Source organism: Oncorhynchus clarkii, chromosome 12 (assembly GCF_045791955.1).
Source record: "Oncorhynchus clarkii lewisi isolate Uvic-CL-2024 chromosome 12, UVic_Ocla_1.0, whole genome shotgun sequence".
Taxonomy (NCBI): Eukaryota; Metazoa; Chordata; class Actinopteri; order Salmoniformes; family Salmonidae; genus Oncorhynchus; species Oncorhynchus clarkii.
Window position 1 is genome coordinate 53,072,515 of NC_092158.1, and position 144,179 is coordinate 53,216,693.

General features: G+C 42.0%; 1 protein-coding gene across 1 annotated transcript; it reads left to right on the forward strand.

Annotated features, from left to right (window-relative positions):
- The first annotated feature begins 32,396 nt into the window (after positions 1–32,396).
- Positions 32,397–106,968, forward strand: LOC139420803 (gamma-aminobutyric acid receptor subunit gamma-2-like). Its single transcript, XM_071171087.1, has 10 exons — positions 32,397–32,877; positions 39,654–39,796; positions 43,637–43,704; positions 59,311–59,531; positions 60,146–60,228; positions 61,956–62,093; positions 90,709–90,861; positions 96,227–96,432; positions 101,637–101,660; positions 104,279–106,968. The coding sequence occupies exons 1-10, from the start codon at positions 32,762–32,764 to the stop codon at positions 104,555–104,557; spliced, it is 1,431 nt and encodes a 476-aa protein (XP_071027188.1). The 5' UTR covers positions 32,397–32,761; the 3' UTR covers positions 104,558–106,968.
- The last annotated feature ends 37,211 nt before the right edge of the window (positions 106,969–144,179 follow it).

The window sequence follows — 144,179 nt, forward strand, 5'->3', positions numbered from 1 at the left end:
TTGACGTGTGTGTGTGTGTGTGTGTGTGTGTGTGTGTGTGTGTGTGTGTGTGTGTGTGCGCGTGCGTGCGTGCGTGCGTGCGTGCGTGCGTGTGTGTGTGTGTGTGCGTGCGCGTGTGTGCTATCGCCTAAGATAGCTGCAGTGTGTCAGTGAATATGAATATCTATTGATTAGCTCTGGCACGGTATGATAGACAGATCTGTGTTCATGCCATTTAAGACAGACAGTGTCACACGCATGCATGCTTTGGTTTTCTCAGACTGCAATCTGAGTGTGCACATCACGTTCAGCTGGGGCGTTATTCTGATGTTTAGTTCATGAAATAATTTAAAACATTTGAATGATCAATCCTATTTTATGACATGTTATGTTGTGAAATAAAATATATTTAGTTATATATTATTGTACGTTGTGGACAATTATCTGACGTGCTGTGATGTATGTTCTGAAATGCAGGCGATACAAATGAACCATTTGAAATTCAACAAATTCAACCAATAACCCAAGGATTAAATCAAATATAACCCAGCTGCTGGGTCAATCCCCCAACACACTGGGTTGTTTTAACCCAACAAAATATTCTAATTTACCCAGCAGTTGGATCAAGCGCTGAACCCAAGGCGCTGGGTTAGAAGCACAACCCAAACCCGCTGTGTTGGATTAACCCACTGCTGTGTTGGATTAACCCACTGCTGTGTTGGATTAACCCACTGCTGTGTTGGATTAACCCAACGCTGTGTTGGATTAACCCACTGCTGTGTTGGATTAACCCACTGCTGTGTTGGATTAACCCACTGCTGTGTTGGATTAACCCAATGATGTGTTGGATTAACCCACTGCTGTGTTGGATTAACCCAACGCTGTGTTGGATTAACCCACTGCTGTGTTGGATTAACCCAATGCTGTGTTGGATTAACCCAATGCTGTGTTGGATTAACCCACTGCTGTGTTGGATTAACCCACTGCTGTGTTGGATTAACCCACTGCTGTGTTGGATTAACCCAATGCTGTGTTGGATTAACCCAATGATGTGTTGGATTAACCCAATGCTATATTTGTCCAATATTGACCCAGCACTGGGTTGTTGAAATTACCCAAATGTGGTTATTTTTAACCCAGCATTATTTTTGCGATCAATAATTCATTTTAGAAAAATAATATGAATTGCCATATTACGCATATTACTCAATTTCTGCCTTTTATGATGCCAAAATATGAACTGTTCCTAATTTCCTAATTTAGATCGCTTTGTGTTTTCTGATTATTTCAGTGCATGCATTCAAAAAGCAGTTCAAGGCAATAGTTCTGAACTGGGTTTGATACATTTTTGGAATTTTTGTTGTTGAAAATGTGTTAATTGTCTTTTAAACTTCCATTGGTTGTAATCTATTGCTCAGTTAGCTCATGTAAATTATTCTGTAGTTATTGGGTATTTGGGAAATATCCCGTCTTTACAATTTTCTTCATTACCATGCTGATAATTTGAAATTGGATTTATTTTGATCAGTTAAAGACGTTTAATATGCTTAGTACATTTACCATATTTAGTATGTTTGGTTTTTCTCTGTGAAATAACTTCATTTAAAGTTATATGTGATTTGGTTTTTGTAGATACATTTCAATGTTAACACACAGTAACCAAAAACCTGATCTAAAAGTAAATTGTTTGCCACAAAGTTTCCCATAATTGATTGCCAGAAGTTCACAAGTTGCCGCAAATATATTGCAACAGCTTGCTGCAAATTTGCCAAAGGTTTGCCACAGCTGTTTGCCAGAAGTCTGTTTTTTTTTTTATCAGTAAGGGAAGTACAATCGTAATATAATTATCATCATAGTACATTACAGTAGATATACAGTACCAGTCAAAAGTTTGGCCACACCTACTCATTCAAGGGTTTTTCTTAATTTGTACTATTTTCTACAATGTAGAATAATAGTGAAGACATCAAAACTATGAAAAAACACATATGGAATCATGTAGAAACCCAAAAAGTGTGAAACGAATCAAAATATATGTTTATATTTGAGATTCTTCAAAGTAGCCAACCTTTGCCTTGATGACAGCTTTGCACACTCTTGGCGTTCTCTCAACTAGCTTGCATTTCAATTAACAGGTGTGCCTTGTTCAAAGTTAATTTGTGACAAGGTAGGCGTGGTATACAGAAGATAGCCCCATTTGGTTCTACGGGTTCAATCCTGGGTTGGAGCCCGTTCTGCCATTCACATTACCTGAAGGTGGCACAGCCTTCCCCGGAACGTCTGCCTCAGGGAGTGAGTACGGCCTCGGATCTCTCTGCCATTCCCGCAGAGTACCATGACCTCCTGGAGGTTTTCAGCAAGGCTCGTGCTAACTCTCTTCCCGCCACATTGTCCTTACTATTGTGCTATTGCCCTCCTGGGTACCACACCGCCTCGAGGTCGGCTGTATTCCCTGTCTGGTCCTGAGACCAAGGCCATGGAGGAGTACATCGAGGACTCTCCGGCTGTTGGGAGCAGGATTCTTCTTTGTGGGAAAAAGGACAAAACCCTGCGTCCATGCATTGATTACCGGGGCCTCAATGACATTACGATCAAAAATCGGCACCCTCTACCACTTCTCTCCTCGGCTTTCAAACCTCTCCAGAGGGCTACCATCTTTTCCAAATTGGACCTTCAGAATGCCTACCACCTTGTGCGGATACGCGAAGGAGACGAGTGGAAGATGGCTTTCAACACTGCCAGTGGACACTATGAGTACCACCAACACGCCCTCTGTCTTCCAGGCGCTGGCCAACGATGTGCTCTGGGACACGTTGAATCGATGACATCCTGGTTTTCTCTCGTTCAGCCCAGGAACACATTCTCCATGTTCGACAGGTCCTTCAGCGCCTCCTGGAAAATCAGTTGTTTGTAAAAGCTGAGAAGTGCAAGTTCCACTGCTCCAATTTCTCCATTCTGGGATACATCATCGCTGAAGGGAATGTTCAGATGGATCCGGAAAAGGTGAGAGCGGTGGTGGATTCGCCCCAGCCCACGTCCAGTGTGCAGCTACAACGGTTTCTGGGGTTTGCTAATATGTACATGTTAAGTAAATATACTTAACATGTATTAAATGACTTTAACAGAACAAAATAAATCTAATGCCATTTCAAATTATCAGCATGGAAATGAAGGACATAGCAAAGACTGGATATTTCCCAATCATTTTCTGTAGCTGCATCAACACTTTTTTTGCCCACTACATGATTCCATATGTGTTATTTCATAGTTTTGATGTCTTCCCTATCATTCTACAATGTAGAAAATAGTAAAAATAAAGAAATACGCTTGAATGAGTAGGTGTGTCCAAACTTTTGACTGGTACTTTATATACTGTACATACAGTATATCATACTATAGTAGACAAGCCAATTTAAAATTTATAGTTTTACCAAACGGATAAGTCATCATCAATTAAGAAATGTCGGATTAAGTAATAGCAAAATGATCTGTTTACGGTTTTGTGCTTAGAGTTGTGAAGATGTACAACATACTAGTGAAGACCACACCAAAGTGATTAAAAAAAGTGAAGGTGTGTATAGAAAAGAAACAAAAAAAGTATACACCATAATGTTACTTCAATACAAAGCAAACATACAATACCCTAACATTTTCACATTATTAGAGGATCCTATAATAGAGTCTATATAGCAGTAACCTCAGCGGGTTGGGAAAGCCTTTCCAATCCAGTATAAATGTGTTAGGGGTCTAAATAGTGAGATGCCCCAAGGGTGTCATCATGGCAATAATGCTACAGTACATACCACACAAAATGAAATGCTGGACGCGGATGTCCCGGGCAGTGCAAGACAGCAGCATTAACCTAAGAGCTGCTCTACAGTGGTTGTTGCATTAGAGATAATGTTAGTCAGACAATAGATGCTGGGAAAGCCACTGTAGCAGGTTCCCTCTAAATGGACTTCCCATTACTTGGTTGAACTTTGCAGCGCATCACGATCAAATAATGAAGCAAAAAGTTGCCAACAGCCTGGCGGAGAGGGGAGGACGGGGATTAATCGGACCAGGCCATAATGATGTCATCAGCAGATTGTATGTCCTTGGTGCCTCTCATTAGAATGCATAGACCCTCTCTCACTCTGGGCCCAGTGCTTTTTTTTTGAAGATGTCACTCGGGTCAACCTGACCGCAGGCAGAACGCATTGATCCTCTACTCAAACAACTCATCGGTTTCAACTTCCGTAATTGACTTTTGTCTCTCTGGAGAGGGAGGCGGGTTGGAGAGAGGGAGAGGGAGAGGAGCGGAGAAGAGGGTGTGATGAAAAATGTAAATAGAGAAAAGGAAGGAATCCCTGTGCTGCAACCTGCCGTTGACTTCACATCCTGTTCAAAGAGTACTTACTTACTGTTGACTTTTTGTTACCCTTTGGATGTTCTTTATGTGTATGTGTGCGTGCATGGCTGTGTGTGTTGTATAATACTAATTTGTTATTTTCTGTGTGGAAAATCACTCTGGTTTTGATGTTCCATTTATGTAACCAACTATGTGGATAGGATTAGGAGTAGGCTGGGTGTGCATGGATGATGACCACTCATTTGGCTGTCGTGTACAGGAACGCTGAGAGATGGAGATAGGCGGAAGACCTTGGCATCACACCGCCCCTGCCTCCTTTGTGTCTGCATGTGGCGGATGTCACAGGCATCCATCCTCAGGGAACGATATGACACATCCATTGCTTAATTTGAGCCGTATCCTGCCGGAACAGGATCTGCCACCTCTCCGTTTTGGACTGTTTCGTTCCGGAACCTATTTGGCCGGATCTGGTACCTCTCCTGGCATGAAAATAATTGTCACTTTTTGCAATGTAAAAAAGATAATAAACACTATCAAAGTTCATTCGAGGTGCCTCTTAGTTAATTCTCCTGCCACAGAGGATAAATAGCTTATTTTAAAAGTAGCCTAGCTGTGGAGTGTAACCCAATAACAAGGCACAGTCTACAGTCGGGAAAAATCTGTCAGTCAACAAACAGCATGCAGATATAACTGGCCGTGTTTAAAATGATATTTAAAATAGCCTTCCTTGTGGGAAAACACAGTTTGGAAAGCAAATGGCTTCTGCTGAAAAGAGAAGACTATAATCTGTCAGCTGTAGGCAACCCAAATATTGTTTTACAAAGTAAAACAAGAGTGAGAGAGGCTTTTGGCATGAGCACATAGGCCATCACCAGCTAGTGAGCTGCACATCATTGGGGTGAGTCAGTGAAACTGGAAAGCATTTTAAGGACTATAATTTCCTTCTCATATTGTAGCATACAATATGTCTCTCCACACACCTAGCCCTAGGCTATTGATGGATTCAAGACAAGGTCGTTTTCATTGATCTCAGATTCTCTGTTTGTCCGTGTCAAAGTAGCCTGTCATTTCAATAATTTGTGCGGTGTTATGGTGTTTTCAACACAACTGGGAACTCTGAAATAAAAGAGGTGGAATCACGACTTCAGATATCTTCAGGTCTGAAAGTCGACGCTTTAGAAAGAGGCCAGAGTTCCCCACTTGGAAATCCGAGTTGGATGACCGTTCAAAACACATTTTCCCAGTCGGAGCTTGTTTAATCCCGATTTCCCAGTTATCGTGAACGCGCTGATATTGGAAGTCAGAGATTTTCCAGCTCAGAGTTTCCAGTTGTTTTGAAAGTCGTATTATCTCCAGTTATGTAAAATGGCGCAGAATTACATGAAATGCGTTTATTAAAAGGACATACATTTTCAGAAGCATGTGGTGATGTCTTCACGATTATTATACAATGTAGTAAATTGTAAAAACAAAGAAAAACCCTGGAATGAGTAGGTGTGTCCAAATTTTGGACTGATACTGTATAAATGATTGTTATGTTCATTGCATTGTTGGGAAAGAGCTCTCTAGGTAAGAATTTTTTGTGAGCTGCTAGACCTACAGACCATTATATAACAGAAGTTACGTAACAAAATTAGAAATTCCTTCTTTTTTTAGGATCATTGCATTACATTCATTTAGTTTCCTTGTGCCAGCTGTGAATCCACAATTCGGACGTCTTGACCCCTTTCCTTGTGAACATACATCTCCAAGACAGAAGAGTAAATGTTAGGGCTTTATCCCATTAAATTGCAAGTGTAAGCGATCATGCGGATAAATAACGAATTTTCACAGTAATTGGGGCACTTTGGATACTGTGTGAAACTGTAAAATAGCAGCATTTCCTTTTTTTTAATGAGGCTATTAGAACAATGCTGAACATGTTAGAGTGGTGTGACTATTAAAGCTTGGAATACTGCACTGGGTTTGTATGTGAGTGACCAATGCCTTAAACCTGAGGGTTGTCCCACCCTCAGGGCGATACATTCGTAGAATTAGGAATTAGAATACTAGGAATAATAGTAATTTAATAGGATCTCTTTGGATATCTGACTCAGCTGGCGGGCAGTCAGCATGGGAAACGGTCCTTGGCCCAGTGCATTTGTCCAGTCTGGATCTTTAGCATGGCGGGCATGTCTGGTGTGCGTGGCCAAAGAGCTCTATTTTCATGTCACTTGACCAAAGCACAGGTTCCAATCCAAGTGCCAATGCCTTTTCGCAAACTCCAGGCGTTTACATTTGTTGGATGACAGCAAATCAAATCATATCAAGGTTTATTTATATAGCACATTTCAGACATGGAATGCAACATAATGCGATTCACAGGGGGAAAAATGAATAAAAACATAAATATTTACTACACAACAAACATAAGAGGATTTTTTAAAACTAAAGAATAACAAAAACTGAACGACTAAAAAGGTATGTTTTAAGATCTATTTTAAATATATCTACAGTTTCGGCCACCCTCAGGTTGTCTGGCATGCTGTTTCAGTGGCTGGGGGCATAGTAACTAAAGGCTGACTCTCCATGCCTCTTGGTCCTAGGCTTTGGGATACTTAAAAGGCCAGTGCCAGAGGACCTCGGGCATGGGACTTACTGGGTACATAACTCAAAAGCATGTCTGACATGATTGGGGTTCAACAATTGTGGATTGATTTAAAAACCAATAGAATAATCTTTAAAATTATTCTAAAACTCACAGGCAGCCAGTGCAGAGACTTTAAAACCGGTGTAATGTGTGATCTCCGTCTGGTCTTGGTCAGTACCTGTGCTGCAGCATTCTGTGTGCTTTGCAGTTGATCAATAGCTTTCCTGGGTAGAACAGACAGGAGAGCGTTACAGTAGTCAAGCTTACTTGTAATAAAAGCATGAACGAGTCTCTCTGCATCAGCCTGAGAGAGAAACGGCCGCAGCTTGACAGTGTTCCTCAGGTGGTAAAAAGCTATTCTGGTCACATTCCTAATGTGTGAGTTCAGAATCTAAAATAACACACTATGTTTTTTACCTGGTGTTTTATCTTTATTTCTCGTGAATTAAAATGTGCGGCCAGATTATCTCAACAAGAAGTACCTCGGTCTTGTCTTGTTTTAGCTGGAGGAAGTTGTGAGCCATCCAAGTATGTACAGTGCCTTGCGAAAGTATTCGGCCCCCTTGAACTTTGCGACCTTTTGCCACATTTCAGGCTTCAAACATAAAGATATAAAACTGTATTTTTTTGTGAAGAATCAACAACAAGTGGGACACAATCATGAAGTGGAACGACATTTATTGGATATTTCAAACTTTTTTAACAAATCAAAAACTGAAAAATTGGCCGTGCAAAATTATTCAGCCCCCTTAAGTTAATACTTTGTAGCGCCACCTTTTGCTGCGATTACAGCTGTAAGTCGCTTGGGGTATGTCTCTATCAGTTTTGCACATCGAGAGACTGACATTTTTTCCCATTCCTCCTTGCAAAACAGCTCGAGCTCAGTGAGGTTGGATGGAGAGCATTTGTGAACAGCAGTTTTCAGTTCTTTCCACAGATTCTCGATTGGATTCAGGTCTGGACTTTGACTTGGCCATTATAACACCTGGATATGTTTATTTTTGAACCATTCCATTGTAGATTTTGCTTTATGTTTTGGATCATTGTCTTGTTGGAAGACAAATCTCTGTCCCAGTCTCAGGTCTTTTGCAGACTCCATCAGGTTTTCTTCCAGAATGGTCCTGTATTTGGCTCCATCCATCTTCCCATCAATTTTAACCATCTTCCCTGTCCCTGCTGAAGAAAAGTAGGCCCAAACCATGATGCTGCCACCACCATGTTTGACAGTGGGGATGGTGTGTTCAAGGTGATGAGCTGTGTTGCTTTTACGCCAAACATAACGTTTTGCATTGTTGCCAAAAAGTTCAATTTTGGTTTCATCTGACCAGAGCACCTTCTTCCACATGTTTGGTGTGTCTCCCACGTGGCTTGTGGCAAACTTTAAACGACACTTTTTATGGATATCTTTAAAAAATGGCTTTCTTCTTGCCACTCTTCCATAAAGGCCAGATTTGTGCAATATACGACTGATTGTTTTCCTATGGACAGAGTCTCCCACCTCAGCTGTAGATCTCTGCAGTTCATCCAGAGTGATCATGGGCCTCTTGGCTGCATCTCTGATCATTCTTCTCCTTGTATGAGCTGAAAGTTTAGAGGGAAGGCCAGGTCTTGGTAGATTTGCAGTGGTCTGATACTCCTTCCATTTCAATATTATCGCTTGCACAGTGCTCCTTGGGATGTTTAAAGCTTGGGAAATCTTTTTGTATCCAAATCCGGCTTTAAACTTCTTCACAACAGTATCTCTGACCTGCCTGGTGTGTTCCTTGTTCTTCATGATGCTCTCTGCGCTTTTAACGGACCTCTGAGACTATCACAGTGCAGGTGCATTTATACGGAGACTTGATTACACACAGGTGGATTGTATTTATCATCATTAGTCATTTAGGTCAACATTGGATCATTCAGAGATCCTCACTGAACTTCTGGAGAGAGTTCAAGGGGGCCGAATACTTTCGCAAGGCACTGTATGTGATATGTATTTTCTCTGAGTCATGTTCACCAAGGGTGACAAAAAAACTCTCAAATAAATAGGTCCTAAACCAATTTAGAACTGGACCGGAGAGGCCAACCCAACTCTCCAGTCTGGCCAGAAAGACATCATTGTCGCTAGTGCTGAATGCAGCACTTAAATCCAAGAACAGAGAGCTGTTTGGCGTCTGTGTTGGCTCTAAGAACATTTATCACTTTAACTAAGGTTGTCTCTGTGCTGGGCCCGAAAACGAGATTGGAATTTTTCAAAAATACAATTGGCACTTATAAAAATAATTTAGCTGTTTGAAAACCAATTTCTCCAGAATTTTGCTTAAGAATGGAAGGTTGGAGATTGGCCGAAAATTGCTAAGAGGTGAATAATCTAAATTATTTTTCTTCAGAAGGGGTTTCACGATAGCAGCTTTCAGTGCAGTGGGGAAAGTGCCAGTGAACAGTTAGTGATTAACAACAGCTTGCACTTCTTTAGATGTGCAATTAAAAACTGTTTTGAAGAAGGTGGTGGGGATAGGATCGAGAAGGCAGGTAGAATATTTAAGTTGTGATATCACTTTCCTCAGCATGTCTGTGTGTCAACCAGGGAAAATAAATCCATAGTGCCTTTGCTTGGTAGGCTGGGCACATGTCATCAAACTTCTCGTCAGGTCTTGCTTGACTGATACCCTAAAAAAAAAATGTTAATGTTATGTGATTATGCCAAGTTGCTCTCTCAGCATATCATAATGGACCTGCAACTTTGACTTTCTCCACCTCCTCTCTGCCGTTCTACAAATTCTCTGTAATTGATTTGTTTCCTCACTCATCCAAGGGACTCTCCATTTGGATGTGGCTTTTTTCGACTTTACTGGAGCTTTGGCATCAAGGGTTGCCCTTAATTTGCTATAAAAATTATCAAAAAAATCCTCACAAGAGGATGGCAGAATAGGTGATGGAGTATTGTTCATACACTAAATCAAATCTGTAGCAACTTCAGAGGTAAGATAGCATTTCATAATAATGCATTTCGTATTACCAACAAGGTAAGGCAACAAGGTAGTAGAAAATATACAGTGTTGATCAGATAAAGCAACGTCAACAATATGGGTAGGGCAATAGAAAGCCCCTTTGTAATAACCAGGTCCAGAGTATGGCCGTTGGTATGGTGCGTTGGGAGTCGGGAAGCAAGTACAGGGAGTGCAAATGTAATAATAAATAGAACATAGTACAAACAAGAAACACGAAACGTGTACATACATGAAACAGAAACAGAGTCAACAATGCCTGAGGAAAGAACCAAGGGGAGTGACAGATATTGGGGAGGTCATCGGGAAGGTGATGGAGTCCAGGTGAGTGTCATGAGGGGCAAGTGCGCGAAACGATGGTGGCAGGTGTGTGTAATGATGATACAACTGTCGACGTTGAGCGCCAGAGAGGGGGAACGGGAGTAAACGTGACACCGCGGTTATGGGTGGGCCCAGTAACTTGTTGGAAAAAGTCCATAGAGCTTAAAAGATGAATAACTTCAATTGCCTTGGAGTCAGTCGCTTTGCCAACATGAATATTAAAATTGCCCAACACAATGATTTCATCATAGTTCTCTAAGAGTTTAGAGGAATCAGTAAAGAAAGTGGGGCTGTGCTTATGTGGCCTATACAGGATTAGGGCCAGCACTGGTGGCTTATAATTAAACAGTATAGCATGATGCTCAGAAGACACAAAGTCACCAAACTTGATTATCAACCCATTAGTATTGAAACAGGTGTGTTAATGCTGGGCTGATATAGAGCCCTTCGCAACAAGCAGACATCCAGCAGGGTTGGCCTGCTCCAATTATAATAGGTTCATATACTGAACAAAAATATAAACGCAACATGTAAAGTGTTGTTCCCAGTTCCCAGTTTCATGATCTGAAATAAAAGATCCCAGAAATTTCTCTCAAAATGTGTGCACAATTCACTGTTAGTGAGCATTTCTCATTTGCTAAAATAATCCATCCCCCTGATAGATATGGCATATCAAGAAGATGATTAAACAGCATGATCATTACACAAGTGCACCTTGTGCTGGGGACAATAAAAGGCCTATCTAAAATGTGCAGTTTTGTCACAACACAATTCCACAAATATCTGAAGTTTTGAGGGAGCATGTAATTTGCATGATGACTGCAAGAATGTCCACCAGAGCTGTTGCCAGAGAATTTAATGTTCATTTCTGTCTAACATAAGCCGCCTCCAATTTGGCAGTATGTCCAATCGGTCTCACAACTGCAGACCACATGTAACCACGTCAGCTCAGGACCTCCACATCCGGCTTCTTCACCTGCGGCATCGTCTGAGACAAGCCTCCCGGACAGCTGATGAATCTGTGGGTTTGCACAACCGAAGAATTTCTGCACAAACTACTAGAAATCCTCTCAGGAAAGCTCATCTACGTGCTCGTTGTCCTCACCTGTGTCTTGACCTGACTACAGTTCGGCATCGTAACCAACTTCAGTGGGCAAATGTTCACCTTCGATGGCCACTAGCTCGCTGGAGAAGTGTGCTCTTCATGGATTAATCCCGGTTTCAACTGTACCGGGCAGATGGCAGACAGCATCGTGTGGGTGAGCGGTTTGCAATGTCAGCGTTGTGAACAGAGAGTCACATGGTGACGGTTAGGTTAGTGTATGGGCAAGCATGCTACGGACAACGAACAGCTGCATTTTATTGATGGCAATTTTAATGCACAGAAATACTGCCGCCGCCATCACCTCATGTTTTCGCATGATAATGCAAGGCCAAATGTCGCTGGGATCTGTACACAATTTCTGGAAGCTGAACATGTCCCAATTCTTCCATGGCCTGAATATTCACCAGTATACGGTCCAGAGCATCTCATGTACGGGATGCTCTGGATCGACGTGTACAGCAGCGTGTTCCAGTTTCCGTCAATATCCAACTTCGCACAGCCATTAAAGAGGAGTAAAAATGTCCTTAACAAGTCTCATAATATGTTGCATGAACTCACTTTCTGTGCAACAATCATGTTTAACATGATTTTTGAATGACTACCTCATCTCTGTACCCCACACATACAATTATCTGTAAGGTCGCTTAGTCGAGCAGTGAATTTCAAACACAGGTTCAACCACAAAGACCAGGAGGTTTTCCAATGTCTCGCACAGAAGTAGTTGCCGGAGAGGAAGGAAAATGCTCAGGGATTTCACCATGAGGCCAATGGTGACTTTAAAACATTTACAGAGTTTAATGGCTGTGATAGGAGAAAGCTGAGGATGGATCAACAACATTCTAGTTAGTCCACAATACTAACCTAAATGACAGAGTGAAAAGAAGGAAGCCTGTACAGAATAAAAATATTACAAAACATGTATCCTGTTTACAACAAGGCACTAAAGTAATACTGCAAAAAAAGTGGCAAATCAATTACCTTTTGTCCTGAATACAAAGTGTTATGTTTGGGGCAAGTCCAATACAAAGAATTACTGAGTACCACTCTCCATATTTTCAAGCATAGTGGTGGCTGCATTATGTTATGGGTATGCATGTAATCATTAAGGACGGGGGAGTTTTTCAGGATGAAAAAATTAATGGAATGGCTCTAAGTAGAGACAAAATCCTAGAGGAAAACCTTGTTCAGTCTGCTTTGTACCAGATACTGGGAGATTAATTCACCTTTCAGCAAGACAACCTAAAACACAACGCCAAATTGACACTGGAATTGCTAACCAAGAAGACAGTGAATGTCCCTGAGTGGCTGAGTTACAATTTTGACTCATCAATTTGCAAACATTTCTAAAAAAAAACAAAAAACATTTTAATTATGTCATTATGCGGTATTGTGTGGAGATGGGTGAAATCTATTTAATCAATTTTGAATTCAAGCTGTAACACAGCAAAATGTGGAAATTTATTTTCTGAAGACACTGTATAACGCACGTCATATAGGCTATACCCTTAGTCTCTTTGGACATTCATTGGGACCTCTCTCTTCATCTGCAAGCAGGCTTTCACAGCTTTCCATATCTGAGGACAGAAAACATTACAAAGAAACAATGTATGCCGCTATTATCTCTCCGTCCTCAAAGTTGAACCCTCTAGAGACTTGAACTGGATAATCTTTTCATAATGTCCACCCACAAAAGTACCTGCCCTGTGCAGTAGCCTATACTTTCCCTTTTTACTGACAGCTGGAGCTACAATGTCACCCTCTTCCATGGCTGATATCTCGAAATGCATTTGGAGCCCATTTCTAATTTACAATGATCACATTAAGAAAGCTAGCTAATACAACGTTAGCTAGCTGATTACATTTACTTCACTTAGCTAAACAGTGTGTGAAGCTAGCTAGCTAACGAGCAGCTTAGTTGAGTTAGCCTACGAAGTGGCCTACATAATGTTTTTACATGCATTTGCTTACTTAAATAGGCACTCCCACTGCCTCCATTTTCTGTGCCCCTTCAAAAACGAAATAATGAGCAATCTTCACAATGTTTTTTTGTGCTAACAAGGTAAAACCTGCAGCCATGCAGACGAATGGAGACAAGGGGAAAAAAGTGTGTTTATCACCACAGCGGTTTAGAACGTGTTGTGACGTTTGACTTTACCAACGTAATCCACTTTCAATTTCAATAAATATAAATCGCAGACCGTCGGCCACACTTGATAACTTGAAAACTAGCATTTGAAACTAGCATAGGCAACAACTACCCGGACGGAAAACAGTGGCGCACATAACACTCAGAACCCCTTCTGCGGTCATGTGGGGGGGTGGGGGTGGGGGTTCTGGAAATGTAACAACCAGTCGACATCTTTCCGCGGACCATTCAAACTGACGTGATTTTGGAGGTGTGGCAATGTGAGACTATCTCAATATGACATTCTACCTGTGGACTCAGGGCATGAAAGCCTTGCTTATTTTTTTTTTGAAGCACTGAAGCTCCAGTTGATTCAGAACACACCTTTTCTCCTTCTTCTTTTGAAGATGCAGGAACTTGGCTGGGGTTTATAAATGAGATGTAAATGAAATGTCCTCAATCACAAGTCATTGTCCTGTGTGCTCTGCTGCAGGAAAACCTTTACACACTTGCCTGTTTATGTTGATGTTATTGTTTTTTCTTCCCCCACAGACCTTTTCTTCATCTGTTTATTTACATTGTTTGATCTGGCTCACAGCTCGCGCACCCCTGGCGTGACGACAGCCACTGAAAGAGTCCGACTTGGAATCTTTAAGTCTTTCTTGTGAAGCAAAAATCACATTTAGTTTGGTTGTCCTTTGACTTTGTGACGCTGCACACACTGTTAGAATACTGATGGCTGACTTTGAGAAGGACGCCAGTCCATATTGATTCATACCATTGCAGTTGGGTGACATCAACTCTCATGAATATTCAAATTTCAGCCGTATGACCAAACCGTTCCAACACTATTTGAGAAATGGACATTGACAAATACTGTTGTTGAGTATTACTCAGAATGCATGGCAACCATTCCCCCTCTCTTCCACAGTTTATAACCTTTAGTGAAGGCTATGCTTTACACGGCCAAATACAAGAAACGTCGTAAGAGTGAAGTAACAAATAAAGAGGGGGGAAAAAGGCAAGTTGATGTAACAAAATGAATAGAGAGGGGAAGAAATAGGGAGAGAGAGAAATAGCAACAAAGGAGGGCAGAAAAAGAGACAGAGTGCAAGAGAGAGTTTAAAAGAGTGTGAGTGCGAGAGAATGAGAAAAAGAGACGAAAGAGAAAGAGGGAGCAAGAGAGAGAGAGAGAGGGGGGGGGGGGGGTGGCGTGGAAGAAAGAGTGGAAGAGAGAGGGAAAGAGAGGAGGAGAGAATCTCAGCAAACGCTCAATAATTCATCAGCTCATCTCACTGCAGTAAAGCCAGCAGGGGGAGTTGTTGTAATATTTGGTGGTGTGTGAAGCACTGCGTCAGGCAGGCAGACACGTACAGTCAGAGACAGCCTAGCTCCATCAATCCAGTCAATATTACCAAGCGCAGCAAGGGACTGTCAACTCAGAGGAGTTCTGTGGCAGTAAATTAACCAGGCCGTCACTGGCTGTCGTAGCTCACTGGAGGTGTGCAGCCCATCTTGGCCACAGCTCCATGAAATGTTTCTTGCACTTGGAAGGCACTGACATTTTGCCTGCTATAGTTCTCTGGTCTCACAGGTGAGACTAGCTGAGGGTCTGAGCTGAGGTGTCTTTTATGCAGAGCTGTGGTGAAGGATAGCTTGGCAGGATGGATATCAGTTTGTTTGAGTTGCAGGACCGAGTTTGCGTCTGAGCTCATATGATGCGTAATTTCTTCTGTGTTCTTCTGTACCTGAATTTGGAGAAAAAGGAATTCACCCATGGTTTAGAGGAAATAGATGATATATTAATACTGCATACTGTCATGAATAACATATTTGTGTTGTTGTTTCTTTCGGAATCATAAAAAAACATTATGCCCTGGGGTGGTTATTGTGGGGTGATATGAAGTCTTATTTTCTTTTGCATTAATAACACATGCCCAGTCTCAGGGACTCTGCTGCAACCAGGGACTCTGCTGCTATTGCTCACTGACACTACAGCGGGAGAAGTTGATTTTTCAGCACTGAATAATGTCCCACTGCCATGTCCCAAAGGCATAATGACCACTGACATTGCTGCTTTCAACTCGATTCCAACTAAATTCAGGTCATAGGGTTTACATTGGTAAAATGTTAGCTCTAAATATTTCATTATCGCTATGAAACCTGTGAGGAGGAGACACAAATAGGCGAGTGGTGTGACGGGGAGATAACGATCTGTAAAACGCATGTGTCAAAGCTGAAATGGAGCACAAGGCTTCATTTTTAAGCCTTCCCAACACAGACTAGGCAGCAGAGTGTGTACTCAGGCTGTGGGTCCGCTGGGGCCAGACTACGGCGGGTTAGCTGCTGATTGACAGGGGATCAGATACGCCCCTGACAGGGGAGGCGAGGGCAGCGCTATCTCATGGCCCCCTCTGTTGACACGCCGCCTGTTCCCACCCAGCCCACGGAGCCGGAGATGCTAAATGCTGCACTCAACGCTGGAGTACGAGTAGTGGAGGCAGAGAGGCGGAAATATTCAAATCCAGGTTTGAACGCTCTCCATAAAAGTTCTTACCTAAATGTATTATGCTCAAGTGAGAGGGTTTCCTTTCCACTAAATTTAATCACATGGCCGAGTAATTGTTTTTTTTTCCGTCGGAAAAAAGGGCCCCCTGACCGAGACAGTAGACAGCTGAGGGTTAGGCTAAGGTGTGGACCAATTAAAATAAGTGCATCTAATGCGGAGAGAAACGCTGCATATCTCAGCCAGAGCACTTTTCAACCAGACAGAGATATTGTAAATTAGGCTTAATGCATATTTGATTAACTCATAAATAACCCAATACAGCACAAATCAGAAGTTAATACACATTGCTGCCAGGGTGCATTATTTGTCATTTGTTCTGGCCAAAAAATGACTGTGCAGCTCCAGATGTATGACTCAAACCTTCACAGTGTGAAGCTGAAATTTAACTTTACATGTGGGCATAAAAGGGGTGGTGCATAATTGAAAATCTTTCAAATCAACATTTTGGCCTTCTCAGAATTTCATTTGTAAGCATTGTGCAAATGATCAGTTTTGACTCTAACAAATGGAGTCTGCCATGTATTTCTTTAATGTATCAGTACATGAATTGAAGATGAATAGAAAAAAGGTTCTAGATAGAACCAAAAAGGGTTTTATCGCTTGCTTCATATATGGCATATATGGTTCTATATAGAACCCTTTTACAGGGATCTTTGATCAGAACCCCCAGGTGTTCTTCTTCAATTAACCATATAGAACACTTGGGTTCCATATGAAACCAGTTTTGGTTCTATATAGAAAACTTAAGGACGCCATAAAACATATGAAGTAAGCATAGAACCCTTTCTGGTTCTATCCAAAACCTTTTTCCTAAGAGTGCAGTGTTCACTCACATTGTAAAACAATAAACACAAATGTAATATCGATGCTCGGTGCCTCAGAAGCCTTGACATGGGCTATGCAGTTACTCAGGCACACTCCGTTAGGTGGACAGAGTCTAAATCTGAACACATGCATCACATGCCGCCTAAGGCACTTCTCCCAAATTAGACCCAACATTGTCTCGGCTTGCTAGGTGATACATGGTGGCCTGGGGTAAGGCGGCAGGCATAAAGACACTCATTGTGACATATCTTCAACAAAGTCAAGTGCATATCTTCTCCAAAGTCAAGTTTGAGATGTGTCAAAGAATTATTAAAGGACAAACCAGTTTGTGACGCCTGGCCTTCTCAAGAGCAAAAAAAAATCTGTCAACCTCTGTCATCTAGACGTCTAGACTTTCCATTCTCTACTGGGCCAACTAGTGTATTCAGGAGCCAGGAGGTGTATCTAAGGTCATGTCAGAGCCAGTCCTGACGTGTTCCACTTCTTCGCACCGGCACTGTAGCCAGTGAAGCAGTGTTGACAGTTGGCAGGTGAAGCGAAGCCCAGGGGTTGAGGCCTCAACAAGCCAGCTTTAGCTGTACTTCTCGCATGGGGTCTTTGAAGGCCGCTGAGCACGAGGCCTAACCTTTCCCCACCTCCTGCTGCTGCACCCCCAGGATAAAGAGCCCTTGTTACACACAGCCTAGCACATGGAGCAACAGAGACCGAGAGAGACATACAGTATACTGCATATTTACCTAAGATGACACAGGGCCATACTTAACATTCTGGATTTAACACTAACCCATTCCATTTAACTCTCTGTTTTGTTAAAAATATGTATATATATTTGTGATTTTCTTAATTAAGTGTTCTGTGTCATGGTGATGAGTAAGTCAAATAGTTGGCCTGGCAGGTAAGAAATTAAGTAATTTTGTCTGCCACCACAAAAAGAACACAACAGCTGATTATTACCTTAGCTCAAAACCCAAATCATTCCAATATGTTGTGAAACATACAAATATACATCCAACCTTGCAATTCATGAATTGAGTCCTCAAGGCGGTCTAAATTGCATTGATTAAAAATTCACATGAAAGATTATTAGAAATGCAATTTGATATTCAAAAATCAGAAATATTAAATTGTGCAGTCTCTAACAATCAGGTGCTAATCCATGAATTGCAATACATCTCTTCATCTTCCCGAATTCACAAATGTATGTGGTACAACCTCCAGACATATGAGGGTGATTTTGCCTCAAGATTAGATTTTTAAGAGAAAATGTTCATTTAGATTTTTTTTCTTCACATCCATTTTTTTTCCCACATCCGTTAAATGGAGACTAATATACCTTAAACTTTTTTTTCCCAGCTTTCAATATGTTTTCTGATTTAATTTCCAAAACCATTTCATGTCTGGATTTCACTTTTTTGCTGTGTTTTTGTCCTGTCTAACACCCAGACTTTTGACATTCTGCTATGTACCCCACTTGCAAAGTTCTTGATAAATAGATATTTAATGCACCTGTTTTTTTTTAAATGGTCAAATAAATGGAAATGATATACGTATTGAATGTGCATAAGCTATTTGTTACTTTTTTTACTCAAAATACAGTGGTCTCTAAGTATTGTGTCATTACCACCTTTTATCAAAAGTGTGTGTACTTGGTTACCATTGATATGAATAGTGACAGTGGAGCACATGGATGTCATGAAGGGAAATAAAACAATGTGCTGCCGGGATATCATAGAAAAATAAAGGTAAATAAGACCATTGTACATCATTAACAAATAGGCTACAATTTCATCAAATTATGTTAGATTTTTTAAATTATGTTTTAATTCTGTGTATTTAGGATACATTGTATGGTAGCTGTTCAACAAGAGTTGGCATGCTGGAATCCCTACTATTTATTACCAAATGCCATAAGAATGTAATTCCCACCACATAATAAACTGTAATGTTAAGGACAGAATGTGGTGGTAATGGCAAAATGTACTTTTTCAGACATTTTTACTTATCTTAAGGTCTGAAAAGACACACAAATGACATATACAATCATGGTTATGTTGAAATTGAACACTTATTTGCTAAATAAGACCATCACATTTTGTAATATGTTAGGATGATTGAGTGATTTTAATGTCTATTTATGTGACTTACTACCTCCACTATATACAGTGCCTTGCGAAAGTATTCGGCCCCCTTGAACTTTGCGACCTTTTGCCACATTTCAGGCTTCAAACATAAAGATATAAAACTGTATTTTTTTGTGAAGAATCAACAACAAGTGGGACACAATCATGAAGTGGAACGACATTTATTGTATATTTCAAACTTTTTTAACAAATCAAAAACTGAAAAATTGGGCGTGCAAAATTATTCAGCCCCCTTAAGTTAATACTTTGTAGCGCCACCTTTTGCTGCGATTACAGCTGTAAGTCGCTTGGGATATGTCTCTATCAGTTTTGCACATCGAGAGACTGAAATTTTTTCCCATTCCTCCTTGCAAAACAGCTCGAGCTCAGTGAGGTTGGATGGAGAGCATTTGTGAACAGCAGTTTTCAGTTCTTTCCACAGATTCTCGATTAGATTCAGGTCTGGACTTTGACTTGGCCATTCTAACACCTGGATATGTTTATTTTTGAACCTTTCCATTGTAGATTTTGCTTTATGTTTTGGATCATTGTCTTGTTGGAAGACAAATCTCCGTCCCAGTCTCAGGTCTTTTGCAGACTCCATCAGGTTTTCTTCCAGAATGGTCCTGTATTTGGCTCCATCCATCTTCCCATCAATTTTAACCATCTTCCCTGTCCCTGCTGAAGAAAAGCAGGCCCAAACCATGATGCTGCCACCACCATGTTTGACAGTGGGGATGGTGTGTTCAGCTGTGTTGCTTTTACGCCATTCATAACGTTTTGCATTGTTGCCAAAAAGTTCAATTTTGGTTTCATCTGACCAGAGCACCTTCTTCCACATGTTTGGTGTGTCTCCCAGGTGGCTTGTGGCAAACTTTAAACGACACTTTTTATGGATATCTTTAAGAAATGGCTTTCTTCTTGCCACTCTTCCATAAAGGCCAGATTTGTGCAATATACGACTGATTATTGTCCTATGGACAGAGTCTCCCACCTCAGCTGTAGATCTCTGCAGTTCATCCAGAGTGATCATGGGCCTCTTGGCTGCATCTCTGATCAGTCTTCTCCTTGTATGAGCTGAAAGTTTAGAGGGACGGCCAGGTCTTGGTAGATTTGCAGTGGTCTGATACTCCTTCCATTTCAATATTATCGCTTGCACAGTGCTCCTTGGGATGTTTAAAGCTTGGGAAATCTTTTTGTATCCAAATCCGGCTTTAAACTTCTTCACAACAGTATCTCGGACCTGCCTGGTGTGTTCCTTGTTCTTCATGATGCTCTCTGCGCTTTTAACGGACCTCTGAGACTATCACAGTGCAGGTGCATTTATACGGAGACTTGATTACACACAGGTGGATTGTATTTATCATCATTAGTCATTTAGGTCAACATTGGATCATTCAGAGATCCTCACTGAACTTCTGGAGAGAGTTTGCTGCACTGAAAGTAAAGGGGCTGAATAATTTTGCACGCCCAATTTTTCAGTTTTTGATTTGTTAAAAAAGTTTGAAATATCCAATAAATGTCGTTCCACTTCATGATTGTGTCCCACTTGTTGTTGATTCTTCACAAAAAAATACAGTTTTATATCTTTATGTTTGAAGCCTGAAATGTGGCAAAAGGTTCAAGGGGGCCGAATACTTTCGCAAGGCACTGTATATATACACCATCGTTTAAAAGTTTGGGGTCACTTAGAAATCTTGTTTTTGAAATAAAAACACTTTTTTTGTCCATTAAAATAACATCAAATTGATCAGAAATACAATGTAGACATTGTTAATGTTGTAAATGACCAATAAAGCTGGAAACTGCATATTTTTTATGGAAAAATGGTTTTTCAAAAAGAAGGACATTTCTAAGTGACCCAAACTTTTGAACTGTAGTGTATATACAAAAGTTTGTGGACACCCAGCCACACCCGCTGCTGAAGTTGTATAAAATTGAGCACACAGGCATGCAATCTCCATAGACAAACACTGGCAGTACTATAGCAATAATGAAGAGCTCAGTGACTTTCAACGTGGCACCGTCATACCTTTCCAGCAAGTCAGTTTGTCAAATTTCTACCCTTGTAGAGCTGCCCTGGTCAACTGTAAGTGCTGTTATTGTGAAGTGGAAATGTCTTGGAGCAACATCGGCTCAGCCACAAAGTGTTAGGCCACACAAGCTCACAAAACGGGACCTCCGAGTGCTGAAGTGCGAAACGCATAAAAATTGCCTGTACTCAGTTGCAACACTCACTACCGAGTTCCAAACTGCCTCTGGAAGCAATGTCAGCAAAATCACTGTTCGTTGGGAGCTTCATGAAATTGGTTTCCATGGCCAAGCAGCTGCACACAAGCATAAGATCCCCATGTGCGATGCCAAGCGTCAGCTGGAGTGGTGTAAAGCTAGCCTCCACAGAACTCTGGAGCAGTGGAAATGTGTTCACTGGAGTGATGAATCACGCTTCACCATCTGTCATTCCGATGGATGAATCTGGGTTTGGCGGATGCCAGGAGAAATCTACCTACTAAAATACAGAGTGCCAACTGTAAAGTTTGGTGAAGGAGGAATAATGCTCTGGGGCAATTTTTCATGGTTTGTTAGTTCCAGTGAAGGGAAATCAAAACACTGCAGCATACAATGACATTCTAGACAATTCTGTGCTTCCAACTTTGTGGTAACAGCTTTGGGGAAGGCCCTTTGCTTTTTCAGCATGACAATGCCCCCATGCACAAAGCAAGGTCCTTACATAAATGGTTTGTTGAGATTGGTGTGGAAGAACTTGACTGGTCTGCAGAGAGCCCTGACCTCAACCCCATCGAACACCTTTGTGATGAATCGGAACGAATGGTCTGGTCTAAATCTTCAATAAAATGAAACATGTACAACTGACATTTAATGGTATTTTTACTTTGGTTGTTTTATATGAAATGTAATTTCCACCACACTCTGTGTAATGGTATTTTTCATTGGTTGTTTTATATGAAATGTAATTTCCACCACACTCTGTTGAATGGTATTTTTCATTGGTTGTTTTATATGAAATGTAATTTCCACCACACTCTGTCATTACCACAATATAAAACCATTACCAACACAGTACATATTTTTGAGGCAAAGCTGTGTTACATTACAATTGATATTGATGATTTTTACCATGTGTGAACATTATAATATAAGGTTCACTTGTTCAATATAATTCCTAAAAGAACGTAAAATATGAAGATTTTGATGTGATAAATACAATGTTTCTCAGTATCATCAAGGCATTTATGGACATTTAGACATTAAACATTGAATACATATAATTAAGAAAACTTCCCGAATTGTAAAAATAATAAACATGTCCCCCAAAAAGCTGGTGAAATGTTATATAAAATACCTTAGGCACAAGTTATGTAATTTCCTTTGCAACTAAAATAGCTAATTTTAGGACATGGTGGTAATGACATTTCCCCTCTAGGTATTTGGGGAAACTGATAAACGTCTTTATATTATTAAATAGCATGGTTTCAGCCACTATTAAATCTTGTTTCCAGACAGTGAAGAAAATAGTTTGATAGATAAAAAGCTGTTTCAAGAGGTTTCATTTTCAAAAACATTTAACTTCTAATTGTGCCGGATTTGCAAAATCAACCATAAATACATCTAAAGTGCCTTCAGGCATTGTACGTATTCCACACTTTGTTGCATTGGAAAACCTCCCTGGCCTTTGTGGTTGAATCTGTGTTTAAAATTCACTGCTCGACTGAGGGCGGGGTACAGAGATGAGGTAGTCATTCAAAAATCATGTTAACACTATTATTGCATACATACAGAGTGAGTCCATGCAATTTATTATGTTATATTATATTTAGGCTTGCCATACATAACAAAGGTGTTGAATACTAATTGACTCAAGACATTTCAGCTTTTAATTTTAATACATTTCTTAAAATTCAGAAAAACATCATTCATCACTTTGACATTCACAGTATTGTGTGTAGGCCTGTGACACACAATCTCAATTGAATCTGTTTTAAATTCAGGCTGTAGCACAACAAAATCTGGAAAAAGTCAATGGCTTTAAAAAACGTTCTTTTATTTCATCATTTGAGTTGACAATCTTTTCATTAAATGCTTTCTTCAAGTATTATTTTGACATAGCAGCTAAACTTTAGGATAGATCTCTATATTCAGCAGTAGTAACAGTTGTAAAAGGTTATTTATCACCTTTTTCCACTGGCGACGACAAGTGCACTCGCCTTTATCCCCTTAGTCAGGGAGAAAATGTTGGACACTCAAAAAAGCTGGATGAATGAACAATTGTTGGCTGAGTAACTATTGCTGTCTGTGTTCACAGTGAGAGAAATCTATGGGTTTGGGTTAAACAAGAGTTATATAACTGCCTGATGAGAATGCAGAAAAGGCTTGGGATCTACCAAACATCTCTTGGGCAATAAATTGGATTTTCATCACATTTCTGCAGCGTTGAGAAATACTGAACACAGAGATAGATATGTGTCATCCTCTTATTTCAGGGGCTGGTTGCCACACAGGTTGGTTGTCACAATGCTCATAACTCAACATTTGGAGGGTGCTGTGAATTGTGTGTGCCCACAGATCAGCCATGTTGATCATGCATGTCAATTTGGATAAATATTGCTGCAGAATTATTTTCCTGTTTGGAGACATGCCGTGTTTTTCGAAGATACTGTATTGCATCAGCTCAACCCAGGGACAGCAGTGATCTGCTGACCGTTTTGTGGTGTTCTGACTTCTATGAAGGACACATTTTATTGTTATTAAATGAGACACAAACAATTGCAGGCTCTACAAATTGAATTCCCCACTGTTATCTCAATGGCTTTGATGGCACATTCTGTCTTTGTACTGATTGTGGTAACATTTCAGGGCTAAATGACGTTATGATTGTCCCTCATGCATGCATTTCCAGGCATTGGGCTCCATTTGTCATTAAAATCCAAAGCAGATGATAGTGTATGTGGCTAAATGTTCCCTGGCTATAAAAACCCAGTTACTGGCATGGTTAAAATTCATCCTCACTATTACATAAACATTAGAAAAGATCAGGGACTCATTATTTCATTTTGGCGTCATCCTACAGAATGGTCTGAAGGGTTGGAGATCATGGATTCACAAGCCAAGAGAAATCTAACTTTTCAATGATTTTTGATGGCAGGATGCGATGTGTGAACAAGAACAAACTGTTATAGTTTCTGGAATAAATAATAGTCATTTCTGAGAGCCTTCGATATCACCCTGTCCCACTGTCAGAGGGGGTCAAGAGGTTAGTGGAGGCATGGGAGAAGAGTGGGATAAAACTAAATAATTCACCATAACTTGGCAGAGCAATACCATCTCAGAGATTGCTGCTCCAAGAAACCTGAAATGAGTCACGCTGCTCTCGAGAACTACTCTGCTGTTTTGTCGTGAATAACAACTAGGCCATACATACATGGGCACCTCATGCTCACGTCAAGAAACAGAAACATAATTATTTTACTTTAGTTGGATTGAGTTAGTTGATTAGAGACATTGACAGGGAAATGACCCTAAACACCACTGGAACATGGCTCATTTTCTTCCATAGTAAACAGAAGTTGAAGTTATATGAATTATTTTGGGCTCTCGAACCTGAGAGCAGAAATTGCATTGTACTGCCAATCTAAAAAGGTCACTGTTTTGTGTTGGTCTTGGGTATAGTCTCTATTTAAATCTGTTTGTTTTTTCTATTAGGTCTAATTGGCCCAGTCTCAGTACTTGAATGAAGCAAATACTGTACGTGGATATGAAGTTATACCTCGCATTTTCTCACTTGGTAAAGGAGTGTTGATCTTTGCAATAATCACGTATTCTTGGCAGGGGACGTCATTTTTTTTCAAATATCAACAGACTCCTATTTTTTACCATTTGATTAGTAACTCTTCTCATTTACATATTTATCCACATCAAACATATCTTGCTGCATGTGATGAAAGGGCAATTTAGTTCAGAGGATTATTTAGTATTATTTATGGAGGCGTAAATACTTTTGGATGACAATTCAAATAAAAGATTCATGCTGGCATCTTATTAGAAAATTAGATTGGCGTTTCATCAAGCAAACAGTTTAGTTTATGTTTCGTAATTTAGGAGAGAGTGTGGATAAAAACAAGAACACGAGGAGTTGAAAATTTAAACTCGTAATCAGAGAAATCCATAGGGTGTCGAGGAGTTTGCAATCTGCCGGATGATATGCTAATCTTGATTATACAGACCATGAATGATCGGGAGGGAAAAAGCGCTTTGACAACATCCTAAAGCAACATCCTAAAGCAGCTGAACCTTTTGACAACAGAATTACATACTGTGTGTGTGTGTTGATATTACTTATACTGTATATCAGATTCCATCTTTGATTAATTAGGGGTTGGTGTAGGACTGAAAAGTCCTGCTATAGACACAGTTCTTTTTTTTGTTCATAATATTCTAGTCTACGAGACTATAAAACGTTAACGTGGCTAATCACCTGCTCCCCATCTGTAATTTCCTTTTGGGTATAGCTAAAAAGCCTCACATACAAGGCAATAGTTATGATGTCTATTTGGATTGCTACCCCCCTACAGAGATGCCCCGCAAATAATATCTAAGCCGGAAGGAGAAACTCAACATGATCTACCTTAGGGAGGAGAGATTATACCTGCTTAATTTAAGCAACACAAATACTGTATCAGAGCAGCAATTAAATCATCCTGCTGACGTCTCTCATAATCACAGCAAAGAAAGAGAGAGAGAGGTTAGAAATAGCGACGCAGGCGCCCCCACTGCTCACAGTCCAAAAGGAAGAGATGCCAGCCTTGCAGAAAGAGACATAACGTAGCTTTAGTGTGCTAACAAGATGTGCAATTTTTCATTCAACTCCAGTTTAGGAACTTTTTTGGTCATCAACCTCTCATGGCATGATTGTGTTCTTATGACTACAGTACTATCCTTGTTGTGATAGGCTACTTGGCAATTTCCAGCAGTCAAATGACCTAGTGGCCTCAATGTTATAAATGAACAGTAAAAAATGATATTATATTATTTTGAAAATTGTGTGTTTATTTGACCTTTATTTAACTAGGCAAGTCAGTTAAGAACAAATTCTTATTTTCAATGACGGCCTAGGAACAGTGGGTTAACTGCCTTGTTCAGGGGCAGAACGACAAGATTTGTACCTTGTCAGCTTGGGGATTTGAACTTGCAACCTTTCGGTTACTAGTCCAGCTCAAACCACTAGGCTACTCTGCTGCCCCAGGGTTTATGTCAAACGGCTTTTATTTTATTTCAGTCTATAAAATGCAACATTAGGACGCAAACTCAAAATGGAATACATTTCACCTCTGAAATGTATATCTTCTTTTTTTAAGCCCATAACAATGTTTGTGAGGTGTATACTTTAATTTCAAAGTAGATCTGTTTAAGACTGTCAAGAAACACTCTGTGTGACCCACTGCAGTAAAAGGTTAAGTGTTAAATGTATCTGCATCACTATACTACAGATGTGTGTGATGTCAGCACACTCGAGTGGAGGAGATACATTGAATTTATTTTAGTTTGGATAGGTTGGACCAGAGCAATACATCAACCCTAGATATAGGGTGGTGTAAATAGACTCCCAAGACTGGGTTAACAGTCTTGAAAGCAGGTTTGTTTGTGTGGTCACTGCCAAACCACTGTAGGTGTAGAGACTTAAAACTGTAAGCCCAGTTTGCTGTCTATGCCCTAAACAGGCAGACCTCTGTGGCAGAAAATCTAATGGAATATGTACTTTTTACCTGATGGTTAAGTACGTATTCCTCTTGATTTTAGCTCAAATTTGAGTGCCTCCATTGGCGGCCCAAAAACATAAATAGTTTTTGAAAACCAACATAAAAAATTTGACATGTCGTGATCTGCAATTTTAAAGGCGGTTGATATGTTCAGAGATGAGTTTTCATAACCCTGACTGCTCAAAGATTTTGAGGTAAACTCTGTCTGACAGACAATGCATGGTCTAGTATCTCTAATGGCCCCATAAGTCCATGTACATAAGAAAGCACTCACTGGAGACAAATATGTCTGCTCCTCTCTTACCAATGGTAATTCTGGCGTTACCCTACTTTTTAAAACAATGCTCTGACTTGAACAAACGTAGTTGTGTATACAGTGCATTCGGAAAGAATTCAGACCCCTTTACTTTTCCCACATTTTGTTATTACAGCCTTATTCTAAAAGGGTTTGAATTCATTTTTCCCTCACCAATCTACACACAATACCCCATAATGACAAAACGAAAACTGGTTTTTAGACATTTATGCAAAAAATACCTTAGTTACATAAATATACAGACCCTTTCCAATGAGACTCGAAATTGAGCTCAGGTACATCCTGTTTCCATTGATCATCCTTGAGATGTTTCTATAACTTAGTTGGAGTCCATCTGTGGTAAATTCAATAGATAAGACATGATTTGGAAAGGCAAACACCTGTCTATATAAGGTCCCACAGTTGACTGTGCATGTTGGAGCAAAAACCAAGCCATGAGGTCGAAGCAATTGTCGGTAGAGCTCCGAGACAGGATTGTGTTGAGACAGAGATCTGGGGAAGGTTACCTAAAATGTCTGCAGTATTGAAGGTCCCCAAGAACACAGTGGCCTCCATCGTTCTTAAATGGAAGAAGTTTGGAACCACCAAACTACAGAGTAAATGATTCAGAACCGATTACCCTCATTACAATGATCTAAGTATATCCGCCTGAAAGGCTAGTGGTGTAACCTGTGTGGCATCTTCGCAATGTATTCAAACTGCACAGTCTCCAAAATGGCAGCCTATCAAAGATGCATAAGAATCCCTTTAAAAGAATGCCCTTAAAAATACATGATACAAGAAAGAAAAAAAAAACATTTTAAATATTGGTGATGCACTTAACGCTATGACTGGTGTTCAAAGATGCACATTGAACAGGAACAACAACCTAACACAACAATTGACCAATTCCTTCAGTTAATCTAGTCAATAGACTGTGAAGGGGTGGTGTAGCTAAGAGGAGGCAGAAATGTAAAGTGGTTGTTGCTGAGGTGCATATCCAGGTGAGTATTAGGGAGAGAGTACAGGGAGGCACTCTTCGGAGGGAGCCCAGGGAGAGAATCCAGGGAGGCAGTACAGCACAGGTGTATGCGTGACAGGACAGATGAATGCGTGTGGAGGGAGCATTTCCTGAATCACTCTCCTTCTGTGACCGTTGAACCAACTCTTTCACCATGCAACCTGCCTATCTTAAAATCCAAAATAACCTGTGCTTGAATTGACTGAGTGCCCAGACAGTGTTATGAGGTAAATCCTATCTTGGTCCATCTTCAATGGTTATTGTGTACTGAGCAACTGCAGTTGGCCTGTTTAAACCACTGTAACTACAATCACGCGTGTTCATTGAAAGGACACAGTTACAGTTGTGTGCATTGATTTTCATGCACATATACACATGTGCAGTGCTACATAAAAGGTAGCTGTCAAAGTGCATATGAGGTTACTTTACCCTAAATGAGCAGCAATGACCGCTGGAAAATAAGCATCTAATCAACATCCAACCAAATCAATATATCTGTACCATCTTTGGGGATTAGCAGTGTCCATGACAGTACCAATGACATGGTGGCCTGCCTGGGAGTGTGATGCTGATGCATCAGTCCCTGGGGTACGTGCTATTATGGATGTTTTCAGATGAACAACAGACTATAGAGACTAGGTCCATGTGAGCAGTCAGCCAGACTCACATTAGCATACTGGTGCCTTATTATCTTGCGTTTAATGATGACAAATTAGAGAGGGCTCTGACGACCTCAGAACATGGAGGCTGGGTATGGGAAGGAGTGGTTGAGACTGTACTAATACTTTTTAGACAAAGACCACAGTGGAAGTGAGTTATGCCGTGGCTGATTCTACTGAAGCTGATAAAGAATTAAGTCTATCAGTGATCTGTACAAAGGATGTTTCCCCCACTATTCAAATTAAACAAATGTTCCTATTTATACATTCATGTATAAATAGGGCCCATGTAGATAATTAATTCATCCCTCTGATATATGAAAATGCAAACAATGCATGTGACCAACTATTGGAATTCGTGCTCCACCAGTATGATACACAGATTAGTTGACAGAAAATTGACATAAAGCCCTAGAATCTGTAAGTAAATCCAGCAATCATTCCAAGCTGTTGTAAAGCTCTTTGTTCATCATGTCTGTCCATGTGAGGGGACCAGGAGAGCTGTGTCATTTATATAACACCGAACTAAACAAGAAGAGTTGAATTAATCTGCAGACAACTGATTGATAAAGCCCTCAACCTGGGCTGTGTACTCAGGTTGTGTAATCTGCCTCCCCTCAAGAAATAACATAAAAAAATACACAGGCTCATACCGGTATTATCTGGTTCGTTCTGTTGTTCCAGGTGACATTAAATGCTTATGGACTTTACACCCACTAGTTGTAAATGTATTATAATTAGCCTCCAACAGAAGTTTTATTCTAAACAGGTTCAAAGCTAAGTATAGACTTCTTCACTCTCCATTGGATGTCAATGTACCATGTGTTGGCTACGGGCTAAAGGGGTCATTGCAAGAATATAAAGTAACAACGACAGTAGGAGATGAATAATAATGCTGTCCTCTGTCTTCTTTGCCCTTGTAGATCAAACCAAGACCTCCCCTCTGCACATCGCAGAGCTCTTTCACTGTACCACATATAATCTACAAAGACCTCTTTTTCCAGATGTAACTATGTATTTTGTCCAAAAACAAATGGAACAATGAAGAATTATATTGTACTGGTACCATTCAATTGTATTTATCTGGGGTTATGATATGTAAAGAATTCAGAATCACCCTTTTTTTTTTAAGTCATCGAATAGAAACACAATGGAATGTTTAGGAACAAAACAGATCCAGTGGCGTTATATGGCCGGAGTTGCTGGGGAACATGAGGCTTGTCTGAGACTAAATTCTGTATTTAATTAAATCCCAATTATTTTCCAGGTCAGTGCAAAAAGCACACGTTTGCTGGGTTATATAAACATGGGCATGTGAGGTTTTTGTTATCATCACTCTAAATGTAGTTCCTCATCAGTGTAGATATGTGGGTGGCGAGGAGACTGAAACGTCTAGCTTTTCCACATGTCGCATGCAGTACATTGCTTGTGAATCTGATAACTTAAGCATCAGGCGCAGCTGAGAAATTGGGTTTGAAACCATTCATGTGGCGATAAAAAATATGACAGCATACTCTCTTTCTTTTCAATAAAGGTGCTTGTTGAAGATATTATTGTAGACCTGGTGAACCAGCATTCAAATTTCCCACAGATAATTATATCACTCCAAGCTTCAATTGTTACAAACGAGTACATGGTTTTGTTTATTAAACCAAGGCACCTCACTATCTATGCATGACACAGGCAGCTGGTAAGGCTAGCCATTCAATGGGATGAATTTTAACCACTGATTTGTCATTGCTAATATGCATATGGGTTGATGCAAGGAGACTGGATCCTGATGTGTATCTGAATGAAACAGTATTTACTATGCAATGTGGAATTGATACATGCAAACAGTTAATCACTGCTATCCTCATAGGACCCTTAGCGATGCGTGTCTGTTGTTGTGTATGCGTGTGGGCTAAGTGTTCAGAGGGATTTTGGCAAGCATCCCATTAAAAGATGTAGACTACTGGATACATCTGTGCCTGTTGAATTCAGATGAGAAAGATTATCTTTTTTGTGACAAAGATTTTCTGACAATGTTGGTTTTCAATTCAGCATATTTTTTTCTTTGGAAACACTGAGCATGTTAGTGCTGGGCAAACATATTTGATTTGTGAAGGGAAAACATAAGACAAACCCTAGGACAGCACATGACATCAGGGTCAAATGTCATGTGTTGTCTCATGGTGTAGGCTATACATTTGGTTGATTTAAATACATACCTTGTACTTTAATTGAAGCAATTTCCCATGGAATACATTCTAGAAATCTATGCTACTGCATATGTTGCTTAGATGTGCCAATGTTCCACAAATTAATTTATGCATATAGTGTACTGTACATATTCTTCCAGAGAGCACAATGCTGCTATAGATCAGAGCCAAAGTGGCAACCCTCAAAGGACTGCTAAGCACATGTGATGCCTTTGATGACATCACAAACTTGCAGACACTTCTCAAACACATTTGTTTTTTTTTTTTTGTTTTTTTTTTTGGGGGGGGGGGGGGGGATCTTCCCCCAGGTGAGAGTAAATGGGGACTGACCATTTAGGTATAACTGTCTCCCATCAGATAATTTGTCAGACAAATGATATTATCTGATTTTATGTTATAGTAAATTACCCAAGGTGACCTCAGAATGAATTACAGCAAATAAGAATAAGAACATTAATCCCTGTGTTAAACACATTTGGAGACTCTAAAAGAGACCAGTGAACACCACAGTGTTCATACATTACAGCTAACAAGACAGCTGTTAAAATAGCACTGAGCTACAAACCTCCAAGACCAAATACACTATTAGAAAAAAGGGTTCCAAAAAGGTTATTCGGCTGTTCCCATAGGAAAACCCTTTTTGGTTCCAGGTAAAACCCTTTTTGGTTCTAATAAGAACCATTTTGGGTTCAATGTAGAACATGGACTCCAAAAGGGTTCTACTTGGAACCAAAAGGGTTCTACTAGGAACCAACAAGGGTTATTCAAGAGGGTTCTCATTAAGGGACAGCCGAAGAACACTTTTAGGTTCTACATAGCACCTTTTTTTCTAAATGTGTAACCTGTATCAAGCACCTTGACAACTAAAACGTGTCATACATTTTCTTACCTATGGAAATATACCCATTTGCAAAAAAACAATGTCATAGTCTAGCTTCCATTTTGAAGATTAATAAAATAAAATAAAATCTTCATTTCACAACCATCGTAACGTAATTCTTGATAATAGGTTTGCAATCGCAAGCGGAAACCTGGGGGGGAGCTGTCCGGGGTGCTGAAAGCAAAATTGTAGGGGATCTGTACATGGTGGCAACTAGTCGCGTAGGCTATAGCCTAGATTACATTTCAGCTCAGTGAAAAACAAATTGTTACCATTGTTTACTATGTGAAAGATTTAGCTATAGCATACTTCTTACCGCCATATCAGCTGTTTGCTGGATCTATTTAGTAGCACCCAATTGAATACACGTCTGTCGGACGCTCAAACCTGCCAAACCAACTCTCTCTCAACATTTTATGCGAGAGAGAGTTGCAACATTTTATTTTATTTTATGCGGCATTTCTAGTCTAGCAAAATAGCAACCAAAACGATTTAGGGTGCATATTTTAAGGATAGTAGCAAGCTAAGGTTTATGTTCATCTCTCCACATATCTGCTTCCGCGCGATGAAACCACGCATGTGTTGATCTGTGCTGCAGCAACGTGCATCCGTTCCTCTTTGACCCCAGAGTTAATCTGCATTCAGACTGACGATCCAATATATTTCTCAGATTTGGGATATTAGGCTATTCCGGAACCGTTGTATTTATGTAGTTTTTACTATTATTTCGTATGATCGGTCAAGCTTGCTTCGATTCAATCAGTTTTGTGACCGTTTTCCTCAACACTGCAGCAGGTCTACATTTTCCCAAACCGAATGCTAACGCGAGCCGCTTATGCTATTCGCGTAATGTATCACCGTGAGGATAGACAGTAAATAAGGGGACCCGTCCATCTGCAATAAAGAGGAAAAGAAGATGGTGATAATGGCTCCTACAAATGTAGCATCTAAATGCTCGACAGCGATGGCGAATGCTTCTTTCCCTGTGAAGCTATTTCTCTGGGTGTTTTTATTCGCTCATCTTCCTACAAGGTAAGGCTTTTATTAAAATGCAGACACCAGATACATGTATGGCCGGGCGAATGTTTTTTTTTGCTTCCTAGAATGAGAGCCCAGCCCAGTTATTTCAATATGTTATGTTTTCTCGAATCTTCGTCTTATGCTTTCTCTCAGACACGATCATACACTGTCGCTTAATATATGGGCTTGTTACAGAACCCGAACTCGTTTAGTTAGGCTACGTGTCAACCATTGTTTTCACACATTGTAATGATATGTTAACAGGTTGGTTAGGTAGTGTTGGCCCCGCCATACGAGTTCACTGTAATGTTTAACGTGATTCCAATAGAGCCGTTTTTGGGGAGGATCTGCAGGATGTCCATTATTTCCACGGGTGTATTCGCTGTAGAAGGAATATAATCACGGTTCTGTGGGCTACTGGGCAATGCTATTCAGATCTGAATAATATTTAAAGCCATTGCCATGAACAAATATGTATAAAATAGCATATCATATCTATATATTGAACCATTGCAAATGTAAGCTACTTTTTTGCATGTACTGTATACCCTAATTGCACATGTGAAGACCTGGTGAAGGCATAGTCTATTGATGTAAGTTCCTTCTGTTCCAAGATCCAAAGCATCACCATTCCCAGCATGTTTTTAAGGTGATGGACTGTGACTACGAACACCCTGATGTCTTAACGTTTGAGAATATTATACTGATTCACTGCCAACTCCTGAATCTGTGGAAAGAAAATGCTCAGTTGACTTGTCACGAAAAGGCAGCCATTTGCACCAAGAGAATATGAACACTTGAGAAGGAAGCAGATGGTTTAAGGGCTCACATCGCTTCTGTCTTGTGTGCTCCTTGAGGGTGAGAAATGGAGGGTGATAGATCAGTGTTCATTCAATCACCATCGTGGAAAATGTGACCATGGAGCTCTCTGGCCCAGATTAAAATGTCTGCACTGTGTTTCGCAATTGTATTCACACATATTTCGGCCTTTATTAACGTGATTCAACCCTAATTTAAAAGGATTCTGTGGTTAAGAGTTCTGAAATGTACAGTAGGATCTGTATATGCATCTGGGTACTTTGGTTATGTCATATCACAGATCACATGAGCATGTTAATTAGATGCGTGACATGTAATGAACACCTTGATTGCGGCTCATGTTTATCAAAGAAAGACACTGTAAAGATGCATTCTAGTTAGTCAATTCTAGGAGGAATACTTACATGATACATAGACACCTGTGAAAGAGCAACACCTTATTGGCTGTCAAGGCTAGGTACAACATACGGTTTGGCCTGTCCCTACAAAAGGGATAGGGATTTTATTTTGACACATTTATTTGAAGGGTATAGTTGTTACTACAATTTCCTTACTAGCTATTTGAATTTCAATACTGAGTATAACCTATGAAACCACTGTTAGTAACAATAAGATATTCATAACAATAAGATACTCATACAATAAGATACTCATAACAATAAAAAACACTCCAACTATTTGGTTTACAGTATACTGGGCCATGCTCCACGACCACCCATAGTTCACTGTTGGTAGCATCGGCACCCAGGGGAAACACATGCCCTCTGATGTAATCCCCAGGAAGTATCTGTAAACCCAGGAAGTGCCAAGGCCTTGCCAGCACGAAGTAGTGTCACAATGAGAGACTACCTGTAGCCTAGTGGCCCTCCCTTGGACCCCACCCCACCCAGGCATTTTGTGTTGTGATGTCTCTGATTTCAAAAGGTCAATAGATCATCACAGGTCAGGTAATCTGTGTTGAGTGGATTATCACAATATGATTATTAAGCCATGCCCTGACAGTGCTGGATTAAGGTGGGCCCTAGGACAGAGGCATAGAAAACAATAGGTGTATTAAGCTGTATCACATTGGTGTGCCTTATCAAATAAATGTGTCGTGTTTGATACATTATGCAACCATTTCAGGCAATCACACTGTACCCACACCATGTACTAACTAGATGGTCAAGTCAGAGCTCCAGTACAGCAAAACTCAGCATGGCGCTACTGTCAAAATGTCTATTGTTAATTTGCTCCTCTCAATGTGTCCTCTCGCTGTATACTCTCTTTCATCTCACTTGACATAGTCAACAATGTTGGATGTATGTCGGACAGGTTGAATAGCCTTTTGTTAAAGATGACAACAATACACAACTACAGTATGGCATATGGAGGACATTTGTCAACGGGTTTATAGGAACCAAGGGCTTAAGTCAAGTAAGTCACTGTATGGGCATGCCAGAAGCAATGCCCTGGGTTGGAGCCCATGTTGCCCATTGGGTTAAACTGGCCCTGATCATAGCATCTGTTGCTATTACACAACTTATATTGCAGACAAACTGCATCTATAGTGTGATCCCTCAGAAGGTCTATGTTACAATGACCTACAGGTGTCTCATGTCTCTACAGGGCAAAACTTCAATGAAGTGGCTGGCTCTTTCTGTTTTCTTTGATTGAAGGAATTGGAGATAGAAAGGCCTGTAGGTTTGGCTATGTCTGCCTTATTTTGGGATCACATTTTTACAATTGTTCACAAAATATGAAGAGATGAAGCTTCTCTCTCCCTGGTTGAAAGCATTTATATGTGAAGAATGTAATGTCATATATAGGTAATGTAATGTAATGTATAGGTAATGTAATGTAATATATAGGTAATGTAATGTCATGTAATGTATAGGGGACTCTACTTCTCCGCCATGACTCAGAGTTTGTTCTCTCAGATACCCATGGGGGAAATGTGAGGACAATTCTAGATTCTGGGATACGACTGTGATTTGGGTCTCAGTGTTGAACTGATAACACATGTAGCCAGGACCTTCCAGTCGGTATTACAATAATCCTGAAGTAGGACCATAGGGATTTATACATACTTTTACATTAGACACTTCATTTTCCTGGTGCATAAGATACCGCTGACTGTGAGGTATCTCAGGATGGTCACTGCTGTGTTAGCCTGCGGGTAGCGTTTTACAATTATCCTGAAAGACGCTGAATATGGGCCGCTGGGCCTATTCTTAATCCTAAAAAGCAAGTTTATTTTCAAAGGGCACAGGGCATAAGCCTACTGTAGTGGGTAAACTGAAGATGATACTGTGAAAAAGCATTTATATAACCTACTTCCTTAAATTCCCACCTGCATGACACTTAATGTGTAGGGAATTACAGTAGGTCTACGTAGTCCCATCTTTCAATTGAACTGTTCTGTTTTAACCTATCAGCTTTCAGGCCTTCCAGGATTCTGCTATCACTTTTGTTTTGTTTCAGAATTCCCTGCATGTTATGGGAGGGCTTGCACATTCTACCCGTCACCTTACTATTTCCGCTTAAAAAAATCCGTTAGTCACAATATTATCGCAGAAAACTGACCCATCACCGCAGTACAAAAATAAGGCTTGCAATTTCAACCAATCGCCGCACATTTACAGCAGAACATGGTTCAATCAAGCGACTCGTCAACAAACGTTTTCCTTCATCAACGCATTTTTTGCGACAAATTGGACAAAACCATTGCATATTTCCATGCAAAAATGTCAGAATTGCTGCAGCAAAAACATTTTTGCCTGCAAATATCACAAAAAATCCCAGAGAAATCCTGGAGGGACTGAGCTTCAGTGTGTTATTGGATTTTGTCTTGGATTTGCCATCTTCTGCTAGCTAGTTGTCACGTTCTGACCTTAGTTCCTTTGTTTTGTCTTTGTTTTAGTCTGGTCAGGGCGTGAGTTGGGGTGGGCAGTCTATGTCTATATAATTTGGTATTTCTGTGTTTGGCCTGGTATGGTTCTCAATCAGATCAATCTGATTGAGAACCATACTTAGGTAGCCTGAGTTGTGCGTGATTATTTCCTGTTTAGTGTTTTTGTCATTCACCTTACGGGACTGTTCGTTTGTTATTTATTGTTTTGTTCAGTGTTCTAGTACTTAATTAAAAGCTATGCACACTTACCACGGTGCGCATTAGTCCTCCGATCCTTCCTACTACTCCTCTTCGTCAGTTCCCTCACAAACCTGTGTATAGGCCTTCTGGTCCTTTTCCTTATCTGAACTGTTTATACAAATGAAACCAAGCATCCTGTGCCTCTCAAATTGGCCTAATCTGCCCTAGGTTTTATTTCATCATTGTTTATTTAGTTATTTAACCTTTATTTGTCCAGGTTAGTCTAATTGAGAACATCTCTTCTTTTTGGGGGGGGGGGGGAATCCTCATGTTTCTAATCTGTCTGATTCCATTTAGTTAGGATCATCTGAGTCCACGAATATTGCTGCTGCAAGAGGTGAGCTAATCAGGGCAGGCCACCACAGGTCAGTTGATCTGTCACTAATAGCTCTGTGTCCTCAGGACAGGGCACCGGGAGGGAAGCCATTTTACAAAATCTCTGCTAAACTGCAATCTCACTCTCCATGAAATGAACAAACATAGACATTTTCACCTTGTTCCACCAGGGATATCCTAGTACCTTCACTATAGCAATAACACCCAAAGTGGTATGAGGACCTCCATTAAGGCAGTTTGTGTTATTGTATTTCATTAAGATTGTGCTAGCTAGCATAATGAGTCTTCATTAGGTGTAATGATTGTAAGAATGGTGACTGGTGATTGCCTAGTGTCTTGTGTGTGGTTGGCTGCATGGGAAGAGAGTTCGGAGGGCCGTGCCAGCATTAGCCACAGTCACAAACACAGGGAAATGATAGCTTACGGAAATGTGACATATTGTCAACAGGGAAGCAGGGATTTTTCAACATGATAATATTATGCTCAAGAGACCATTTTAAGTATACATCGAAATTACTACCGCCTTTTTTGTGACATTTGAAATGATGGTTTAGTCACTGATTTGGGTGTCTTAAATGTATATTGGTATTTGATTAATTATTGGTTCTGATAAACTTCTGATTAATCAGGCAGCATATTTAACAGTACTCAAGTAACCTGCATTTTCAAATACATCCTAAATGGTTTCACGAAGACCGCGTTTCACATGCTGACATTTGAGTTCTCTTTTCATCTGATAGCAGTTTTCACATGATGCAACCACCGTAAAGGACAATTTAAACATTTGAGTATACAATAGGAAACAGCCCTCTTGTGGTTAGCTAGGCCCTTCTCAATAAAGGTAGCTACAATAACATTAGTGCACTCCAGTGCACTCCAGCATCACACTCTAGCTTGGACATATTGATGGGCCTCCCTTTACCAAATGAACCACTGATACTTCAAATCTGTCTGAGGTACATGCACAGATTTCTCTTTCACCCAGCCACTTCTGGAGGATTTCCATTGACAGCACAGAGTTCTGTTAAAACCGAGCCACAGCACCTGAACGCCATTGGCTCAACTCTGTAGCAGATTAAAACCCACAGATCTAAAATGTTCATTCTATTTCAACGTACATTCTAATTCTATGATTTGAATCAGATCCATTTACAGTGTCCAAGATAGATCCAAGCCGTCCTGAATCCATCTATGAAGTTTTAATGTGAGGGTGGTGACGCCATATAGGAATATTGAGCACTTAACGCTGCCTGAGGAAGACTGGTAGACAAAACACGATATCCTGCACCATACCTAAGTGCATGAAAAAGCCATTAGAGAGATATGTGATGTGTGTCTTTTGTTTTTGCACCATGGAAACATTTTTTCCAAGCTCAAAAGCCTCTCTGCTCAAAGGGCTTCCGGTGGCTGGCTGTTCTCAAGGTTGTTTTATTATATATCCCTCAGATTCCATGGTTACTGAGTTGGGGTGAGCTCTGGAGCTGTGAGTTTTGATACAATCTATATCCTTCATATTCCATCGTATTGTGCCATTGGCAGTAACAACCTCCCAGAACCCACAATCTGTGTTTGTTAGGCTGATCACACACTTCATGGCAGTTTGTTGCCGTTAGCACTTCTAGATCAAGCTCATCTGTGGTGTACTCCAATGCACCATTATTAGCCAATGCATGTCTCCAGCCTCAGTTTCCCAGACCCATTGCAAAACACCTTTTTATTCTGCATGCAATTCAGTTAGCTGACTCTTGTGGCTGAGTGAAGCAAACATTTATGAGGATTGTTGAGACATCTTAATGCATTGAGACGTTTTACAGATGTGAGCCAAGTCACAAGACTGACCCTTCTGCCTGAGCACTGAAAAGAGTGCAGAAAACCAAATAATTGTTTTACAAAATCTCGCAAATGGAACACTGTCTGTACCTTGCATTTCTTCAGGGTTCTGGAAGGGTTTTGATAACGGAATTATCTCTCCCCAAACTGGGTTTTTGGGGACTACGGGCACTCTTGGTTGTCTTTACAAAATCTCAGAAATGGAACAACAGATCAAATGTTTGTATCTTGCATTTATTCAATGTTTTATGAAAGGGTTTTGGTAACAGAATGTTCTCTCGTCCAGTTTTTTCTCACAGCTGTGTTTTTGGGGACTATGGCACTATTCATTGCCGTCATCCTCAGTTCCAGCTGCGCTGTGGGACTGGTGTCAGTTTGTGAGGACGTTCATGTAGGGCAACACATAGAGATCAGTGGCAATCAGCAGGAGTTCTGCCCTTTTATCCCGTTTCTGCCTTGTCCTTTGATTTCAACCAGAGGGAAGTGCACATTTGTAAGAACGGAGCCTAAACGCATAGCAAGCTTAGCCTAGCGTGATGTCGTGGTCTTTGCTGTGCTGATGTTGTGGAAAGTTGCGGATTTTCCCTCTTTTCATTTGACCTCGCTGCTTATAGTGCTGGTGGAAAAATAATTTATTCATATTTCCTCTGTTCCCATTTTCTCTCCTCAGCTCCATCCAGACTGAAAACGACGATGATGAAGTGACAAACAAAACTTGGGTGTTGACTCCCAAAGTGTACGAGAGCGATGTCACCAACATCCTAAACAGCCTACTAGATGGCTACGATAACAAACTGCGACCAGATATAGGAGGTAGGTGTCATATCAACGCACATTGATTGGCTGCTGCTGCTGCTAAGGCCGCCCTCCCCGTTACCAATCTCCATTCTCATCAACATCGTCAACACAAGTTATGAGGGAAGAACAGACACCATCATCACTGATAGCATCGTCAAAGACAGCCCTCTCATTTCAATGAGCCTATTCAGACTACAGACCATAGGCCCACCACAGTATGAGTCATGTAGCATTGTTATGCAGAGGCAGCGTCAGCTGTGAAACCTGGACGGGCTGGTAATGCATCATGGGCCTATTAGCATTGTCCGTCACTGCACTGCTGTGGGCCAAGTATAGAGCCAGTGAAGTAGCTTTCTCTCCCTTCACTTTGACTGGCAGCTGGGCTCAGCTCCCATGTTCAGACAGAGAATGCATATATACGGGTGTAAGATCTTAATTTGACCCGTATCGTCGCAGGAAAATTATTCTGCAGCGACAGGATTTGAATGTTTAGTCCATAATGTTGCATGATCAGTGGTTAGGCTACTAGCTGACCAAAATTAGGCTACAAGAAAAGTACAATAATGTTAATGTAACCGTGCGTTAGTGCAGGTGTTCAGTGAATTTGTGTATATCATTAAGCTCATCTGCATTTCCTGTGGTGCAGGAACATTCTCAGCAACAACAGAGTGATCAAATTAAGATCCTACATCTGTAGCTGCAGTATATCTACACTCTTAGAAAAAAAGGGTTCTAAAAGGTTTCTTCGGCTGTCCCCATAGAAGAAACCTTTTTGGTTCCATGTAGAACCCTTTTTAGTTCAAGTTATAACCTTTTTGGGTTCCATGTAGAAACCTCTGTAGAAAGGGTTCTACATGGATCCCAAAAGTGTTTTACCTGGAACCATAAAGGGTTATTCAAAGGGTGCCCTTAAAGGTTCTAGATAGCACTTTTTCCCCCCTAAGAGTGTACTGAGGCAGCCGCCACCATCTTACCATCAAACATGATCTGATTTTGCACCCTGTCATGTTCTCCCATACTGTCAGAGTTACACAGATACAGTGGTGGAAAAAGTAACCAATTTTCATACTTGAGTAAAAGTAAAGATACCTTAATAGAAAATGACTCAAGTAAAAGTGAAAGTCACCATTAAAATACAACTTGAGTAAAAGTAAAAAATTATTTGATTTAAAATAATACCCGTATCAAAAGTAAAAGTATAAATAATTTCAAATTCCTTATGTTAAGCAAACCAGACGGCACAATTTTGTTTTATTTACGGATAGCCAGGGGAAAATGTACAACAAAGCCTGTGTGTTTAGTGTGTCCGCCAGATCAGAGGCAGTTGGAATGCTAGCACGTACCCATAGACTTCCAGTCATTGTGCTAACGCTAGTTTGTAATTTCTCTAGCGCTAGTCAGCAACTTCCTTCAAACTGCACACGGAGACATAAAAATGGTCTCCACCAGTTCATCTGACTCTGGGGAAGTAGATAAAGGGCTTCATTGCCAAAATCCCAAAGTATCCCTTTAAGTACTGCACAGATACAGTGGGTTATAATTAGCTAACAACAAACAACGCTTTTTCTCCTCCAAGCACTGAAAACTGGGATTTGGATTCATTGCAGATTGTGCCACAGTTCTTTTGAAGTCCATTTTGCAGCTCATTCAATTTTAATACTGCTGCAGTCTATGTATAGCAATAGAGCAAACAAGAGAGGTGGACGGGGGAAGACATTTTTCCTTTCCTCGATTTATGATATCACAAGGGCACAGGCTGGATTGTCGTTATGGGTGAAAATAAATGGTGTGGTTCATAGAGGGCAGGTATAAACAAGATATAATATGGAGCCGTCCTGGAGTGAAATGAAATCGGACATCCAAATGGATAGTTTGCTTCATTTATTGTTTTGCTTCAGCCTTTACACGTCATTGCACCTTTGATGAGTATTCCCAGGATGTAGAAGTAGAGGTTTGTTTATATAACCACATTAATGTTATCCTTCTCAAAAGTGGTGGGGAATGTCTTTATTTAATTTAGTGTGCCACCATATTTTGAGTGATTTTCAAAGACTCTCTCTCTCTCTATATATATATACACTGCTCAAAAAAATAAAGGGAACACTAAAATAACACATCCTAGATCTGAATGAATGAAATATTCTTATTAAATACTTTTTTCTTTACATAGTTGAACGTGCTGACACCAAAATCACACAAAAATTATCAATGGAAATCAAATTTATCAACCCATGGAGGTCTGGATTTGGAGTCACACAAAATTAAAGTGGAAAACCACACTACAGGCTGATCCAACTTTGATGTAATGTCCTTAAAACAAGTCAAAATGAGGCTTAGTAGTGTGTGTGGCCTCCACTTGCCTGTATGACCTCCCTACAACGCATGCTCCTGATGAGGTGGCAGATGGTCTCCTGAGGGATCTCCTCCCAGACCTGGACTAAAGCATCCGCCGACTCCTGGACAGTCTGTGGTGCAACGTGGCGTTGGTGGATGGAGCGAGACATGATGTCCCAGATGTGCTCAATTGGATTCAGGTCTGGGGAACGGGCGGTCCATAGCATCAATGCCTTCCTCTTGCAGGAACTGCTGACACACTCCAGTCACATGAGGTCTAGCATTGTCTTGCATTAGGAGGAACCCAGGGCCAACCGCACCAGCATATGGTCTCACAAGGGGTCTGAGGATCTCATCTCGGTACCTAATGTCAGTCAGGCTAACTCTGGCGAGCACATGGAGGGCTGTGCGGCCCCCCAAAGAAATGCCACAACACACCATGACTGACCCACCGCCAAACCGGTCATGCTGGAGGATGTTGCAGGCAGCAGAACGTTCTCCACGGCGTCTCCAGACTCTGTCACGTCTGTCACGTTCTCAGTGTGAACCTGTGAAGAGGACAGGGCGCCAGTGGCGAATTTGCCAATCTTGGTGTTCTCTGGCAAATGCCAAACGTCCTGCACGGTGTTGGGCTGTAAGCACAAACCCACCTGTGGACGTCGGGCCCTCATACCACCCTCATGGAGTCTGTTTCTGTCTGTTTGAGCAGACACATGCACATTTGTGGCCTGCTGGAGGTCATTTTGCAGGGCTCTGGCAGTGCTCCTCCTGCTCCTCCTTGCACAAAGGTGGAGGTAGCGGTCCTGCTGCTGGGTTGTTGCCCTCCTACGGCCTCCTCCACGTCTCCTGATGTACTGGCCTGTCTCCTGGTAGCACCTCCATGCTCTGGACACTACGCTGACAGACACAGCAAACCTTCTTGCCACAGCTCGCATTGATGCGCCATCCTGGATGAGCTGCACTATCTGAGCCACTTGTGTGGGTTGTAGACTCCGTCTCATGCTACCACTAGAGTGAAAGCACCGCCAGCATTCAAAAGTGACCAAAACATCAGCCCAGAAGCATAGGAACTGAGAAGTGGTCTGTGGTCACCACCTGCAGAACCACTCCTTTATTGGGGGTGTCTTGCTAATTGCCTATAATTTCCACCTGTTGTCTATTCCATTTGCACAACAGCATGTGAAATGTATTGTCAATCAGTGTTGCTTCCTAAGTGGAAAGTTTGACTTCACAGAAGTGTGATTGAATTGGAGTTACATTGTGTTGTTTAAGTGTTCCCTTTATTTTTTTGAGCAGTGTATGAGAGAGAGAGAGAGAGCATTCAGTTCAGGATATGCTAAAGTTTATTTTCAGCACCATGGGCAGCTAACACCATACCATACCACACTCATACACACTAACTGCTACAGCACCACAAGCTATTTAGCCTTGACGTAAGATAGACATCAACAACACCTAAACACAGAATACCCGTATCGTTCATCGAATGTGCATCATTACACTTGTTTTTTCTTCTTTCAGTCAAACCAACCGTGATCCACACGGACATGTTTGTGAACAGTATCGGCCCAGTAAATGCTATCAATATGGTGAGTATACTCATCCTCTCTCTCAAATTGCACTCTGATGCTACAGTAATATTTTATCTCGGTAGCTGGTGAATTGTTTTTGTTTATCGTCTCATCATTGCACTTGTTCCATACATTTGGTGTCATGGGTACATTTGAAGTTGTAATGTTGATGAATTGCGTTATGTAATGAATGACATAATTGTGTTGTGCGTGTGTTGCTTTCATGTCATGACATGAGGTGTAGCATACATCAAACTTGAGATAATATGTCCTCATTCCTGCTCAAGGTAATATCATGGCTTTTGTTGCATTTCCTTGGTTCTGGTTGTCGGATTAAACATATAGAATTAAATGGAGTAGGCCCATACAAACTTGACGGAATAAGCTATTTGTTGCTATTTGTAGACGGAGTACAGGCATTAAGCTGGGCTGTAAAAATAGGGCAGGATGGGTATGGCTTGAAGAGCCTGTACTCTAACTGAAATCCCTGCTGAGGATCATATTTCATTGTAATTCAGCACAACCATCGCTCATCTCCATCATCGGCGAGCACCAAGCCACAGAAAGTCTTAACACAAGTGTGGCTCTTTTACTCTCATCACAGGGTTAAGAGACAGTCAATGTCTTGATCTCCTGTTAATCACCTTGAGGCTGTGTATGTGTGCGTTGTGTGTTTGTCTGCATGTGAGCGTGCCTATGTGTGTGCATGCACATGCATGTGTGAAGACCACATTGATTACTTTACATTTAGATTTAATCAGTGCTGTAGGTGCGTTCACATTAAATCACATGGCTTTTGTTGAGGAAATTGTGGTGAGGATGCAAGCTTTTCTAAAGAGAAGAGGATTATGAGTCGACTGATGATGCAGGGGTGTCTCAAAGCATGAACATAATGGTGAATAGTATGGTATGCACTAGGACTACTCACTCTGCCAGAGCTCTTAGGATCGTCTGTTTGGAGCAAGGCCTGCTTGGGTGGGTCGTCAGTTGGAATGTCCTGTACTAAGATAGTTTCAATGCTTTTGTTGTCATATGAATGCTTTCTTCCAGGTTCCTTCTCGACAATGCAACAACAATAATAAATGATAAAATAAGAATATCAACAAAGTAAATGGCTAGTAGAATAGAATAGACATTTTAGCACAAGTATAATTACTGGAAGACAACATTTATAGTCCAATATTTACACGTGTCAGGGAAGGGGGGATTGGATGAAAAAGGTTTAAATTCTACAGTATTAGTAATGGTAAATAAGAGTCTGGTGGCAGTAGTTGTGATGTGTGTGTAACATGCATGTACTGTATATACAGTATGTGTGTGTGGGTGTGTGCGTGAGTGAGTGCATGTGAGTGCATGTGAGTGCATGTGTGTGCATGTGTGCTAAGGTGCAGGTGGTCAGTCCAGTTCAAGTGTTTAGCAGTCTGATGGCTTGTAGATAGAAACTGTCTCTCAGCCTGTTGGTATCAGACCTCATGCTCCAATATCGTTGTCACGCCCTGGTCTAAGTATTTTGTGTTTTTCTTCATGTATTGGGTCAGGCCAGGGTGTGGCATCGGGTTTTTTGTATTGTGGTGTGTTTTGTCCTGGGGTTTTGGTGTGTATGTATTGGGATTGTAGCTAGTGGGGTTATCTAGCAAAGTCTATGGCTGTCTGGAGTGGTTCTCAATCAGAGGCAGGTGTTTATCGTTGTCTCTGATTGGGAACCATATTTAGGCAGCCATATTCTTTGAGTTTGTCGTGGGTGATTGTCCTGAGTGTCTTGATGTCCTTGGTTGATGTTAGTTGACACAAGTATAGGCTGTTTTCAGTTTTCGTTTCGTTTATTGTTTTGTAGTGTTCATGTTTAGTCGTGTTTACGTTTGTTTAAATAAACATGGATCGCAATCGACACGCTGCAGTTTGGTCCGACTCTCCTTCACTATATGAAAACCGTGACAGAATCACCAACCACCAACGGACCAAGCAGCGTGTTAACAGGCAGGAGCCACAGGAAAGGCAACAGAGGCAGCAGCAACAGGAGCAGCAGCAGCTGCAGTGGGAGAGGCTGCACCACCTGGAGAAATGGACATGGGAAGAAGAACTGGACGGTAAAGGACCCTGGGCTCAGCCTGGAGAATATCGCCGCCCCAAGGAAGAACTGGAGGTGGCGAAAGCTGAGAGGCGCAGATATGAGGAGGCAGCACGGCGGGGGGGGGGGGGCTCAGGGAGAGTGTGGCAGAGTCAGGAGTCAGACCTGAGCCAACTCTCCTTGTTTATCGTGAGGAGCCAAGGAGGAGACCAGAACCAGAGCCGGTGTTGGAGGTGAGCGAAACAGAGACTGTGAAGGAGTTAATGGGGAAATTGGAGGAGAGAGAAACGAGGGAGTTGCTGTGTTGGTGCTTTTTGCATGGAATTCGCCCGACGGAACGTGTTGGGGATTTGATGGCACCTGGGTTAGCGCTCCATACTCGTCCTGAGGTGCGTGTTAGTCGGCTGGTGAAGTCGGTGCCAGCCTCACGCACCAGGCCTCCTGTGCACATCCCTAGCCTTGCACGTCCTGTGCCAACACTGCTCTCAAGATCTCCAGTACGCCTTCACGGTCTAGCCCATCCTGTGCCACCTCCACACTCCAGTCCTCCGGAAGCAGCTCCCCGCACCAGGCTTCCTGTGCGTGTCCTCGATCCAGTACCACCAGTTCCAGCACCACGCACCAGGCCTTCAGTGCGCCTCGCCTGTTTAGCGCAGCCAGAGCCTTTCTCGTCTCCTGCGCTGCCGGAGTCTCCCGCTTGTTTAGCGCAGCCAGAGCCTTTCTCCTCTCCTGCGCTGCCGGAGTCTCCCGCCTGTTCAGCGCAGCCAGAGCTGCCAGCCTGCATAGAGCAGCCAGAGCTGCCAGCCTGCATGGAGAAGCCAGAGCCTTTCTCCTCTCCTGCGCTGCCGGAGTCTCCCGCCTGTTCAGCGCAGCCAGAGCTGCCAGCCTGCATGGAGCAGCCAGAGCTGCCAGCCTGCATGAAGCAGCCAGAGCTGTCAGTCTGCATGAAGCAGCCAGAGCTGTCAGTCTGCATGGAGCAGCCAGAGCTGTCAGTCTGCATGGAGCAGCCAGAGCTGTCAGTCTGCATGGAGCAGCCAGAGATGTCAGTCTGCATGGAGCAGCCAGAGCTGTCAGTCTGCATGGAGCAGCCTGAGCTGTCAGTCTGCATGGAGCAGCCTGAGCTGTCAGTCTGCATGAAGCAGCCCGAGCTGCCAGTCTGCAATGAGCTGCCAGTCTGCACGGAGCTGCCAGTCTGCAAGGAGCTGCCAGTCTGCACGGAGCTGCCAGTCTGCAAGGAGCTGCCAGTCTGCAAGGAGCTGCCAGTCTGCAAGGAGCTGCCAGTCTGTAAGGAGCTGTCAGTCTGCAAGGAGCTGCCATTCTGCACGGAGCCGCCAGAGCTGCCAGTCTGTAAGAAGCCGCCAGAGCTGTCAGCCTACATGGAGCAGCCAGAGCCGCCAGTCAGCATAGAGCCGCCAGACAGAATGGAGAAGCCAGATCTTTCAGTCTGCCAGGATCCGCCAGTCAGCCAGACTCTTCCAGATCCGCCAGTCAGCCAGACTCTTCCGGATCCGCCAGTCAGCCAGACTCTTCCGGATCTGCCAGTCAGCCAGACCCTTCCGGATCTGCCAGTCAACCAGGCTCTTCCGGATCTGCAGTCAACCAGACTCTTCCAGATCTCCCAGTCAACCAGACTTTTCCAGATCCGCCAGTCAGCCGGGATCTGCCAGAACCGCCAGTCGGCCAGGATCTGCCAGTCGGCCAGGATCTGCCAGTCGGCCAGGATCCGCCAGTCGGCCAGGATCCGCCAGTCGGCCAGGATCCGCCAGTCGGCCAGGATCCGCCAGTCGGCCAGGATCCGCCAGTCGGCCAGGATCCGCCCGTCGGCCAGGATCCGCCAGATCCGCCCGTCAGCCAGGATCTGCCAGTCAGCCAGGATCTGGTAGATCTACCTACCTGCCTGAGCTTTCTCTCACTCCCGAGCTTTCTCTCACTCCCGAGCTTTCTCTCACTCCCGAGCTTTCTCTCACTCCCGAGCTTCCCCTCAGTCCCGAGCTGTCCTTCAGTCCCGATCTGCTCTTCAGTCCAGTGGGTTTCTGGGTGAGGACTACTAGGCCATGGTCGGCGGCGAGGGTGGACTATCCAGGGACGCGAGGAGAGGGAAAGACATTGACTGAGTGGGTTCCACGTCCCGCGCCGGAGCCGCCACCATGGACAGACGCCCACCCGGACCCTCCCTATTGTTTTGAGGTGCGTTCGGGAGTCCGCACCTTAGGGGGGGGGGGGTTCTGTCACGCCCTGGTCTAAGTATTTTGTGTTTTTCTTCATGTATTGGGTCAGGCCAGGGTGTGGCATCGGGTTTTTTGTATTGTGGTGTGTTTTGTCCTGGGGTTTTGGTGTGTATGTATTGGGATTGTAGCTAGTGGGGTTATCTAGCAAAGTCTATGGCTGTCTGGAGTGGTTCTTAATCAGAGGCAGGTGTTTATCGTTGTCTCTGATTGGGAACCATATTTAGGCAGCCATATTCTTTGAGTTTGTCGTGGGTGATTGTCCTGAGTGTCTTGATGTCCTTGGTTGATGTTAGTTGACACAAGTATAGGCTGTTTTCGGTTTTCGTTTCGTTTATTGTTTTGTAGTGTTCATGTTTAGTCGTGTTTACGTTTGTTTAAATAAACATGGATCGCAATCGACATGCTGCAGTTTGGTCCGACTCTCCTTCACTATATGAAAACCGTGACAATCGTCTGATTAGTGGTAAGGGAGTGAAGAGCTCATTGCTGGAGTGTGTCGGGTCTTTGATGTTGGGGCACTTCCCAACACACTGTTTCGAGTAGATGTCCTGAATGGGTTAGAACACAGCCCCAGTGATGTACAGGACCATCTTCACCACCCATACCAGACTGTGATGCAACCGGTCAGGACGCTCTCCATGGTGCAGCTGTAGTATTTGGAGAGGACCAGGGGCGGCATGCCAAATTTCTTCAGCTGTCTTAGGAAGTAGAGGCGCTGTTGCGCTATGAGAGAAAAATGACAAGATTGTTATAATGCATTGAATAGCTACGACGAGTACTCTCTCACCTGTGTCTATCTGACTGAGTTGGGCCTCTGGGGGCTTGAGCTGACAATTGAGTTACAGCCTGCATTCCATAGACAAGATGTGGTGGGTATAACCGAGATTGCGATAGCCTAGGAGTAGAAAAATCCCTCATTGTTCCTATTCATTCTTGTATTTGGGAAACTAAACCGGATGGGGTTAAAACAACACCATGTGCAGATAAGCACGAGATGAACCCAAAGTGGCATATGATGCCCCATGATCTGCATGGGAGGGGTGGAACCAGCCATGACTAAGCATTCTTAGTGTCAGCTATATAAGAACCCGGATTCCTCTGTAAAGTTTAAGCTCTCTGCAACACACACTTTGGAGTGTGTGGTCGACCAGCTACATTATTGCAATAATTAATCAATATTAAATTAAGATTATTTTTGAAAGAATTGACAAAGTCTCAGTATACATGACTTTCCACACCTTTGCCCTCTTGACAAAAGTGGTGGTGTTGTTGGTCCATGTTAAGTGGATGCAGAAGAACTTAAAACTGCTGACTCTCTCTACTGCAGTCCCGTTGATGTGGATCGGGGCGTGTTCCCTCCTCTGCTTCCTGATGTCAACAATCAACTCCTTTGTTTAGCTGATGTTGAAGGAGAGGTTGTTGTCCTGGCACCAAAAGCCAGTTCACTTACCTCCCCCCTATAGGCTGACTCGTCGTTATTGGTTATCAGACCTACAACCATGTTGTCGTCAGCAACCTTGATGATGGAGTTAGCTTTGTGCAAAGCCACACAGTCATGGGTGAACAGGGAGTACAGCAGAGGGCTGAGGACACACCCCTGGGGGGCCCCTGTGTTAAGAGTTAGTGTGGAGGAGGTGTTGTTGCCAATCCTCACAGCCTGTTGTCTGCCCATCAGGAAGATCCAGTTGCAGTGTCCAGACCCAGGGGTCAGAGCTTGGTGTGGAGCTTAGACGGAAGAATAGTGTTACATGCCAAACTGTAGTCATTGAACAGCATTCTCACATAGGTGTTCGTCTTCTCCAGATGTGTTAGGGCTGTGTGAATAGCAATGGAAATGGCATCTTCCATGGATCTGTTGGAGTGGGTCCAGTGTGCCTGGCATGCTGGCCCTGATGTGGGCCATGACCAGCCTATCAAAACACTTTATGGTGACAGCGGTAAGTGCAACGGGGCGATAGTAATTTAGGCATGTCACCTTGGTTTTCTTGGGCACTGGGACAGGGGCAGGTTTAAGATGTCCAAGAAGACGCCAGCTGGTCATCACACACTTTGAAGACGCAGCAAAGGATACCATCTGTGCTGGAGGCTTTGTGAATATTTACTATTTTGAGAGCGAAAGCACCTTGTTGTCCAGAGCAACGAGAGTCTTCCTGGATTGCTCAATATTGTCTGCCTCAAAGCGAGCATAGAATGTGATAAACGTATCTGGGAGGGAAGCTTTGGTGGGCACCACACAGCTGGATTTGCCTTTGTAATCCGTGATAGCCTGTAGTCCTTGCCACATGCGTCGTGAGTCTGACTTGTCGGACATTGATTAAAGTTTGAGTTTGTATTGTTTTTTTGCATCTCTAATGGATTTGTTGAGCTCGTACCTGGTTGCCTTGTACATTTTGCATGCCAGCGAGTCATCAGGGTTCGTTCTGCTGACATTGAATGCTTCCTTACGGGCTCTCAGCATGGTACGGATTTCTCTGTTCATCCAGGGTTTTTGGTTGAGGTATGTCCGGATTATTGCGACTACAACATCATCAACACATTCCCTAATGAAGCCTGTGACTGATTATGTACTGTATATTCTTATTCTTATTATGTATGTATATCCTCAATGTTGATAGATGAGTCCTGGGTGGATGAATCTTACAATTAGTATTCTCAAAACAGTCCTGCAGCATTGGGTCTGCCTTCTCCGTCCAGCGTCTCACTATTCTTCGTGTTGGTGACTAATACTTGAGTTGCTGCTTGTAGGCGGGGAATAGGAACAGAGAGACGTGACCTGATTGGCCAAAGTGGGGGCGGGGGATGGCTTTGTACACATCACGCATGTTTGCGTACACATGGTCCAGCACATTGTTTCCTCTCAAAGGGCAGGATACAGTTGGTGATACTTTGGAAACATTTATTTTAAATTTTCTTGGTTAAAATCTTCCGCGACAATAAAGACTGCTTCCAGGTTATACATCTAGTTTTGGGTTTAATGTGTCAATGTATAGGTCAAGTACATGAATAATAAATTCATTTAATTACTGTTTTACCTTAGATACGGAATCCCTTGTTTGATATGAGACGGACATATTTTTTAAGCTGTAGGCAGACGTTTTTCCAACCTAAGTGTCATACGGAATCTGGGCAAGCCCCTTGCCATTTGATTGACAGCCAGCAAGCAGCACCAGAAGCGGTGTGTTTTCCCTTTACGAGACAGACAGCCTACAGTATTCGACCTAATAACTATCAGTGGTTAAAACAAATATTTTCAAGAAAGAAACATGTCAGCCGAACAGGTAACGTAGAGGTTATGCATAATACACCACATTACCAAAAGTATGTGGACACTTGTTTGTCAAACATCTCTTTCCAAAATCATGGGCATTAATACGGTTTTGGTCCCCCATTTGCTGCTATAACAGCCGCTACTCTACTGGGCAGGCTTTCCAATAGATGTTGGCACATTGCTGCAGGGACTTGCTTCCAATCAGCCACAAGAGCATTAGTGAAGTCGGGCACTGATGTTGGGCAATTAGGCCTGGCTCGCAGTCGGCGTTCCAATTCATCCCAAAGTTGTTCGATGAGTTTGAGGTCAGGGCTCTTTGCAGGCCAGTCAAGTTCTTCCACACCAATCTCGACAAACCCTTTCTCTATGGACCTTGCTTTGTTCACGGGTGCATTGTCATGCTGAGACAGGAAAGGGTCTTCCCCAAACGGTTGCCACAAATTTGGAACCACAGAATCGTCTACTGCCAATGTTTGTCGATGGAGATTGCATTGCTGTCTGCTCGATGTTATACACCTGTCAGCAATGGGTGTGGATGAAATATCTGAATTTGAAAGGGGTCCACATACTTTTGTATATATAGTCTATGTTTTCCTTCCAAATGTAGAGTATTATTTATGAACACGTATTTATATATTGACGTATATTTTACAACAACAATTGTTGTGTATAGAATGCTTATTTGCTAAATAAAGTAGCTTATTCTTAAAAAAAAGAAATGCTACAAAGTATGTGATGTAAATGTTATACTGATGTACAGGATCAGCAATGCAGGATGGACTGGATTGATTTATGAGGCTTCATGTACAGTAGGCCTCGATATCCTGACTGTTTGATTATACTTGTTTTTTAGACTGTGAAAGACCATTAGCTCTGAGACATAGATCAGGCTGGGGTGGAATGGGATGGACCCCCCTACTGTGTTGAGAGACAGAGGTGGGAAAGGGAGCAAATTTGAGCTCCCTCTTGGCAAGGCCCAAATGAAAAGGCATGAGAGCCATGTCATTGGCTTTGGGCTGTCTGTTGATTTATATATTTTTTATATAGCCTATTGAATTGGCATACGTGTGTTCTGGGTAACAGAGTTGCTTTTTATCTCGTTTATGACTCTTTGGTGTGGATTTGGGCTTTATTGTTGGGCTAAGCTTTGTAGAAAATGTAATGCCTCTATGCCCTCTCACACACACACACAAGTCCCCAGATTTTTCTCTACCCGCACATCACTTTTGAACCTCAGGGCTCTACCATTCCATAAAACATAATGAAAAAAATAAAACTGTCAAATATTAATCAAATAAGATACCCCCTCTCTGCCCATCTCTATATGCTCTCTTTCGCTTTCCCCCTTTCTCTCTCTCCTCTCACACTCTCAATCTCATCTCTCTCTCTCTCACTCAAACACACATGACTACACACACACACACACACACTGCTCTCCCCTTTCTTCAGTGCTCTATTGAATACCCTTCATATACAGTACCTTCAGAAAGTTTTCACACCCCTTGACTTTATCCACATTTTGCTGTGTATGAATTTAAAATTGATAACATTTAGATTTTTTTTTGTCACAGGTTTACACACAATACTCCAAAAGGTCATAGTGGAATTGTGATTTTAGAGTTTTTTTATTTTATTTTATTTTTTATTTTTTTTTACAAATGAACTAAAAATGAAAAGCTGAAATGTCTTGAGTCAATAAGTATTCAGGAGTAAAAATAGCTTAACAAGACACGTAATATGTTGCATGGACTGTGTGCAATAATAGTGTTCAACATGATTTTTGAACGACTACCTCATCTCTGTACAGCTATTTTTACTCCTGAATACTTATACAATTATCTGTAAGGTCCCTCAGTCGAGCAGTGAATTTCAAACACAGATTCAACCACAAAGACCAGGGAAGTTTTCCAATGCCTCTCAAAGAAGGGCTCCTGTTGGTAGATGGGTTAAAAAAAGCAGACATTGAATATCCCTTTGAGCATGGGGAAGTTATAAATTACACTTTGGATTGTGTATCAGTACACCCAGTCACTACAAAGATACAGTCATCTTTCCTAACCCAGTTGCCAGAGAGGAAGATACCCTCTGAGGGACTTGACCATGAGGCCAAAGGTGACTTTAAAACAGTTACAGAGTTTAATGGCTGTGCTAGGAGAAAATTGAAGATGGATCAACAACATTGTAGTAACTCCACAATACTAACCTAAATTACAGAGTGAAAAGATGGAAGCCTGTACAGAATAAAAATGTTCAAAACAATGCATGCATCTTGTTTGCAACAAGGCACTAAAGTAATACTACAAAAAATGTGGCAAAGCAATTTACTTTTAGTCCTGAATAAAAACGTGTTATGTTTGGGGCACATCCAATACAATACATTACTGAGTACGGACGTCCTCCTCTTCATCTGAAGAGGAGAGGCGAGAAGGATTGGAGGACCAAAATGCGGCGTGGTATGTGTTCATCATGAATTTTAATAAAGAAAACACTGAACATTGAAACACACTATATAAAAACAATAAACAAAATAACGACCGTGAAGCTAATGAGAACTGTGCTGACACAAGCAATCAACATAGACAAACGAAAAAGGGATCGGTAGCGGCTAGTAGGACGGTGACGACGACCGCCGAGCACCGCCCGAACAGGCAGGGGAGCCAACTTCGGCGGAAGTCTTTACAACCACTCCATATTTTCAAGTATAGTTGTGGCTGCATCATGTTATGGGTATGCTTATAATTGTTAAGGACTGGGGTGTATTCCAGGATAAACAAAATCAATTGAATGGAGCTAAGCACAGGCTAAAAGAATCCTAGAGGAAAACTGGTACAGTCTACTTTCCACCAGACACTGGGAGATGAATTCACCTTTCAGCAGGACAACAACCTAAAACACTAGGCCAAATCAACACTGGAGTTTCTTACTCAGAAGACAGTGAATGTTCCTGAATGGCCGAGGTACAGTTTTGACTTAAATCTGCCTGAAATTGGTTGTCTAGCAATGATCAACAACCAATATGACATTGCTTGGAGAATTTTGAAAAGAATAACGGGCAAATGTTTCAAAATCCAGGTGTGGAAAGCTCTTAGAGACTTACCCAGAAAAAAACACAGCTGTAATTGTTGCCAAAGGTGTTTCTAAAAAAGTATTGACACAGGGGTGTGAATACTTACGGTACCAGTCAAAAGTTTGGACACACCTACTTAATACAGCGTTTTCTTTATTTTTACTATGTACATTGTAGAATAATAGTGAAGACATCAAAACTACAAAATAATACATATGGAATGCTGCAGTAACCAAAAAAAGTCTTAAACAAATCAAAATATATTTTATATTTGAGATTCTTCAAAGAAGCCACCCTCTGCCTTGATGACAGCTTTGCACACTCTTGGCATTCTCTCAACCAGCTTCATGAGGTACTCACCTAGAAAGCATTTCAATTAACAGGCGTGCCTTGTTAACTTAATATGTGGAATTTATTTCCTTCTTATTGTGTTTGAGCCAATCAGTAGTGTTGTGACAAGGTAGGGGTGGTATACAGAAGATTGCCTTATTTGGTAAAAGACCAAGTCCAGATTATGGCAAGAACAGCTCAAATAAGCAAAGAGAAATTACAGTCCATCATTACTTTAAGACATGAAGGTCAGTCAATACAGAACCTTTCAAGAACCTTTACATTTTCTTCAAGTGTACTTGCCAAAACCATCAAGTGCTATGATGTAGCTGGCTCTCATGAGGACCACCACAGGAAAGGAATACCCAGACCCTGCTGCAGAGGATAAGTTCATTAGAGTTAATTGCACCTCAGTTTGCAGCTCAAATAAATGCTTCACAGAGTTCAAGTAAGTAACAGACACATTTCAAAATCAACTGTTCAGAGGAGACTGTGTGAATCAGTTCTTCGTGCTCGAAAATCTGCAAAGAAACCACTACTAAAGGACACCAATAAGAAGAATAGACTTGTTTAGGCCAAGAATCACAAGCAATGGACATTCGGCCAGTGGAAATCTGTCCTTTTTGTCTGATGAGTACAAATTTGAGATTTTTGGTTTCTACCTGCCGTGTCTTTGTCAGACGCAGAGTAAGTGAACAGATGATCTCAGCATGTGTGGTTCCCACCGTGAAGCATGGATGAGGTGTGATGGTGTGGGGGTGCTTTGCTGGTGACACTCTGTGATTTATTTAGAATTCGAGGCACACTTAACCAGCATGGCTACCACATCATTCTGCAGCGATACGCCATCACATCTGGTTTGCACTTAGTGGGACTATCATTTATTTTTCAACAGGACAATGACAAAAACCACACCTCCAGGCTGTGTAAGGGCTATCTGACCAAGAAGGATGGAGTGCTGCATCAGATGACCTAGCCTCCACAATCACCCGACCTTAACCCAATTGAGATGATTTGGGATGAGTTGGATCGCAGAGTGAAGGAAAATTATCCAACAGGTGCTCAGCATATGTAGGAACTTCTTCAAGACTGTTGGAAAAGCATTCCTCTTGAAGCTGCTTGAGAGAATGCCACGTGTGTGCAAACCTGTCATCAAGGCAAACTTTGAAGAATCTCAATGATAAAATAGTTTTTTATTTGTTTAACACTTTTGATTACTACATGATTCCATATGTGTTATTTCATAGTTTTGATGTCTTCACTATTTGTCTACAATGTAAAAATAAAGAAAAACCCTTGAATGAGTAGGTGTGTCCAAACTTTTGACTGGTCCTGTATGCACATTAGATATTTCTATAGATATGTTACATTTGCAAAATATATGGGATATTATGGGGTTTTGTGTGTCGTTGGGTGATAGCAGAAATATGTTAAATCCATTTTGAATTCAGGCTGTATCAAAACCAAATGTTGATTAAGTCAAGGGGTATGAATACTTTCTGAAGGCACTGTATGGATGTCACTGACAAAAGAAAGGAAACACTTGTGTAAATGAGGGATTCGATGTATATTGAAAGCAGGTGCTTCCACACAGGTACAGTGCCTTGCGAAAGTATTCGGCCCCCTTGAACTTTGCGACCTTTTGCCACATTTCAGGCTTCAAACATAAAGATATAAAACTGAATTTGTTTGTGAAGAATCAACAACAAGTGGGACACAATCATGAAGTGGAACGACATTTATTGGATATTTCAAACTTTTTTAACAAATCAAAAACGGACAAATTGGGCGTGCAAAATTATTCAGCCCCCTTAAGTTAATACTTTGTAGCGCCACCTTTTGCTGCGATTACAGCTGTAAGTCGCTTGGGGTATGTCTATCAGTTTTGCACATCGAGAGACTGTGCAAAACAGCTCGAGCTCAGTGAGGTTGGATGGAGAGCATTTGTGAACAGCAGTTTTCAGTTATTTCCACAGATTCTCGATTGGATTCAGGTCTGGACTTTGACTTGGCCATTCTAACACCTGGATATGTTTAGTTTTGAACCATTCCATTGTAGATTTTGCTTTATGTTTTGGATCATTGTCTTGTTGGAAGACAAATCTCCGTCCCAGTCTCAGGTCTTTTGCAGACTCCATCAGGTTTTCTTCCAGAATGGTCCTGTATTTGGCTCCATCCATCTTCCCATCAATTTTAACCATCTTCCCTGTCCCTGCTGAAGAAAAGCAGGCCCAAACCATGATGCTGCCACCACCATGTTTGACAGTGGAGATGGTGTGTTCAGGGTGATGAGCTGTGTTGCTTTTACGCCAAACATAACGTTTTGCATTGTTGCCAAAAAGTTCAATTTTGGTTTCATCTGACCAGAGCACCTTCTTCCACATGTTTGGTGTGTCTCCCAGGTGGCTTGTGGCAAACTTTAAACAACACTTTTTATGGATATCTTTAAGAAATGGCTTTCTTCTTGCCACTCTTCCATAAAGGCCAGATTTGTGCAATATACGACTGATTGTTGTCCCATGGACAGAGTCTCCCAGCTCAGCTGTAGATCTCTGCAGTTCATCCAGAGTGATCATGGGCCTCTTGGCTGCATCTCTGATCAGTCTTCTCCTTGTATGAGCTGAAAGTTTAGAGGGACGGCCAGGTCTTGGTAGATTTGCAGTGGTCTGATACTCCTTCCATTTCAATATTATCGCTTGCACAGTGCTCCTTGGGATGTTTAAAGCTTGGGAAATCTTTTTGTATCCAAATCCGGCTTTAAACTTCTTCACAACAGTATCTCGGACCTGCCTGGTGTGTTCCTTGTTCTTCATGATGCTCTCTGCGCTTTTAACGGACCTCTGAGACTATCACAGTGCAGGTGCATTTATACGGAGACTTGATTACACACAGGTGGATTGTATTTATCATCATTAGTCATTTAGGTCAACATTGGATCATTCAGAGATCCTCACTGAACTTCTGGAGAGAGTTTGCTGCACTGAAAGTAAAGGGGCTGAATAATTTTGCACGCCCAATTTTTCAATTTTTCAAATTTTTTTGATTTGTTAAAAAAGTTTGAAATATCCAATAAATGTCGTTCCACTTCATGATTGTGTCGCACTTGTTGTTGAATATTCACAAAAAAATGCAGTTTTATATCTTTGTTTGATGCCTGAAATGTGGCAAAAGGTCGCAAAGTTCAAGGGGGCCGAATACTTTCGCAAGGCACTGTGAGTTAATTAGGCAATTAACATCCCATCATGCTTAGGATCATGAAGAGTTCTCAGTGACTTTGAAAGAGGGGTCTCAAAGGAGCATAGGGGTGTTCAAGGGTGTGTGTGTGTGTGTGTGTGTGTGTGTGTGTGTGTCTCAGTCACCAGATCTCAACCCAATTGAGATTCCGGGGTGCATCTGAGACAGACTTTTTCCACAACCATCAACAAAACATCAAATTATGGAATTTCTCATTGAAGAATGGTGTCGCATCCCTCCAATAGATTTCCAGACACGTGTAGAATCTATGCCAGGGCGCATTGATGCTGTCCTGGCAGCTTGTGGTGGCCCCAAGCCAGGAGGACGAGAATGAGGGGAGGAGGAGAGAGAAGGACTGGAGGAGTTGTGAGAAGCGGAGGAAGTTACCTGTATATCCCAGCCCTGTTGAATGGGAGACAGTGATCACTGCAGAAAACACTTTTCATGGAGGTTATGAGGCTAGATAATGTTACTGCTTTACAATGGAAAGTTAAGATCACTTTATTTGTCAATTGCACACAAGATCCAACCGAAATGTGACTTTCACTTTTAAACCAACCCCTCCGAAAGACACACACAGGTTTTGGAGAGATCCAGTGGGCTGCCACACTGGGCACCCAGGGAGCTGTTATTGTGGGGGGTTAAGCGCCTTACTCAAGGGCACAACAGCAGGCAATGACTTCTAGGATTTGATACCCTCTGGTTGCCAGCTCACTTCCTAACAGATTTTTTCCTGTCAGACTCAGAATTCGAACTGGCAAGCCTCCAGTTGCTGGCTCGCTAAGCTACCTGCCGCCCCAGGGAAGCCACTCTTTGCCCCGTTAAACATTTCAATTTCAGGTTGAGATGGTCCAGTTCAGCACCACTATTTCATCAGGACAAAGGATTCATGGCCTGAAAGGAAGCCATTTTTCTTAGAGAAAGTGCTCTTCCAACATATGGCAGGCAGCATTACGCTTCAATGTCGTTGTAAAACTGCCCTCAGAATAAACGGTTTTGGTGGAACCTGGAGAGTGATTTGTAGTAACAGTTCTGGATTACTCTCGTTCCCGTTCAGGGTCTCAGGGCACTCGGATCTAGTTAAGGATCCCAGGGTGCTCAATGGTAATGTTTTTATTTCAACACATACTTTAACATGTATATAAAGGATGACTGTGGATGGAATTAATTCAAAACTGCCATAGTGATGGGCTTTGTGTCTTTTGGCACAAAGCCCAATAGTTTATGAACTACTGCCTGTGCACGTAGTTCTTATTCTGAAATGGGAAACATCTACCTTTGAGGGTTGTCTACATTGTAGTAGTAGCAGGTTGTTACAGTAGCAAAAACATTCTCTGATCTCATTTGGCCTTAGGAGAAATAGCTACTGTGTAATACCGCAATGCCGGTTTGATTGAATCGAGCCTGTGTTGTTTTTTTTTCTCCGCAGGAGTACACCATCGACATCTTTTTTGCCCAGACGTGGTATGACCGGAGATTGAAGTTCAACAGTACCATGAAGGTCCTGCGTCTCAACAGCAACATGGTGGGCAAGATCTGGATCCCCGACACCTTCTTTCGCAACTCCAAGAAGGCCGACGCCCACTGGATCACCACGCCCAATCGCATGCTTCGGATCTGGAACGATGGACGGATACTCTACACACTGCGGTGAGATTTCCAATGAAGAATCACCGATGGATGACCCTGACACAAATGAGGGAACAGAGACTGTTTCCAGTTGACTGTATCTGACAGGCGGTAGTTCTCTATCGGCACTGGTTGAGCTTTGGACCACGTTAATTATCCTAATTTGGTGCCCCCAGTTAAGGAAGGAGAGTAGCTTCAGCCTGGCAGTACTGATGTGGTCTAGTCTAGAGAATGCAGTGGTCTAGGATGAACGGTATCTACTATCTAGCCAGATAACTCTCTCTCTCATACTGTCTAATTAGTGCAGGAATTATGCTGGACTGGACTCCTCAACCCAGCTGTGATTGATGTTCTCCCAGAATGCAACCACAGTTCATTAATTCGTTAGGGAACTCCAACCTCACCAATGGCTAATTGTATCGTCCTAATGCTGAATAGAATGATACATGACAAAAGTGGATGGATGAGTAATGTCATTATTGCCCATTTTGTCATTTAGAAGGTTTAATGAATCTGACTTTCAAGTCCACTGAATGGTAGAAATCAGACAGGATTTGTTACAAAACAGAGGTATGTTAGACGCTTTGTTGACAACCCCAACCAGCACAGTAAGTGGTGTGTCTTTCTGTTTGCAGGTTGACTATTGATGCCGAGTGCCAGCTTAAACTGAACAACTTTCCAATGGATGAGCACTCCTGTCCCCTGGAGTTTTCAAGCTGTGAGTCTGGCCATATGCTCTCCCCTACCCCACCGTCTTGCTCACTCTCTCTCTTGCTCACACACACTCTATATATCTCTCTGCATGGCGTCCACATGCCCGCTTCCAACTGCAACAGCAGTGGCAGCCAAGAACAAGCACCATGCCATGCTGATGAAGACATCAGCACAGTGGACATAATGCTCCCATGTTTTCCCCCCCCTTTTTTACTATTGTGAGATAGGGGGAAAGGAAAGAGACAGCAGTACATTTTGAGAAGGGAGAAGCGATACGTTTTCACATTGACCTCCAAACCGTAGAAGTTTAGATCCAGTGCAGTAGCAGTGGTGGAAAAATTCTTCAATTGTTGTACTTGAGTAAAATTAAAGATACTTTAATAGAAAATGACTCAAGTAAAAGTCACCCAGTAAAAAACTGCTTGAGTAAAAGTGTAAAAGTATTTGGTTTTAAATATACTTAAGTATCAAAAGTAAAAGTATAAATCATTTCTTATTCCTTATATCAAGTCAACCAGACGACACGATTTTCTTGTTTTTTACATTTATGTATAGCCAAGGGCACACTCCAACACTCAGACATCATTTGCAAATGAAGCATTTGTCTTTAGTGAGTCCGCCAGATCAGAGGCAGTGGGGATGACCAGGGATGTTCTCTTGATAAGTCTGTGAATTGGAACATTTTCCTGTGCTGCTAAGCATTCAAAATGTAACGAGTACTTTTGGGTGTCAGGGAAAATGTATGGAGTAAAAAGTACATCATTTTCTTTAGGAATGTAGTGAAGTAAAAGTTGTCAAAAATATGAATGGTAAAGTACAGATACTCAAAAAAACAGCTTAAGTATTACTTTAAAGTATTTTTACTTAAGTACTTTACACCACTATACAGTAGCCAGGCAGGCAGGGTTGGTGAGAGAGACCACAGCCAGAGAAATCAGTGTTCCTCATGAGGAGCTGGTGGGGATGGGGTTCGTGGTAATGAGCCTGTAAGTGAGCTACAGATGCACCATGGGACGGTCTTGGGAGAGAGAGAGAGAGGTTCCTAAATAGCTCCAGGGCAACAAGAAAGAGAAATGAGAGTTGAAGCCCTAAAAACAGAAGAGAAAAACACATTTAAAATTGATGAAAGCCACGGATGATTCCAATGGCTGAAATCAGTTTGAAGTGCATTAGCTCCCCTCAGTTGCAGCACACGATGCAGCATATCTTTTTTTCAGCACGCACTGAGAAAGAGTGCCACATTCACTGCAACCATTTTGTAATGTATCCTGAAAGCATAGCCATGGAAGCATCTTTGGAAGGACAGAATGGCCTTAATGTGGACAGCAGATAAAGACTACAACCTTCAAATCTATGTGTTTAAACATGTAAAAACCCACTACAGCTTGCACTTGGGAAAGTTGAGATGCATTAAATCACCCCATTTAGCATGATGTAGCCCTATGCATTGTTGTTTTCTTCTCTGGACAGAAATCAACAAAGACTTGACTCAAGGTCAGTCGCTATTAGTGTCCAGTCACTATTTAGGATTGCACCGTATGATGTTACTGAATATTCATTGTCCACTTTACATTACAGTGGCCTTAAACCTAATAACCATTGGAGTGCTACAGAAGTACATAGTGTAACACATCACCTGTGCAACACATTTTAATATGGGATGAATTCAGTCATAGACTGGTAGCCAGGTAGTATTGTCCAGAGCTAACGGTCACCCCCCCCCCTGTTCAGATGGCTACCCCAGAGAGGAGATAGTGTACAAGTGGAAGAGGAGCTCCGTGGAGGTGGGAGACATCCGCTCCTGGAGGCTCTACCAGTTCTCCTTTGTTGGCCTGAGGAACACCTCCGAGATCGTCAGGACCGTGTCAGGTAATGGCCTCGTTCTTTTTCTCTTTCTCTTTCACTCTGTCTCTCTGAGCTTCCCTGTTCTGAATGTGCTGTGGTTTACTCAAGGAGCCCCCCTTCCTGGCGCATGCAGCGTGCATGATATGTGCACCCTGGTGAATTAAAATACTCTGTGCCTAGTAACAGAGGAAAGCATACGCATTATTTTAGGAGACGATCTTATCCAGAGCGACTCACAGCAGTGAGTGCATACATATTCGTATTCTGTTTGTATTGGTCCCCCATGGGAATCAAACCAAGTGCCACGCTCTACCTACTGAGCCACACAGGACATTTTGCATGCACACATTGTCTGTTGGTGCATTCCGCTAGAAACAAAGCAGGAAATGAATTAACCTGAGGAAAATGGCTCCTCGGCAGCTAAAGTTTATCAGATGCTGTTTTTAGTTGTTGAATGCTTAATATATCTGGCGGTGTGTTAAGAGGCTTGTATAGAAATAGGTGGATTGGTTGGGTAGTCACTGTGATATTCTTTGGTGTACAGGCTGATAGGGAGCTTTACCTTTGGCCCACACAAAATGGCTGACAAGTTTCCTCTAAAAGGCCAAACCTAAATAGTGACAGTCATGAAGATATAATGCCATTTTAGCAGTTATTTCCCCTAAATGGCAGCTACAGAAGAAGAAGTGATAACCAGAGGAAACACAATCTGTTACAATTATCATGAAACATGGTAAGAGTCTTTTTGGCTTCTAGGGGGGAGGGAATGCAAATGAAGAAAGATCTTAAAAAAAAGATACTCCATTTATTTAGATGTTTCGCTTAAATGGATATTGATCACGCAGAATGGATCTATATTTCATCTGTTTAGGACTATCTCCCTGGCCTAAAGAAACAGACGTGATTGTATCAGACATGCTTTAGTAGAGCAATTAGGTCTTACATTTTCTTCAGATTACATCTCTGTGTATTTAGAAGGCAATTGTTGTTGTACCGGAGAAGGTCCACATGTTGCTATGCTCTAAGACACTTCCAGGTTAGTTTTCCATTTACTGCAAAGGGGACATAAAGTACCATTTTAATTACACATATGATTGTTAGGCTACACTCTTAGAAACCTAAAAGGGTTCTTCGGCTGTCCCCATAGGATAACCTTTTGAATAACCTTTTTTGGCTCAAAAAAGGGTTCTCCTTATGGGGACAGCCGAAGAACCCTTTTGGAAGAAAAAAATTCCAAGAGTGTACAGATGTCAGATGGCCTATTCATTTCTCAAAAACTCTGTGTCGTGGTCCTAACTAGTATTGTGAAAGATGAACAGAATGTCTTTGATGACAACAGATCCAACTCCTTTCGGCGTATAGCCGTTATCAGGAAGTGATGTTCGAGGTACTCTTTTAAGTAACCTGTATATCATGTCAACTATTGCATGTATAGATAGTGAAATGTGACCTGAACTGTTGGAAGTGTAAAGCTGTGTATGGAGGAGATAAACTGAATGGGCAGCCACAGTCATTCAGACCTGTCAGTGTCTGCATGCAGTGTGACAACCTGGCACACCTCATTTTCGTAGATTAAAAACAAATAATAAATGACAAAGCGGCGCTCTATATCTACCATGCGCAGCTGCTCCGACAGCTGTTGCCTGTTAAATTCACATGCTAGCCTCAGTTCCCTGGGATAACACTTTCTCTGAAGTCAGTGAACAAAACAGAGGTACGATACAATGTCTTGGAAAGTCACTCACTGTCGATGCAACTGAGAGGTAATTACATTGATTGGAAATAGTATACTATAATCAGACTGATTTTACTTTCAAGCGATAGATGCTGTGTGGGGGAGGACTAAGTGGAAAGTATTTGTCTATTCTTTTGACATATTGGTTAGATAAACAAAATCGGTGTTCTGTTACATAACAAGGGAAAGTGAATGCCCCTGTTGTAATGGTGTAGTCCATTGTGGAGTTTGCCTTTGTTTAAGATTCTGGAACACACCATCTGGTGAAAATTTATTCAGGAGGTAGCAGAGGAGGGATCATGCCCTTGCACTCTGTATTTTAACTACCGTTCCATTTGTGCTGATATGGGAAATGTTGACTACTGGTAGGGCATTAGGTATATTGTACATTCAGTGCGCATAGCTGGAGTTTTATTTTAAGTTTGGCCATAAGCACATAAAGACATTACAGTCACTTGATTAGGGTGATTTTTGAGTTCTATACCGGTTGTAAAATAGGTCAGTTAGGGGGAGCACAAGGACACAGAGAAACAAGATGTTTGTTTCTTACTAAGGTTTGCTTTATAAGGAGGCTGTGTCTGCTTTGATTTGGTGTTCATCCTCTGGCAATGTCAACAAACTTAGACCTTCAATATGTCACATCACATCAAGGCCCCTCGAGGGCCACCAGTCTACCTGCGGATCCCTACGTCCTCCTCAGACAGTGTCCTGATCTAGCCCCCTGCTGTTGTCCATTGCTGCTGACAACTAAGGAACTAGCTTTACATGGGCAAGCAGTCCGAGAGTGAGAACCAGACAACACACTAGAGGATTTGTCTGTAAGTCATTGCAGTGTCTGCCTCCATACTTGGGTAACCTTAATGCAAACTCAACCTTTTAGTCACCGGGTTAAGCCGGGGGTCCAGTGCTGCTAAACAGGCTGTTTCAGAGATCAATGATGGAGAGGTGGGGGCGGGGGGTGAGCAGGAAGAGAAAGTTGTTTGGGAGCAAGTTGTGTCAGACGTTGTTGTTTTCTTCCATTTGATTTGTCCCTTGCCAAACACAAGCATTCATTTCTGAGCATTTGCTTTGACCCATTTAGTCCCATTGGTCACCATAGTGAGAGAACATGTTTTGTTGTACTTTACAGGCTCTAGAGAAGATAAAGTTGTACTTATCAACAAATAAGTCCTATACTATGCATTATTAAGGTTATCACAATCAAAAAGCTGCACTTTTACAGACTAATTTGGCACCGCAAGTCACTATTCAACAGCTTAAAAAACAAATACATTGTTGACATTTAAAAAATATTTTCTTTGTAAATACAATGTTTAAAGGGTCTAGTTTACATACAGGCCTTCATGTTCAATAGATTGAATCCATGATGCTTGTGGGATATGAAAATATAATTGTTGCCAATGGGAAAATACAGTGGCTCTAATTTATTATATACAGTATATTTAATCATAGCAGATTATACATTTTTTTGAAGCTGGGTTATGGATATACAGTATATTTAATCATAGCAAATTATTATTTTTTTTAATGTTGGGTTACGGATATACTTGATCAAGATGATGTTACAGATGATTGTACCATTATCCATTTGCCTTTACATTTGTTTAAATCAGTGGTTTCGACTGTAAAATGCCATATTTTGTTATTTGAGGGGGAATTGACCCATATACTGATCTTGGGTAATAACTAAACACATATTTAATGTCAATAGGTTTCTTTAGTGTCTTTTGCACAATGTTAGATCTTGCTGAATAGCCACAGGTGTAAACCTGGTTCGTATGGGTTTTGGGGCTGAGATATGTAGATTGTAGATTGAGTTCAAGCACAGGCGCAGACTTTGTAGGTAAGTAACTTGGAGCTTAAATACAGGTGTAGACCTGATTTGTATGAATATTGGGGCTGAAATGCAGGAGTACTCCTATTTTTATGACAATTGAGGATGACATGTCACAGTTGACCTGTTTTTTTTTGTATATTTTTTGTATCAATATTGGGTTGGACATGCAAGTGTACACCTGGTCTGTAAGAATACTAGGGTAAACCTCTTCTATATGAGTGTGCCCATGGATTTACCTGGTTTATATGAGTAATGGGGTTTAGTGATACACAAGGCTCTTACAGGTAAAGGGTCTGGATGGATGTCTATTGCCCATTTAAACGTCGATTCAAGTTTGCGGTAGGAAAAAAGTGAATGGGGTTGAGACATGTGTTATTCCACTGTGCGATGAGTTATCTATAAAATGATTAGCGTATACAGGTCGGAGGTCACAGGACTAAGATATGCAAATAACAGGATTAGGATGTGCAGCAAATAGCTGAATAGATGAATTGGAAAACCGTTGTTTAAACAGAGCCCGGGTTGGAGCTATAATCTCAACCGTAAAAAGAATCAGCCGCATTCGGCATGTTTCAATTTCCATTTTCCACATTCCCCCCTCTATCTCTTTAAGATGAATCATAGTGTGGTTTTAAACAGCGTAGCTGATGGTTAATTTGTTATGTATTTGTGTGTGTGTTTTTTTGTGGCGAGTGCTATTCTTAGAGTGACCTTTTAGATGCTGTGGCGTGCAGCTCTGTTGTCAGTGTGCGTCAGTCTGTGTGATTTAGCTGGAGTCAAAAAAGCCTCGGGACACATCATCATCCTCTTCCGATTATGGAGCCCCACAGTTTGCAGATGAAATCCGGAGGCATTGTGGATGAAAGGAAGTGGCCGGGTCGAAGGGTGAGGGACGAGGGACAAGCACAGCACACAGGGCATAACGCCGCCCGCCCGCCTGGTTAATGCGTCATTGTTCTCTCCCCTCTTTAGCCCTTCAGTCCTGCAATGGGGGCCCGGCAAAGAAACAAACAAAACCCAAATACCAACACGGGATGTTTTCTGAGGCAATCCCCACTTGGGGTGAAGAGACAAACCTTGTGGAAATATAGTGACTGTGGTGGGGAGAGGTTTGGGAATCATCCCAGGGGCACTGTGGTCATCGTCTTGCACCAGGTTCGATAGAAGTAATCAAAAGCAGATTAAGGAGAGAAGGTGCCAGGCTGTTAAAGAAGATGACCAAGAAGAAGTGAAAGCTCAAAGTTGCCCTTTCACAGGGCAGCGTAATGAATGAAGTAGAAATAAAAGAACATATTCCTGCCAACAGATATTTCCACGTGGAACACAAGTGCATAAACTATACTTACAGTACATCTACACTATTTCAGGTTCTTCTTTCCAGATAAAAACATTTACTCAGCGATGGCAGTAATGTGCTAAGCACATTTATCTATTTATCACATTTATCTATTTAGCATATTTATTTGCCTTTAATCTGGTAAAAAAAATCACATCAAATCAAATGTTATTGGTCACATACACATGGTTAGCAGATGTTAATATGAGTGTAGCGAAATGCTTGTGCTTTTAGTTCCGACAGTGCAGTAATTTCTAACAAGTAATCTAACAATTCCCCAACAACTACCTAGTACACACAAATCTAAAGGGGTGAATCAGAATATGTACATATAAGTATATGGATGAGCGATGGCCGAGTGGCCTAGGCAAGGTGCAATAGATGGTATAAAATACAGTATATACAGTGGGGCAAAAAAGTATTTAGTCAGCCACCAATTGTGCAAGTTCTCCCACTTAAAAAGATGAGAGAGGACTGTAATTTTCATCATAGGTACACTTCAACTATGAGAGACAAAATGAGGGGAAAAAAATCCAGAAAATCACATTGTAGGATTTTTTATGAATTTATTTGCAAATTATGGTGTAAAATAAGTATTTGGTCAATAACAAAAGTTTATCTCAATACTTTGTTATATACCCTTTGTTGGCAATGACAGAGGTCAAACGTTTTCTGTAAGTCTTTTCACACACTGTTGCTGGTATTTTGGCTCATTCCTCCATGCAGATCTCCTCCAGAGCAGTGATGTTTTGGGGCTGATGCTGGGCAACACGGACTTTCAACTCCCTCCAAAAATGTTCTATGGGGTTGAGATCTGGAGTCTGGCTAGGCCACACCAGGACCTTGAAATGCTTCTTACGAAGCCACTCCTTCGTTGCCCGGGTGGTGTGTTTGGAATCATTGTCATGCTGAAAGACCCAGCCAGGTTTCATCTTCATTGCCATTGCTGATGGAAGGAGGTTTTCACTCAAAATCTCACGATACATGGCCCCATTCATTCTTTCCTTTACACGGATCAGTCGTCCTGGTCCCTTTGCAGAAAAACAGCCCCAAAGCATGATATTTCCACCCCCATGCTTCATAGTAGGTATGGTGTTCTTTGGATGCAACTCAGCATTCTTTGTCCTCCAAACACGACGAGTTGAGTTTTTTCCAAAAATTATTTTTTTGGTTTCATCTGACCATATGACATTCTCCCAATCTTCTTCTGGATCATCCAAATGCTCTCTAGCAAACTTCAGACGGGCCTGGACATGTACTGGCATAAGCAGGCTGGCACTGCAGGATTTGAGTCCCTGGCGGCGTAGTGTGTTACTGATGGTAGGCTTTGTTACTTTGGTCCCAGCTCTCTGCAGGTCATTCACTAGGTCCCCCGTGTGGTTCTGGGATTTTTGCTCACCGTTCTTGTGATCATTTTAACTCCACGGGGTGAGATCTTGCGTGGAGCCCCAGATCGAGGGAGATTATCAGTGGTCTTGTATGTCTTCCATTTCCTAATAATTGCTCCCACAGTTGATTTCTTCAAACCAAGCTGCTTACCTATTGCAGATTCAGTCTTCCCAGCCTGGTGCAGGTCTACAATTTTGTTTCTGGTGTCCTTTGACAGCTCTTTGGTCTTGGCCAAAGTGGAGTTTGGAGTGTGACTGTTTGAGATTGTGGACAGGTGTCTTTTATACTGATAACAAGTTCAAACAGGTGCCATTAATACAGGAAACAAGTGGAGGACAGAGGAGCCTCTTGAAGAGGAAGTTACAGGTCTGTGAGAGCCAGAAATCTTGCTTGTTTGTAGGTGACCAAATACTTATTTTCCACCATAATTTGCAAATAAATGCATTAATAATCCTACAATGTGATTTTCTGGATTTATTTTTCTCATTTTGTCTGTCATAGTTGAAGTGTACCTATGATGAACATTACAGCCCTCTCTCATCTTTTTAAGTTGGAGAACTTGCACAATTGGTGGCTGGCTAAATACTTTTTTGCCCCACTGTACATGTGATATGAGTAATGTAAGATATGTAAACATTATTAAAGTGGCAATATTTAAAGTGGCATTGTTTATAGTAACTAGTGATCCATTGATTAAAGTGCCCAGTGATTGGGTAATTGGGTCTCAATGTAGGCAGTAGCCTCTCTGAGTTAGTGATTGCTGTTTAGCAGTCTGATGGCCTTGAGATAGAAGCTGTTTTTCAATCTCTCGGTCCCAGCGTTGATGCACCTGTACTGACCTTGCCTGTACCCCGCCTGCACCTGTACTGACTTTCCACCTTCTCCACTGCTGTCCCTTCAATGTGGATAGGGGGGTGCTCCCTCTGCTGTTTCCTGAAGTCCATGATCATCTCCTTTGTTTTGTTTATGTTGGGTGAGAGGTTTTTTTCCTGACACCACACTCCATGTGCCCTCACCTCCTTCCTGTAGGCTGTCTCGTCGTTGTTGGTGTTCAGGCCCACTACTGTTGTGTCATCTGCATACTTGGTGATTGAGTTGGAGGCGTGCATGGCCACACAGTCATGGGTGAACAGGGAGTACAGGAGAGGGCTGAGCACACACCCTTGTGTGGCTCCAGTGTTGAGGGTCAGTGAAGTGGAGGTTGTTTCCTACCTTCACCACCTGGGGGCGGCCCGTCAGAAAGTCCAGGACCCACGTACCCTTGTGTTAAAAGGGTTAGGAAGGATACACACTGTATGCAGTGCATTGGAAAGTATTCAGACCCCTTCCCTTTTTCCACATTTTGTTACGTTACAGCCTTATTCTAAAATGAATTAAATCGCTTTTTTCCCCTTAACAATCTACACAGAATACCCCATAATGACAAAGCAAAAACAGTTTTTTTTTATGTTTGCAAAAAAACTGAAATATCACATTTTCATAGGTATTCAGACCTTTTACTCATTACTTTGTTGAACCACCTTTAGCAGTGATTACAGCATCAAGTCTTCTTGGGTATAACGCTACAAGCTTGGCACTCCCCACCTGTGTTTGGGGAGTTAACATTCTTCTCTGCAGATCTTCTCAACGACTGTCAGGTTGGATGGGGAGCATCGCTGCACAGCTATTTTCAGGTCTCTCCAGAGATTTTCAATCAGGTTCACGCAAGGACATTCAGAGACTTGTCCCGAAGCCACGCATGCATTGTCTTGTCTGTGTGCTTAGGGTCATTGTCCTGTTGGAAGGTGAACCTTCGCCCCAGTCTGAGGTTCTGAGTGCTTTGGAGCAGGTTTTCATCAAGGGTCTCTGTACTTAGCTGTACTTAGCTCTGTTATTCTTTCCCTCGATCCTGACTAGTCTCCCAGCCCCTGCCACTGAAAACATCACCACAGCATGATGCTGCAACCACCACGCTTCACCGTAGGGGTGGTGCCAGGTTTCCTCCAGACGTGACGCTTGGCATTCAGGCCAACTATTTCAATCTTGGTTTCATCAGACCAGAGAATCTTGTTTCTCATGGTCTGAGAGTCCTTTAGGTGCCAATTTTGGCAAACTCCAAAGGGGGCTGTCATGCCTTTTACTGAGGAGTGGCTTCCGTCAGGCCAGTCTACCATAAAGGCCTGAATGGTGGAATGCTGCAGACATGATTGTCCTTCTGGAAGATTCTCCCATATCCACAGAGAAATTCTAGAGCCATCAGGTTCTTGGTCACCTCCCTGACCAAGGCCCTTCTCCCCTGATTGTTCAGTTTGGCCGCTCGGCCAGCTCTAGGAAGAGTCTTGGTGGTTCCAAACTTCTTCAATTTATGAATGATGGAGGCCACTGTGTTCTTGGGGACCTTCAATGCTGCAGATATGTTTTGGTACCTATTCCCAGGTTTATTCCTCAACACAATCCTGTCTCGGTGCTCTACCGACAATTCCTTCAACCTCATGACTTGGTTTTTGCTCTGATATGCACTGTCAACATTGGAACCTTATATAGACAGGTGTGTGACTTTCCAAATCATGTCCAATCAATTTAATTTACCACAGGTGGACTCTCTAGGATGATCAATGGAAACAGGATGCACCTGAGCTCAATTAGGAGTCTCATAGCAAAAGATCTGAATACTTATTTACATAAGATATTTATTTTTAAAATTTGCAATAAATTAGCAAAAAATTCTAAATGCCTTTTTTCGCTTCGTCATCATGGGGTATGGTGTGTAGTGTCACGTTCGTCGTAAAGAGGAGACCAATGCTCAGCGTGATTAGAATACATTTTTCTTTAATGAAAAGGAAGAACACTTAACAAACTTAACTTACAAAAACAACAAAACGAACGTGAAGCTATAATAAACCGAGTGCAGACACAGGCAACTATACATAGACAATAACCCACAAAATACCCAGGGAATATGGCTATCTAAAAATGGTCCCCAATCAGAGACAACGATAAACAGCTTCCTCTGATTGAGAACCAATCTAGGCAACCATAGACATAAAAACACCTAGACTAGAAACAACCCCATAAACATACAAAAACCCTAGACAGGGCCAAAACACATATCACCCTCGTCACACCCTGACCTAACCAAAATAATAAAGAAAACAAAGAATACTAAGGTCAGGGCGTGACATGTAGATTGCTGAGTAAATGTTTTATTTAATCCATTTTAGAATAAGGCTGTAACATAACAAAATGTGGAAAAAGTCAAGGGGTCTGAATACTCTCCAAAGGCACTGTATGTATTATTTTTTTTAAATTGATGTAGTTCTGTTCTTGTCAATTAATGTTCTGTATTATGTCATGTTTCATGTTTTATGTGAACCCCAGGAAGAGTTGCTGCTGCTTTTGCAAAAGCTAATGGGGTTCCTAATAAAATATCAATACCAAACTCATATTCATTATATAAATAAGCATGTTTTATTTTGTCTGGCTTGCCATTCCAAATAAAGTGAAAAAGGGAAGAGTTCTGAATACTTTCCGAATGTACTGCATAATCAATTTACCAAGGCGGAACAGCTGTGCTTCAAAAGGAGCAGGTCTCCGAACCTCTGTCTTCCTCCTGGGTGATGCCAGTGATGAGAAGAGTAGATGAGTGGGAGTGGAGACTGAGGCTGTGATTCAGACACAATCCTCTCTGCTGAGTAAAATACCTCCCTATACATCCAGCTTGTGACAGTCTAATAAGCCTATAATTAACACCTGGACATTGATGCTCCTGATAAGCCAAAGAAGAGATTGAATTGGGAAAATAACCGCTTTGTTTTCCTCACTATTGACTTACACCTGCATATTAGGAGCTCCTGTAGCGCCAGAGAGGGGGATATCGTGAAACAGAGAGTAAAGGGAATAGTGAAATAGAGAGAGAGTGGAACAGGGAGCGGGGGGCTAGAGAGAAACAGACAAATTGACATTTGAAATTCCGAACAGTTTTGACTTTCCACTGATTCTCTCCCTCATATTCTGAAGTGTAACCGCAGCATCCTGCCTCGGCGCGAGTCAGAGAAGTAAACTAGGACACAGGAATACATTGAGCAGAAAGAAATCATTTGTGATTGTGGGACATTTTGAGGCTGCGTGACAGTTGTTTGTTGCTGGCGCGAGATGGAGGCTGCGAGGCGAGATGGGTATAGTGTATAAACAGGCCAGGCTGTTAGGGAGCTGCTGGTTGGCCCGCTCCCCAGTGTCTTCTGGTGCAGTCTGCAAGGCAAGGCTGCCATGCTGCCACATCCTTGCATATCATTAACTTAGCTGGGAAAGCTGCACTGGGGACCATCAGGGGGCTAGACTAGCCCAGCCAGCACACACTTTAATATCACTTCATGTAGCAAGGCTCATGCCACACAAACCTGAGATTACACCTCTCTAAGCCATAATTTGGCCGATTCAGAAGTGAATAATGAAAGAAATATAAAACGGAACATGCAACAATTTCAACGATTTTACTGAAATAAATTCATTAGGCCATAATGACTGGTGAGGGGAGCAGCCATGGGGAGCCAGGCCCAGCCACTCAGAATGAGTCTTTCCCTACAAAAGGACAGAAATGCTCCTCAGTTTCATCAGCTGTCGAGGTGGCTGGACTCAGACGATTCTGCAGGTGAAGAAGCCAGATGTGGAGGTCTTGGGCTGGCGTGGTTACACATGGTCTGAGGTTGTGAGGCCGTTTGGACGTACTGACAAATTCTCTGAAACAACGTTGGAAGCAGCTTATGGAAGAGAAATAAACATTAAATTCTCTGGCAACAGCTCTGATGGACATTCCTGCAGTCAGCAGGCCATTTGCACGCTCCCTCAAAACTTGAGACTTCTGTGGCATTGTGTTGTGTGACAAAACTGCACTTTTTAGAGTGTCCTTTTATTGTCCCCAGCACAAGGGGGACCTGTGTAATGATCATGCTGTTTAATCAGCTTCTTGATATGCCACACTTATCAGGTGGATGGATTATCTTGGCAATGAAAAATGCTCACTAACAGGCACAAAATATGAGAAAAATGTTTTGTTTCAGCTCATGAAACATGGCACCAACACTTTACATGTTGCGTTAATATTTTTCAGTATATTTGTCAACTAATTTTCAATTCACGGTTGCGTTCAAAATAGAAACTGACAATATTCATACTATTAACTGTGCAAATCACCTTTTCTCCTGGACTTTACTATTGGGAAAAGTGTGAAACAATGTCACAAAAGAATCGGGGCTGTCATCAGAAATCGTAGATATAAAAGTTTGATAAAACTTTATTTGAAGCATCATAACATGTTATCACAGTCTAAAACCATGTCATAATATGTCACAACAGCTGACATAACTTGTCATAACACTGTCATGACAAATACATTTAGACCGATTTAGACCTATACTGGCTACCCCACAAGGCAAGTCATTCCATTATACTATAGCCTACATGTAAACAGTATGTTTGTTATATAATATTTTTTCTTGACAGTGTCATAACATGTATTTACTTAGTCCAATTAAAGTGACACGGGGTGGTCATAATGCTTCATGACAGTGTCATAAAGTGTATATACTTAGTTCAAGTAAAGTCACACATGAAGGTTATAATGCTTCATGACAGTGGCATAAAGTGTATTTAGCTAGTCCAGGTAATGTTGCACAGTATGGTTATGGTCATAACACTTTAATGCATTTCTATAGCACAGTCCTGAATCTACACTAACATAAATTGACATAGTGTTAACAGCATGACTATTAAACAGGTGTTTACAGCATAAAAAGTTACAGCATAAAAATAAAACATGTAATGATTTCAGTTAAATAACAATGTTTACAAATGGTAGTTGTTTCCCTGTGTAAACTTTATTCAAAACTAAAATCTATGTTTTAAGTGAGAATAGGCATTGGTCTGAAGTGGAGAAAGAAAGGAAATTCACATGAGCACCACAATGCCTATTCCACCCATGCTCTACCAAGGTATTCCAGCACACAGCTTTCACCAACTACAGTAGCTAGTGGCAAAGTAGCTAAAAAGTAGTTGCAATTAGCTAAAAGGATCACGTTTTCCATAATGAGATTGGAAAACTGAACCTTTGGGTTACTAGACTTTCGTGTTATATTCCCACCCTTCCTTCCTCCCAACCAACCACCCTTGTTTTTGCCTTAAGTAGCCTTCTGTCTTAAGTAACCATACCAAAAGTAATATAACTACTAATTTCAGTGTCCCAGATTTACATTTACTATGCTACGTCTAGTCTATGGGATCAGGCTGCAACACAGCATGTTGCGCATGCAGTGATTTTGATGTTGTTGTTTTACACTGGTGCACTTTGTGCAGGCCCCTGACTACTTTTTACTTGTGCATGGTGACTTCAGATTTTCTGTGAACACAGTGAACAGTAACTGGACACTGTGTTGACCAGTCACACGTTTGGATTATAAGAATGACTAGAGAGCAGAAGAAAGAGTTTATGTCGGATCTGGAATTTATTCTACACGTTTGAAATAGTGATGCTGTCAGTCAAGTCTGCACAACTGAGGTCCTGTTTACGTGTGCATTTGGGGTTCAGCCGTTAACTATGTGGTTCATAACTAGCTTACCGTTTCTTAACAAAACTATTTACTTTCTTGACTATGGTTTGAGTGGTCTTGGTTGTTATTCGAGGAAATGTAGCGTAGCTAACTGCAGTGTTTGACCTGTCTGAAATCTGGCCACCTCATTTTACCGTGTTTAGCTTGGTCTGTGCAATGCAAATGAACGTGAGTAGCATGGCAGCTTCCCAAAGTCTGGTGGTTTTAAACTTAATGCTTTGTGTAAGAAAGTATAATCTATTGTGGTGCATACACTGGCCAGACACATTAGCTAATGTTCCAATCCTATAATGGATAAGGTTACTTAGCTAGCTAAAGTTAATTGGCTATCACAGCAGCCAATGACGTTCACAAGTGTATTTGTACATATTTGTTTGTGCTCCAATTACACACAAGTGTCTAGATCAGCAGTTTACACAACGTTAGCTCTCATCTGACTGGTATAATGTTCCATTAGCTAGCTAATCAAAACAAAAACCCTTCATTGGCTAGTTACCTTTATTTGCCTGTGTGTTAGCTAGCAAGCTGTCAACTGACTACTGTTAGCGAGGTACATAAGCTATCTGCTAGGCTTTGTACAATCAAGTTAAGGTTAGCTATGTAAAATTAGCTACCTAGTTAATCAAAATATCTGTTTGCCTTTATTGATTCACCTAAGCTTGAATACCACCATATAGCCAGCTATTAACAGTAGCCTAAGTTTGTTCGCATACACTTCTTATGACTGGCAGTGGCAGCGTTGTGCAAGCAGCTGTGTTGTTGCCGAGCAACCAACCCTGTGTTAGAGTTTCAGGCTAAAAGAGATATTAGCATTTTCAGAAATGCTACAAAAAGGAAGCACATAGTTGGTTCTTAACGGACAGAAATGAGCATGTGAGAGCAATAAATTATACATTTAATAAAAATGTTGCACCTACAAACTTAGTAAATCTGCCATTTTTTTTGTCCAATGGTCACTTTATGGATGCTATAGTCTCGTTTTAATCTGAAGTCTAGAATTTGAGCTGGGTAAGCGCAAGAAATACTCAATTGCTAATGACCCTGTGAAATCAATTGCTAATGACCCTGTTAACAAATACGGTATGTGGTTCTTGGTAACGGCTGAGCGGCTCATGACGAGTGTGTTGTGTACCTCCAATCAAGTTGATTTGGATTTTTCATCGAGATTGGTGTCATATGGGTTTAGATATGGTGAAAGGAAGATTTTAATTTAACACTGAGCTTCATCCAATCCCTATAATTGACGCGACTATCTTTGCATCTTTAAGTTTTTCCATGTGGCTTGTCTAAAAGAGAACAGAATAATGTATCAAAAAACGAAATGTTGTTGAATGAATGAAAGCATCAAACCCAGTCACAAAATAACTATACTGCTTCAGAAAGAGTATTCAAGACCTTGGCTCCTTGGATACAGATCTCCAAATGCTCTGGATTTTGATCCCTCGTCCATTTGTTGACCACAAAGACCTTCAACGCATATTGATAAAGGTCCTCTTGGATCATATAGTCTTCAGCATCCTGATTAGTTAAAAAACAAAGTAAATGCACATAGGGAAAGCTACTAGATCCATGATATCGCAGATCACGACAACAAAGAATAATGATCAATCATTACATTGATTATTGAACTATTGTAATTCTATGTGAGTGGGCTGGAACAGGCCTTCTGTTGTTGAGGTCACTCACAGGAGGTTAGATTCAAAGTTTGTTTCTAGCATTCTCCCTCAAGGTCTTCACCTCCACCCCTGGATGCAGACACAACTAGCTACTTTCTCAAAGAAATAGCTAGCTAAGTAAAGAACAGAAATTACAATAATGCAGTGTTACCGCTAAAGAAATATACACTGAAAGCTAAGACTAGATAACAATAACAAACACATGCACACATTCTTAAATACAAAAAAAAGTGTTTTTCTGAATGTCTTCATGACATATAGCTAGCTACTTTAGCTCTCAACTATTAATTTAGCGAGCTAGCTAGTGTTTGTTAATCACTAAAGATGGTGGTGTCCAATACCACCTGCTAGCTAAATATACATGCATGCATGCATCATACATGCATTGTATAGGCAACAACAGTACATCTAATTAACTTTATTTATACAGTGATAATTGTACAAACAAATTGTAAAAGACACATATGTATTAAATGTAAAAAAACCCATGGACAGCTAACAACAACATAACCTAGGGCGAAATGGTAGCTAGCTAACCTTAGCAGTGCACCGTTAGATAAACATTTCATGAAAAGTAACCTTCTAAAATAGATATATTTAGCGTGGTTCATATATACACATGTAAATGCACATAATATGAGCCATCATTTGTAAAATAAAACGATGTAAGAGCTAAAACGCCATTTTGTTTGCGTTGACTTAGCTAGCTAGCTTGGCTACGCTCATATGAATGGGAATGTCTGACAAGTTTTTCACTCTGTCAAACATCTAATATAGGCTTCGAAATGACAAACTCACAGTTAAATTAACAAGTTATCTCTAGATTTTGAAATTGAAGAGTTGTCTTTTTTTCAATGGACTTCTCTTTCTATCTCTTTCCATGTGTGTGTGTGTGTGTGTGTGTGTGTGTGTCTCAGTCACCAGATCTCAACCCAATTGAACACTTATGGAAGATTCTGGAGCAGCGCCTGAGACAGTGTTTTCCACCACCATCAACAAAATCTCAAATTACAGAATTCCTTGTGGAAGAATGGTGTCGCATCCGTCCAATAGAGTTCCAGACACTTGTAGAATCTATGCCAAGGCGCATTGATGAGGCGCATTCTGGCGGCTCTGGCAGTTCGTGGTGGCCCAATGCCCTATTAAGACACTTCTTGTTGGTGTTTCCTATATTTTGGCAGTTACCTGTATATATTGTAGCGGTCCTCACTATATGGGCCACTTTGCAATTCCCACCAAGTGGGTTAACCCTATTGGTGCGATGCATAGGAATGTTTGCCCGTCAAGCCAGTGACCCGGGATCACTTCCCTGCCCCATTGTTCGCTACACTGGTGTCAGAAGTGGGATCGCGGTCATGAGGCATCGGAATGCATGGCCCAGACATGTAAGAGGGCTCAGTAGTCAAAGCAAGTGGACTTGCTTTCCTGTTCGAAAGGGGCAGGTTAGCGATCCTCGCTATATGAGCCATGTTGCAATTTCCACCAAGTGGGTTAACCCTTTTGGTTCAATGCATAAGGTGTTAGCTTTTCACACCAACGACTCGGGGTTCAACACCATAGTGCCCACAAAGCTCATCACTAAGCTAAGGACAATGGGACTAAACACCTCCCTTTGCAACTGGATCCTGGACTTCCTGACGGGCCGCCCCCAGGTGGTAAGGGTATGCAACAACACATTTGCCACGCTGATCCTCAACACTGGGGCCCTGCAGGGGTGCGTGCTTAGTATTCCCTGTCCCCTCCTGTACTCCCTGTTCACCCACGACTGTGTGGTCAAGCACAACTCCAACAACAACATTACGTTTGCTGATGACACAACAGTGGTAGGCCTGATCACTGACAACGATGAGGCAGCTTATAGGGTGGAGGTCAGAGACCTGGCAGTGTGGTGCCAGGACAACAACCTCTCCCTCAATGTGAGCAAGACAAAGGAGCTGATCGTGGACTACAGGAAAAGGTGGGCCGAACAGGCCCCCATTAATATCGACCGGGCTGTAGCGGAGCGGGTTGTGAGTTTCAAGTTCCTTGGTGTCCACATCACCAACAAACTATCATGGTCTTAACATACCAAGACAGTCGTAAAGCGGGAACGACAACATCTATTCCCCCTCAGGAGACTGAAAAGATTTGGCATTGGTTCCCCTCAAAAAGTTCTACATCTCCACCATCGAGAGCATCCTGACCAGCTGCATCACCGCCTGGTATGGCAACTGCTCGGCCTCCGACTGTGTCAACATCCTGGCATCCAGGTTTTGGGCTAAAATATCCTGGTGCTTGATAAAGTTCATGATGCCATCGCATTGACCTTAACAAGTGGAAGAAAAATAGCCCCATAACGTCAAAGATCCACCACCAACTTTTTCAAAAGGTATGAGGTACTTTTCTGCAAATGCTTCTGGTTGTCAATGCCAAACCCACCACTGGCTCTATTTTCATGTCATCTGACCATAGCGCCGTTTCCAATCCAAGTGCCAATGCCATTTATCAAATTCCAAGCAGTGCTATGGTATTTATTATTTATTTATACAGTCTTTTTTGCTCAAGGTTGACAATAATATTTGACCAAACTGTATACACAGTGCATCCCCCAAATGTCAGTCATAACACACGTTGTCCTGCCCCTGCATTCATTCCAGTCATCAGCAACAGAGCATTGGGGTAAGCACATGTTTGACATCAATGTGTGTGACATGGTAATAAAATGGCCAATTTCAGAAAATGTTACATAGCATTCTATTTTACAAGTAGGCTATGCTGGAATGGTGTGGTTTGCGTAGTTTGTTAGGTTTTGTTGGTTTAGATGCTGGTGTCAGAACCAGCCATAAAATGTTGCAATATATGTCAGAACAGGTCGAAATATGTTTCATGACAGTCTTATGACAATGTTAAGACAGGTTATGAAAAGTTGTCAACTTTTGTAACATGTTATGCCGCTAATCTTCAAATAAAGTGTTACCAAAAGTTTTGACCCATGTGTTTATCAAAGTTGATATATTGATGGGGATTAAGCGCACTGACAAGACAACTACATGACAAGAGAGAAGAGAAAATGGTCTGCTTACAGTGAATGTTCCCCTTTGTTTGGATAGAACATTTTTGATGTTTGACTAGATGTAATGTCGCCACTCAGAAAAGAAAGCCGATATGAAAAATCCACATACACTATATAAACAAAAGTATGTGAACACCCCTTCAAATGAGTAGATTCAGCTATTTCAGCCACACCCGTTGCTGACAGCCAAATTGAGCACACAACTATGCACTCTCCATAGACAAACATTGGCAGTAGAATGGCCTTACTGAGCTCAGTGATTTTCAAAGGGGCACTGTCATAGGATGCCACCTTTCCAACAAGTCTGTCTGTCAAATTTCTGCCCTTCTAGAGCTGCCATGGTCAACTGTAAGTGCTGTGATTGTGAAGTGGAAACTTCTATGTGCAGCAACGGCTCAGCTGCGAAGAGGTAGGCCACACAAGTTCACAGAACGGGACAGTTGAGTGCTGAAGTGCGAAGCCCATAAAAATCATCTGTCCTCGGTTGCAACACTCACTACCGAGTTCCTAACTGCCTCTAGAAGCAACTTCGGCACAATAACTGTTCTTCGGGAGCTTCATGAAATGGGTTTCCATGGCCAAGCAGCCGCACACAAGCCTAAAATCAACATGCGCAATGCCAAGCGTTCTCTGGAGTGAAGAATCACTCTTCACCATCTGGCAGTCCGACAGATTAATCTGGGTTTGGTGGATGCCAGGAGATTGCTATCTGCCCCAATTCATAGTGCCATGTGTAAAGTTTGGTGGAGGAGGAATATTGGTCTGAGGCTGTTTTCCATAGTTCGGGCTAGGTGTATCGACTCTCGTGGGTTGAAGAAGGAGACCAAGGTGCAGCGTTGTAGGCGTTCATGATTTGTAATAAACTGAACACCGCAACAAAATAACAAAGTAGAAAAAACAAAAGCGCACAGTTCTGTCAGGCAACAAAACAGCTAAACAGAAAATAACTCTCCACAAAACCCAAACGGAAAATCACAATTTATACATATATGATCCCCAATCAGAGACAACGAGAGACAGCTGCCTCTGATTGGGAACCACACTAGGCAAAAACAACAAAGAAATAGAAAACATAGATTCGCCCACCCGAGTCACACCCTGACCTAACCAAACATAGAAAATAAATAAGGATCTCTAAGGTCAGGGCGTGACACTAGGCCCCTTATTTCCAGTGAAGGGAAATCTGAATGCTACAGCATACAATGACATTCTAGACCATTCTGTGCTTCCAACTTTGGGGAAGTCCATTTATGGTTTCAGCATGATAATGCCCCTGTGCACAAAGCGAGGCCCATACAGAAATTGTTTGTCGAGATCGGTGTGGAAGAACCTGACTGGCCTGCACAGAGCCCTGACCTCAATCCCATCGAACACTTTTGGGATGAATTTGAACGCCGACTGCAAGCCAGGCCTAATCTCCCAACATCAATGCACGACCTCTCTAATACTGTTGTGGCTGAATGGAAGAAAGCCCCCGCAGTAATGTTCCAACATCTAGTGGAAAGCTTTCCCAGAAGATTGGAGGCTGTTATAGCAGTGAAGGGGGGACCAACTCCATAGTAATGCAAATTTTTGGGGAATGAGATGTTTGACAAGCATGTGTCCACATACTTTTGGTCATGTGGTGTATTAACAATCACACAATTGTTTTATCTTCCCCCTATTGTCAAATAAATGTGCATTGGTTTATTCTAGATAATTCAATTATTTCCATATGTTTATGAAAATAGTTGGTATTTTAAAACATTATTATTCTATCAGTATATTAACAAAACATATAAAAGCACCATATACAGTGGGGCAAAAAAGTATTTAGTCAGCCACCAATTTTGCAAGTTCTCCCACTTAAAAAGATGAGAGAGGCCTGTAATTTTCATCATAGGTACACTTAAACTATAACATACAAATTGAGGGAAAAAAATCCAGAAAATCACATATTTAATGAATTTATTTGCAAATTAGGGTGGAAAACAAGTATTTGGTCACCTACAAACAAGCAAGATTTCTGGCTCTCACAGACCTGTAACTTCTTCTTTAAGAGGCTCCTCTGTCCTCCACACGTTACCTGTATTAATGGCACCTGTTTGAACTTGTTATCAGTATAAAATACACCTGTCCACAACCTCAAACAGTCACACTCCAAACTCCACTATGGCTAAGACCAAAGAGCTGTCAAAAGACACCAGAAACAAAATTGTAGACCTGCACCAGGCTGGGAAGACTTAATCTGCAATAGGTAAGCAGCTTGGTTTGAAGAAATCAACTGTGGGAGCAATTATTAGGAAATGGAAGACATACAAGACCACTGATAATCTCCCTCGATCTGGGGCTCCACGCAAGATCTCACCCCGTGGAGTCAAAATTATCACAAGAACGGTGAGCAAAAATCCCAGAACCACACGGGGGGACCTAGTGAATGACCTGCAGAGAGCTGGGACCAAAGTAACAAAGCCTACCATCAGTAACACACTACGCCGCCAGGGACTCAAATCCTGCAGTGCCAGACGTGTCCCCCTGCTTAAGCCAGTACATGTCAAGGCCCGTCTGAAGTTTTCTAGAGAGCATTTGGATGATCCAGAAGAAGATTGGGAGAATGTCATATAGTCAGATGTAACCAAAATATAACTTTTTGGTAAAAACTCAACTCGTCGTGTTTGGAGGACAAATAATGCTGAGTTGCATCCAAAGAACACCATACCTACTGTGAAGCATGGGGGTGGAAACATCATGCTTTGGGGCTGTTTTTCTGCAAAGGGACGAGGACAGCTGATCCGTGTAAAGGAAAGAATGAATGGGGCCATGTATCGTGAGATTTTGAGTGAAAACCTCCTTCCATCAGCAAGGGCATTGAAGATGAAACGTGGCTGGGTCTTTCAGCATGACAATGATCCCAAACACACTGCCCGGGCAACGAAGGAGTGGCTTCGTAAGAAGCATTTCAAGGTCCTGGAGTGGCCTAGCCAGTCTCCAGATCTCAACCCCATAGAAATTCTTTGGAGGGAGTTGAAAGTCTGTGTTGCCCAGCAACAGCCCCAAAACATCACTGCTCTAGAGGAGATCTGCATGGAGGAATGAGCCAAAATACCAGCAACAGTGTGTGACAATCTTATGAAGACTTACAGAAAACGTTTGACCTCTATCATTGCCAACAAAGGGTATATAACAAAGTATTGAGGTAAACTTTTGTTATTGACCAAATACTTATTTTCCACCATAATTTGCAAATAAATTCATTAAAAAACCTACAATGTGATTTTCTGGGTTTTTTTTCTCATTTTGTCTGTCATGGTTGAAGAATTACGTACCTATGATGAAAATGATAGGCCTCTCTCAACTTTTTAAGTGGGAGAACTTGCACAATTGGTGGCTGACTAAATACTTTTTTGCCCCACTGTATATAATTTCAAAGAAGAAAAAATAATCATATTTGACATTCATTTCAATACATGAAGTCCCACCAAAATGTCTGGAATCCATTCATTTTCTGTCTCTCATTATCCAATAGTTCATGTACTATAATACTGTCAATATTTCATGGATTTTTTTAAATAAAAAAATAGTTGAGTATCTTACTCCATTATGCAGCTGTTACATTTATCAGACCTGTATTTTTGACCATTTATACATGTTTATGATCGTTGCTACTTAAATGTCCTCTCCCCACTCCTAACCCTACACTGTTGAGACAGCACAGCAGCCAGCCCGGTACCAGTATCCTCAGTACATTGAGTTTTAAGCTGCAAGAAGCAGTGCAGTCAAGGTAGGAGGAGAGGAGAGTCGTAGAGATAATTATCCATTTATCCAGGCAAACAAAGTCTATGAGAGCTCAGTAAATTGCCATCATATTCCTGAGTCCAGGGCTCCCCTTTTTGCTCTAAATCAAATAAAATGTATTTATATAGCCCTTCGTATATCAGCTGATATCTCAAAGTGCTGTAAAGAAACCCAGCCTAAAACCCCAAAGAGCAAGCAATGCAGGTGTAGAAGCACCTGTCCCTGCTCTAGCAGGGACATCATGCACCCACTGTTTTAGAGGGGCAGGAAGTACGTGAGGATGGAGGGAGGGGGGGATTTGATCATTTTTCAAAGACCTGAAACAGCTTTTTTCTTGTAATCTAGAACCATAATTATTATGTCTCTTTTTCCTCAAAGTTTGTCTAAGCATATCTCTTTACCTTTTTAATTGTAATTTTTATTCATGTTGCACGTTGATTCTTTAAGAACTTCTAATCATTAGAAGTTTAGTAGAATTACCACACTGGTATATAGTATCATAACCAAATAATTACATTAATTTTAGTCAATAATTATGTACATATTTATGGTAATTTCAGTTTTGAAAAGAACAATCTAAATGCCTTTCTATCTATGAATTTCCATCAAATGAAATTGCTCGGTGGCTAGTATTACAGAGAAAAAACAAAAACAAGTTTGTTTTATTTATTCATCACGGAATCAATAGGCTCCATAGCTTGATCAAATTCATTTACAAACATACCAGCAGCTAATGTCACCAGCAGCTAAAATCACCAGCAGCTAAAATCAAACCTAAAGCTGTGAGTGTCACTCTATACTCTCTCTCTCCTCCTCCACTGATGATACTGCAGACACTCGAGCATCTAGCGTCCGGTATCTCTACTTACTCGGGAGAATGGATTACGATAAAGCATGGGCTTAAAAATGAAGTTCAGTCAAAACATCTGAAAAAAATGTAGAACAGGACAAATCTGAGGGGGTCACGTGACTTAGTGCCCCCTATGGACACGACACAGGAGTCTATGGCTCCCTACTCACTCTAGCCCTCATGGCTCTCCAAGCTAATCAACAAGGACATTATGAGGCGAGAGGTGACTTGCTGGTCTCACTATAACTTGTGGCTCGCTGATTAGTTTATGACATCATTTAAAAAAAAATACTACAAAAGAAAGTGTGCTCCGTAGTACTGTGATATAGTATGTCATCTCTTCCTCATATTTCCGAGACTATTCATTAGATGTCAGATCACTTAGACTGCAGGCAATGAGAGGATGACCTTTCTCTAAGATAGTGGTACCGGGTACATTCAACGTGAATCTCTGCGACATAATTCCACGACTACAGCTGAGCTGTCGTGTAAGCTATTTTGCACCTTTCCCATGTCCAAATGAAATGTGAAATATTCTCAGCTTGTGGGAGCTCCTCGAAAAACCCCTCTAAATGTAATACTTTGTGAGGATGGATCCGTGCGTAGAGAAAATATTGCTATGACAACTAGAAAATGACAGCATGTGCAGTACAGTATGAGTCTGATTGAACAGACCCCATGCCTTCTGTTTTGGGTTTGGAAAGCCTGCCCTAATTGCACTGTGTGCTGCATACCTCTAAGCTATAAGGGTGCATCTCCTTACTGGCGAAGCTCCAGGTCTACCGCCAACCACCGCAATGGCTTGCCTTCACTAATTAGATCTTGTCTTTTTGAATTGCAGATTATCTTATTTTTCCTAGCACATCTGGGATTAGAGTTTGCTCATCACCGCTCTGATTGTTCTGTGAAGGGGATAAGTCTCCCCTAAACCAGTTCAAATGGGGAGCAAGCGGAGGAAGATAAGGAAATAAATGTATTAGATATGGGGAGTGGGGACTGACTGGACTGGGAGTTAAAATTCAGATCTGGGTGGTTACGTAAACCCCAGATGTGGTAGTCCGATCCTGGACCTGAGACCATGGTGGTAATCTCTTTGAACAGCGGGCACACTATTCCCTGACTAAGACATGCTGTATAATCCTCCGCACAGAGGCATTAATAAAGACCCTAGACAGACACTGTAACGGCTGTGTCCCCACTCCCCAGTGTATTGTGCTGCTCAACATCCCCTCTTATACTGTAGCTGAGCCCACAGTCATGCTTACCATCCTTTCTAATAGACTGTGCTCTGTGGTTATGCATACCATCTCCCCTCATAGCCGACCCTTGACAGCGAGGCTGAGGCCCTAGCAAGACATCATGCCATCCTGTCACCAGATGCCTCTGACCGTGGGACGGCTAACATGTGCCGCAGGTCCAAGCCTGCCTGTCTCCATCATGCCAATTTATAGGGGGTGAGAGAGATTCTCCTGTGGCAGCAGCTTTTCTACTAGTCAGCAACCCAAGCTGGGATTACCATATCCCATCTCCTGAAAGCAGTCGCCCCGGCAATATGCAGCCAGCAACATTCCAGGGACTGATGTTTCAGCATTTCCTCCGCCCATCCAAAGACAATATTTCTTTCCATCTACAATATGAAATTTAACTGCTTTTTTCCACAGTAATCTTGTTGCAGTGGGATCTGGGATGGTAGGAGTACGAGCAGAGCGAGGCCTGTGTTGTGTGTTTAATTCTATCTAGCAGTCCCAGAGGTTTTAACAGTGTGCTCTGAATGATCTTCCTTGCCAAAACATTATTGCATTCCATAAATCTTTACAGGAGGAGACGATTACATCTGTGAGGTTTCTTACTAAATTGCCTGCATCAGGAAAATGTGCAGCTATACTAATACAAACACAGAAAGCAATATCTCAATATAAACAATGAGTTCGATTTTGAGTCATTGTTTAGGCAATATGGTGGATTTTTCACAGCATTATAATTTTTTCAAAATGTTTCTGTTTCATAGAAGAGCAAGAGGTCTATTTGAATAGAACAAAACAGAAAATCTCCAACCAATAGCCCACCAGTTAGGCTAACCACTAGACGAGGGAGAAATATTTTAACCCACATAGGCTAAATGAATCCAAGATCTACTGTATCTCAACCTGCACATGGAAGAGGCTTCATCTTCATTGGCTTCACCCAACCAAAACCATTGAGCCGATTTCCAACCATCTGTAATGTTCCTGGATAAGGGCCTTGCATTTTCTTGCGTCAAAGAGAAGTAAAATAAATATTATAAATATATTAGGTATAATCCCACCAGAAGAGTTGCCTGCCTGTGAGAAGGAAGCGTTGCTTCATGCATTCCCACGGTGTGAAGATTAAAGGAGGACAGGCATTTTTACACCTACGCCATTTGTTCCATTATCTTGTGGGCTGACAGATCAGATCTTCTGACAGAAAGAGAGGAGCTTTGAGGTGTGTGTGTGTGTGTGTGTGTGTGTGTGTGTGTGTGTGTGTGTGTGCGCGTGCGGACATTCGTGTGCACACGCTAGGCTGTCATTAGGGAGAAGCAGACAGGGCCCTTTGATGTCCTGGAGTGCACTGAGAAATGCATTGGGATGAGCCGGCAACTTCCCTCACAGAAGCTTTGTAGATTCTGTGGAGGGAGAGAGAGAGAGGGAGACCTATGCAGCACATGCCAAGGACACAATATTACATTTCACTAAATAATTTGGGAGGGCTATTTTTAGGGCTTTTACTGAAACACAGAAAAAAGAAAAGAGGAGAGCCAGGAATGGTGAGCCGTGGGCCATGATAATGTGTGATGTGTCATTGCTGCCGTGCAGTGCGCAGCCCCATCAAAACATGATTGGGTTGTGTTGATCAGTGGTGTGTGTATCAAACGTTACGCCCTATGTACTTTGTTCATCACAATGTCTACTGCACTCATGCAATGCATAAATGGGATTAACCAGATACAGTTGAAGTCGGACGTTTACATACACCTTTGCCAAATACATTTAAACTCAGTTTTTCACAATTCCTGACATTTAATCCTAGTAAAAATTCCCTGTCTTAGGTGAGTTAGGATCACCACTTTATTTTTATAATGTGACATTTCAGAATAAGAATGATTTATTTCAGCTTTAATTTCTTTCATCACAGTCCCAGTAGGTCAGAAGTTTACATACACTCAATTAATATTTGGTAGCATTGCATTTAAATTGTTTAACTTGGGTCAAACGTTTTGGGTAGCCTTCCACAAGTTTCCGACAATAAGTTGGGTGGATTTCGGCCCATTCCTCCTGACAGAGCTGGTGTAACTGAGTCAGGTTTGTAGGCCTCCTTGCTCGCACACTCTTTTTCAGTTCTGCCCACAAATGTTCTATAGGATTGAGGTCAAGGCTTTGTGACGGCCACTCCAATACCTTGACTTTGTTGTCCTTAAGCCATTTTGCCACAGTTTTGGAAGTTTGCTTGGGGTCATTGTCAATTTGGAAGAGCCATTTGCAACCAAGCTTTAACTGATGTCTTGAGATGTTGCTTCAATATATCCACATAATTTTCCCTCCTCATGATGTCATCTATCTTTTGCACTAGTCCCTCCTGCAGCAAAGCACCACCACAAAATGATGCTGCCACCCCGTGCTTCACGGTTGAGATGGTGTTCTTCGGCTTGCAAGCCTCCCCCTTTTCCTCCAAACATAACGATGGTCATTATGGCCAAACAGTTATATTTTTGTTTCATCAGACCAGAGGACATTTCTCAAAAATGTACAATCTTTGTCCCCATGTGCAGTTGCACGAGTCCTAAAACCATAGTCTGGCTTTTTTTATGGCGGTTTTTGTGCAGTGGCTTCTTCCTTGCTGAGCGGCCTTTCAGGTTATGTCGATATAGGACTCGTGCTACAGTGGATATAGATACTTTTGTACCTGTTTCCTCCAGCATCTTCACAAGGTCCTTTGCTGTTGTTCTGGGATTGATTTGCACTTTTCGCACCAAAGTACCTTCATCTCTAGGAGACAGAACGCATCTCCTTCCTGAGCGGTATGACAGCTGTGTGGTCCCATGGTGTTTATACTTTCGTACTATTGTTTGTACAGATGAATCTGGTACCTTCAGGAATTTGGAAATTTCTCCCGAGGATGAACCAGACTTTTGGAGGTCTACAATTATTTTTCTGAGGTCTTGGCTGATTTCTTTTGATTTTCCCATGATGTCAAGCAAAGAGGCACTGAGTTTGAAGGTATCCTTGAAATTCATCCACAGGTACTCCTCCAATTGACTCAAATGATGTCAATTAGCCTATCAGAAGCTTCTAATGCCATGACATAATTTTCTGGAATTTTCCAAGCTGTTTAAAGGCAGTCAACTTAGTGTATGTAAACCTCTGACCCACTGGATTTGTGATAGAGTGAATTAGAAGTGAAATAATCAGTCCATAAACAAATGTTGGAAAAATTACTTGTGTCATGCACAAAGTCGATGTCCTAACCGACTTGCCAAAACTATAGTTTGTTAACAAGAAATTTGTGGAGTGTTTGAAAGGAAGGTTTTAATGACTCCAACCTAAGTGTATGTAAACTTCTGACTTCAACTGTATATCTAGCTATCGTATCTCCATTTTACCTCTCATTCATTGGCTAGCTCCACTCTTGTGTTGTCCATTGAAGGAATAATAATGTTTGCCGTGGCGAGAGATAATGGGGTTCTGAGCTACACAAATTAACAAGGTGATAAACAAGAAAGCTGAGTGTTTCATGACAACAGGAAGGCATTTTTGAATTGCTACTGATACATTAGCCTTGATCTCTAATGGAGGAGGTTGTCGATATCCTCACCTCAAGTCTCTATCAGGAGAGCACTGTTCTCTGTAATGACTGTAGGAAACACTGCCAGAGATGTTCTGTACTGTTGTGCAGCGGGGGGTGTCTTGCACTAAGGTAGTATTTGAGTCCGTTGGCGAAGCCCATCATTATAAATAGTGGAGGGTAATGCAATGTGGCTAGGCCACTGCTGACCAAGCTCAATAAATGTATTAACTGGCAGTTTCTCAGCTGCCAGGGGCTCTCTGTGCAACTTCCAGGCCTTAACTTATGTAATGTTAATAAAAAACAAATAGTGGACCACAGACCCCTCAGATCATCCTTCATGTCTCTCTCTCCTCCTACCAACTGCCTCGTCGGCAGAAAATAGCATGGAGATATGAGCGGTAATGGTGCTCTTTCTCCCTCTCTACCGCTGTACTCGGCTATCTAATGATGCCATCAGTGTGGAGGTGAGGTAAGGTGTAACCTGGGATTGATCACAAAGTCCTGCTGTGTGCACACACAGATGTTGGTGTTTTGCAGAAATGGCAGACAACGTGTGTTTCTTTTTCTTTTTTTTTTACTCGTGAGATAAATTACCAGGTTGCCAAATTGCTTGGTGCTTTATTAATAAAGCCAGCTGTTCTCATTCCATCCGAGAAGCAGCGCTGCCCCACTCGCCGAGCAGAAAAGGGTCTAGGAGAGTATGCTCGATGCCTCACAGGCTTACGAGCACAAAACTATAGTAGGGGACAGGAGGGTTTCTGACACAGCTTACATCGTGGTGTTAATCAATTAGTGTACAACATACGGTGAGCTCTCTGTAAACCTACACATGCAGGGTGAGCTGCTTGGTACTCTCATGAACTTTGTAACTCCATATAGCAGACAGAATAGAGCAGATCCCGGAAGGTGTAGGAGGCAGGGATACCCTGTGATAAGGGGAGATGTAGTCTTCAGGATGGATGTTGTGATGTTATGTGCAAATCGGATATCCAGTATACACAATACTAAAATCCCACATATTTACCTACTCCTGTCTACTGTTTATGTGTTGACTGTATGGCATTTATGTATTTCTCTATGGTAATTCAAGTTGTATTGACTGCATTGCCTTCCTGCATATTATGTTTACTGAACAAAAGAATACATGCAAATGTAACAATTTCTAAGACTTCACTGAGCTACAGTTCATATAGGGAAATCAGTCAATTGAAATTAATTCATTAGGACCTAATCTATGAATTTCACATGACTGGGTAGAGGTGCAGCCATGGGTGGGCCTGGGAAGGCATAGGCCCAACCACTTGGCAGCCAGGCCCACCCAATGGGGAGCCAGGCTTTATTACAGACATAAATACTCCTCAGCAGCACATACCCCTCCCCCATACACATTGGCAAAGGACAAATGCTCACCAATAGGGATGAAAACGCATTTGTGCATACCATTTGAGAGAAATAAGCTTTTTGTGTGTATGGAAAATGCCTGGGACGTTATATTTCAGTTCTTGAAACATGGGACCAACACTTGTTGCGTTTATATTTTAGTTCAGTGTAATTTCCATATGGTGATTCAATGTTCGCTTTCTCTCTTGTCGTCTCTCGTCTTTAGGAGACTACGTTGTTCTGACAGTCTTCTTCGACCTGAGCAGGAGGATGGGTTACTTCACCATTCAGACCTATATCCCCTGCACCCTCATCGTTGTCCTCTCCTGGGTCTCCTTTTGGATCAACAAGGATGCTGTACCTGCTAGAACATCCTTAGGTAACAACAAAGCAATACAAATCTCATCAATCGAATTCAAGATAAATAAACAGAGAATAAAAGAGTGATAATTCTACCTCTCTCCTGTATTTAATCTCATCAGATTCACAATCAGCCAACCTAGCCCCAACACATAGGTTTTTGCAGCTTTATCAGTGGAGTTCATTAGCAGTGTGGTCCCTAATTAATCTCGGTCTCTCATAAAATAGGACTTGTTGTGGTCCAGACCGACCTTTAGCGCCCATAGAGGGCAGCTGCTTCAGTAACTAGTCCATCTTGATTCTATGAGCCCAGCCGAACGCATATGTTTTATGCAAAGCTCAGGGGAGATGCAGCCTCTACGTAAAAATGCAGGGGCCTAACTTTGCTTAAAGCAAAAGGGGGGGGGGATGTGTGAGGAGAATGTGTGAGCTATTGAACCTGCCCGTCTCCGAAAGGGTGGCCTTCTTCAGAGAACGTTGTCTTTTAGTTACATATTCCTTAGTCAGCTGCTTGTGCACCTCCAAGCCTCTCAACCCTGACCACAAGCACTCACACCAGGATCTTTGAAAGTATTGCTGAATGTAAATCAATCCAGTTCACGGTGTAACGGTTTTCTTCTGACCAAAATGCAGCATGGCTAGTGTTCAACATATTTAATAAGGACAATAAACATGAACACTACAAAATACAAAATAACAAACGTGAAAACCAAAACAGCCCTATCTGGTGCAATGACAGAAGACAATCACCCACAAAATTCCCAAAGAACATGGCTGCCTAAATATGGTTCCCAATCAGAGACAACGATAAGCACCTGCCTCTAATTGAGAACCAATCTAGGCAACCATAGACTTCCATAAACACCTAGACTAGGGCACACACCATAACCATACAAAACCCCATAGACCAGCCAAAACACATAAATCCCCTATGTCACACCCTGACCTAACCAAAATAATAAAGAAAACAAAGATAACTAAGGCCAGGGCGTGACACACGGATATCCACTTCTTATCATAGAAGAGCTTTTTGACTTTTAGAAACAATGTTATACCCTATTACTGAGAGGTTGATTTATTATTAAATGTACTGCCAGTGTCTATATCTTATATATATATATATATATATATATATATATATATATTTTATAATCTTCATAACATTTTACTAATATCATGACAAATTGAGTTGCCTGCCAAAATGTAAATGGAGTCAAATAGCTTAATTTCCTTCCCAAAGATAACAGGGAGGTAAATGTTGGTTAGCTAGCTGGAAGGATTAATGGCTGTGACATAATTCTTAATCCTTCAGTGCCATCCAACCAAATATCACAATCACTCCAGGCACCCCTATGGATATTACAACATTAATCTTGAGGCATGATGATGTCTCTCGTTTTGAATAAAAAATAGATAAATAACAACCAGATTAGCCTAAAGCCCTCATGATATATTATAGTGACTTGTTGAAGAGCTGGAGTGTGTGTTTGAGGCAGGGATGTTGGAAGATGTACACGATAAACACATATCTGTGCTATCTGTGTGCTTCGTTAAAGGGTTTCCCCCGATGAAGTATCTCCCTCAACATCATCATGTCTCTTACATGCACCAGATGGCTGGTGGTAAGGCATGGTATGAACATATTGGCTGAATTCGAAAGCATGGATATGTTGTGGATCAAGCGAACCAAAACAGCTGGTCCCTATGCCATCCGTTATGGGAGACTACACGTCATACTGTGTCAATTGGTTGCAATTAAACAGACAGTGCATTTCATAATCCTTTAGTTTCGTGTAATCCAGTACTCTAACCCTTTCCAGAATATTTTTTTTCTGATCACTATACTAAATGATATTGTTTCATTGGGTTCCTTTTTATTTGGGGTATAAGTATGATATGGATTATGTGTCCAGATAAAGCACTTTGGTATAACCTGCTGGAATGAAGTATGTAATGCATTTTAAACCCATAAGGATAAAATAGCAAGCTCTATTCATTTGCAGAGTGCTAAAATTGTTCAACCATCCCCACTGTATATCATGCATATTTTATTTTGTTCAACCAGTCTGAGATTCCTCCATTCTAATAATCTCCTATGAGAATACATTTTTGTACAGAAAGTTTATTTAGAGTTTTTGTATCTTTTTTTCTCACATCTCTGAGACCATTGAATAGTAGATAAATCCTCAATAAACAAAGGCATACTCTCTCACAACTTTTCATGTTAGTCTTCTACATCTCCTACATTGTTTACTGCCTCCACTGCACAATATCCCCAAATCCTAGAATCCAACATCCCTAAAAATGTGACCAACATCCCTAAAAATGTGACCGACCACCTCGATTAGGTGGTTGGTCACAGCTAGCTAGCTAAATAATGAAGTTAGCTAGCTAAACATAAACCATAATCCCAACCCCATAGCTACAGTACAAACTGAATGTCACCATGCATGAAATGCTGTAGGATGATTCTGCAGGTAGCCAAAGCTAATCAAGTAGGTTCAATGTTAGTTAGCTAACATTAAGCTATAACTAGCAATGTAAATGGTTTTCTGAGATACTAATACAATTACTACTCAGATTATACGGGTAACATTAGCTTGCGAGACAGCGAGCAATTGTTTTTAGCTAGCGAACAGTACGATTTAACTTGCAAAAAAACGACTGCCTGACAAAATTATGAATTTATAATATCTGAAAACTTTATGGCAGACTGGAACCACTTTAAGTAAGACGTCCTGTGTCTTTTCTGTTTAAATTGTAGCTAGCTACAGCTTGTTTGGCCCTTTGTGTCAAGTCACTCCAGTTTACACTGTGTGCAGAAAGTAGTCTATCACAACTTCTCCTTTTCCCCATCTTTGACGACAGTGCCTGCTAAATTAAGTACAGTAATTTTGTTGAGAGTAGTAGCAACACCACCATGGCTAACATTATATCTTTACAAAAAGCAGCGGTAGCAAGGATTATCTACACATACTGAGCAGTTCATGTTAGACAGACGCGAGCTGCATGGCAGACTATTCCAAACCTATCACTCGGCATGTCAAGCCCCCCGTTATCTCATCCAATAATGGCTGGCGGGAAGGTTCCTGACTTTTTCCGTGGCTAAACCAACTAGGCTTGTAATTTAACAATTGTATTCGTATTTACAAATAGGCATACACGTTTGTTATTAAGGCACATGGGAGTTCACATGTTCAAGAAGGCATTTCTCTATCTCAAGGCATTCAAACTGTTAAACAGCCATCACTAACACAGAGAGGCTGCTGCCTATGTACAGACTTGAAATCATTGGCCACTTTAATAATGGATCACTAGTCACTTCAATAATGCCACTTTAATACTGTTTACATATCTTGCATTACTCATTTCTGTATTTTTATACCATCTATTGCATCTTGCCAATGCCGCTCGGTCATTGCTATTTATATATTTATATGTATATATTCATATTCCATTCCTTTACTTAGATTTGTGTGTATTAAGTAGTTGTTGTGGAATTGTTAGATTACATGTTAGATATTGCTACACTGTCGGAACTAGAAGCACAAGCATTTCGCTACACTCGCGATAACATCTGCTAATCATGTGTATGTGACCAAAACAATTTGATTTCTGCCAAAAAGACGCATACTTAAAAAAAATATATTAAAAAATTAAATAAATAACCTCTCCTGTGAAATTGTGACGTGTGACACAGTTGAAGTCGGAAGTTTACATACACCTTAGCCAAATACGTTTATACTCAGTTTTTCACAATTCCTGATGTTTAATCCTAGTAAAAATTCCCTGTCTTAGGTCAGTTAGGATCACCGATTTATTTTATGAATGTAAAATGTCAGAATAATAGTAGAGATAATGATTTATTTTATTTCTTTCATCACATTCCCAGTGGGTCGGAAGTTTACATTCACTCAATTAATATTTGGTAGCATTGCCTTTAAATTGTTTAACTTGGGTCAAACATTTTGGGTAGCCTTTTACAAGCTTGCCACAATAAATTGGTTGAATTTTGGCCAATTCCTCCTGACAGAGCTGGTGTAACTGAGTCAGGTTTGTAGGCTTCCTTGCTCGCACATGCTTTTTCAGTTCTGCCCACACATTTTCTATAGGATTGAGGTCAAGGCTTTGTGATGGCCAATCCAATACCTTGACTTTGTTGTCCTTAAGCCATTTTGCTTGGAGTCATTTTACATTTGGAAGACCAATTTGCAACCAAGCTTTAACTTCCTGACTGATGTCTTGAGATATTACTTCAATATATCCACATAATTCTCCTCCCTCATGGTGCCATCTGTTTTGTGAAGTGCACCAGTCCCTCCTGCACCCCAAAGCACCCCCACAACATGATGCTGCCCCCCCTTGCTTTCACAATTGGTATGGTGTTCTTCGGCTTGCAATCCTCCCCCTTTTTCCTCCAAGCATAACGATGGTCATTATGGCCAAACAGCTCTATTTTTGTTACATCAGACCAGAGGACATTTCTCCAAAATCGATCTTCGTCCCCATGTGCAGTTGCAAGCCATAGTCTGTCTTTTTTATGGCAGTTTTGGTGCAGTGGCTTATTCCTTGCTGAGCAGCCTTTCAGGTTATGTCGATATAGGACTTGTTTTACTGTGGATATAGATACTTTTGTACCTGTTTCCTCCAGTATCTTCACAAGGTCCTTTGCTGTTGTTCTGGGATTGATTTGCACTTTTGCACCAAAGTACGTTCATCTCTAGGAGATAGAATGCGTCTCCTTCCTGAGCGGTATGATAGCTGCGTGGTCCCATGGTGTTTATACTTTCGTACTATTGTTTGTACAGATGAACCTTCAGGCATTTGGAAATTTCTCCCAAGGATGAACCAGACTTGTGGAGGTCTACAATTCTTTTTCTGAGGTCTTGGCTGATTTCTTTTGATTTTCCCATAATGTCAAGCAATACATCCACAGGTACGCCTCCAAATGACTCAAATGATATCAATTAGCCTATCAGAAACTTCTAAAGCCATGATATAATTTTCTGGAATTCTCCAAGTTGTTTAAAGGCACAGTCAACTTAGTGTATGTAAACACTAATTCTCACTGTAATTGTGATACATTGAAATATAAGTGAAATAATCTGTCTGTAAACAGTTGTTGGAAGAATTACTTGTGTCATGCACAAAGTAGTTATCCTAACCGACTTGCCAAAACTATAGTTTGTTAACAAGAAATTTGTGGATGGTTGAAAAACTAGTTTTAATGACTCCAACCAAAGTGTAAACTTCTGACTTCAACTGTACGCCTGTACGCCAACTGCTCAATTGTAGCTTCTTAAATAGGTCACAAATGGTATATGTTACCCTTTGCTGCTATAACCTCTCTTTACCCTCATCTTGACCCTCTTGTCCATTGACAGGCATTACCACTGTGCTGACCATGACTACGCTGAGTACCATAGCCAGGAAGTCGCTGCCTAAGGTATCCTACGTGACGGCCATGGACCTCTTTGTGTCCGTGTGCTTCATCTTTGTTTTCGCCGCTCTGATAGAGTATGGAACACTGCACTACTTTGTGAGCAACAGGAAGCCAAGCACAAAAAAGGACAAGAAAAATAAAAACCCGGTGAGTGTTGTATATCCAAAACAAAAGCGTCTACAAGTGGTAAATACAAAATTGTCAGATTTTCTCTCAGGGAACTTATAGTATATGTGTACATTTCTCCTCAAAGAATTTAACATTTGAGCTTAGAGTGTTTTCACAGAGTTCTAACCTTATTTCCAGCCTCTGAAAGCTTTACCAATCACTCTCACTGTATTACTGTAATGTATAGCCAACTACTACTAGGTTCCCTTAAGGGAGAAGTCATTGTGAGTGCCATGCAGTCTGCGTGAGAGGCACAGGATAGATTGAACCTGTACTTAATCCACACCACAGCTGTGCAGTTGTAATTTAGACCTTTGTCACATGACCAGATGTTTTCTTAGGGGCTTCAAATCCCCACAACATCATGGTAGCTAAAGTGAAAGCCCCTGAGTTAGCTAGCAAGGTACTTAACAGGCTGTGGAATGCTGCTGTTTCAGCTTCTTTGTAACTAAGATTTGCTTTTGAATATAAATATGTGCAGGATGAATGAGTAATGATCTGGATGTTCTCACCGAGGTTGTTCTCACAGAGGTTCTTCACATGGTCTGCCAAGATATGATGCAGAAGCCTTTGACTGAGCTCCTTTTGATCTTCATGAATAGTTAAGAATAAAACAGGAAATCGAGGAAATAGCATCCTTTAATTTCTCATAGGCTTTGGGTGGGTGTAAGGGTCACTCAGTGAGGGTGATGTGTGCTACTTCTGGCGCCGACAGAGATGGCCGCCTCGCTTCGCCTTCCTAGGAAACTATGCAGTATTTTGTTTTTTATGTGTTATTTCTTACATTGTTACCCCAGGTAATCTTAGGTTTTATTACATACAGTCGGGAGGAACTATTGGATATAAGAGCAACGTCAACTCACCAACAGTACGACCAGGAATACGACTTTCCCGAAGCGGATCCTCTGTTTGGCCTACCACCCAGGACAATGGATTGGTTCCCAGCTGGCGACCCAAAACAACGACGCCGTAGAAGGGGCAGACAGAGCGGTCTTCTGGTCAGGCTCCGTAGATGGGCACATCGCGCACCGCTGCCGAGCATACTACTCGCCAATGTCCAGTCTCTTGACAACAAGGTAGACAAAATCTGAGCAAGGGTAGCATTCCATAGAGACATCCGAGACTGTAACTGTAAACCACATATCCTGAGGCTGCATTTATTGTAGCCGGGGATTTTAACAAAGCTAATTTGAAAACAAGGCTCCCCAAATTCTATCAACATATCGATTGTACTACCAGGCCTGGCCAAACCCTAGACCACTGTTATTCTAACTTCCGCGACGCATATAAGGCCCTCCCTTCAGAAAAGCTGACTACGACTCCATTCTGTTGCTCCCAGCCTATAGACAGAAACTAAAACGGAAAGCTCCCACGCTCAGGTCTGTTCAACGCTGGTCTGACCAATCGGATTCCACTCTTCAAGATTGCTTCGATCACGTGGACTGGGAAATGTTCCGCATTACGGCGAACAACAACATTGACGAATACGCTGATTCGGTGTGCGAGTTTATTAACAAGTGCATTGGTGATGTTGTACCCACAGCGTCTATTAAAACATTCCCCAACCAGAAACCGTAGATTGATGGCAGCATTCACGCAAAACTGAACGTGCGAACCAGTGCTTTTAATCAGGGCAAGGTGACCGGAAACATGACTGAATACAAACAGTGTAGCTATTCCCTCCGCAAGGCAATCAAACAAGCTAAGCGTCAGTACAGAGACATAATGGAGTCACAATTCAACGGCTCAGACACGAGAGGTATATGGCAGGTTCTACCGTCAATCACGGACTACAGAAGAAAAACCAGCCTCGTCGCGAATCACGATGCCTTGCTCCCAGACAGACTAAACAACTTTTTTGCTCGCTTTGAGAACAATACAGTGCCACTGACACGGCCCGCTACCAAAACCTGCGGGCTCTCCTTCACTGTAGCCAACGTGAGTAAAACATTTAAATGTGTTAACCTTCGCACGGCTGCAGGCCGAGACGGCATCCCAGGACGCGTCCTCAGAGCATGCGCAGACCAGCTGGCTGGTGTGTTTACAGACATATTCAATCTGCTGTCCCCACATGCTTCAAGAGGGCCACTGAAAGATTAGTGTAATCTGTGTGGGTAGCTGGACAGGTAGGATGACTGACAGTGAAGGTGAACAGGTGGTCACGTGTCAGGTGACAGAGGAATGGATGAGACTGAGGCAGGAATTCCTTTAACCATAAAGTGGTATATTTACTGAGTAGTCTATGCTGCATCACAAAGGAAACAAATAACATGTATCCAATCAAATTCATAATCAAAGATCAAATCAGATCATTCATTATTAACATAAGTTAGGGAGTTCAACAGTTCAGTTCATTAAGTCAATAGTAAACATCCGTGAGTCATTTAGGCTCGTAACTATTTATCATAAATCATGAAAGAATACAAACAGTGAATGGTTATACAATCTATAATCCCCATCAAAGTCAATCAGTTAGCAAACAATGACGTTTCTCATTTCACTCTTTCAATTGTCTTCATGTGTACATATAATTAATTTCAATACATATGAACCATATCGATTGCATAATTGGCCTATGAGGATCCGTAGTGCCGTGATCATTGACAATTCACAATATGTTTGAAGCGTGTGCTCCAAGCCGCGCTCCGCGGTAATAACTATAAACAATAACTGAATGGCCCACTCTCCCGATCGCCACAGATAATTCAGATGAAAGGTAAGAGTCGGTCGACTTACGTGGATTCATGGACGCACAGAACTTCTGGATCAGATGGAGTTAAGGAAGAGAAAGCAGCGAGATCAGGCGATGGCAATTTCCTCCTTTTATGGAGTTGAGATCTGTCGGACATTTCCACCTGACCTAATTAAAGCGCCCTGGCCCAGCTGAGTAAATGGCAATGAATTAAAGGATTATTCCACCAACTCCATGGGCCTTTTCTATAGCCACCATTGTTCCAGTTCCCAAGAAAGCTAAGGTAACTGAGCTAAATGACTACCGCTCTGTAGCACTCACTTTCGCCATCATGAAGTGCTTTGAGAGACTAGTCAAGGACCATATCACCTCCACCCTACCTGACACCCTAGACCCACTACAATTTGCTTACCGCCCCAATAGGTCCACAGACGACGCAATCGCCATCACACTGCACACTGCCCTAACCCATCTGGACAAGAGGAATACCTATGTAAGAATGCTGTTCATCGATTACAGCTCAGCATTTAACACCATAGTACCCTCCAAACTCGTCATTAAGCTCGAGACCCTGAGTCTCGACCCCGCCCTGTGCAACTGGGTCCTGGACTTCCTGACTGACCGCCCCCAGGTGGTGAGGGTAAGTAACAACATCTCCACCCGCTGATCCTCAACACTGGGTCCCCACAAGGGTGCTTTCTCAGCCCTGTACTCTCTGTTCACCCACGACTGCATGGCCATGCACGCCTCCAACTCAATCATCAAGTTTGCAGATGACAGTACAGTGGTAGGCTTGATTACCAACAACGACGAGACGGCCTACAGGGAGGAGGTGAGGGCCCTCGGAGTGTGGTGTCAGGAAAATAACCTCACACTCAATGTCAACAAAACAAAGGAGATGATCGTGGACTTCAGGAAACAGCAGAGGGAGCAGCCCCCCTATCTTCATTGATGGGACATTAGTGAAGAGGGTGGAGAGTTTTAAGTTCCTCAGCGTACACATCATGAACAAACTGAAATGGTCCACCCACACAGACAGCGTGGTAAAGAAGGCGCAGCAATGCCTCTTCAACCTCAGGAGGCTGAAGGAATTTGGCTTGTCACCAAAAACACTTAAAGTTTTACAGATGCACAATCGAGAGCATCCTGTCTGGCTGTATCACCGCCTGGTACGGCAGCTGCTCCACCCATAACCGGAAGGCTCTCCAGAGGGTAGTGAGGTCTGCACAACGCATCACCGGGGGCAAACTACCTGCCCTCCAGGACACCTACACCATCCGATGTCACAGGAAGGCCAAAAAGATCATCAAGGACAACAACCACCCGAGCCACTGCCTGTTCAACCCGCTATCATCCAGAAGGCGAGGTCAGTACAGGTGCATCAAAGTGGGGAACGAGAGACTGAAAAACAGCTTCTATCTCAAGGCCATCAAACTGTTAAACAGCCATCACTAACATTGAGTGGCTGCTGCCAACATACTGACTCAACTCCAGCCACTTTAATAATGGAAAAATTGATGTAATCAATTTATCACTAGCCACTTTATATTATATAATGTTTACATACCCTACATTACTCATCTCATATGTATATACTGTACGCTATACCATCTACTGCATCTTGCCATCTTGATGTAATGTATCACTAGCCACTTTAAACAATGCCACTTCATATAATGTTCTCACACCCTACATTACTTATCTCATATGTATATACTGTACTCTATACCATCTACTGCATCTTGCCTATGCCGTTCTGCCATCACTCATTTATATATTTTTATGTACATATTCATATTCATTCCTTTACACTTGTGTGTATAAGGTAGTTGTTGTGAAATGTTTAGGTTATATTACTGCATGGTCGCTACACTTGCATTAACATCTGCTAACCATGTGTATGTGACAAATACATTTGATTTCTAACCATTTTATGAAAAATAAAACAATAATGTCCTATTTCATGTTATGATGGTATTTGTTCAGATATCTGCATTATGCATGAGAACAACAACAGGTAATTTACAATCAATCTACTAAATGTATGCGCACTGGAACTGATTAGGTAATCTATGGTATTTTAAGTTAGATGGAGAAAGAGAGTATAAATCCATATTCAATGTGTTTTATTTAGATACAAATGCCATTAACTGTACAAAAAAATGACATTGTCTTGTTTTGGTGTAACGGGTCAGCTTTGAGCCTTACTAGGATCAATATCACCCCTAAACCATTGATGTCAAGTTTGTTTTTATCATGGATATAGCACATCTCTAAAGGTAGATTTGGCTGGAGATCAACCTGGTCTCCAGTGTGATGTGTCCTGTCATGCACCTTCCTCCTCCTGTATGTGTGTCTCTACAGTATACTGTTCTCTTTCTACTTTTGATGTTCTCTAGATGTTCTCTATGTTTTTGTTTATTACATGTGTTCTTTTTTGTGTTGTTCTCTTTTAATTCCACATATTCTTTGTTTCCTGTTGGGACAAAAGCTCCTCCGGCTCTTTTCCTCAAAGGTATATTGCCTTCAGTTTCAACTATTGACTGCATGTGTCTGCTGCATTTTGCCTCTTTCTGGCCCCAGCTAGCGCATTGCACTGCTACTTGTCTGTTTTAGACACCCTTTCTTTACCTTTACCTCAGAATCTCTTCCGCAATACCATCAAACAAAGTGCTCACAGGAAAGTGCAGAGGCAGCCAGACGTACTTGTGTAGTGACAATATTACGCTCTTTCAACCAGTCCACACTGGTTGAAAGATGTAAAAAGATGGCACGCAATGGTTTCATTCTGGCTTTTTTCCCGTTTCTTTCTGTCTCACACTGTGCAATTTTGACTGTAAACCGGTGGCATCTTTTTCTCCGCTATCATTTAACCTACCCGTGTATTTGTGGGGCTTTTAACCTGACGCTTCCTATAGAGTCAGCAGAGCCTTAACAGACTGAAGTAGACACCCCTACACTGTGCTAGGCCTCATTAGTAGTGATCATCTTAACGGCTACACACGCAGCAGAGTAGATTCAGCCACAGTAATCTTCATACACTCACAGTGCAGAGGGTGCTACTGAAGAGCTATATTTAACACTCAAGTAAAGAAGATGGTGTGCTTTCAAAACCTGAATCACCCTTAATCTATGGTATGAAAGAACATTTCTTAATGGGGTCATTTGACTGAATTTAAATACCATTAGTCAGAGAATACTGTAAGTCAACATTTGAACCAGCCATTTATAGGAAGGGCATTTTCTATAGCTATTTGAAATGGACAAATAATCATCAACAAAAATGTACTGCAGCTGACGCTAAGCTTAGATTAAAGTGGTACGGATCCAGAGCAGAGGCCTGTGTTTCCTTCAATCATTCCTCCCCAGAGGTTGTCTACTTTCATCCGGTTAAAGCTGCAATGCCACTGTTTTGTTTTGCAAACCCCGGCCACGCTGCACTATCTGTGTTTGTTACACTGCTTGAGCTAGCTCCTACCACACCCTTCCTTCTCCCGTGCAACCCCACTTTGAGACCCGGGTCACATGACCTGATGCTGCTCCCTGCTGCAAATCCCCCGGCGGCTGTCAATCAATCAGGCAAAATTGTGGAACCAGCCATGTATCGTTTTCAAAGGGACGACAATAACCCTTGTGTTCGAGTACTGGGCAAATTTGAGCTGCAGGGAGCGAGTTAAAGTCAAATCAGTGTTTTGAGCTTTTATGATGACACACGCCTTAAACAATTTACCCCAATGCTTATGGCATTTGAGAAGTGGTACTTGACACACATATGATTCATTTTTATAAAGACCAAACATTCGGAAAGCAGTATGATTACCTAAACATAGTACTGGCACGGCATCACATTGTAAATATAGCTACAGTAAAGGCTCATGAAGAGCAAAAAGGCTTTTGAAAGAGGCTTTGGTCTCCGTTCAGTTAGTAGCGATTCCATTCAGTTTATTTTAAGCGGGGCAATACATGTAACTACGTCATCATATTTCTAAGTGACTCATACAGAAAATATGATGCTGGGTCAGAGAAAACTCATTCTTAAAGTTGATCATGAGAGTTTATTTTTTTATTTTTTTTAAAAGGTGGCGTGTTGTTTTGCGATAAAAGCCCATGAAAATGCCCTGTTTGAATGCTAATTGTGCCTCTTTTGACTGATGGAGCAAAGGACTCGCTGATGTCACTGACCTATTTTAGGAATCATCCGAAATAAAACGCTGTGCCCTGAAGTGGTGAGCAGGCTTAAATGGAAGTTGATTTAACCCATTTAGGGACAGGAAATGGAGGATGGAGGAACAGTGAGTCCCTGCTCAGGAGTCTTTCTTATCATACAGCTTAAATCATAAGCGATTTACAATAAATTCCGATTTCCTCCCTCTGAAATCCATACAAGGGCATCCACGTACAGAACAAGAATTGGTCCCGCTTTATTTGAAGTGCATCTCATGAAGTCTTCATAAAGCCTTCATATAGACTTCATAAGCACTACATAGATGCTTCACATATAATCTATTAACAAATGTCATGCTCTATAAAGATTCATAATGTGGCATACGTGTGTGACGTAACCGTACAGATATTTGTTCACATTTGCATGAAATACGGTTAGAGATGATTTGTGACCCATTTATGTAGTGCTTACGAAGCCTATTTAATTGCTTTATGAAGCCTTCCTAATATTCACTTCAAATAGTGCAGGACTGATGTAATTTGAGTGAATCGTAATGCGAAAGGGGACTATGGTTTAGCTTTGGGACTAATGATAACCACGATACTCTTTTCCCATGATGTGCAACAGCAGAGCTTATAATGGGTTGCCCAGCACTAGCATCATCTTTCTGCTAAACAAAGCAAAACTACACAATGTTTCTGACAGAAGCTAAACTTCTTTACCCTAAGGTGTAATTTGCATTACGTGTTCCAAAGGGAATAGTCCATTGTCATCTTTAAGCCACTCTAATTAAATGCAGGTGCCGCTGATATGTAAACATGTATTTGCTGACATGCTTAAAAAGATCCCATCGGCAAGTGAAGGTGCAAATTACATTTTGTATACTAACATAAAGAGAGACTAAATTAGGTCCCCTGTGCTGCCTCTTAGACTCTAGTTGCTAACTGTGCTCTCTCTGTTATAAGCAGACACCTACGGTGGACATACGCCCTCGCTCAGCCACCGCCATCCAGATGAACAATGCCACCCACATGCAGGAGCGGGATGAGGAGTATGGCTACGAGTGCCTAGACGGCAAGGACTGCACCAGCTTCTTCTGCTGTTTCGAGGACTGCCGCTCCGGGGCCTGGCGGCACGGGCGGTTGCATATCCGTGTCGCCAAGATAGACTCGTACGCTCGCATCGGTTTCCCCACCGCTTTCGGTCTCTTTAACCTGGTTTACTGGATCTCCTATCTCTATCTCTAGATCCAGCGTGTAGCCAGACTTAGAATATATGTTCTGCTCCAACTAGACCATTTTTCAGAAGGGGACCCACTGAAATGTTTTCCTTTTCCTTTTGTTTCTGTTTGATTTTTCTATGTTTGTTAATTCATTTTTCTCATAATTTCTTTATATGGTTGAAGCAAAAGTTGTAGCAAAACCATTAGGCATGCAGGGATCTGGAGTCCGATAGTGGGGACTACGACTGTGCTTTGGGTAAGGCAAGAACCTAAGTTCACCGTAGTGATTCTGCAGGACTACATTTTCCAGATTCCCCTTGATCAGATAATTGGTTTACGTAGAAGGTAATCGCAGTCAGGGCCGCTTCAATGTTGTTGTTTTTTGTATCTGCCCTTAGTCAGTATATTAGATCACAGTAAACATTTTCACGGTAAACAAACTTCATTCAAACTGAAAAAGTATTAAGGCATGTTCCCGATTTCTTGCATTAACAAGTCACGCATGCGCCGTAGAAGACAAACGGAAGATTTGACATCAGTTTATTTTCCCCATCTTTTAAAATATGCATTTACTTATTGCTGTATTCCATCTATCCAAAATACAAAATAAGCTAAATCTAAAGCACTTTAATAGCTATGTAGGTTGAACAGTAAGTATGATTTTCAATGATAATTTGATAGCTAGGTTTCTTTCATCTAACTGTGAAACTTTACTTTTACACAGTTAAACATGCATTTTTTTGAATGTGTGGTCAGAGCGCTAGAAAATACTGTTTATGGTCAATGGTCAACTGTACAGACACTGTATATATTTTATTATTATGTAGTGGTTTACATTTATTGCATGCACCTTTCAGGCCCAAAATCAACACATGTTTTAAAGGGGCAATCCACAGTTGTTACATCCATTTACCGACATATAAATTAATGATATTCTCATTGATACTTGAAGTTATAAAGGCCTCATGAGCTTACTTTAACTGTCCTACCCCATCCCAACCCAGCATATAAGCTCGTTTTACTCCAATGTTTGTAAACATTGTAAATGTAAACAAACACTGTTTCGCCTCAAAATATGTTTAAATCCATCATTTAGATTTCATGGATGGTCGGTCCTTGCATCAATAACCCTGTCTGTAAATTTAAGAGTGGTTACATTTCTTCAGGCCCATCCCTCAGCTTTTTACAAAGACAGAGGTGGGGTATCTGTTTGTTATTGTTTAAACTGTGGATAGCCCCTTTAAGGTCTTCTATTGTTGGCTATGGATACAAAAAAAGAACACTGCTGATTATCCATCTGAATTTCGTCTTACTTTTTAGGAAAAGTAGAAAATGAGACAAAGTCAGATTTTGTCTTATAAATTAACGTTAATCTCTACCAATATGTATTACAAGAGGATCAATCCAGACCTTACAGGGAAAACGTTGTTATATCGACTTTTATTAACTTGTAGACTGCTCTGAGAAACTCTTCCCTTTCAAACATTTTGCTATTGATGGCTATCTTCAATTGACACACAAGTATGGCTGTGCTGGCTCCTTTGGGAAGTGTGTAGATAAGAAATAGGCATCAAAAACAAATGTATGGTTTTCTTACATCAAAACATATTTTCTTACATCAAAACATATTCTGCTCCCTTGCTCTCCCCCACAACCACTTGGTGGAAGTGAATTTCATGCAAACACATCAAGCAGTGTTTTACTTCATTCAGCTGGCACTTTAAGTGTCTACAATGGAAGCGGCTGTAGTTCTGAATGCGTACACCCATCAAAATGCCAAAACTCTCAGTGACAGAAAACAAACTCCCATTTGTCATAAGACTGAACTGCATTACTTAGTCACTGCATTAAAACAGGATCCATTCCATCTGTCTCAATGGGTGGTTTAGAGGGACTTAAGGCAAAAACAAACCATTTAACTTGAGGAATATTGATGAACATGACAGCTCCATGGAGAAGAAAGCATCTGCTTGTGACCAGACCAGATGCATAAGCCTTACTCTCTTTGAAGAGAAACACTGTGGAAATTACAATGATCTGATGCTGAAAATGTATTGAAAGATCTGGGAGAAGTTCAGGATTTTTTGTTTTTTGTTTGTTTTGCTTTTCTGTGTTTACAATGGCTCATTAAATCATTAATGTGTCAATACATCATTACTCATTTATAGTGTGGCACATTGTGAATGTCAACATAAGTACTCAAACTATTTGTGCTTCACATCATATGCTAATGGAACGCTTACAATGCAACTTATGGGGTATTTGTATACCCAAATCATGGCCAACCTGTTCCAAAAGAGTACCTTAGCTAAAGGCAGCCAGAGGATGTTAAAGCAGTGCTTTAATCTAGACCAGGGTTTCCCAAACACGGTCCTGGGGCCTCCCATGGGGGCACGTTTTGTTTTCTGCCCTAGCACTACACAGCTGATTTAAATAACTCATCATCAAGCTTTGATTATATGAATAGGCTGTGCAGTGCTCGGGCAAAAAACAAAACTTGCCCCCCTGGGAGGACCCGGGACCAAGTTTGGGAAACCCTGATCGAAATGAATAAGTCATTTTACTGTACATATTGTAAATCACATGATATTGTGTACATAGTAGATCACAAAAGGAAACAAACACTTATCAAACCCTTCAATTTTTGAAAGGGGCAATGATATGTTTCATTTTCTTCATGTATTCCCTTTCATTGATATCATTATTATCATTGCATTATGCTGGACTGTGTGGGATATTGTAGGGCAGGTGTATTCTACAAGGTCCGGAGCCTGCTGGTTTTCTGTTCTACCTGATAATTAATAGCACCCACTTGGTGTCCCAGGTCTAAATAAGTCCTTGATTAGAGGGGAACAATTAAAAAACTGGCTTTGAGGTCCAGAGTAGAGTTTGAGTGTTGTAGAGTATTTTTCAACAAAACAGAGATGGAGAATGTCCTTTGTCAACAATATCATAGAGACATAATTTCGTTCTATAATGAATTTATCTTGTTGTTGTTGTATTTTCTATGTTGTGGTCTACATAGGCTCTAAAAGACCAGTTATAGTCTGTTCACTGAATGGTATGACTAAAAAGGTAGGTGGCGAAGTTACTTATTACAGCCTCAATTGACAATATCTTTTCAGACATTCAACTGTGATATTAGCTACTCCCTGAGGTACTGAACAGACGTGCTACTCTAGTCTAAAGTGACCGTCAGAGTTTCTGCATTAAATTGTAAAGTTTCTTAGCAACAACTGTAGTACCCATTGTCAGTTGAACGAAGTGGAAAGTGAGTGGAATTTGAAGCTCTTCCCCTTGTGCATTCACTAGTGGTCCTCTATTTTGTACCTGTTGCGAAGCTATCACTCAGTACAAGGTTTTGTCTTAAGGGTGTGTGTGTTTTTTTCTCTCACTTGAACAGAAAGGAATGGATTTTTTTGGCCACTTGATAGTTTACTTCAATTGAAATGGAGAGGAATGTAAGGGTGTGGAAGAATAACTTTAAGTGCCAAACTTTGACACAAATGTGATACATCCATTTAGAAACCCATAGTGTTCAATGATCTCTTAGTCAAAATGAACTGTTATTTTGCTAAATATGTGCGAAATGGGAGAAACGCGTTTTGTGTTCTTCGAGAAATAATATTTAACAGATATAATTTACTATTAACACATACATACACGAGACATTATTTGTATACCTTCATTTACCATTATTACATTTCACAGACGCTGTTATCCAGATCAACTTGCAGTAGTGAGTGTGTACACTTTCTGTACTGGTCCCCTGTGGGAATTGAACCCACAACCCCTGGTGTTGCAAGTGCAATGCTCTACTAACTGAGCCATACGGAACATTATCTCATGGTCTATAGCTTATGAACAAATATCAAATCACAAGGACCAAACCGTGCATTAGCTTTATCTTAATGCCTCATCCATTCAAGTATAACCTTTGATAAAGAGAATGAGTTAGCATCTTTTTTTGTTTGTTTGAAAGAAAGGCTGAACGAGCACATTCAGAAAGTAGAGATGTTTTTAACTGTGAGAAAGTAGTTACTGAGGTATCAAGTGTATGTATGTGGTTTATAAATACCCAATGACCAACCAGTCATATTGAACGGTGCTGGCATACTAAATTTGATTATTTAAATCAACTATTTAAATGTTGCTTTACTATACACAAAAAAACATTATATTGTATTTTTGTGATTTCTTTATTTTCTTATGTTAGTTTACACACATATGGTATGGTACATACAGTATTACACATAGTTAAAGGTTTTGGAATTCTCCTGGTACTTGGAAGGAGATAATCATAAAAGATAGTGTGCACACGATGTATAGGTCAATCACAAATATGAATATATTTAACATTTAGTTAATGTGGTATTGCTCAGCTTATTTTAATTTGGCCTCCATCTATTCGACCATCTCATGACCTAATTTAGGTTAGAGGAGGACAGAGCATTCAAAGATAAAAGAAGACAGAGATATTTTATTTTGGGGAAACTACAAATAAGACCTATGTGAAGAGCACATGTAAATAATTTCTATAGTTATATACTTTGTCAGACTGGAGAAAAAAATATACCAGTCAAAAGTTTGGACACAGCTACTCATTCCAGTTTTTTCCCCCACTATTTTCTACATTGTAGAATAATAGAGAAGACTAAATAATAGAGAAGACATCAAAACTATGAAATAACACATATGGAATCATGTATAAACAAAAAAATATATATATATTTTATATTTGAGATTCTTCAAAGTAGGCACCCTTTGCCTTGATGACAGCTTTGCACACTTGGCATTCTCTCAACCAGCTTCATGAGGTAACCTGGAATGCATTTCAATTTATTTTCCTTCTTAATTTGTTTGAGCCATTCAGTTGTATTGTGACAAGGTAGGGGTGATATACAGAAGATAGCCCTATTTGGTAAAATACCAAGTCCATATTATAGCAAGAACAATTCAAATGAGCAAAGAAAAATGACAGTCCATCATTACTAAAACATGAAGGTCAGTCATTCCGGAACATTTCACGAACTGTGAATGTTTCTTCAAGAGCAGTCGCAAAAACCATCAAGCTCTATGATGAATCTGGCTCTCATGTGGACCTCTGCTGCAGAGGACTTCATTAGAGTTACCAGCCTCAGAAATTGCAGCCCAAATAAATGCTTCACAGCGTTCAAGTAAAAGAGACATCTCAACTGTTCAGAGGAGATTGCGTGAATCAGGCCTTCATGGTCGAATTGCTGCAAAGAAACCACTACTAAAGGACACCAATAATAAGAAGAGACTTGCTTAGGCCAAGAAACACGAGCAATGGACATTATACTGGTAGAAATCTGTCCTTTTGGTCTAATAAATCCAAAGTTTTGATTCCAACCACCATGCCTTTGTGAGATACAGAGAAGGTGAACGGATGATCTCTGCATGTGTGGTTCCCAACATGAAGCATGGAGGAGAGGATTTGATGGTGTGGGGGTGCTTTGCTGGTGACAATATCAGTGATTTATTTAGAATTCAAGGCACACTTAACCAGCATGGCTACCACAGCGTTCTGCAGAGATACGCCATCCCATCTGGTTTGCGCTTAGTAGGACTATCATTTGTTTTTCAACAGGACAATGACCCAAAACACACCTCCAGGCTGCTTAAGGGCTATTTGACAAAGAAGGAGAGTGATGGAGTGCTGCATCAGATGACCTGGCCTCCACAATCACCTGACCTCAACTCAATTGAGATGGTTTGGGATGAGACAGACCACAGAGTGAAGGAAAAGCAGCCAACAAGTGCTCAGCATATGTGGGAACTCCTTCAAGACTGTTTGAAAAGCATTCCAGGTGAAGCTGGTTGAGAGAATGCCAAGAGTGTGCAAAGCTGTCATCAAGGCAAAGGGTGGCTACTTTGAAAAATCTAATTAAAAAAAAATCTAATAGTTTAACAGTTATTGTGATACTACATGATTCCATATGTGTTATTTCATAGTTGTGATGTCTTCACTATTATTCTACAATGCAGAAAATAGTAAAGATTAAGAAAAACCCTGGAGTGATATGTGTGTCCAAACTTTCAACTGTTACTGTATACAGTATACCACACCATAATTGCAGTACTGGGTACCTGGGTTCCAAAAACAAAATACATCTATTATGAATTCCATTCATATCTTAGTTGTTTGCCATCTCTGTATATTTATTGAGTATTGTACAAAAGGGACACTGATTAATTATTGTTAGGGTCTGCATAATATACTAAATGTACTGAAAAAATCCTTTTCATAAGGGAATTGCACACAGTTGTGGAATTTTGCAATAAAATGATTGCATTATCAATGTGTCTTGTTTGTCACATTAATGACTTGTGTTATTCTATGGAATGGCATGCTATAACAAAACAAATGTAACCATACATCAAACATGACAAACTAACATTTGCTGCTGATTTCTCAAGCTGTATAGACCATAGAATACTTGTGAGAACAGGTTCAAATCCTTATTGAACTGCGATAAAGTGGTTGGTGCAAGGTGTCTGGTAACATGACCGAATACAAACAGTGCAGCTATTCCCTCCGCAAGGCTATCAAACAAGCTAAGCGTCAGTACAGAGACAAAGTAGAATCTCAATTCAACGGCTCAGACACAAGAGGCATGTGGCAGGGTCTACAGTCAATCACGGACTACAGGAAGAAATCCAGCCCAGTCACGGACCAAGATGTCCTGCTCGTAGGCAGACTAAATAACTTTTTTGCCCGCTTTGAGGACAATACAGTGCCACTGACACGGCCTGCAACGAAAACTTGCGGTCTCTCCTTCACTGCAGCCGAGGTGAGTAAGACATTTAAACGTGTTAACCCTCGCAAGGCTGCAGGCCCAGACGGCATCCCCAGCCGCGCCCTCAGAGCATGCGCAGACCAGCTGGCCGGTGTGTTTACGGACATATTCAATCAATCCCTATACCAGTCTGCTGTTCCCACATGCTTCAAGAGGGCCACCATTGTTCCTGTTCCCAAGAAAGCTAAGGTAACTGAGCTAAACGACTACCGCCCCGTAGCACTCACTTCCGTCATCATGAAGTGCTTTGAGAGACTAGTCAAGGACCATATCACCTCCACCCTACCTGACACCCTAGACCCACTCCAATTTGCTTACCGCCCAAATAGGTCCACAGACGATGCAATCTCAACCACACTGCACACTGCCCTAACCCATCTGGACAAGAGGAATACCTATGTGAGAATGCTGTTCATTGACTACAGCTCGGCATTCAACACCATAGTACCCTCCAAGCTCGTCATCAAGCTCGAGACCCTGGGTCTCGACCCCGCCCTGTGCAACTGGGTACTGGACTTCCTGACGGGCCGCCCCCAGGTGGTGAGGGTAGTCAACAACATCTCCTCCCCGCTGATCCTCAACACTGGGGCCCCACAAGGGTGCGTTCTGAGCCCTCTCCTGTACTCCCTGTTCACCCACGACTGCGTGGCCACGCACGCCTCCAACTCAATCATCAAGTTTGCGGACGACACAACAGTGGTAGGCTTGATTACCAACAACGACGAGACGGCCTACAGGGAGGAGGTGAGGGCCCTCGGAGTGTGGTGTCAGGAAAACAACCTCACACTCAACGTCAACAAAACTAAGGAGATGATTGTGGACTTCAGGAAACAGCAGAGGGAACACCCCCCTATCCACATCGATGGAACAGTAGTGGAGAGGGTAGCAAGTTTTAAGTTCCTCGGCATACACATCACAGACAAACTGAATTGGTCCACTCACACAGACAGCATTGTGAAGAAGGCGCAGCAGCGCCTCTTCAACCTCAGGAGGCTGAAGAAATTCGGCTTGTCACCAAAAGCACTCACAAACTTCTACAGATGCACAATCGAGAGCATCCTGGCGGGCTGTATCACCGCCTGGTACGGCAACTGCTCCGCCCTCAACCGTAAGGCTCTCCAGAGGGTAGTGAGGTCTGCACAACGCATCACCGGGGGCAAACTACCTGCCCTCCAGGACACCTACACCACCCGATGTCACAGGAAGGCCATAAAGATCATCAAGGACATCAACCACCCGAGCCACTGCCTGTTCACCCCGCTATCATCCAGAAGGCGAGGTCAGTACAGGTGCATCAAAGCTGGGACCGAGAGACTGAAAAACAGCTTCTATCTCAAGGCTATCAGACTGTTAAACAGCCACCACTAACATTGAGTGGCTGCTGCCAACACACTGACACTGACTCAACTCCAGCCACTTTAATAATGGGAATTGATGGGAAATGATGTAAATATATCACTAGCCACTTTAAACAATGCTACCTTATATAATGTTACTTACCCTACATTATTCATCTCATATGCATACGTATATACTGTACTCTATATCATCGACTGTATCCTTATGTAATACATGTATCACTAGCCACTTTAACTATGCCACTTTGTTTACATACTCATCTCATATGTATATACTGTACTCGATACAATCTACTGTATCTGCCTATGCTGCTCTGTACCATCACTCATTCATATATCCTTATGTACATATTCTTTATCCCCTCACACTGTGTACAAGACAGTAGTTTTGGAATTGTTAGTTAGATTACTTGTTGGTTATTACTGCATTGTCGGAACTAGAAGCACAAGCATTTCGCTACACTCGCATTAACATCTGCTAACCATGTGTATGTGACAAATAAAATTTGATTTGATTTGATTTGCTGTTCCTGAACAAAACAAGATGCATATTTGGAGGCATGTGAACCATTTTTTTGGTTTGCGAGTTGAGGTGTGGTTGACTGTTCAGTGATATAATGGGAGCATTAGCAGGAGCCCAGTGTTTGATGTGTTTCAGGGCAGCAGCGTGCTAGGCTGGCTGGTGCAGGGAGACCTCTGCTTTGGCACCTCATCCCCTGGGTTGAGTCGCAGCTGCTGGGCCAGAGATGGCAGCGAATCCCCCTGGTTATTACACAACGCACCATCAAAGGTAGCCTTTCATCTGCAGAGGTACAAGCTCTTCTGAAGAAAAACTGGAACTACAAGGGTCCACCATTAATAATGCAACACAGCCCCTCATTTTTTAATTAACATTATTATCATCTTGGTGCCAAACATTCTGCTATCTGGTCCATGGCAAGGTGAGGCAATATCCAGGATTTATTATGCTGCTGGAGTTACATTTCACTCTTACAGTACATTGATTGAAGTGTGCATATCCCTGGAATGTTGTCATAAACTCACCCCTATAGGACTTGCTTTTCACCGGGATTGTAGCTTTCCATAAGCTTGGCAAGCCAAGATAGAGGTTAACTAACCTACATAAGCTAGGTGGTTGGAGAGCAAAGTCATTCCAGGGACATAACAAAAGAGGGATTCTAGTCGTGAAATATAAGACATGCTGAACTTTAAAGAAGTTTGTCCAAAAAATAAATGTCTCTGATCTTACAGGCTACCTATAAAATACTATATGGGCCTGGAGAGTCAATAGCACAGCATTTAGATGTATAGATTAATTAAACATGGTTGATAGCTCCATTGAGCGTGTTTTAGTCAAAGATGTTGCTTAATCTATGTCCAGGAAAAAGTCCCCTAGTAGATCCCTCCCAGAATTGGGGGGAAATCACCCTTTCCCACTAGCACTGACTTTGCTGATAAAAACTTTGTTTGAGGGAAAATTTACATGAAACGATTCAGATGTTGTCTCATCTAGCAATCTTAAGATGAATGCACTAATTGTAAGATGCTTTGGATAAGATCGTCTACTAAATGACTCAAATAAAAAGGAAATAATAAAGCATTGCATGCATCCATGCAGACTAACAATAAAATACAAGTCCTAAAGTGATGAGCAGCCTAAGCAAAGGACCAGATTTGGTCAAATATTTGAAAGCCTGCTGTGAACAGCACACACATTTCATAGTTATTACAATGGGTGTGTATGAGAGAGAGAGAGAGAGAGAGAGAGAGAGAGTGAGAGAGAGAGAGCGAGAGAAAGAGACATAGAAATTATAGTGGTGTGTAAATTAGTAAACACAAGATTGTGCCTAGTAAAACTGAGCACAAAAACCAATAGTTTCAGGACCATTGACAGCTACGTATACGAGCCATCGAGGGGAAAAGCGCTCACCTTGATCCAGCACCGGTGGGGCCACGCCCTTTGTTGTTTTGCTAGTGCAACAAGCCCACATGTTTGATTTTAGTCCTCATTTGGACTGATCTTCCAAGAGTCCTCAAGCAATTAAATACAATTTATAATACGATCACATTTTCACATATTGACCAGATAAATACTTTTAACAGTTTGAAAATATATATTGAATCCTTATTAATCTACCATAGTCCTGGTTCTAAAGTACATATTGAAAGGTTTCTGGTTTGCTCAGATAAATTATTCAATTTCTTTATTTATGTGAATCAAAATGTTATTTGGCCTATTTCTCTTGTCTGTTTGAATAATTGATGGTGGACAATCTATTCCAAGTATTTACTGAATGTCTTTTTTAAACGTTGTACATTGTGAAATAAAATAAGCATGTTTTTTTTTCCAATTATCTTGTTGATTGATGACCAACCAAGAGCATTGTGCATGACATCTCCACCTGAAAACAATCCTTGCTGCTTTGTTCTGTGCAATCTGCAGCCTCCTAATTTCACTTGCTGATGCATTTACCCAGACCACAGAACATTAGTTCACCTGACTCCCAATTAATGCTTGGGCTGTTTTCTTAAAAATATTTCCTGGTAAATATTTAGCTATCCTTCTGGTCATGCATGCATTTAAAAGTTGTCTAGCTGCACCCCTAGTAGTTTACTTTCTGCCACTTCCTCAATTTGTACCCCATGCTGTGTTGGCCTTTTCCTGGTGGAACAGACCAACATAACCTTGGTTGTCTTTGTGTTCAAAACAAGTTTCTTCCGGCAAACCCACTCCCTGATATTTCCCAGATCTACTTGTAGAGCAGCTGCCCTGCGGTATTCCACAGGTTATAGCACGAGGGGAAGAAAATGACCCATTGATAATAGGTGGACTGTTTCCTGTCAGTTAGATATGACTGTACCCAATTCAATGCTACGTTCTAAACCCATAATTCAATACTTTTGTCGAAAGGATTTCATGTTCTACTAAATCAAATGCTTCACTAAAATCAAAAACAATAGTACACCCACAAACCTGCCATTATCGATAGCATTGAGCCACTGGTCAGTCATGTCAACCAATGCAGTGTGGTGGAATGGTTTTTGTGATAAGTATGCTGTGATCAGATCATTCTTTTCCATGTACGCACATATTAGTTTACTCACGATACCCTCCAATATCTTGCTGAGTGAAGGGAGTAGAATAATTGGTCAACTATTGGCAGGAATAATGGGTTCTTTGCTGTCTTTCGGGATTGGACACAGTTTAGCATGCTTCCATACATTTGGAAATGTCCCCTTTTCCAGTGACCAATTAAATATGTATTTCAGTGGAGCTGCAATCTTGGGAGCATCATAGCGAAGTAAATAATTGTCCATAAAATCATACATCTGTAGATTTACAGTACCATTGGTTAAGAAATTCAATAGGTTTAACACCTCTGCTAACACCATTTGTAGACTTAAAAGAGCATATTTTTTTGCTCATGATGTGATCATCAATCCATTGGACAGTAGTTTGTTGGGAAGAATGGGTGTTTACATTATTGCTCAGTAAATACATTTTCTTTGTAAGAAAAATCAGCAAGATTATTGCCAATATCAGCTGGTTTTGTTATTTTTCTCCTGTCATCCTCCACATTAGATGGGCATGGTGAGATAGATGTACCAAGTAAGCCTTTAACTGTATTCCATACATTTGTAGAATATTTTTTTTATAATGGGTCACGTTCTGACCTTAGTTCCTTTGTTTTGTCTTGGGCAGTCTGTTTGTTTTTCTATGTTGGTTTTTGTGTTTGGCCTAGTATGGTTCTCAATCAGAGGCAGGTGTCGTTAGTTGTCTCTGATTGAGAATCATACTTAGGTAGCCTTTTTCCACCTGGGTTTTGGGGAGTTTATTTTCTGTCTTTGTGTTACGTGTGTATGTCACCAGACAGGACTGTTTTGTTTTGTTCGTTCATTTTGTTATTTTTGTATTGATTCAGTATTCAGTGCTTTCTTTACTTAAAATTATTAACACTTACCACGCTGCGCTTTGGTCCTCCTCTCTTTCTCCCGAAGACGATCGTTACACAATCAATAAAAGCATTTTTGTAAAATAATGTTTTTTTCTTACGATTTAATTGAACTGCATAATTACGTAGTGTTCTATTTTTCTGCTCATCATTTTCTAGTTCAGATTTGGCTGCTGAGACTTTTGTCAAATTTCTTTGAGAAAATACCTTACCCAGTAGATCATCAATCCATGGAGATTGACGAGCACCAACTGTACTCTTTCTTGCTGGGGCATGATGGTCCATTACCTCAGTGAGCAAATCAATAAAACATTCGGTATTATGATTTAAATCGTCCTCTAGATAAATCAGCTCCCAGGGTACAGCAGCCAAGTCATTTTGAAATAGCTCATGATTAAATGTTTTAAAATGTCGCTTGACCAAAATCCTTGTTTATTTCTTTGGGACCTTGGTGTTCATGGTTATGGTCACAATATTAACATGGTTCAAGCACACCAAGACAGTCGTGAAGAGGGCATGACAAACCTATTCCTCCTCAGGAGACTGAAAAGATTTGGCAATGGTCTTCAGATTCTCAAATGTTTTTACAGCTGCATCATCGAGAGCATCGTGACCGGTTGCATCACTGCCTGGTATGGCAACTGCTCTGCCTCCGACCACAAGGCACTACAGAGGGTAGTGCGTACGACCCAGTACATCCCCGGGGCCAAGCTTCCTGCCATCCAGGACCTCTATACCAGGCGGTGTCAGAGGAAGGCCCTAAAAATCAAAGACTCCAGCCACCCTAGTCATAGACTGTTCTCTTTGCGATTGCACAGCAAGCGGTACCAGAGCGCCAAGTCTAGGTCCAAGAGGCTTCTAAACAGCTTCTACCCCCAAGCCATACAACTCCTCAACAGCTAATCAAATGGCTACCCAGACTATTTGCATTGCACCCCCCCTCCCTTCTACACTGCTGCTACTCTGTTATTATCTATTCATAGTCACTTTAATAACTCTAGCTACACGTACATATTACCTCAATTACCTCGACACCGGTGCCCCCGCACATTGACTCTGTACCGTTACCCCCTGCATATAGCCACGCTATTGTTATTTACTGCTACTCTTTAATTATTTGTTATTCTTATCTCTTACTTGTTTTGTATTTTCCGAACGGTGACCTAACTTAGTTGATGATCTAGTACCGTCATTAACCATTTGTTTCAAACCACAGCTCTCGTCATATCTCATTAAAGTAGTTATATTTGAATTATTAGGATCCTTCCAATTGATATAAAAATCACCCTCAATAAATATATCTCTGTTACTATCTGTGGCCTGGTCAAATCCAGTGCATAAGTCATCCAGAAAGGACATCTTAGACTAGAGCTAGGAGGTCTATACACACATCCTACCAATATGGGTGCCTGGTGAGTTAAATGTACTTGAGCCCACAGTGCATCTATTGACATACATTAAGGTCATCCCTCTTCAAAGGTATATGATTCTGAATGCACAGTGCTACACCCACCCCATTCCTATTACTGTCCCTCCTCAGTAGACTATGTCAATGAATGTTCATTTGCCCATAATTTACAGATGCATCCAAATATGTTCCGGTTAAAGCTAAAATATGAATATTATTTATTTGTTTATTTATTTTAAGTTAAAAACCTCATGTATTTTGTTAGGAAGGCTACATACATTGACCTGTGCTATATGCAGCCCTTTTCTTGTCAGATGAAGATAAATAGATGATGTATTCGTTATAGTTGAAGTTGTCATGATACACTGCAACAAACGACCTCAGATTTGAAAACTGGATTAAAATAGCCAGGGGGTTGCTCTAGAGTCCCGATACAGTTGGATGAAAATAGCCAGGGGGTTGCTCTAGAGTCCCGATACAGTTGGATGAAAATAGCCAGGGGGTTGCTCTAGAGTCCCGATACAGTTGGATGAAAATAGCCAGGGGGTTGCTCTAGAGTCCCGATACAGTTGGATGAAAATAGCCAGGGGGTTGCTCTAGAGTCCCGATACAGTTGGATGAAAATAGCCAGTGGGTTGCTCTAGAGTCCCGATACAGTTGGCTGAAAATAGCCAGTGGGTTGCTCTAGAGTCCCGATACAGTTGGATGAAAATAGCCAGTGGGTTGCTCTAGAGTCCCGATACAGTTGGATGAAAATAGCCAGTGGGTTGCTCTAGAGTCCCGATACAGTTGGATGAAAATAGCCAGTGGGTTGCGCTAGAGTCCCGATACAGTTGGATGAAAATAGCCAAGGGGTTGCTCTAGAGTCCCGATACAGTTGGATGAAAATAGCCAGTGGGTTGCTCTAGAGTCCCGATACAGTTGCCCGTTGGTGTTACGGTTCTTTCTCCTCTTCCTCTGAAGAGGAGGTGTAGCAGGGATCGGACCAAAATGCAGCGTGGTTATTTCGATTCATGTTTAATAAAAAGATAAACACGAACAATACAAACAATAACAAGAACCGTAACGTGAAAACCTAAACAGCCTTATCTGGTGCAAACAAACACAGACAGGAACAATCACCCACGAAACACTCAAAGAATATGGCTGCCTAAATATGGTTCCCAATCAGAGACAACGATAAACACCTGCCTCTGATTGAGAACCACTTCAGGCAACCATAGACTTTTCTAGACAACCCCCCTATACCACAATCCCAATACCTACAAAAACCCCAAGACAAAACACACCACATAATTAACCCATGTCACACCTTGGCCTGACCAAAATAATAAAGAAAACACAAAATACTAAGACCAGGGCGTGACAGTTGGTGTACATTTGATCCATCAGCAAGGTTCATGCAATGCTTTTCTTTCATGATGGGATACAGTTTTTTCTCCTTTCATTGATCTCCGTGGGGAAGTGATCATTCATTCAAAAATCAGTGTTTCTGAGTTTTCTGCCCCTGCTCTTCACCACTTCTGTCAGTGTTCTAGGTGAATGGAATAAGGCGGAGTCAGGCGCAGGACACAGGTATGAGTAAAGCCACGATATTTACTCAAATTCAACAATAATCCAACAAGGATAAACATAAACAATCCAGTTAACGTATACGGAACAACTTGACAAAAACAATCACGCACAAAACAAAAGGGGAAGCCAGAGGGTTAAATAAGGAACACTGATTATGGAATGGAAACCAGGTGAGTATAATGAAGACAAAACAAAACAAAAATGAAACATGGATCGGTGGTGACTAGAAAGCCGGTGACGTCGACCTCTGACCGAACAAGGAGAGGGACCAACTTCGGCGGAAGTCGTGACAACTTCCTTTTGCTTAAAATGTTCAAAACATGCAATAATAGCCCAAATGCCTTACCCATTCTATGGACTGGAGAAAGTGACATAACGCACAACATCTGAGAGCAGATTCAGTTGAGTTGACATAAAAGCTTGAACAGTGTTAGATATCAAGTTTGGCAAGTTTTTTCATTGATGGATTTCAACAAGTCAACATCTATATCAGTAAACCTCTCCCCACTCTCCACACGCGCCCACGTGCTTGGAGATGGTTTGATGCCATCATTGATACCGCTTGGCCAACTTGACTTTGGTTTGTTTTGTTGATTGGATTTGTTGTCTTTGACAGTGCTTGAATTCTCAGAAAACAGTGACTTGTTTCTTTGAGCTCGTAACTATCTCTCGTCGATGAATCGTTCGAGCTCTTCAATGGATTCTGAATCATCAAATCAAATTTTATTGGTCACATAATGTAAGAAATAATACATAAAAAACTAAATATGACACAGAATCATCCAGCGAGTTTGCATGCAGAGTAAAACAAAAAATAACAAAACAACGGATCTTTCCGGATCTATACAGGCCGTTGGTAGATACACCCAATACAACAACACAATCAAATGATTGTGTACTCACTCCTGCCTGCTATATTGAAATATTTGCCGTAAACAATTAACCAAGTCTGAAAGACGTGCTTGACATGGACCGGAGCAGGCATGCAAGCCGAGGGTGAGAGAGTGCCATGCTCCTTATTTAAAATGGTTCCCATTCCCTTTTTGCAAAGTTCTAAGAAAACGGAAGTAATAGAGCTAATAGAAAATAGAAGTAGGAGACTATTGTGAGCACTGCTCCAGATCACCACAAGAGAGAGAGTGAGGGGGAGGGAGACAGGAAGGACGGAGAGAGACCCGACTCAAACTAAACTGTCTATTGTACAGCAGAGCATGTGTCTGACTCCAAACCCCCACAACTGAATAGATAAGAGCATAAATCATGACCACACCGCTTAAAAAACAGATGTGAGCTCTCCATGCAGAATCAGGCTGGTGCCACCCAACTAAATCAAGCAAAGTGGACTCACTTATCACCAACTCCCAAGCACACAATCATTAGAAATAATTGCTAAACAAACCATAACACAACAGCGTTCAAGAGGAAATGCACTAATTTCAATAGCTAACACCGTACTTTCAACAAGCTATTGTACATGGTGCACAAGAGTAGCCAACACATTAACATTGTAATAATATGACAGTTTGTAACACAGCAAAAAAAAAATAATATTCATCCTCAAATAAAGAATATTAACCGCACGGCGCAGATGATTAAACTATTGGAACCATGCGCGCCAGCAGTCATAAAACAGTTAAGTTAGTTAATAACAAATTCTTAAATCACAATGACGACCTACCCTGGGACAATTGTGCGCCACACTATGGGACTCCCAATCACAGCTGAATGTGATTCAGCCTGGAATCGAACCAGGAACTGTAATGACGGCTCTTGCACTGAGCTTCGTTAAATAGCACCCGCAAAACACCATTGTCAACGTCAAAATTGAAGAGGCGACTCCGGGATGCTGGCCTTCTAGGCAGAATTGCAAAGAAAAATACATATCTCAGACTGGATGGGCAAAAGAACACAGACACTGGACAGAGGAACTCTGCCTAGAAGGCCAGCAATCGGAGTTGCCTATTCACTTTTGACATTGAGACTGGTGTTTTGCATGTACTATTTCATGAAGCTGCCAGGTGAAGACTTGTAAGGTGTCTGTTTCTCAAACTAGACACTCTAATGTATTTGTCCTCTTGCTCAGTTGTGCACCGGGGCCTCCCACTCTTCTTTCTATTCTGGTTAGGGCCTGTTTGCGCTGTTCTGTGAAGGGAGTAGTACACAGCCTTGTACGAGATCTTCAGTTTCTTGGCAATTTCTCACATGGAATAGGATTCATTTCTCAGAACAAGAATAGACTGACAAGTTTCAGAATATTATTTTTTTTCTGGCCAATTTGAGCCTGTAATCGAACCCACAAATGTTGATGCTCCAGTTTTATTGCTTCTTTAATCAGGACAATGGTTTTCAACTGTGCTAACATAATTGCAAAAGGGTTTTCTAATGTTCAATTATCCTTTTAAAATTATAAACTTGGATTAGCTAACAAAATGTGCCATTGGAACACAGAAGTGATGGTTGCTGTTAATGGGCCTCTGTACTCCTATGTAGATAGTCCATGAAAAAAATCAGCCGTTTCCTGCTACAATAGTCATTTACAAAATTAAGAATGTCTACACTGTATTTCTGTTCAATTTGATGTTATTTTAATACACAAAAAAGTGCTTTTCTTTCAAAAACAAGGATATTTTTAAGTGACCCCAAACCTTTGAACTGTAGAGTATATACAGTACACTGTGTGTGTATATATATATATATATATATACGTATATATATATATATATATACGTATATATATATATATATATACGTATATATATATATATATATATATATATATATATATATATATATATATATATATATATATATATATACGTATATATATATATATATATATACATATACGTATATACAGTTGAAGTCGGAAGTTTACATACACCTTAGCCAAATACATTTAAACTCAGTTTTTCACAATCCCTGACATGTAATCCTTGTAGAGATTCTCTGTTTTAGGTCAGTTAGGATCACCACTATATTTTAAGAATGTGAAATGTCAGAATAATAGAAGGGATAATGATTTAATTCAGCTTTTATTTCACTTTCATCACATTCCCAGTGGGTCAGAAGTGTACATACACTCACTTAGTATTTGGTAGCATTGCCTTTAAATTGTTTAACATGGGTTAAACGTGTTGGGTAGCCTTCCACATGCTTCCCACAATAAGTTGGGTGAATTTTGGCCCATTCCTCCTGACAGAGCTGGTGTAACTGAGTCAGGTTTGTAGGCCTCCTTGCTCGCACACACTTTTTCAGTTCTGCCCACAACTTTTCTATAGGATGAGGTCAGGGATTTGTGATGGCCACTCCAATACCTTGACTTTGTTGTCCTTAAGCCATTTTGACACAACTTTGGAAGTATGCTTGGGGTCATTGTCCATTTGGAAGACTCATTTGCGACCAAGCTTTAACTTCCTGACTGATGTCTTGAGATGTTGCTCCAATATATCCACATAATTTTCCTCCCTCATGATGCCATCTGTTTTGTGAAGTGCACCAGTAACTCCTGCAGCAAAGCACCCCCACAACATGATGCTGCCACCCCCATCCTTCACGGTTGGTATGGTGTTCTTTGGCTTGCAAGCCTCCCCCTTTTTCCTCCAAACATAACGATGGTAATTACGGCCAAACAGTTCTATTTTTGTTTCATCAGACCGGAGAACATTTCTCCCAAAAAGTACAACCTTTGTGCCCATGTGCAGTTACAGACCGTAGTCTGGCATTTTCATGGCAGTTTTGGAGCAGTGGCTTCTTCCCTGCTGAGCGGCCCAGGTTTTGTCGATATAGGACTCGTTTTGCTGTGGATATAGATACTTTTGTACCTGTTTCCTCCAGCATCTTCGCGAGGTCCTGTGCTGTTGTTCTGGGATTGATTTGCACTTTTTGCACCAAAGTACGTTCATCTCTAGGAGACAGAACGCATCTCCCTCCTGAGCGGTATGACAGCTGCATGGTCCCATGGTGTTTATACTTTCATACTATTGTTTGTGCAGATGAATGTGGGACCTTCAGGCATTTGGAAATTGCTCCCAAGAATGATCCAGATTATAGAGATTTTTCTGAGGTCTTGGCTGATTTCTTTTGATTTTCCCATGAGGTCCAGCAAAGAGGCACTGAGTTTGAAGGTAGGCCTTGAAATACATCCATAGGTACACCTCCAATTGACTCAAATGATGTCAATTAGCCTATCAGAAGCTTCTAAAGCCATGACATAATTTTCTGGAATTTCCCACACTGGTTAAAGGCACAGTCAACTTAGTGTAACTTCTGACCCACTGGAATTGTGATACAGTGAAATAATCTGTCTGTAAACAATTGTTGGAAAAAATAGTTCTATATATAGTCAAAAGTTTGAACACACCTACTCATTCAAGGGTTTTTTACTTTTTTATCTACATTGTCGAATAATAGTGAAGAAACTGTGAAATATCACATATGGAATCACGTAGTAACGAGTTTGATGACAGCTTTGCACACTCTTGGCATTATCTCAACCAGCTTCATGAGGAATGCTTTTCCAACAGTCTTGAAGTAGTTCCTACATATGCTGAGCACTTGTTGGCTGCTTTTCCTTCACTCTGCGGTCTGACTCATCCCATACCATCTCAGTTGGGTTGAGGTTGGGTGATTGTGGAGGTCAAGTCATCTGATGCAGTACTTCATCACTATCCTTCTTTGTCAAATAGCCCTTACACAGCCTGGAGTTTTTTGGGGTCATTGTCCTGTTGAATAACAAATGATAGTCCCACAACCAGATGGGATGGCGTATCGCTGCAGTGTGCTGTGGTAGCCATGCTAGTTAAGTGTGCCCCCCCCCATCACTCCTCCTCCATGTGGGTGGTAACCACACATGTGGAGTTCATCCGTTCACCTACTCTGCGTCTCACAAAGACACGGTGGTTGGAACAAAAAAATCTCTAATTTGGAAAGGAGAGGGACAGATTTCCATCGGTCTAATGTTAATTTCTTGTGTTTCTTGGCCCATGCAACTCTCTTCTTATTATTGTTGTTCTTTCGTAGTGCTTTCTTTGCAGCTTTTCGACCATGATGGCCTGTTTCACGCAGTCTTTTCTGAACAGTTGATGTTGAGATGTGTCTGCTACAGGGCCTGGCCTATGTTAAAATTGTTTTAAAAGTACAATGTTTTGTTTGGTGTTAAACTTGTGTTAAAAGATGCTTAAAATGATTACAAGACAAAAAAAAGTGAACGTGATTGTGTTGAAATGTGTTTGCTTTTCAAAATGTAGTGGTAACATTTCATTCAGTACAGAAATGTGTAGGCTGCTTTACTTACTCAGTCCCGAGGCTCAATTTACCCTGGGGAAAGCCATGTTTTCACAATTTTGCTGTTTACATGAATTCTGATTATTTCCAGGGATACACAACATTGTGAAATATATTGTAGCAGGCACAAGGGTGTGGGGTTTCCACATCACCAAGCTCAATAACCAAACACGCACAAGAAGCACAACTAGAATGCAAATGGGAAATTTATTAGGGATATTTGCACACGGTGGGAATCCAGCAACCAGCTCACAACGGGTAAATGTACAGATAATTATCTCGCTTCTCACACTCTCCATAACACTTGTTTCCCTCTCGGTCCTCTCCCTCTTTGTGCAGTCTGCTTCCTCTTTTATCCCCATGCACTCAATGGCTTAACGAACCACCGGCTTGCCTCGATGGGGCAGGAAGTCCATATAAGGCTCGGGGGTGAAGCCAGCGGGCTGCAAGATATCTTTCTTCAATCACCACTCCCCTCACCTTTCCCTACCGTCTGCCACAATATGTAGATATCTTTGTTTGAAATAATACTACATTTCCCTTGACGGAGTGATGCTGAATCAACTTACACAACTCTCCCCTACGGTGCATTCGGAAAGTATTCAGACCCTTTGACTTTTTCCACATTTTGTTAAGTTACAATCTTATTCTAAAATGGCAGTCCCATAGGATGGCGCACATTTGGCCCAGCATCGTCCGGGTTAGGGTTTGGCCGGGGTAAGCTGTCATTGTAAATAAGAATTAGTTCTTAACTGACTTGCCTAGTTAAATAAAGGTTAAATAAAAATAAATAAAATATTATGAAACTTTGTAACTGCCTGAGAACCCATTTAGGTATAAGATCAAAGTCCACAAGATACTTTTCGTATGCCCTTAATTTCCCTCTAAATGTCTATTTTTGAAAGCAAACACATTTGGAAGTTCAAAGAGGAAACCTGTGGCGCTCTCCAGTTATTAAGCCTTTAATTTTTTACATACTAATTGAACCTCTGGTGATTATGTTCACGAAAACAACATTAGTTTAATGGTAGGAGATAGGACGCACCAGCCACTCTAGCCACCATGCCATAGGCAGTGATTGTACATTATGATAAACACAATGATAATAGATCGTTTCCTCCAGAAGACATTGTGCACAGTAGGTGAAGACACTTGAAGAGAGAGAGCGTTAGTGCTTTTCTATTTATAGACCCACCTGACCCGAATCCAGATGGTAGAGTCTTCTGCTCATATACCATGAGAGCCAGGCATGATGCTTTCTCACCTGTGAACAGATTTTTTCCAGTCTCCTAAAGCACTCAAGGGCCACAGAAGTTAAATGAACCTTAACTGAACAAAACTAACTCTGAGATCCGTGAGCTATTTAACTTTCCACTTTCATTGCAGTTTCCAAATGTTTTCCCAAAGTGTTTGCTCGTTGTTATTTGTTCATTTGATTATGATTAGTACCATACTGTGCAGTATGTTGCGATTAGGGCAGCAGTTAGCCTAGTGGTTTGAGTGTTGGGCCAGTAACCAAAACTTTGCTGGTTTGATTACCTGACAAGGTGAAAAATCTTTCGATGTGCCCTTGAACAAGGCACTTAACCCTAATTAGCTCCAGGGGTGCCATACTATATTGGCTGAACTTGTAAAAACATATTTGATGCAGTTAATATTGATGACATCAGCTGGTGTTTTGTTTTGAACTTGAATGTTTACGCTTAGGGTGATAGTCAGAAAACAGTCGATGCTGCTTTCCCCTGCTGAATGACTTGGCCAATCCAAAGTTTGTCACATTGAGCAAAATAATAAAAATAAGATCCCATTAAACTTTGGAGTGAAAAATGGGATGTGGAATTCATGGCTTTTTTTAAACCTTTATTTAACTAGGCACGTCAGTTAAGAACAAACTCTTATTTTCAATGATGGCCTTTCAATGGTGGGTTAACTGTGTTGTTGGGGGGCAGAACGACAGATTTTTTTGTCAGCTCGGGGATTCAATCTTGCAATATTTCAGTTACTAGTCCAACGCTCTAACCACTAGGCTACTTGTCGCCCCAATTAGGTAGCTGTCAACGGCATATACACCTGTTTGTATGTAAGCATCTCAAACTTATGTTATTTCATCTTGCTTTTGGGGAAGTTCATAATTTATACAATTTAATATTTTATGAAAAATGTGTCCTCAAAAAGAACAGGATGGAAAGAGACCATGGAGGGGACTGACAACACTGCCTAGCAAGCATCAGCTGCCACCCCTCACGGAGAGACACTTGGGAGTTGCAGAGAGGCAGACTTTCTACCTCATTGGACTTGCTGTTTGGATGCCAAACATGCACATTTGAATTATTATATAATTCAAAGGCAAATAGCTGTGATAAACTTTGGATACGATTTCATGGTGGGTTGGTCTTGTGTATATTTATATCATGCTACTATGGTAGCAGCTGACTGACAAGTCCACTACTATGTCCAAATAACTAACATCCACGTCTCATCATGTCCAGATCAAAACTACAGACCAGATGCCATCAACACTCCCATAGAAAGACGTATGCAATATTGTCCATACAGTGCACGGATATCTTATTCTTTAAACAAGAAGCATCAACCTGTAAAGGGAGTCTACCTGCTATGTTTACTATGCAAAAAAAGAACAGTCTGTGAATTGTATGTGACATGGGGAAAAAAGTGTTTAAATATGGGAGGTGTGTGTTTGACTTCATTGCAACCTATATCCCCAAGCCATGAAACGTGTTGAACAGGCATCATCAGATTCAGTTCACATGTTGAAAATAAATGAATGAAACCATATGTCAAATACATATGAAATGTCTATTCTGGTACCGCACACTTTTACAGTTCTTTGGTATGAGCATTGGTTTTACTTTGACACTTTGTGAAAGCTACATCACAGGGAATAAATCATAGAAAGTGGTGTTTCATTTTCTTCAGATCTGAAGTTCCACCCATTTTTCTGATTTGCTGCTTACATAGAGATAGATAGAATACTCATCTTTGTATCTGTGCCATTATAGTGTCCATGACAACATGGGTAGCGGCATTAAGGCTATCTCCATTTTGAAGTAGTCCATTTTCTTTTTCAGGATTGGCTGATGCCTCCTGATAAACTGGTTGGACATGACTAGAACAGGGTTATCAGGAGGGATCAGCCAATGAAGTTGGAAGTCCCATCCAGTTGACTACATAAAAATGGTGGAATCTCTCAATGGCGCTGCCTATGCTAACACAGGCTTTAGGACACTAGAGGCCTCTATCATTCTTTATGGCTGCTTATTATGCAAATGTTTTAATCCATAATCTGCCAGACTGCCAGCAGTGGCTTCCTCACTATGACTGAACCTGGAGAAGTTAGAAGTTACAGAACACAAGCACTGGATCAGAGGTAATGTATTACAGGACATTACATACAGTCAGGGTAATGTTAATCACTGCACACTACCAAAACGTTTTCCAATGAAAACTAGAGTTTCTTAGTGGACAAGTTCATAGTTCCTCCTTGTTCCGGTAAACATTTTTCTATTTGGTTGCTAGTGAATATGACCCAGGTGGGAAGATCACTACACTGTTTCTGTCTTTTTTTCCTGTGAGAGCAAGCACTTCCAGTTGTGTCTGTCTTATTGTTATTTATAACTAATGAAATAAGACTCTCCAAACCTGGTCTGGGCTGCACATCATTTCATGCTCAGCGTTGGGTGACCATTTAAGATAATCAAAGTTGGATAAGGCAGGCAGACACCATTACCAACCGTTTCACATGTTGGGTTCCAGATGAAATATGGCAATGAGCTTTGGCAGGATTGATGGGGCGTGAGGCCAGGAGTGACAGAGCGCTTTACACCCCTGTAGCACCCGCCCGGGCTCCACGTCAAAGGGGAAATCAAATCTGCAGCACAGTGAAACGGCAAAGGCCTGTGTTTACTGCCCATGCACCCGGGAGTGGAGAGTAAACATAGGGCTAACGATCCACTTTATTGCGCAATTGATAATTAAGGGCAATGTTCCCGCAGTAGTGGAGACTGCATTCATGATAAATGCTGCATACCTCAGCTCAATCGGAAATTGCCTTTATATTTTAGCTTGGACCTTCCTCGAAACTTCAACTATACGGATTTTAATCCAACCCCTAGTTACTGGCACCACAGCGACATCAGACAGGGCTGCATTGTTAACCTAGTGTAGGTTCTAATCTATGCAGTCTGAATCCTGTAAGCAGCCATATCACACAGGCTGAGGAGATCCGCTAATGTATTCACACACATATTTTGTCATATCAAATCTTATCATATTAAATCTTATTGAACGGCATAGGCAAGATGCAGTAGATGGTAAAGAGTACAGTATATACATATGAGATGAGTAATGTGGGGTATGTAAACATTATATAAAGTGGCATTGTTTAAAGTGACGAGTGATACTTTTATTACATCCAATTATTAATTATTAAAGTGGCTAGAGATTTGAGTCAGTATGTTGGGAGCAGCCACTCAATGTAATTGATGGCTGTTTAACATTCTGATGGCCTTGAGATAGATAGCTTTGATGCACCTGTACTGACCTCGCCTTCTGGATGATAGTGGGGTGAACAGGCAGTGGCTCGGGTGGTTGTTGTCCTTGATGATCTTTTTGGCCTTCCTGTGACATTGGGTGCTGTAGGTGTCCTGGAGAGCAGGTACTTTGCCGCCGGTGATGAGTTGTGCAGACCTCACTACCCTCTGGAGAGCCTTGCGGTTGTGGCCGTAGCAGCTGCCGTACCAGGCGGTGATACACCCCGACAGGATGCTCTCGATTGTGCATCTGTAAAGTTTGTGAGTGTTTTTGGTGACAGGCCAAATTTCTTCAGCCTCCTGAGGTTGAAGGGGGGCTGTTGCACCTTCTTCCTCACGCTGTCTGTGTAGGTGGACCATTTCAGTTTGTCCGTGATGTGTACGCCGAGGAACTTAACACTTTCCACCTTCTCCACTCCCGTCGATGTGGATAGGGGGGTGCTCCCTCTGCTGTTTCCTGAAGTCCACAATCAATCCCTTTGTTTTGTTGACGTTGAGTGTGAGGTTATTTTCCTGACACCACACTCTGAGGGCCCTCACCTCCTCCCTGTAGGCTGTCTCGTTGTTGTTGGTAATCAAGCCTACCACTGTAGTGCCGTCTGCAAACATGATGAATGAGTTGGAGGCGTGCATGGCCAAGCAGTCATGGGTGAACAGGGAGTACAGGAGAGGGCTGAGAACACACCCTTGTGGGGCCCCAGTGTTGAGGATCAGCCGGGTGGAGATGTTGTTTCCTACCCTCACCACCTGGGTGCGGCCCGTCAGAAAGTCCAGGACCCAATTGCACAGAGCGGGGTTGAGACCCAGGGTCTCGAGATTAATGACAAGTTTGGAGGGTACTATGGTGTTAAATGCTGAGTTGTAGTCGATGAACAGCATTCTTACATAGGTATTCCTCTTGTCCAGATGGGTTAGGGCAGTGTGCAGTGTGATTGCGATTGCGTCGTCTGTGGACCTATTGGGGTGGTAAGCAAAGTGGAGTGGGTCTAGGGTGTCAGGTAGAGTGGAGGTGATATGATCCTTGACTAGTCTCTCAAAGCACTTCGTGATGACGGAAGTGAGTGCTACGGGGCGATTTAGCTCAGTTACCTTAGCTTTCTTGGGAACAGGAACAATGGTGGCCCTCTTGAAGTATGTGGGAACAGCAGACTGGGATAGGCATTGATTGAATATGTCCGTAAACACCAGCCAGCTGGTCTGCGCATGCTCTGAGGATGCGGCTAGGGATGCCGTCTGGACCGGCAGCCTTGCGAGGGTTAACACATTTAAATGTTTTACTCGCGTTGGCTGCAGTGTCTATTCGAGCAAATCATTTCTTTAGCTTGTCTGGGAGCAAGACATCGAGGTCCGCGACGGGGCTGTAACACTTCTCCTGAGGTTACAGAAGGTCTAGTTATTGCAATTTATTAGCATACCAACAAAAGGCTTATGGGCCTAACTGGGGCTGTGTCCTCAGCATGTTGTTAGGTTTATGGCATTCTGGCATTCAATAGCCAGAGTAAAGGGTAAAGGTTCTTCTAGACTATGTCCTCCAAAATAAATATATTTTCATATTTCACCGCAATAACTATTCTGATGTGTAAGAAACAAAATAATGTACTGCATATAACATTTTCAAGCTTGATGAAGATATAGATGTTTCATTACTGTATTTTCTTAGACCTTTCCAATACATACAAAGGCTTCGGAAGTATTCAGACCCCTTTACTGTTTCCACATTATGCTACAGCCTTATTCTAAAATCTATAAAATAGTTTTCCCCCTCATCAATCTACAAACAATACACCATAATGACCAAAAAACCCTGTTTTTTCTAAATGTTTGCTAATTTGTGACCCGTTTCAGGAAAGTAGGGGTATGTCGTGGGTCACTACTTCACACGAGAGCCATTTGAACAAACTTTTTTTTTAAATCAAAATGTGTTTTTTTGGCAGAAATGCCATCTCGAACATATGAGCTTTCATGTGCCTTAAAAACAAACGTGTATGCCATCTGCAAATACGAATAAAATTGTTAAGTTACGAGCCAAGTTGGTCTAGCCACAGAAAAAGTTGGCAACCTTCCCTCTAGCCATGATTGGCTGAGATAATGAGTAGGCTGGACATGCCGAGAGATGAGTTTGAATTGGTCTACCATATAGCACGCTTCTGTCTATTTGAACTGCTCAGTATGTGTAGGTAATCCTGTACAATGCGTTTAAAAAATGTTTATCACGTAGAAAAACTGCATAAGTATTGCTCTCCACTTTCAGAGGACCGAATTTTGAAATCAGTGGAATTCGAGTATGATAGCTAAGGAGATGGAGAAACACCTGTCTCCAGATTACATCTTCAAACTAAGGGCAACCATGGCATCCGTGACAGGAGACGCATCAATCCATAATGTTTACGGGTAGGATAGTCTAGCTAGCTACATTTTCAGATATTACACCAGACATAGCGTTTTCCTTGATGGACAAAAAGCTCAATTTTTGTCTCATCTGACCAGAGAACCTTATTCCATATGGGGAGTCTCCCACATGCCTTTTGGCAAACACCAAACGTATTAGCTTATTTTTTTTCTTTAAGCAATGGCTTTTTTCTGGTCACTCTTCCGTAAAGCTCAGCTCTGTGGAGTGTACGGCTGAAAGTGGTCCTATGGACACATACTCCAATCTCCACTGTGGAGCTTTGCAGCTCCTTAACTTTATTGGGTTAGGGGGCAGCATTTTCACGTCCAGATGAAAAGCGTGTCCAAAGTAAACTGCCTGGTACTCAGGCCCAGAAGCTATGATATGCATATTATTTGTAGATTGGATAGAAAACGCTGTGATGTTTCTAAAACTGTTTGAATGATATCTGTGAGTATAACAGAACTTATTTGCCAGGCAAAACCCAGAGGACAAACCATTCAGACATTTTATTTTGAGGTCACTCTTTTCAATGGGTTTTCTTCGGTAATCCAGATTTCCAAAGTTTCCTTTGATAAATGAAGAAGTAGCACTGTTCAGAACGAGGGTAGAGAGAAGTGTACTCTTTGTTAGAGGCGCGTGATCTAAAAGCTCTCTACACTTTGTTTTCCTCCGGTATTGAACACAATTTATCCCGTGTTAAATTTGATCGATTATTTATGTAAAAATATACCTAAAGTTGCATTAGGAAAGTTGTTTGAAATGTTTGGACAAAGATTACAGGTAGTTTATGAGATATTTTGTAGTCAAGTTGCGCGAGTTGGAACCGGTGTTTTTCTGGATGAAACGTGCCAAATAAATGGACATTTTGGATATATATCGACGGAATTAATCGAACAAAATAACCATTTGTGATGTTTATGGGACATGTTGGAGTGCCAACAGAAGAAGCTCGTCAAAGGTAAGGCATGAATTATATCTTTATTTCTGCATTTTGTGTCGCGCCTGGCGGGTTGAAATATGATTGTCTGTGTTTGCTGGGGTGCTGTACTCAGATAATATCATCGCTTGCTTTCACCGTAAAGCCTTTTTGAAATCTGACACTTTGGCTGAATTCACAACAAGTGTAGATTTAATTTGGTGTATTTGTCACGACTTCCGCTGAGGTTGGCTCTCCTGCCCGTTCGGGCGGTGCTCGGCGGTCGTCGTCACCGTCCTACTAGCCACTACCGATACCTTTTCGTGTATCTGTTGGTTTTGTCTGATTGGTTGCACCTGTGTGTTGTTTAGTTAATTAGTGTCTGTATATAATGTAGGTTGTCCCACCCTTGTTTTGTGCGGGATTGTTTATGTTGTCATTCATTTTCGTCTATCGGTGTTTTTGTGTTTCTTATTCTCCGGTTAGTCTGTTATCCTGTGTTTGGATAATTTCACCCTGTGTGTGTTTGGGTTGACCGTGTTTGTTTTTGTTCACCGGAGAATAAAACTTTATATTCGCTATCTGCTCTCTGCGCCTGATTCCACCCACCTTGATTAGACGTGACAGAATCCCGCACCACCATGGAATCAGCAGGAGCAGCAGCGTCTCCTCTCCCATCGATGGAAGAGAGGGTCCTCCATCATACCAGCGTGCTTCCCCGGATTGGTTCTGCAATGGACCAAATGATGGAGAGAATGGATCGGTGGGAGAGGAGTGGCCTCCCCACCTCATCTCTAGCAACCCCTTCTCCAGCACCTCCTGTTTCTGCGACCACATCTGGCTCTGGGGCTCTTCGGCTGACACTCCCACGGGAGTTTGACGGATCGGCGGCTGGGTGCCAGGGTTTTCTCCTTCAGCTGGAACTATACCTGGCTACCGTGCGTCCTGCTCCTTCTGGAGAGGAGAGCGTGTGCACCCTCGTCTCCTACTTGACTGGGCGAGCCCTCGAGTGGGCCAACGCAGTGTGGAATGGTCCGGACTCGGCTAAGGATAATTACCCAGAGTTCACCCGCCGATTCCGAGCTGTTTTTGACCATCCACCCGAGGGTCGGGCGGCGGGTGAACGGCTGTTTCACCTGCGTCAGGAGACGAGGAGCGTACAGGATTTTGCCCTAGAGTTTAGGACTTTGGCAGCAGGATCAGGATGGAACGACAGGGCCTTGATTGATCATTTTAGATGTAGTCTCAGTGAGGACGTCCGCAGGGAGCTGGCATGTCAGGACACCACATTCACACTGGATGGACTTATCGATCTGGCTATCCGTCTCGACAACCTGCTGGCTGCTCGCGGGCGTTCGGATCAGGTCCTGTCGTTTCCTATCCCCAGCCCCCCTGTTCCTATCCCTATGGAATTAGGAGGTACGGCTTCAAGGGGGACCGGAGGAGGAGTGTCCTCCTGTACCAGTTGTGGTCGACGAGGGCACACGTCCGACCGGTGCTGGAGGAACTCGTCTAGGAGTCGGGAGGACAGGCGGAACACTGCTCGATCACCCCAGGTGAGTAAGCACCAAACTCATTCAGAGCTTCCTGTCGGTCATGTGTTTGTATTGATTTCTTTCCCTTGGTTTTCCCCCTCTCTACAGCATAAGGCGCTAGTCGATTCAGGCGCAGCTGGGAATTTTATGGATCGTGGGCTTGTGTTAAGGCTAGGGATTCCCCTGGTGTCGTTAGATCGACCTTTCCCCGTGCACTCCTTAGATAGCCGACCATTAGGGTCAGGAGTGATTAGGGAGGCTACGGTGCCACTGGACATGGTAACGCAGGGTGATCATAAGGAGCAGATTAGCCTGTTCCTTATAGATTCACCTGCGTTTCCAGTGGTGTTGGGGGTTCCCTGGTTAGCTCAACACAACCCGGTGATTTTCTGGCGACAGGGGACTCTTAAGGGGTGGTCAGAGGAGTGTTCAGGTAGGTGTATAGGAGTTGCCATTGGTGCGACTACGGTAGAGAGTCCAGACCAAGTTTCCAACGTGCGCATTCCCTCTGAATATGCCGATTTGGCTATCGCTTTCAGTAAAGGGAAGGCGACCCAATTACCACCTCATCGTCGAGAGGACTGCGCGATAAACCTTCTGGAAAACGCTGCACTTCCTAGGAGTCACGTGTATCCATTGTCCCAGGAGGAGACAGTTGCGATGGAAACATGTGTTTCCGAATCACTGGGACAGGGGTACATTCAGCCCTCCATATCACCCGTCTCCTCAAGCTTATTTTTTGTGAAGAAGAAGGATGGAGGTCTGCGTCCGTGTATTGATTATAGAGGTCTAAATTCCATCACAGTGGGGTTTAGTTACCCACTACCTCTCATCGCTACGGCAATGGAATCATTTCACGGGGCGCGATTCTTCACAAAACTGGACCTGAGGAGCGCGTATAATCTGGTACGTATCCGTGGAGGAGATGAGTGGAAAACCGCATTTGGTACTACTTCTGGTCATTATGAGTACTGCGTCATGCCATACGGGTTGAAGAATGCTCCAGCCGTTTTCCAATCCTTCGTAGATGAGATTCTCCGAGACCTGCTCGGGCAGGGAGTGGTAGTGTACATTGATGACATCTTGATCTATTCGACCACACGCGCGGAGCATGTGTCTCTGGTGCGTAAGGTACTTGGGCGACTACTGGAGCATGACCTGTATTGCAAGGCGGAGAAATGTGAGTTTTTCAAACAGTCCGTTTCCTTCCTGGGGTATCGTATTTCCACCTCCGGGGTGGTGATGGAGGATGATCGCGTTACAGCCGTGCATAATTGGCCGACTCCGACCACGGTGAAAGAAGTGCAGCGGTTTTTAGGGTTTGCCAATTACTACCGGAGGTTTATCCGGGGTTTTGGTCAGGTGGCTGCTCCCATCACCTCACTGCTGAAGGGAGGACCGGTGCGCTTGCGCTGGTCAGCAGAGGTGGGCAGAGCTTTCAGTCGTCTGAAGGAGCTGTTCACCAATGCGCCCGTGTTGGCGCATCCGGACCCCTCTTTAGCGTTCATAGTGGAGGTGGATGCGTCCGAGGCTGGGGTTGGAGCCGTGCTGTCCCAACTCTCGGGCGTGCCATCCAAACTCCATCCGTGTGCTTTTTTTTCGAGCAAGCTCAGCCCAGCGGAGCGAAACTATGATGTGGGGGACCGGGAGTTGTTAGCTGTAGTCAAGGCTCTGACGGTGTGGAGACATTGGCTTGAGGGGGCTAAATACCCTTTTCTCATCTGGACTGACCATCGTAATCTCGAGTACATCCGGGCAGCTAAGAGACTAAATCCACGTCAGGCTAGATGGGCCATGTTTTTTACTAGGTTCCAGTTTACCCTCACATATCGGCCAGGCTCCCAAAACACCAAAGCTGACGCACTGTCTCGCCTCTATGATACCGAGGAACGGTCAGTAGAGCCAACTCCCATCATTCCACCGTCATGTCTAGTGGCACCGGTGGTATGGGAGGTGGACGCTGAGATAGAGAGGGCCTCACGGTCAGAACCGGCTCCTCCTAACTGTCCAGTAGGGACTAAGTACGTGCCGAGGGTAGTCCGGGACAAGCTGATTAGGTGGGCTCATACTCTTCCCTCCTCGGGTCATCCTGGTATTAAGAGGACAGTGCAGAGTCTGAGAGGGAGATACTGATGGCCTACACTGGCTAAAGACGTGAGATTTTATGTCTCCTCCTGCTCAGTGTGTGCTCAGAGCAAGGCTCCTCGGCACCTACCTAGAGGGAAATTACAACCCCTCCCCGTTCCACAACGGCCGTGGACACATTTATCGGTGGATTTTCTTACCGACCTTCCCCCGTCCCAGGGAAGTACTACGATCCTGGTCGTTGTGGATCGGTTTTCTAAGTCCTGTCGTCTCATTCCGTTGCCCGGTCTTCCTACGGCCCTGCAGACTGCTGAGGCTTTGTTTACCCATGTCTTCCGGCACTATGGGGTGCCTGAGGACATCGTCTCTGATCGGGGTCCCCAATTCACGTCCAGAGTGTGGAGGGCGTTTATGGAGAGACTGGGGGTCTCGGTTAGCTTAACCTCAGGTTTTCACCCCGAGAGTAATGGGCAGGTGGAGCGCGTTAACCAGGATGTGGGCAGGTTTCAGCGGTCCTATTGCCGGGACCGGCCTGGTGAGTGGGCTAGGTATGTTCCATGGGCCGAACTAGCCCAGAACTCCTTACGCCACTCCTCTACTAACTTGTCTCCTTTTGAGTGTGTGTTAGGTTACCAGCCGGTCCTGGCTCCATGGCATCAGAGTCAGACCGAGGCTCCTGCGGTGGAGGAATGGGTACAGCGCTCCAAGGACACCTGGAAAGCCGTTCAGGATTCATTACGGTTAGCGGGAGAACGGCAGAAGAGGAGCGCTGACCAACACCGCAGTGAGACCCCCGTGTTTGCACCGGGGGACAGGGTCTGGCTCTCGACCCGAAACCTGTCTCTCCGCCTGCCCTGTCGGAAGCTGGGGCCGCAGTGTGTGGGGCCGTTCAAAGTCCTGAGGAGAATAAACGAGGTGTGTTATAGGTTACAACTTCCTAGGTATTACCGTATTAACCCCTCGTTTCATGTGTCTCTCCTCAGGCCGGTGGTGGCTGGTCCCCTGCAAGAAGGTGAGGTGTCTGAGGTCCCTCCGCCCCCTCTGGACATCGAGGGGCCCCCGGCGTATACAGTTCGAGGCATTCTGGATTCGAGACGCCGGGTGGGGGGCCTACAGTACCTCGTGGACTGGGAGGGGTACGGCCCGGAGGAGAGATGCTGGGTTCCGGTGAGGGACATTTTGGACCCTTCTCTCCTAATAGATTTCCACCGCCTCCACCCGGATCGCCCAGCACCTCGTCCTCCGGGTCGTCCTCGAGGACGGTGGCGGTGCGCTGCGGGAGCCGCGCGTCAGGGGGGGGGTACTGTCACGACTTCCGCCGAGGTTGGCTCTCCTGCCCGTTCGGGCGGTGCTCGGCGGTCGTCGTCACCGTCCTACTAGCCACTACCGATCCCTTTTCGTGTATCTGTTGGTTTTGTCTGATTGGTTGCACCTGTGTGTTGTTTAGTGAATTAGTGTCTGTATATAATGTAGGTTGTCCCACCCTTGTTTTGTGCGGGATTGTTTATGTTGTCATTCATTTTCGTCTATCGGTGTTTTTGTGTTTCTTATTCTCCGGTTAGTCTGTTATCCTGTGTTTGGATAATTTCACCCTGTTTGTGTTTGGGTTGACCGTGTTTGTTTTTGTTCACCGGAGAATAAAACTTTATATTCGCTATCTGCTCTCTGCGCCTGATTCCACCCACCTTGATTAGACGTGACAGTATTGCATGTGTGATTTCATGAAAGTTACATTTTTATAGTAATTAATTTGAATTTGGGGCTCTGCATTTTCACTGGATGTTGGCCAGTGTCCCACATATCCCAGAGAAGTTAAAGGTTACCTTTGGTCACTTTTTTGCATCTCTGATTAATGCCCTCCTTGCCTGGTCTGTGGTTTTGGTGGGTGGCCCTATTTTGGCAGGTTTGTTGTGGTGCCATATTCTTTCAAATCTTTTAATCATGGATTTAATGGTGCTCCGTGGGATGTTCAAAGTTTCTGATACTTTTTTATAACCCAACCCTGACCTGTACTTCTCCACAACGTTGTCCCTGACCTATTTGGAGAGCTCCTTAGTCATTATGTTGTCGCTTGATTGGTGGTGCCCCTTGCTTAGTGGCGTTGCAGACTCTGGGGCCTTTCAGAACAGGTGTAAATATGCTGAGCTCGTGTGACAGATCATGTGACACTTAGATTGCACACAGGTGGACTTTATTTAACTAATAATGTGACTTCTGAAGGTAATTGGTTGCACCAGATCTTATTTAGGGGCTTCATAGCAAAGGGGGTGAATAGATATGAACGCACCACTTTTCCTTTTTGTATTTTTCCGAATTTTTTAAAACTAGTTAATTTTTTAATTTTTACTATTTTACATGAAATACAAATAAAAATCCAATCAAATGACAAGTTGTAACGCAACAAAATAGGAAAAACGCCAAGAGGGATGATTACTTTTACTGTAGAATGATAGACCGTTGATACCGTTTTTTATATTTGTACTATTTTCTACATTGTAGAATAACAGTGAAGACATCAAAACTATGAAATAACAAATATGGAATCATGTAGTAAACAAAGAAGTGTTAAACAGATTCTTCAAATGGCCACCCTTTGCCTTGATGACAGCTTTGCACACTCTTGGCATTCTCTCAACCAGCTTCACCTGGAATGCTTTTCCAACAGTCTTGAAGGAGTTCCCAAATACGCTGAGCACTTGTTTGCTGCTTTTCCTTCACTCTGCAGTCTGACTCATCCCAAACCATCTCAATTGAGTTGAGGTCAGGGGATTGTGGAGGCCAGGTCATCTGATGCAGCACTCCATCACTCTCCTTATTGGTAAAATAGCCCTTACACTGCCTGGAGGTTTGTTGTGTCATTGTCCTGTTGAAAAACAAATGATAGTCCCTCTAAGCCCAAACCGGATGGGATGGCGTATCGCTGCAGTATGCTGTTGTAGTCATGCAGGTTAAGTGTGCCTTGAATTCTAAATACATCACAGACAGTGTCACCAGCAAAGCACCCCGACACCATAACACCTCCTCCATGCTTTACAGTGGGTAAAATTTTAAAAAATGACACAAAAAATCTCCAATTTTAACTCCAGATCAAAGGACAAATTTCCATGGGTCTAATGTCAATTTCTTGTGTTTCTTGGCCCGAGTAAGTGTCTTCTTATTATTGGTGTCCTTTAGTAGTGGTTTCTTTGCAGCAATCGACCATGAAGGCCTGATTCACACAGTCTCCTCGGAACAGTTCATGTTGAGATGTGTCTGTTACTTGAACTCTGTGAAGTATTTATTTGGGTTGCAATTTCTGAGGCTGGTAACTCTAATTAACTTATCCTCTGCAGCAGAGGTAACTCTGGGTCTTAATTTCCTGTGGCGGTCCTCATGAGAGCCGGTTTCATCATAGAGCTTGACGGATTTTGCGACTTCACTTGAAGAAACGTTCAAAGTTCTTGACATTTTCCATATTGACTGACCTTCATGTCTTAAAGTAATGATGGACTGTTGTTTCTCTTTGCTTATTTGAGCTGTTCTTGCCAAAATATAGACTTGGAATTTTACCAAATAGGGCTATCTTCTGTATACCACCCCTACCTTGCCACAACACAACTTATTGTCTCAAACGCATTAAGAAAGAAAGAAATTCCAAAAATCTGGTAATTGAAATGCATTCCAGGTGACTACCTCATGAAACTGGTTGAGATAATTCCAAGAGTGTTCAAAGCTGTCATCAAGGCAAAGGGTAGCTGCTTTGAAGAATCTCGAATGGAAAATATATTTAGATTTTTTGAAAACGTATTGGTTTTTACCATTCAAAGTTTTGATGTTTTCACTGTCATTCTACAATGTCAAAAAATGCAAAAATAAAGAAAATCCCTAGTAGGGTCGTTCGGCCCAGTCTGCGGTCCTGAGCGCTGTGGAGCAGGTTTTCATCAAGGAACTCTTTGTACTTTGCTCTTTTCATCTTTTCCTTGATGCTGACTAGTCTCCTAGTCCTTGCCGCTGAAAAGCATCCCACAGCATGATGATGCTACCATCATGCCTCACTGTATAGCTGGTGCCAGGTTTCCTCCAGACGTGACGCTTGGCATTCAGGCCAAATAGTTCAATCTTTAGGTGCCTTTTGGCAAACTCCAAGTAAGCTGTCATGTGCCTTTTACTGAGAGGTGGCTTCCGTCTGGCTACTCTACTATAAAGGCCTGGTTGGTAGAGTGCTGCAGAGATGGTTGTCCTTCTCGAAGGTTCACTAATCTCCACAGAGGAACTCTGTCAGAGGGACCATCAGTTTCTAGGTCACCTCCCTTCTGGCCCGATTGCTCAGTTTGGCAAGGTGGCCAGCTCTTGGAAGAGTCTTGGTGGTTCCAAACTTCTTCCATTTAAGAATGATGGAGGCCACTGTGTCCTATATTAGGCCCCACAGTTGACAGCGCATGTCAGAGCAAATACCAAGCCCTGAGTACGAAGGAATTGTCCATAGAGCTCCAAGACAGGATTGTGTCGAGGGACAGATCTGGGGAAGGGTACCAAAAAAATCCTGCAGCATTGAAGCACCCCAAGAACAGGCATTTGTGTGCCTTTCCAAATCATGTCCAATCAATGGAATTTACCACTGATGGACTCCAAAGAAGTTCTGGAAACATCTTTAGGATGACCAATGGAAATAGGATGCACCTGAACTCAATTTCAAGTCTCATAGCAAAGGTTCTGAATACATATGTTAATAAGGTATTTCTGTTTTTTATTTATAATACATTTGCAAAAATGTCTAAAAACCTGTTTTCACGTTGTCATTATGGGGTATTGTGTGTATTATTGCTGATAAAAAAAAGATTTAATACATTTTAGAGTAAGGCTTTAACCTAACAAAATGTGGCAAAAGTCAAGGGGTTTGAATACTTTCCAAAGGTACTTTATTTCACACTCCCTTTCGTCTACTTGAGCACTGTACACTCTTAGAAAAAAGGTGTTATCTAGAACCTAAAAGTATTCTTCAGCTCTTTCCCCATAGTACAATTCTTTGAAGAACACTTTTTGGTTCCAGGTACCCTTTACACATGGAACCCAAAAGAGTTCTACCTGGAACTAAAAAGGGTTCTACCTGGAACCAAAAAGGGTTCTCCTATGGGGACAGCTGAAGAACCCTTCTTTCTAAGAGTGTTATCAGCTAGTAGTTTGAAGGCCTTGTTACTTTTGAAAGGTTGTGAAATTCATGAAAGTTTTAAACCATGTCATCAACCCAAAACTTCATATAATTTCTCACTTGAAGTGTCAAAACCTTCATGAAATGTGATGTTCATTTGATTCATTCTGAAAAAAAGGATTAAAGCTGTGTGATCCCAATCATATCTGACAGTGTGACAGCAAGTGTCAGCAAGTTGCATTAGTTTTTGGCTGATAGGCATACATACATACATAAAAGGGTATGACTCACAACCTCACATACAGCAGAGACATACTCCTCGATTGGAGATCCTTAGATAATCTGTGTCTGTGATTTGATTGAGCAAAAAAAAAGAATCCAGAAATGTCCAGACTCCAGGTTCACATTACATCTGAGCTCTGAGTTTCATCAGAACTGTTAATATGGTGGTATTTCCACCACTGCCATCTTAAGTGCAGGTGACACATGACTCTAAAGCCTAGGGGGGCTCCCTCTCCTATCATTCACTCCCCCACCTCCAACAAAGCCATCAACGCCAGCTGCCCCTCACTATCTGTCAGCAGAATTGACATGTCCAGGCCTGATTATGGTGGGCTTTCTTGTCCACAGACAGCATGCTCACACCCAGTTCATCACAGGATCATGCTGCCTCTGGACAACGCGGGGTCTTGGCTTTGGTTATCTCAAGCCCATAACTGCAGAGACAGAGGAAAGCCCCCAGAGACATACACTAAATCCCCACCCACTGTCCACTTGAGGATAAACCACTGCTTTGAAAATGCACGTCCACAGAATTGGCCACTGTGGATGTTGCCCTTGCTGCTTCCTTGTACCACGTGAAAACAAGGGCCATGGGCTCTGTCGCTCCAACGCCATCTCTGTCTGCTTGTGCTGGACTGGAACTCTGCCCCGAGGCTAGGGTCCATGGTCGGGTGCTTTTATGTCTCCTCCACTGCCCGTCTGCTGCCCCCAGGACCTCTGAGTCACCCAGCTGACAGCTGAGTCACTTCTAAAGGGTCCAGATAGTCTCCCAGAGAGGTGTGTTTGTGTTTGTCTGTGTGTGGATTTTGTGTTGTGTTTGTGTGCATGAGTATGTATGTGTGGGTGCGCGCGTGTGTGCGCATCACACACATGTTATGGTTATTTTTACTTGACTTGCGTATGCATCAATATCAAATAAAATCTAATTATTTTTGTCACATGCGCCAAATACAACAGGTACAGTGAAATGCTTACTTACAAGCCCTTAACCAACAATGCAGTTGTAAAAGTAACAAATAATTAAAGAGCAGCAGTAAAATACAGGGGGTACCTGTACAGAGTCAATGTGCGGGGGAACCGGTTAGTCGAGGTAATTAAGGTAATATGTACATCTAGGTAAAGTTATTTAAACTTCTTATGGCTGAGATCCCGCTAGTGGGATCTATATGACAAAAGCCAGTGAAAGTGCAGGGCGCCAAATTCAAACAACAGAAATCTCATAATTAAAATTCCTCAAACAAACAAGTATTTCACACCATTTTAAAGATACACTTCTTGTTAATTCCGTTTTCAAATAGGCTTTACGGCATAAGCACCACAAACGATTATGCCTATTCACAGAAAAACACAGCCATTTTTCCAGCCAAAGAGAGGAGTCAAAAAAGCAGAAATAGAGATAAATGAATCACTAACCTTTGATGATCTTCATCAGATGACACTCATAAGACTTCATGTTACACAATACATGTTCATATTTATATCAAAAAATCTCAGTATACATTGGCGCGTTATGTTCAGTAGTTCCAAAAACATCTGGTGATTTTGCAGAGAGCCACATCAATTTACAGAAATGCTCATCATAAATGTTGATGAAAATACAACTGTTATACATAGAACTTTAGATAAACTCCTCCTGTAAAAACTTTGAGGATCTGAAGACCATTGATCTGAAGACCATTGCCAAATCTGTTCAGTCTCCCGAGGAGGAATAGGTTTTGTCGTGCCCTCTTCACGACTTTCTTGGTGTGCTTGGACCATGTTAGTTTGTTGGTGATGTGGACAGATCTCAACCTGCTTCACTACAGCCCCGTAGATGAGAATGGGGGTGTGTTCATTTTCTTGTTGTCCACAATCATCTCCCTTGTCTTGATTACGTTGAGGGAGAGGTTGTTGTCCTGCCACCACACGTCCAGGTCTCTGACCTCCTCCCTATGGGCTGTCTCATCGTTGTCGGTGATCAGGCCTACCACTGTTGTGTCATCAGCAAACTAAATGATGGTGTTGGAGTTGTGCCTGGCCATGCAGTCATGAGTGAACAGGGAGTACAGGAGGGGACTGAGCACGCACCCCTGAGGGGCCCCAGTGTTGAGGATCAGCGTGGCGGATGTGGTGTTACCTACCATGACCACCGGGGGGTGGCCCATTGTGAAAGTCCAGAATCTAGTTGCAGAGGTAGGTGTTTCGTCCCATGGTCCTTAGCTTAGTGATGAGCTTTGAGGACACTATGGTGTTGAATGCTGAGCTGTAGTCAATGAATAGCATTCCCTCATAGGTGTTCCTTTTTCCCAGGTGGGAAAGGGCAGTGTGGAGTGCAGTAGAGATTGTATCATCTGTGGATCTGTTGGGGCGGTATGCAAATTG

Coding starts and splice junctions, on each gene's coding strand:
- LOC139420803 (XM_071171087.1), top strand. CDS start 32,762: ATGGTGATAATGGCTCCTACAAATGTAGCATCTAAATGCTCGACAGCG. Junction 59,532..60,145: donor CGGATACTCTACACACTGCG/GTGAGATTTCCA, acceptor TTCTGTTTGCAG/GTTGACTATTGATGCCGAGT. Junction 96,433..101,636: donor ACAAGAAAAATAAAAACCCG/GTGAGTGTTGTA, acceptor TTGGGACAAAAG/CTCCTCCGGCTCTTTTCCTC.